The 144,179-nt window shown below is 40.8% G+C and overlaps 1 protein-coding gene across 15 annotated transcripts; it reads left to right on the top strand.

The window, feature by feature from the left end:
- The first annotated feature begins 52,059 nt into the window (after window positions 1-52,059).
- On the top strand, window positions 52,060-139,924 carry TRIM2 (tripartite motif containing 2). Of its 15 annotated transcripts, none has more exons than XM_010411800.4 (13): window positions 52,745-52,985; window positions 53,420-53,540; window positions 101,464-101,645; window positions 103,776-104,013; window positions 110,277-110,428; window positions 111,105-111,285; window positions 114,286-115,009; window positions 121,722-121,825; window positions 123,050-123,217; window positions 129,906-130,086; window positions 131,739-131,809; window positions 134,363-134,503; window positions 135,498-139,924. In XM_010411800.4, exons 3-13 carry the CDS (start codon window positions 101,512-101,514, stop codon window positions 135,648-135,650), a joined length of 2,247 nt encoding a protein of 748 aa, XP_010410102.2. In that variant the 5' UTR covers window positions 52,745-52,985; window positions 53,420-53,540; window positions 101,464-101,511; the 3' UTR covers window positions 135,651-139,924. The 15 variants fall into 15 exon arrangements, with proteins under 15 accessions (XP_010410109.2, XP_010410105.2, XP_010410102.2 ...); XM_019293390.3 differs by lacking the exons at window positions 52,745-52,985; window positions 53,420-53,540 and adding exons at window positions 69,784-69,939; window positions 78,632-78,712; XM_010411807.4 differs by lacking the exons at window positions 52,745-52,985; window positions 53,420-53,540 and adding an exon at window positions 52,060-52,215.
- Window positions 139,925-144,179: the final 4,255 nt, after the last annotated feature.

Genomic DNA, 144,179 nt, shown 5'->3' with positions numbered 1-144,179 from the left:
CTGTTGAAGCTGGGTCTACTTGTTCCACTCTTTGATGTGTAACTTCCCTCTTTCAGAAATGATTCAGTGAAGACAGCATGGATTGAATATGGTGAGGGAGGGCAGGATTACAGAGCGGGAACTTTGGCTTTGAAATAGGGTGTTTTGGGGAGGTAGGTAGCTTGGAAGTTCAGACAAAGCAGTTTGTGGTGAAAAGAAAGAAGAAAAGAAAAAGATGCTAAGGATGTTGCTGGGTTAATAAACAATGTGATCATATAGCCACAGACAGGGACCAACACCTGGAAGGATGCTGGTGTGCTTGTGCTGCCTTTTACTTCTTTTCTCGTTACTGGTTAAAAGACAACAATGTAAAATAAATCTGGGGATGATTCAGTGTTCCCCTTCCACAGACCATACGTTTGCAGGGAAGTGTCTCTGTAAGCCTTGCTTCAGTCCTGGTTCTGCAAAGAGGTTGCAGGAACTCATTATTCATGATCTTATCTTGCTACCTGAAATACATAAATAGCCTAAAGGTTCCTCTTATGGACTTCTTCCAGTTCTTTGATGTGCCAAAGATAATTTCTATACATACTCCCTCAACCTGTCCCCACTCCCTACCTAAAGTTTAATGTTTCTACTTGTTATGTTTACCTGTCTGTACTAGACTGTAAGGTCTCCAAGGCAGGGACCTTGCTGTCTTTCATGTTGAAGTACCTTGAAGGAGTTGTAACTTCAACAGCTATAAAATGTGATATAAATTATTAAAGCAATGTCAACTAACAGAACTCTTTGGCCTTTTCTGCACTAGGCAAGTTTTCCACAGGGCTGCCAGCTGTTCCTGACACTGGCTTGGCATGATCTGTGCCAGCAGCACCGGCAGCCCATTCCCAACAGGCAGCCACTGTCATGAGAACACACAGTGCCTTGCAAGACAATCCTGTGTCTGTTACAACAAGCGGGCTGATGTAGCCTGTGCCCACTTGCAGTCAAGCTCCTTATGAGGTGTCAGCAGTGGCAAGGCTTTTTGGAAAGCCTCCACTTGAGAGAAATCACCCTGCCAGCAGCAGGACCCCATGCCCCCATTGGTTAAAAACTATCTCCCAAAACTTCTAGTAACTCGAGTCTCACAGTGCTCTGGATTTAAGCTCCCTTGTGTGAGAGTGACCAGTGAAAGCAAACAGATGCATCTCTGCCTACAGGAGATAATGCAAGAAATAGGAAGAGCCAAACAACATGTGCTCAGATTCCTCATGGCTCTGGTGCATCCCTGGGGCTGGAACCCCCATCTCACAGTGTTTCTGGGAGCCTGCCCCTGGCACTCGAAGTCCACAGTGCACTTGTAGCCGGGACTCTCTCACCTTCCTCCCTTTGGAGCCGGTTTCTTTGAGCAGCCTGGGATGTGTCAGGGAGAGACCTTGTTTTTATAACCTCCTGTTATGGCTGGAGGTGATGCCTCTGTGGTGACAGCTGGGGAGCAGGCTTTGATCTGGTGCATCAATGCCTCCTCTGGGAATTCAAGCCTCTGAGTCTTATTTGCCCTGGGCAATCATCAGGAGGATTTCCCCTAAATAAAGAGCCATCAAACCTTATCAGCTGTCTTACCATGCCTGTGTCACCGCTCTTTGAAGACAGCATCTGCTACAGAGAGGTCAGCCAGAGCAACCTCTGGGTAAAAGTCCAGTGTGCAGACCAAAGCAGTGCAAAACTGGAGGGACATGTCCTGGCATTGGTTCAGCCCATGGCATCCCAGCATTTCAGGGACCTAGCAGCCACTGGGCCAAGAGCTCAAGTCCCTGTTAACTCCCTGCCAAGAACATGGCCTTTCTGGCCTCCCTTTAGTTTGCAGTAGGTGTGGGCAGGGTGCCTTCAGCAGGGTCTCACCAGCAGCGGGTGCATCCCGCTCACCTACGAAAAGACTGCAGAGAGCCTGCTGAGCCTTGGCAAGGGGGCAAGTTGGGCTGAGGCTGCTGGCAAGCAGGTGTTTGGTCCTACAAGGGGTCCCTGGCACCCACCAATAACAGCCTGAGGCTGGGCTGTCCTGCTGCGGTGGTGGAGAAAAAGCAGGGCTTGCTTTTGGGTTTTGCAGCGCTCATCACTGCAGCATCCTAGAAATGAACAGGGGCTGGTGGAGGAGCAGAGTCAGGATTAAGGATGGGAAGCTGGGACATCCAAATTCTGCTTCTGGCTTTACTACATGCCCTTACTTTGCCTAACTGCAAAAATGCTGATAATGCCATCGTGTTTTTCACGCCAGTTTGCCTTGAAAAGATTGACCATGACATTTGGAGGTAAACTGCAGAGCTAAAGTGCTGTTGCACATACAGGTTGTTTTTCTTCTTTAGAGAAGCTTATTTCCAAAGACAAGGGAGTGGTGATGTTAAAGGCCCTGTAAACTGGTTCACGTGGGGAGCTGCAGACCCTACGCCCGGCCAGACTGCCTTGCTCGGAGCAGGCTCTACAGAAGACCTCAGAAGTGCCTGTAGTTTTGGTTACTTCTTTCACACATCTGCTCCTGCGTACTGCTCAAGGCTCTTCCATATTTCTTTCAATCAGAACTATTCTTTCACTGACCCAGGCCTGCTGTTCACTGATGAATTGGATGCTGTTCATTGCAGCTTGAAATACTGTTTTGCTACTCTTAATGCCTCCCATTCATTTTCTGTGGTGATTGGATTCATAACAGCAGAGATGCAGCTTTCATTGATACTTGATGCAGCAGCAATACCCTCAGCAAAGGCTTTTTTGTACATAGGCTCCAAACCTTTCAACCACGCTATCATAGAAAGCCATAATGTCCCTTTTCTGCAACAGCCCGAGCCACCTGCAGCCCCTGAAAGAGGACATTGTTTCCCCAATTAACCAAACAACATGGGCAGTGTCTGTGCTGGTTGCAAGGGAGGGCTCTGGGTAATCTTTTGCCCTGCCCCAATCCCTCACCCTCCACATCCCCCCATCCTGTTTGAGGCTGAATTTCAGCCCCACTGTTGTTTAAAATTAAATGCAAGAATGTTTGCAGGGTGGGTTATTTTAGCTGCTAAATGAGCCTCCTGATGTTATGCTCCCAGGTGAGGCTGGCTCTGCTGGGGTGGCAATCCTGCTAGGAGGGATTCTTGGTGCTGGGGCTTCACATGATCAGACACAGTTTTCTTCTTGCCTCAAAGTGACCACTGGGGAAGTGGGGGTGTTTTTCTTTTTCCTTTTATTTTTCTGTTTCTTTTTTTCTTTTCCGAAAAAAGCACTTGTGTGGGGAGAAGATGCTGCACTATTCTTTTGCTCACAGAAAAGGAGTCTGACAGCTTAGCATGGTTCAGAGACAGGAAAATTACTTTGTCTAGTGAATATTCTAAAGAGCTGAAGTTACAGGGTGCAATCAAAATCCCCTGTTTAAAAGAAGAGCTGTCTCACTCCTGCTAAGCCAACAATTTAATTGTTTCACTCATCTTTGCAGAATAACTTTAGAGAAGGAACAGTGGAAATGTCTGTAAATGCTTTCTGATAAAGAAAAGGAATATTCAGACTGTAATCCATGCTGACAACCAAAGAAAAAAATCTCTGCCTCAACAGTTAAGTGGTGGTTTATTATGGGCATATCCTTGCCTATTTCACTGAGTGGAAAAAGGAGCTGTCACCTGCAGCTCAGCGCTGTCAAGCACCACCCAGCAGCAACACGGTTGCCATTTGGCATGGTGTGGTACCAGCCCTTGCTTGTTTTGAATAAACAGAGTTATGTTTTGAAGGGAATAGCAATGCTGTTTAAGAAAAACAGAGTACTAAAAGAAAGATGGATTATATACTGAGCAGAAAAATGCCAAGAGATGGCAAAGATAATCTCTGTGCTGGCCCACTGCAGGCCCCTGGGAATTGTGGTGCCTGGAGAAGCAATTGGTGGGTTGTTATCCCAAGAGATGCAGAGAGGTGGGCATAGTGCTTTGAATCATAGCTTTTTCTCTGCCCCAAATTTTGTCTTTCTTCCTTGTGGTTGTCTTGGAGGGGATGGAACACTGGAATCACCTCTGCATCTCAGGAGCAAGAGAAGTCATCTTAAGTGTTGGGCTCTTGTAAACATTCCCCCTCTCCTTTCAGAACCTGTGCCTATATTTGTGTCCTGTTCAGTTTCCAAACAACTGCTGACACAAAGCAGGCACGAGCCTGCTCTGCCCGTGGTGTGCAGGGTTTGGGGTGAGGGGCTCTGGGGAAGTGGGGGTGCAGCAGGGCTGCCCTCAGGCAGGGCTCCTGCGGGCAGGCAGGGGTGAGGCCATCCTGGGACTCCCAGATGCAGTTCCTACTAAAGCCCTGCAAAACAATACCTGGTACAAGAATAACTTGCCAGGATTCCCCTTTCCTGCTATTTTCCTTGAGGCCTTAGCCATTTGTTTATCTTGTGGGAGAAGTCCACAGCTACAGTTAGCTTTGCATATTTGATCCTGTCTGAGGTAATTTCTTCATCCTATCTGCAATATTCCTATTGCAAGCATCTATAAATGTTTCATTGAGGTAACACAATTGCTCAGTGAACATATTACCTCTATTGTCCCTGTGATCTCAAATACAAATGTTGTGGCAGTCACCTCTTGTTTGTGGGCTTAGTGACAGAGGCCCCAGGAAGCAAGTGCCAGAGCTGGCCGTGGCTGGCACTTTGGAGCTGATGTCTGCAGAAGCCCTGGGAGCCAGGCATGGTGCTAAACGCAGGGTTAGTGCTGAATGCCTCCAGGACATCTGCTGAGAGGGCTGCAGTCAGTTTTGGAGCACAACCCACAGCAGCAAGTATGATTTTTTAAAGGAGGCAGGGCACAGTGCCTTTGGTTCCTACTGAGCAACCTTGGGATTGTGGGTGTGTGGCACTCTTGAAAATCAGGCTGTACTTGAATGGGAAAAGGCAGAGAGATGTATGACAGGAATGATCAGAGATGCACAATGCTTTCTGTATGAAAAGAGACTGAATCAGTCAAATTTAGCCTAGAAGAGGGAGGACTCGAGGCTGCAACAGGTCTGCAATGTGAAGAACAGAGAAGGAATGGCAGCAGTTGCTCGTAAGGCAAGAGCCGAGGGATGTTAAATGAAATCATCAGGCAGAATTTTTTTAAGCCATAGAGAAGGAAGTCTTTTTTTCACCCAACCATAATTAATTGGTGGAACTCATTGCCATGGGATGCTTCAGGTGCTGAAACTATACATTGGTTCAAAAAGCAATTAGGCAAATTAATGGGAAAGCAGACTATGGAGGCCTGTTAGAGCTGCTGCTGCAGATGCTGCCTATGGCCTGGGAAGTCCCTGGACTGCCTAGTGCTGGGATTTGCAGGGTTGCATCAGGCTCACTGCACCCTTCCCCAATAACCCCTATGGGCCAGAGCTGCAGAACAACTCTAGTGTATCTTCTTTTCCCAGGGCACATTGTGCCAGACTGGAAATACTCCCTCTGTAAGGATTTTTCTCAAAGGTAAAAATCAAAGGACTTCTGAATATCATAGTGAGGTACTGGGAGGGAGGAGAGCTTGGCAGCCCTCACTTGTCTGAAGTGCATTACTGTGGGAGCTGTGTCTTTGCCTTTGTTCCCCTCCCTGACTTTCATGCTGGCAGCAGTGTTTCCTGACCAAGGACAAGCCAGCAGTGTGGGTACCAACACAGTCGATGCAGTGAGGGTAGCAGGACACAGAGGGGAGACAGGGTCAACTTAGCTGCTGTAGCTGCACCTTTAGCTTTACTTCCATACACCTGGACACCTTGTCCTTCACTCCAGCACACTCTGGTAATTGTGGCATGTGAGATGCTACTAGATGCAGGCATAACATCAAGAAATTGCAAGGAAACAGCTCCCACATACATACAGATGGAGAGAGAGGTGTGGTCTGCAGACTGTGATTAAAGCTCAGTGCATTTACATTTTAAATGCTTTAGTACCCAGTCAGTTTAGATAGCTTAACCTGTGAGAATTAGATAGCTTAATTAGACAGAAATAGAAGCTGCACAAAGAAAGCTCTGTAAAACCTCAGGGCTCTAGGGACAGGAGCCCCAACCTTGACTTAATTTTTGTTTAATGCGGCAGTTGGCTAGGCACTTTTTAGACAAGCATAAGAAGAATTGGAAAGAAATTTAATGTGCAAAGATATGAAAAACAAGACTTGTGATTTGTTTATTACATGAAAGAATACAGAGCTTAGGATAAAAGGGTATGAAATAAATGCCATGGGAACCCAAACAGCTGCACTTTTTTCTTGGCACAGAGAGAGGTAAAACACAGATTGTGTCAGGTTGCTTCATCTGAACCTGCCTGCTTGGGTTAAGTGATGCTAACATTGGCCCTAGGTCTGCCCTACCCAAAGGTCTCTGCTGCTTTGCAAGGAGTCACAGTTTTGGGGTGGGCTCTTGTATGCAGCCATCCAGACTGTGCTGCATGAAGGGCATAGGAAACCTGATGAGGTGTTTGCTGTGGTTGCAGGAGAGCTCCCTCAGGGGCTACAGGCTTGGGGTCATAAGGATACCAATCACCCTGATAAGGGGACAGTCAATGGAGGTGATCTACAAAGAATAAATCCGGAGTGACTCCAAGGCTGTTTATCGCAAACCAAAAATTACCTTCGGAAACCGGTCTTGAAAAACAACAGAGGTGACAGCATTGCTTACTTGTGGCACAGCATTCCTGGCCTTCCATGGAAATTTGTGAGCTCTGCTGTATAATCTGGTCTCTTACTCCTGGTTATCCTATCTTAATCACTTGGAAAAACTGTATTCACCCAGGAAAAATGTACTCGCCTCAAGGCGTGCACGCGTGGGATTATTTACCTGTGCTCCGGAAGGGCAGATCTGCTCAGCACAGGGATGGGCAGCGCGCCCTGCAGGGAAACCCTGCTCAGGCTGTGAGCAGCCGTGCTCAGCCTTTCCCCCACTGGACAGCAGACAATTCTTCCATAGAACTGGGAGCAGTTGTTGGAAGAAAGGATCTGCAAGCTGCAAGGGCATCTCCTATGCCCTTCATGCATCTCTTGGATGTGCTATTATTTTTGGTTTAAACTCTCCAATCCAGTTAATATCATACTTCTTCCTTCATTGTTTCTTTCCTTTGTTTATTCTCTTCTCTCTCGCTTTCCTCTGCTGATGCTTGAGAAACACCAGAGAAAGGTTCATTTCAGACACTCTTCCCCCTTGTCCTTCCTTGCCCACCCCATGTGCACTCAGCTAGGCTTTCTCTCCTTTCTCTTTGCCTGTTTCCTACTTTGAGACTGGCCCCAGGGTTTGTCTCTGCAAACAAGCAACCCCCATCAGGGTGGTGGGAGTTCCTTGGGATGCAGCAGGACACCATTGCCCCCTGCCCTCTCCCCAAAGCTGAAGCTCTGCTTTAAGGCCTGAAGTGAAGGGGAAAACCTGTGCAGTGTCAATCCCCAGCTAGATAGTACAAGGTAGTGAGGAGGGAGAGGCTAATCTATTCAGGTCATTAAGACGTGGGCAGAACTTAGTGTGTCCTAATGATCTCCTTCGAAATCCTATATGTATATAATTCATCTTGTGCTCCAGTGGATCCTGCCTGAAACTGGTATTGCAATTCTGTTTCTATGCATCTGGTTTTGTATTCAGTACTTTGAGGTAGTTTACATAAATGGGTGGCTTTAATTTGCATTCCCATTGTAACCACCTTGCAGCTGTGCGGGGTTAGGCTCCCTCCACCCAATTTTTGGCAGGGGCAGAGTTATGAAGGTGTAAGGAGCCCTCTGTGAGGTACCAGCTGGAATGTGCTCTGCATGTAGCAGAGGATGGGGAAGCTCTGCAGTGTCACCTGCCCTGCTCTCACTCCTCCTGGCTGCTAGGAGGAGTCTGTGCCACCCTGACCACACAGAGTGGGGCTACAAAGGCTGTGACAGTCTGAGTCAGCCCATGAAGGGCGCGGAGAGCTGGCTGGGACAGCTTTAAAGCTAACTGGCTTTATCTGTACAAGGGTTTGTTTGGTTTCCTTTATGAGTGATTTTGAAGGATCAAATTGTTCCTAGGACATGCTTTCCAGGCTGACTGAGTTGCTATTAGCCATGACCACACCTGCAGCCAGTTGTTGGCACCCCTGTCCTGTTCCACACCAGCATGGCAATTGTGGCAGGGCATGGGACTGCTGCACCACTGTTTCGCTTTGCAGCATCTACCACAGCCCCACTGCGATCTTGATTTGGGGTCTTTGGATGTGACCACAACAGATACCTTGTGAAAGGCCAGGCAGACCACTTGTAGGCACGAGTATTTCTGCTGTTGAGAGGCACCATTTATTCTGGCAAAGCAAATAAGGCTTTCACCTGTGAGGGCAGGGCAGCAAGAGGCCTCCCTGACAGTTGTTGTCTTTTCATTGTTACCCAGTGAAAGGGTCCTAGGAAAAAGACACCATCCTGCTATCTGCAGGGCATCTCACACTGCTCTAACCAGCTTTAATTTTAGCAGCTTGGCATAACTGGGTGTGTATGTCTTTCATGTCTCCCTTTGCCGTCTGTCTCTGAAGGCTTCACTGGAGCTTGTGGCCTGGAGCCTACGTGTACAGCAGATGAACGCGAGGAAATGACAGAGAGATTTATGTTAATTCAACATTCTCCAACACTCAGAGCCATTGCATTGGTTGCAGGTCAAAGCTGAAACTTTCACTGTAAACAATAACTAACAGATGCTATACTTAAAGCCAATCTCTTGTCTGTCCTGGGAGGACACACAACTCCTTGGTAAATGCAGGAACCAGTTGTGGGGATTACAAAGTGGAGTAGAAGGGGCAGGGAGGAAAAACAACACCATGTTTAGTGCTAAACCTCTGGTGAACAGTGTCAATGGTAATATAAAGGCAGAGAAAAGACACCTCACCTCACATCTTTCCTGGCTGGATGTTTTCTGGCTGAAGAATTGATTTTGGAGTTTGGCAGACAAAGAAAAACTGAGACAACACCTGTTGTTTCTGGCAGACCTAAAAAGTCATTCTGTCTCCAGATTGTTCAACTCTCCTCAGTGTCACCTGTAAACTCAGCAGCAGAGTCAAAACAAAGCCTTGCCATTTCATCCTGGTGAATCTTCTCATGTGACAGCAGCTTTTAGCCAAATTTTCCTGTCTCTCAACCAGGGAGCAAGGCTTTTCCCAGCTGAACCCTGGTATCCAAGAGGACTGGCATGGCAGCACACCCCTGTGCCTGGCTGGGCTCACAGTTTTGGCCAGTGACTACCATGAGGCAGAGGCTGCTTTTACATCTCCCTGTCCCAGCTGCCTGTGTGTAGGCAGTAGTTACAGGGTCACACCTCTAATCAGTGTGTGGACTCAAGAGATGCCACCTGAGTGCCGGCATCAGTTTGGACCAGTATAAACCTATCAGAGGACAAGGGATTTATTAGTCTTTTTTCTCCCCACACCAGCTATTTGGCAAGCTCAGCCTGTTCATTAGCAAGGGAGAGCCATTTGCCCAATACCATAACTAACAGGAAAGTGCTGTGAACTATGGCCATATGACAGGGATTTGGTGGTGTTCACAGTCTTCTTCTAGCTGAAAGAGGCCCTCTCCCTCTTGCTCCCAGCACAAACCACTACCTTTCAGAGAAAAAAGTACCTTCCATTCAGCTTACTCTATCAGTAACCCCTGTACTCAGCTGTGCTGTGCTGTGAGGGGCTCTGGGTAGAAACAGAGACACCAGGTCTCCTTGAGCCTCCTCCTGCATGCTGTGACTCACCAGCTCTTCTCTTTCATTCTCCATCAGGAAGATGAGAATGAAAGACCCCCTGAACAGCAAAACCAATTCATGCCTTTTTTATGCAGTGTCTCAGGGTAAGGTTGCAGCTCATGGACAGGATTGCCTTTGAAATGAAAGGTGATCTGAAACTGTCAGAACCCCTGCAACTGGTCTCTGCCATGTCCCTAGCACAGGTGCCAACACCCCAGTTCCCTTTTTAGTTCTCTCTCCCCCTTCTTCCATTTCTTGCACTGAGCTCCTTGGCTGCACTACACTGTATGAACTTGTAGTAGGATTAATGTGACTTGAAGCCTGAGGCTGTATTCAGCTCAGATTTATGTCAATAGGCATGGGGTCCATCGTACTGGAAGGCAAGTAGGCCAGCAGCAGCTGAAAGTGCTCGTTGTCCCCTCTGCAGCCTGGATGTGCAGGAGAAAACATCAGGTTTGAGGGGCCAGGAGCTGGGGATCCTCTCACAGGACACTCACATGGCTCTGCCTCTGGGTCAGGGCCATGCTGCCACCATCCCCTTGTGCCTGTGAGGATGAAGGAAGATCTTCATCTGCACCATAAGCCATGGTTCAACTGGGCTTTTGGGCAGTGAGGTTCCATGTGCTGGCTGCTCCAAGGCCCCATAAAACTGGGGAGTGCAGAAGCCAGAGAGGACCCCTAAAAGTGCAAGGTGACCACATGTTTCTTACAGGGCAGAGGCAAATCTTGCAAATCCCCTCGGGCCATGTCTATGCTTGGGGCAGGCTTTGGCATGCTTAGCCCTGTGACTTGCCTGCTCTTGCAGAGTCACCAGGGGCTGCCCAGCCAGGGTGCATGGGGCTCAGGGCCATCTGTGTCCAGCTCCCCCAGCACCGCAGGTGTGATGGGCTTGCACGAAGGTACCTGAGTTTTCCCTCTCCAAAAGGTGCTGCAGCAGAACTGGAAGTCCTGACAGGAGGCTGTTGTGCGAGCGTGCTGGGTGGCTGACGAGCCTTGGCAGGTCTGGTGGCAAGCCTCCTTGGTGGCACAGGGAATGGTGCAACGTGGGACCTGGGAAACAGAGCACCTCTGTACAGCCAGGGAGGCTTTAATGTGACAGTGACACACCAGAGCTCCCATTTGCCTGTCAGGTAGCACAGCTGAAGTTAAAGGATGAATTACCCTTGGCTAAGGACGCCATCTAAGTTTGCCTAAAGCCCAATAAGGTAGGAAAAAAAGTTTTATTTTACATCTTCCCAACATTAAATTTCAACTACAGCAGATACTGATTTGCTTTCTGAAATTAACTATCAAATTAGCTTAGTAATTATTAAAAAGCTATTTCTGTTCATTACAGTGGGGTAATACATGGCTAGACTCTTCAAATTCATTAATCTCCTCACAGCTGCTCACCAGGCACAGAGGGCCTATTTTTTCTATCAGGCTATGATCCTACAGCTTTAGTCCTGTGTGCTCCTTGAGGCTTTCTGTAAAGCATCAGGTGCTTACATCACACTTCAGTGCCTGCATGTAGCAAGGCTCACTCATCCTTCCGTTTAGTAATAATGCAGCTACCAAATGTCACCTGTCACAGGCAACTAAGCAATGTGACATTGGTGACTCACCCCACATTCCTGGGAACACCTTGGCCACAGACACACTTTTGTGAGTGTACCACACCCTTTCCTGCAGGCTTTAACACACCTTGACTGCAAAGCACCTTAGCACTGTTGGCTTGAAAAAAGTGGTCTTCCGACTGGTTAGCCACTTGGCTACCATTACAGAAACCTACTACTGTACGACCCGCTCTGCATAATGTACTGTTAAAAATCTCAGTGGTGTCTGCTTGCAGGTGTTTGCCACTTAAAGAGCTGGGATGCAGAAAGCATTCATTTTAGACTAATCGTAAACTGAGGTTATCATAATATGCGGAATAAAGAAAATAAAAGATGACACACTCTTTGTAGATAGATCCACTTGATTAGGTAAATATAAAAAATAGGCCTGTTTTGGGTAATACATTTAGACTTGGACAGAAGCACTATATTTGCAGATTCATTCCATGGTTTATTAATACTTTTTTTCTCACATTACCATGTAATTTGTATAAGTGCATTGCAAAGTTCCAAGATTTGGTTTTGTTTTCACATTGGTTTCTCACTGTAATGCAGATTTAGCTTATCCCTATTCCCATTTTAACACATAACCTAAAGAATATTTAATGTTACAAGCTGTGGTTGTGTTTGCATTCTGCCCCTAGCTCACTACAGTCCATTTTATTTGTCAACAGATAAAATGAAAATCTAGGCTGGCAATCTGCATCCTAAAATTTTTTTAGATGTTGCAATGACCTGATTTGCTAATATATTTTATTTTTACGTTTCCCTCCTTTTGTTTCCACATTCACTTATCACCGCTGTTTATAACATCTAAAAAAAATTACAAAGCAGATTTCCCACCACCACACTTGTTTAGTTATGGAAGCATTTATAAGTAAAGAAGTTTACAAAATAAATGGGATGGTTTTAACATCTTTACAGTGGGATAACCCTTCCACTGTGGGGAGCAGGGCAGACTTAAGCCTGCCTGTCTCCAAAGAGATGGAGACAGAGCACAGCAAATGCCCTGTGTAAACAAGACATGGCAGTGTCACTTCTCTCAAGTGTTTCCACCGAGCCACTTTTCAGCCTCTCAGCACCACTCCCCATGCAGGATGGGCGTGACAGGTGCTTTGCAACCTGGTGTGCCTGCGTTTTGATTGTTTCCCTGAAATTTTTGCTCTGTTCAAACCATGAGGATGGGGTTTCATTTTACAATTGCTTTTCCTGCAGAACCCCTCTCCAAGGATGACAGACAGGCAGTTTTGTGTCCAGTTTTCTGCCACCAGATCATCTGAAAGGCTGGAAAAGCAACCACAGGGAAAGGAGAGATTCCTCCACTCTCCCAGGCTCTCGAGGGGCTGTTGATAAGCAGAAGGGTTTTCACTAAATGGGCAGGCCAAACTCCCTGTTCTCTAGATAACCTAAATAAGCTATTACAGAGACGGCTTTTCCACCCCATAAACTGTGGGCCATACAGAAGCCCCTCCTTTCATTTCCCAAACTCAATTTTGGCTGCCAAATCTACCCAGACTGACATCATCCTCTGCTAAGGGTGAATCAGCGTAGTTGGGGAGTATGGTTTTGCAATCCCTTAATGACAATTCGCCACAGCTTGTCCCTGTATCAACTGTCCAGGGAAACAACATTAGTGCCCAGTAAGCAAGAACCAAGTTGCAACTTGTGACTTAGGCAATGCAGCTGATGCTGCAGCCGTGCACACGGCCTGCGAGGAATTTTGTTGCTCAGCTCCATCTAGTGGCACCGGCTTCGGAAGAACGGCGGTAGCCGTGGGAGGGGACACGTCTCGTGGGGACGGTGGGTGTCCATCAGGCGTATTTAATTACAGCTCTTCTTCTTCGGGTAGATGCATGCATAAGCGTGCATATCACCCTGGATCTCTATAGTAATACATACATAAAAGGGGCAGAAGAGTTGAAATGATGCAGAACCACCAAAATTAGGCTCAAAGCTGCTCTGCATAGTCTCTTGTTTGCATGTCACTCTTCTGCTTTCTTTAGGGGATGTTTTGCTCAGTTACTGCATCTTGTCTCAGTCAGAATATGAGCTCTGGAACCACCACTGGGTGTGCCTGCATGTCACTTCATAAGACATGAGTCTCAGGTCCTCAATCCTGAGCTAAACTGCTCCCTGAAATGCAGTAAATAATACTCTAAAAGGAGTGGTGAGATATGACAGGAACTAAAGCAAGCATGATCCAAAGTAGCAGTGTGGGTCTCGAATCTGTTGGGGAATGCTTGGGCTGGGTCTATGGTGGTGCTCGGGACAGGGTCTCAGCTCCAGCCCCAGAAAGAGCTCGGCCAAACAAGCCTGCATATGGAGTTGCAAAATGCCATTTATTCCTGGCCAGGGATCAGCTAGGCTTCAGTGAACCTTGGGAAGTCAATTCAGCTCCAGGAGCCAGAATGAATAAGATTCATGTCCATCTGTTGGCAGGTTGTAACACTTTTTCTTTTTGTATTTCCCATGGCAACGTAATGTAGGAGAACCAGAAAGTGAGAGTGACTCAAAGCAGTGGAGAAGGGGTAATGCCAAAATCAGCAGGATTGTGAAAAGCCTATTTGCATTTTTCCCCAGGGATGCTTGTTTTTAATATAGAGAGGTGCTAAAACTAAAGATATTTGCTTATAATGACATGGGTTTTCTTAATGACATCCTCAAATAGGAATTTCTTGGACATACTGCTCCATTTGGAGATCACAGTGAATAGCAGGGGTTCGCACTCTGCACTTTGCTGAGTAGAGGCATGTTTGGAGCAGCTTTTTGAGTCCTCAAGATCAACAAATCCATATGAAAGCAATGCTCAGCTTTTACATACAGCAGAACCTCTCAACTTCAAAGTGCTTTGCACACATTAACTCATCTGAGATGCGTTCCGTCATGAAACTGTTATGCCCTTGGTTTTTTGTACCATGCTATTATTATATATATTAACCTGGTGCCTAGAGGCCCCACTGAGCTCAGGGCTCTGCCATTCACAGACAGAATAAGAAAACAGCTTCTCTGTGTATGAGCTCACAATCTAAAAGAGTAGCACTGGATGGGAAAGGAGAGAGAAATACTGGGAAATGAAGCACGCCTTGTGTCACTCAGCCAGCAGCTCGCAGGCCACGAGCTTTACGAGTTCGAGGCCAGCACGAAAGCCCTGGGCTTCCATGCTTCCTGTTAATGTCAAAGTTGGCAAGAAAGCCTGACAGCCATTTTACCTCCAGATTCGAACAGGCCAATACAGTCAAAATTGCGTGCAACACCCTCTCATCTAGTCTTTTGCTTGGGTCCTTTCCTTCTTGTCCCTGAACCCAAACTAAGCTTTATTCTTATTGAAATCACCCTTTACACACCATATATAACCGCCCCCCGCCCCAGTTATAGCGTCTGGTGTTTGTGACCTGAGGGGGACAACTCACACATCTAACTTATAGGGTTGTGTATGCATACACACATGCTGAAGTGGACACTGTGTCAAGTCTGACATTTCTCATCTATAGGTTACCATTGTACCTGCACTGCAACGTCTTGAGAGTTTGGCCACAGAACAAACTGATGGGTTTCTGAAATCTGAAATGCTGCTAGAAGAGCTTTTCTAGCAGCTGTGAGAGTTAATTTGTTCAATGCTTTGAAACTACAAAATAACAGAAAAATAGGGAATATCATTATTACTAACAGGACTTAACATAAAGAATTTGCCCACGCCAGTGAGGAGCAGACCCATGAATTCAAAGTAAATTCAGAAATGTGCATGTAAAGTGCTAGAAGGCTGTGCAACCTGGAGCATCTTTGGGGGGCAAGAAAAAACAAAAAAAAGGAAAAGAAAATCCAAGGAAGCTGCAAATACAAATAAATTGATTGCAAACCATATGTTGCAAACCTCAGGAGTCAATAGGTACAAGAGGGTATGTCCAGATGTCAAGTATTTAACTGCATGTAGGTTTGGAGACCTGATGCCAGGACCCTTGAAACAGGAGGACCATTAGCTTCCCAAGAATAATTCTGTGGGAAATCAGCCCTGAGCATCAGGGTCCTAAGAATTTACTACAGACTGGAGATCTTCTTGTGGGATTTGACTGTGGCTACTAGCTGTGTAGCAAATCTCTGGAGGATGGCTTTGGAGCAGTATGGAAAGGCTGGCCTTCTGAACTACCTAAGTAGACACTTTCCTCCTAGAATAATTTCCAGTGTGCTTTAGAGTATTATCTTAACATCCCTTTGACAGCTAGTTCGCTCAGCTTATATTTTATCCTCCTCCCTCCTGCCTTGTACAAGGAGATATACTTGTGTAAGTCTTTCTGGGGCAGAGGCTTGTTCTGCTTTTATGTGCCTAACATAATAAGGCCCCACCTTGAGGGGCCCTAGGCACTGCCCTAATAAATAAGCTGAATTAATTGCACGTTTGTCTCCTTTAACCATGTGGGAGGAATAATGCTAGTGGACCTTTATCTTTTGTCAGTTTTCCAAAGTTTGTTTTGGATGTTCATGACAATTCAGGCATGTGCCATAGAACTTGCCCATGCAATCTATCTTGGTGAAGAGCCTAATTCCTGCGGCTTTTCTGGGGCTTGACACCAACTTTTAAAGTAATCTTCTGCTCTGGTAACTCAAGTTCTTGGGACAGCTCTCTGTCCCTCTGATCAATTTCACACTGGCTTGATAATGGCAGTCAGGAACAGACAAACAGCAAATACACAGATTATCTAAATTGTGGAGAAGCAAATAAATACTTGTAAAGATTTTGCTTCATTTGCACTTTGCCTTTATGTAATTTATCACCTTTCAACATGTTGCCTGCACTTTTTAATTACTGCAACCCTTCCATCATATTTGTAATTTTAAAACGTAATCCTTGTAGTAAAATATACACGTGTAAGTCAGGATGATTGTTCTTTCTTGTTTGTTTTTGTACTATTCGCCTTTCAGATAGCTAGGTTATATAATTGTTCCCTTTGGCTTGCAATCAGGTTTTCAGATTAACGATGGCTCTCCTGTAGTGCACTGGGGAGTTGACATATGGCTAATCCACCTGGCAGGCTCTGGCTCCTCATTCCTTAAAAGCATGCGGATGGAGGATTTTAATGTTAGAATGGCACTGTCAGTGTATTAAGTGAAATCAAGCCCCCAATCTCCATCTCTAAACAGGTGCTAGGAAAAACAAGTTCAGTGCTGGAATGCAGTGCTGCTACTCTTGCACATGGGCTTGCAGATATGTAGGAGCCTCAGCTTCCTCTGCATAGGGGGGTATTATACACACTTAGCAATTCTGAGTGTCAGACATGTATAAAACTCAAACCCATCTTTGTTTTCCCTAAAGTAATCATAATTAAAAAACACCTTTTTGAACCCTCCTCTGATGGATGTAGGACATATGATATTTTGTCCTACCTCCAGAGACACCCTACCAGTGAGGTTTCCATGACTCAATTTATTACTTGCTCTTGCCTAATGTGTATTGAGTGAGTATCCAGCAGACCATCTAATCAGACTGCAACACTGAAGTGGCAAGCACTGAACAAACAAGAGATGACAAGGTGGTCAATACTTTTTAAGGGGTGTCAAACAAAAAATCAGCTGCAATGTACACCTCAAGTGTGTCTTAATACAACATTTAACTGTAAGGATGTGACTAGGTTGTGCCCTCAAGTATTTGCAGGAATGCAGGCTCAGGTCCACCCACACAGACCACCAAGCAAGGTTTCACGTGGGTATTAAGGTATGTGTGCCCATTAACAGCAATTTGCAAGGGAGAAACCTGATAAACAGCTCCTTTGCCAGTTGTTGTTGGGTCATTGACACAACAAGGCAATAGAAAAATAACTTTTCAAAAAATGCTTCTTAGATACAGCAGGCGGTGTCCCTTCAGATGGATGAGGGCAGGCTGTTCTGGAGCATGTAATTGCATTTCCCTCTTAAGAAGGAAGATACTTGTAGAGTTCAAAAGGGAAGTATTAAACAGATATGCTAAGAAAAATGCTATTTTCAGGATTTAGAAAGAGGATTCTAAAAAGCCAAAGGTTTTGAGAAGGCCTGAGGAAAACCACACAATTAGATTACCAGATCACTTTGCAAGTAACCAAAAAAACCCTGTAATAAAAATTACAGGATATACAAAGGAAAACAACTGTGAAACACTGAGATGCTGTCTTCCCTGAGAATAACGATCAGTTCATTGCTATCAAAACAAGACATAAACAAAACTGTGCCATAGTGATATTGTAGCATGAGATGGTGGAAGTATATAGTGGTAGGGAGAAATAAGGGGAGGAAGGAAGTGTTTGGCCTGCTGGTGCTGCAGGTGGGGAAGTAGCATGGGCACTTAGGATACTCCAAGAAGAGACTGAGCAAAGAGTGTGCTTTTTGGGTGGAAAAGACAGAGAACAGGAGCTAATTCAGACCAAATTTGAAGTCTGCAAGTTATTATTAGATTTTATAGCTTAGTTCCTTCAGATTTTGAGAGTCAAGAGGTTAACACATACATTAAACACTGAATTAGTTCACCTACTGTAAGTAGGAGCTCTGTAATATAAAAAACCCTACACATGCTTTCATTTAACTCATTATATCAGTTAAATGGTTGAAAGAGGCAATGCATCCAAGGACATCTGAAGACATTACTGTATCTTTTTGTTGTACTCACTTCAGTGTGGTCCTACCACTAAGCTTTGGCAGCAATTGTTAGAAAAAACATTGCATTTAAAAAAAATTTGCATCAAATTTGCAGGCCTAGCTCTCACAGCTGGGGGCAGAGGAGAGGCTGCCTTTGACTTTTTTTGTCAAAGTTGGGTTGCACGCTAGAACTAAAAAAACATTTTCCCCAAATGAATTTTCACTCAGAATGAGCAAATGGAATTTCCCCAAATGAATTTCTGACAGAAGGGGAAAAGCTGAGAAAACTCGGCTTGGCTGCTTTATGCTTAGCAACCTGTAAACCCTGCAGCTCGCACCTGGCACGGCTGCCCCGGCCGGCCCTGACGGGCGGCTGCAGCCTCGCCGCTGAGAAAGGTCACGAAAAGCCAGCAGAGGCGGCCACTCCGCAGCGCTTCCCGCTAGCAGATAGCACCGACGGAGCTCTTTAGAGAACACTTGGGAGATTTTCCTCCTCCTGCTCGTTAAGGCGAGAGGAGAGCCCGGCCAAGGGTTAATTAGCGAAGGGGGTGTGGCAGCGTGCTGCAGCCCAGCGCCATTCCAGCCGGCCCCGGGCGGCTTTGGGGCTTTGCTCCTGGGGTATAAACGCCCCCAGCTGGGACGCTGCCGGCTCTTTTGGGAGGTGCTGCAAAGAAAATGCTGGTTTTTGTGGGGGCCGGGCGGCCTGGAGCACCCCCCTCACGGCTGGGGCGGCCCACGCTGCCGCTGGGTGGCGCCAGAGGCCTCGCGGCGGGCGCGCGGCCGAGGGCCATTCCCCGCTGCCCGGCCGCCGTGCTGTGTAAATTCACGTAAATTTCCCACTTTTTCGTGAGGGGAAGGGAGTGTGAGGTACACATAGGGCATGGCATAGGCTGTGTAGCAGAGTAAGAGATGAGGCTGCGGTTGAGAGCTGTTTAAAGTCTGTGTTAGAGCTATTTATGGCGGGGGTGATGTGTGTTTCCCTGGGGGTTTCGGTATCTGCTTGAAAATGTTACTTTGTCTTTCGTGACATGCGTTAAAAAATGGTCACGACTGCTGACCAACATGCTTAAAGGTACGTGAAGTAAAGGAAAGTAAAGAAACCTGAGACTTGCTGGTGCGAGAAGATGAATCTTGGCGGCCTCTTGGTGACTGATACAAGAACTGGATCTCAGCGCTGTGAGCGGGACCGAGACCTGCAACTTCTGAAGTAAACTACCGCTGAGCACCACAGGCTGAGCGCTGGTGCTTTTGGCAGAGTTTCAGTTTTGTTTTCCCCTTAGTCTGAAGAGTCAGACTAAAGTTTCTGTTCTCCATGAAGAGATCCAGTCTTGATTTGGAAACACCCAGCAAAGATGAAATAACTTTCCCTAGGTACCTTGCTTATTTGGTTAATCACCTTGTAGATTACACCTTTGTCTGATTTCACAAATTAGTTTTCTTGGCTTGAACTACAGAGTTTTTCTGGTGTGTGTGTGTCTTTCTTTACTGTGTTAAAGATCTCTCTAATTTAATTTTCTCCTTTTGAAGGATTTATATACTGTAACTGAATAATCTCTTTTGTCTTCCTTTTGATAGCCCAAACAGCTGGAGCTCCATAGGCCTCTCCTGCAAAGTATTTTCTTGAGCTCTCACCTTTTCTTTGTGGTGCTTTATACCTCCTCCCAAGTTCTTAATCAAAGATCTGAGAAACAAGCTCTTCTTCTACTGCTCCCTTCCCCTGCAGCACAATGCAAAAATAGGGACTGTACATACTCATTTTGCTTCTTCAGATGTATCTGTAGTATCTTAATTTTGTCTTAAAAATTCTTCTCAAGTTCTTTGTTTTCTAGAATACGCTGTAGTCCTGTGAGGTTTGTGCTTGCTATTCTAACATTTATTGTGTTGCATTTGCTTGAGTGCTATCTGTTACTGAGCTGAATTTACTTACTATCTTTTACCCTTTGTCAGTCTCACTATGTTAAACACACGCGTATGTATCAGATGTACAAACGTGTGTGTTATATACAGTTTTATTTCATAGAAGAGGTAGGAAAAAGACTTTTATTTCTGGGCTGTGTACCCAGAATGAAACCCTGCAAAACCCCACTAGAAACTTGCTCAGCTGATAATGTTTCCTCACTATCTTTGTGAATTTGCCAGTTAGCCAATTTTGAGTGCATGTGTTGTGTTTTCATTGGTGCATGGTAAGAGCTACCTTTTAAAGTGCAGTACCCTGCAGCTCTGTGTCAAGTGCTCTATGAAAGTTGTTACACTTCCATGATAATCATTGGTAATCGATCCCGCAGTCTCAGAGCATGCAATCAGGTTTGTGAGCTGGTGTCTATTTTCTGTATAATTGGACAGGCCAGCCCTACTTACGTTCTCATCCTTTCATTCTTTATTGATTGCATTGCATGGGTTTTGCCATTATCTTGCCATGCACTGAGGGTTGTAATTACTGAGGTCAACCCAGTCTCCTCTTCAGTGAGTATCAGTACAGTGCTTCAGTCTCCTGGCTGGTTCCCAGTTGTTTGAAGGGGAATCTCTTCTCAGTGCAATCAGAAGAGGTATGAAATTAGATACTGCTGCAGCCCCTAAGTCTCATGAGCAGCTTGATGCCAAAGGCCTGGATAAATGAAAAGTAATCATGACACTGATACTGTACTGATTTGTTGATCCACAAGAACCTCTTGTGTCTTTAAACCTCCATTTGACCTTCATGTTCCTGTAAATTTTATACTCTTTAAAACATTAGTCTGGAAAGGCAAATACTGTACTTCTTCTATAGCAATATGTTTTGCATAATCCCTAGCATGTATTTAAACTCCATTTTCATTCTTAGCAATGTATTTTATTTTCTTCATATGTACAATGAAGAGTAACTGAAGGACTGCCTGTATCATTTTACCAGACTCTAATCTTTAACTGGGTTGTAACCAATTAATCTGACTAGGAACAGACACAGTTATCAGAGCAAACAGCCATCTGCTCATATCCTCCCTTTTAGCCACTGTACAAAGTAGTCTGAAAGACGCAGTGCAGGAAAGAGAATGGGCAGATAAACCCGTCTCCAGAATGATCCTCCAAAGTATCTTATCTTTCTTTCCAGGAGAAAGGGATAAGAATTGAATCCTCAAATTGCATTTGTAAAGAGGAGTTTCATAATTAATTTCCTTCTGCTTTGCCTGATTCTCTGCAGTTGGAGCTGTACGTTTTGCTAATTGGGAAACATCTGTTTCAGTAGTGAGCACTGTTTGGCATTTCCAAATCCTACAGATAGATGCAGGCAGCCATCTTAGATTTCACAGTGTGGTTTAGCCCTACCCATTAATATCTATAAAAATAATTTGAGAGTTTTGGAAGACCAAAGATTCACACATGCAAAATAGGGAGTTAATTAGAGAGGGGATGGGTTTTGTTTGTTTTGTTTTTAATTTGGATTTTTTTTTTTTTATCTGAATGATCAAAAATACTGTTTGGGGTTTTTTTTTTTTTCTAATTTGGAATTATATTGCTAAATTTAGGAGATTACATCTGTGCTTAGCCTCCCGAGGTGTGCACCGGGGTGGCTTTTAGTGGTGACTGTAGTTGTGGGTATGCCTAGAAGTTTGGAACAGGAGCTAAAACCTTACTGACTATAGACAGCAATTTCATTATTGATTGGAATGGAAGGTCACTTAACCATTGGTCTTCATAATGTGGTTGTTGAACAAGAGGAGAGGGGTCTGATTTCAGTCGTATTGGTAATTTTTTGCTTTTTCATTTAATACTGTGATACACTGTGTGACTTTTGTGCTCATGAAAAAGTGTTTTGTATGACAGGTACTTTGTGAACTTAAAAGAATGAGCTTGTTCTTCACTCTCCCCTGATTTTCCTGTTATTCCAGTCCTAGCTTTAAGTCCTTCCCTGAAGCACAGACTCAGCAGCATGTTGGATGTAGGGCTGTGTGGTGACGTCAGTCAATTGCATGTGCGTCAGAGCTCTGAAATGCTATATGAGCTATTAAATGAGGCTCCTGGGTAAATGTGTAGCTGCTCCCAATCTGTAGAACTGCAGCTGTTTCTGCTGGTGGTGATGTCCCTTTGGTCTTGCAGCCATACCCCAGGCCTGCTGCTGTCACTATTCTGCATGGGGTGCCTGAGTGATGGCTCTGCTCTGTCACAGGGTACAAAGCTGGTGTGCGCAGATGTGCGCGATGCAGCGATAATGGGCAATGTTGAAATGTTGCCACAAGGAAAGTTCCATTATGATGTGGAAAAAAAAGTCCTTCCCATGGGGGTGGCAGGCCGCTGGAAGCAGAGCCAGAGATGTGATCGCTCAATGCACATTGAACCTCAAGTGGACAAGGCCCAGGATCTCAGTATCTACCATGGAGTTACCCCTGTGTGAAAAATGTTTCGACTAGGTGACCTCCACATGTTGTTTTTAGTCAAGAATTTTTTTTTTTTTTGGATGATTCTTCTGCAGTCATTAGTTCCGATTCCTCATACCAAAGTTCATTCTGGCTCTCTGGACGATAGAAGTCATGTTTTCACCACAATATGATTAAGATATGTCCTTATGTTTCTCTCTGAAAATTACCTTTTTTTTCCAGGCTTCCTATCTTGGTGGCACCTGTCTTGGAAGTCACTAAGATTCCCAGAGTAGCTGGATTCTTGTCTACTTTCCCAGGTGTGGGTCAAGGCCTTAGGCTGGAATACAAGCTCTAGAGCATAAGGAATCAACAATGGTTATTAAAAAAGGTGATTTTGAACTAATGGGTGTGTTCTTCACTAATGTGAATCTCCTATTTACTTCAAATTACAGTAGTTAAGATCCAAACAGTAAATATTACTTTAAGGTACTGAAGCAATAGCTGCATTTCTGATTTCCTTGCTGGGAGTGAGTGGCTTAGGTAATTGGGTTCATTGCTATTTGGAGCATAATCAGCAAGCATTCATTCTCCATACAGCCAGCATATAAAATCTGCAAGAGCTGCATACCGTGCGTGCTCAATCAGTGTAAATCATTTAGCAGCCCGCATAATGGATGTCTGGCTTTTGGACTAAAAAATCCACTTGGTAATACAGGCAGATGAGTCATGAACAAGTCTTCCTGTTATATATAAAATTATTATATCCACAAGAGACTCTGAAAGCTGAAGAGATTTTAGCTTTCCAGACAGCAAAGGCAAAGATGAAATGCTGTTACAGTATTTTCATTTATTCTGAGTATTTTTATTCAGTACCAAGATGGCATTTTGTTCACTTAGTAATTATTACTGACATAGCCCAGCTCTAATCTCTTGAGGGACTGCAGAATATTCTTTTGTTCAGTGAGGGTTCATGGTAGTGATGAACAGATGTAAGCGGATCTGTCTTGAAAGTAAGTTTGCAGCAGTGTTGAATAGCTGCAGACTCTTTCCTGCCTGAATCGGAAGCTGGCGAATCTCCTCTGTGCTTGAGGAGCAGTGTGCAGTTGCTGTGGGAGTCAGAGCCTTGCTAATAATTCAGCAGAGATTTCCTGAGATTAAACTATCAGAGTATGGCTCTCATTTAGACCACTGACATCAGAGCAGGAGTGTGTTGGCTGAGTATCAGCAGCTGCAAGGGAGGCAGATGATGAGCTTCCTCCTTGCCAGTGGATGTCATATCCCTAAACATTTTCACTTGGTATCTCTGCCAGTCAGCAAATGCTATGAGCAGTGAACCATGCATTTGAGCTCACTTTCTGTCCTTCCTTGAATAGCTCCTGTGTAATAGGAGAGGAAACACTGCCTCCTTCCACTGCATACCCCACCTCTTGCTTTCAAAGTCCCAACATTAAGGAATCAGCAGGAAAATCGAATACCTTACTACTTCTTATTTGAAATGAAACCTTATTTAGCTCCTCTTCAGATAAAACCTCTCCTCACTAACAATTATTTTTCCTGAATTTTGTCTCGACTCTCAGAAAATTTTCTTCTCTTGGCATTTTGCCATTCTCTCTCCATTGCTTGTTTGTGCGCCCATATCACAGATGAACTAGGACATCTTTGTAAGTGTGACCTTTAGCTGGTTTCTTGCAGAGAATAAAATGCCATGGGTCAAACTCACTGATTCTTAGGGTTTGCCTGGGTTGCCTCATTAAGCAGGATTTGGCCTTGTAAGTCCTAAAGAAAAAGGGGTTAATTTTTGTATGACATTTTAGTTGCTGGTGTGAGGTGATTGTTTTTTGGTTGGTTGATTGGTTAAGGTTTTTTTCTTTGCTTTTGGGGACTTTAAAGCAGAAAGCACTGATCAGGGGTTTCGAGTTATCCTTGAAGAGCCTAGGAAACTCTATCAGTTACATTAGAATAAGAGAAGAGGGAAGAGGCTCTCTTGGGTTTTAAAATGTATGTACTAATACTCTGCACTTGTTTTCAGTCCAGAGCCTCCAAGTGCTCCATAATGATAGAGAGCTAGCAATACCTGCTGCATCAGGAAAGGAATCCTGCTCCCACAGAAAAATGCAGTTATGGAAATCTGTCTTTTTAATGCTGCCACAAAAGGATAAAGCACTTTGCGAAGATCTGGTCTCCCCAGACTCACAGTTCTAGCTCCAAGTAAGATAAGGGATAACAATTGCTCATAGATGTATAAAGAGGAGGAGGAATAAGAGAATGTAGATTATAGATCAAAGCTGTAACATTTTGTAAATGGTAATATGAGAACCTCCTCTGGGTCATGGATCTTTTTCATTTGATTTGTCTTTCCTTCCTGACTTAGCAGATAGGGTTCTCTGTGCATAATTCTGTTTCTCTCTTCTTCCCCCACCTCTTTTCTTATGCCTAGAAACCCCTGCCGTAGGTCAGGGTGATGTGAGCTAGCTGCTTACCTGCTGTACAGCATGAGGATAAAAAGGGCCCTGCTGGAAAGGGTGATGAGTGATTTGTGTGAATCTCACTAAACCCAGCCTCCAATTCAGTTTTCTTCAGTGCTAATGAAATACTTTCTCATTTATGTGGACAGTCTTGAGGTGACAATCAGACTCAAAGCTGCCCTTTGGAAAAAAAATAAGGTTTGTCCCTAGGACATGATGTATACCCAGCTGCTTCAAAAAGCCATCCTGGGATGGCTGGTTCAGTTGATGGAATCACGTACTGAGGTGTCACCAGTATCTCTGCCCTGTCTTGCACAGTGCTACAGCTTCAAAGCACTGAGCAACAATAATCATGAAAGACTTCAGGGAGCTAGTGAAATTCAGCAAAGTGCATTAAAAATGGAGGAAGAAAAGACTCTGGTAAGGCAATTAATTAGATTAACAACTAGCAATGTTTCTTTCATTCTCTTTCTAGATGGGGAACAAAGAGATGACATAGACTTTTATTCCAGAAAAAGTCACTCTTCAGTGAGAGAAACAAGGTCTCCCCAAACTTTGCTGGTGACAGAAGGCAAGGAAGGGTAATTGATGAACCACTGTAGGTACAAAAATGCTGTTAACGAGGATTTTCTTGCTATTTTTCTAAGTCCGTGAGAGACTTTTCTCTCTCACAGAAGAGGTAGCAGGGAATGTAAACAACCAAGCCACCTGCAACCTTGGGAAGTCTTGTTTATGGTATAGTAGAAAATATTTTGATAATGGATGTTTTAGGATTTTGGCCAATCACCCCCAAGAGGTGGCTGGTCCTTTGTCCAATTAGACTATGAAGAAGAAAGTCTATAAAAGGTTTGTAAAATAATTAAATAAATCAATCTTGCTACACAATTCCTGCCTGCTGGATCTTCTCCTCCTCCTCCTCCCTATGGCTGCGGGACACAGTGATATACTGTAGGAACCAAGCCGGCGGTAATAAACCATCATGCAGATGTTTACAGAGCTGTTAAGATTTATGTGTGAAGACTGTTCAACCCTGAAGATGCAGTGTTTTCTGTAAGGAAGAAACTGACAGGTCCGTGAGAGATAGCCTTTTCAATTTCTCTTCCTGTCAGTGTAATTCTTCAAACCTGAGAGTGAACTGCAAATTACCCACCTGCAGTTCTTGGGTGGTACAGTACTCAGTGCAATGGACTAGGCTATTTTTTTTCTATGTGATTTTTTGGGTTAGAGATAACATGTCCAAGTCTATGACTGGACTGATACAGAAAGATAAAATCACCATGTACATGACATACCATGTACATGTATGACGGAGTCCTGGGATAGAGCATTTAAATATTTTGGTGTTGAGACATTACAGTGTTTGTGGTGGTTAATGTTTTGTGTCTATGTGTTTGAGATTGGTAGCAATACCAGGGACTCTGGTACTGATCTAAAAGAATAGTCAGCATGAACTGTCAAATATCGGGCACTACAGCCAAGGAACGTTTATGACTTTCCTCCTCTGAAGGCATTAAGGGCCTTGAAGGAACAATTTGTGTGGAGACTTCAAGTAAAAGGTAATAGAGTAAAAGGCTATTTTACTTTCTATAAGCATGGGGGGGAAAAGGGAAGAAGAGTGTTGTATTTTTAGGGTAGTGGAGAGAGATACAGTTGATGCAGTCTCAGTGTTTTAAATTAGTCTGGTGCTGAATATGTACCAGCTAAGTAAGGAAAAAGATACTATCTGTACTGGAGAAGAAAAGTAAGCAACTCTTTATTTAAAATTTAATCAAATTTAGACTTTAGTCAATTTCTACAAAGTCGTTACATACCTACTAAATCACTTTAATTCTTGACAGATAATGTTGTACTAAAGAAAATATAGTGGGACTGTAATTGGGTTTGGAGGTAATATACTTTGTGGGAAACCAGATTATTAGGATAATTCTTCAACTTGACTTAACCTGTAACCCTGTGAGGTTCCTGTCATTAGAATGGCAGGCTGGACTCCCTCACTGACTTGAGATTCTGTAAGGTGCCCTGCTCTTGTACCTCCCTCTGCTAAGATATCCTATAGCTATTTATTTTCAGCCCTTTCCCTTCCTTAGACAACAGCAGGCTTGTGAAATTGACCAAAAGTGGAGGGAAAACTTCCCGACATTATGCCATTATCCCAGTTTTTGATGACACATGGCCATCTTGAGACAATTTGTTATTTCTGTACTGCTTTTTAAGGTCACTACTTAACCAAAGTAAGCAAATACATGAATTGAGTGGATGTTCTGACACTCAGATCAGCTTTCAGGATTCATAAATTATCAGAGGACAGGTCTAAATCTGTCTGAAAAAGTCATTGAGATTAATTGTGAAGATGAAGCACAATATGATATTACGCAATACAAGCCAAAGCAAGGTGAGGTGCAGAGTTAGGCAGGGCTCTTAGATCAGCAGTGAAACTGCCCACAGTGCAAGTGAGAGCACTTGCTGAGAAAGCAGTAGTATGTAAATATTTTTCTTCTTGCACACAATTTGCAGCTTCTTACTCAAGTCTTCCCTAGGACATTCATTTAAAAGAAAAAGTGTGACCCAGTTTTGCAGGATCTTAATCTTTAGCTTTTTTAGATTGCTTGTAGGTGATATTTATATGCAGATCTCATATAATGTCACACTGGCTGCACACCTTGTGCAGCTGATGGCCTGAGGCCAGCTACTCTACCTACGTTCAAGCCAACTTTGACTATTGACATTATCCAGGAAATGGACTGCTGAATGGAGGCAGTTTTGCTCTGTGAAGAGCAGTGGGTTGCATTTGGATGTTAATAACATGTTCAGTTAAATTTGAAGGCCGGAGTTGAAGAGCTAAAAATGTGGTAGAATGCTCAGCAATGGATTTTAGCTGCTGCAGAATTCATACAGGCAAAGAGCTCTGGCTGTATGGATCAGGGTAAGGAACTAGAGAAATTTTGGCCTTTCATATAGGCTATGTTCCACCCCTCAGTCTTTCTGTTTTAGTCTCTGTTATTTATTTTGTTTATTGACAGTTAACAAGTCTGACTTATTTTGTAATACTGAATGCAGATTGTTTGAAACAAGACCTGAATCCTGGCTAGTTTTATGAGGTATCTGATACGTAAAGTAATTAACAATTAAACTGGCAACTGAAATAGAGAAGTCCTCCTGGCATGAAGACATAATGCAAATATTAATAGCTTTTATTACAAAAGCAGTGCTGTCTTAAAGCTGTAACAGGGAATAAATGTAATTGAGGATACCTGAGTAGGGAAAAATTCTGAAAGTGGGACATGAATTCAACTTAAAAGGCTCAATGCTATTTGTGGTAAAGAACCTGGGTACGTGACAGCTGAGCATTGCACACTTGGCCCTTCAGGGTGAAAATTTCTGCCTCTAATGCTTGTACTTGGGCCACTGTATAAATCAGTGAGTCTTTTACTGCATGTATCATTGCTACATGCAAATAGGTGTCTATAAAGGGGAATTTACAGAATGGTATGAATGAATGATTTTTTCTGAGCTGCTAATGCAGCTCTTTCCGTGGGGTGACTGGTTGGGTTGTAAGCCTTTTGGAGCAGATAAATGCTTTCTTGTGTAAGAGGCTCCAGTGTTCTTCAAGGCCCTGTAGTCCTCTTAAGAGTAACCTCCAATGTGTAACCTACAGCATGCAGTTTGGCTGCTTTTGTGGCAATGTCACACATGGAATTAGGGTTTGGTTGTGGAAGAGAAGTAGGTGAAACAGTGAAGGCTGACTTTTTACATGTGACCTACTTTATCTACTGATGATGTGATAAACAAGAGAAAAAAGTGCGTGAAGAAATAGTTCTTCCTCTTTGTCTATAAATGTATATAACACACTAGATATATTTCTGCATACTTTTTAAAAATTCTCTGCAGCGCTCTCTCCTCTGTGGAGAGAGCATACAGGATTATGCATTAAGATGAAATTAATCCCTCATTGTGAAACACAGGCTCAGCATTTGCCTCAGCTTTGCTCTAAGAAAGGGATTCAGACATTGTGGTCTCCACCAAAGAATGGCAGATTGTTGGCAGAGTCTTTTTCCATTTGTTTCTGCAAGTGAAACAGTTAATAAATCAATCATGCATTATTACTGGATTAGCACTCACACTCCCGAATGCTAATAGCTGTTCTCACTCTTTCTCCTGAAGATTACCTTTAAATCCTATCAAGGGACAAGATTGCTTTTGCCTTGCCTGGCGTTAGCACCCTAATGACCTATAGCCAAAGTCAATAGTCAGTAAACTAGCTCTCTGTCGTGGTGAAAGAACAGCATGCCTTAACCAGACCCACTGTTTCTTAAGATTTTAGTTTCTCCTGACAGTGCCTTCACTTTTTATTTTTTTCCTTTGTTTAATTTTTTTCCACCTCAGTCAATCTGAAGCTGAAGAGAAGGAAGTTTGCCACAACGAATCACTCAAGAGTCTGTTGTGGGGTCACACAGAATGGGAGAGTTTTGCAAGGCTGAAGACTGTGGAGGAGCTGAAACCAAGAAAATGAGGAGAAGCTAGGTACTTAACAAATTCATTCTTTCTGGTTAATTAAGCTTATTTACCTCTTGTCTGCAGCTGAGTGTGGTCTGTAAACCTGCCTGTTCCTCTTGGTCTGAAAGCAGAGAAACAGCACTGGAGACAGGTCATAAACTGAGAGAATTCATGGTCTGTGAGCTCTCCTTGTCTGCAGTTTCATAGGAGAGTTACTTAAAATTGCATGTTGGACATATAAAATAGTGCAGCACTTTTTTTTTTGTTGTTTTGAAATGCTCACCAATGAAATGGCTTAACTCAGCAGTGACACCTTATTTTGCCTTATAAGCTACTTTGTGTTTGTTTTCGTGGCATTTGGTTTGTTGTCACTGGGATTCATGTACAAAAGCACTGGAATATTTTATATGCAGAAAACATTCAAAAGTAGGATTACACTTAAGTTACCATGTGCTTCATTTTTAAGGAGCAGTTATTTTTAAAATGCTTGGGTTTGAAACCTGAAATACATAGATACTAAAATATTTTGAATAGTAATTAGTATTTTTACATTTTCATTATGTTTTACTGCATGAAGGATTCGTGCTGTAAAATATTTTTGTTATAGCCTTGTAGGTTTTTTTGCTAACCTGTTACTAGACATGAAGGATGGTCTGGAGATTTAAAATCTTCTTAGTATGCAGACAAAGATAACAGGATATAAACAGAAAGGTATAAGCAGGGCTTAAACTCTGCCTTGAACCCAATGATGCATGATGGCGCAAGTAACTTCTTCAAGTGCCTCCCAGTAAATATGCAGCCATAGTATGTTTGCAGCACTGTGCTTTCTGGTATGATCAGCATTGTTATCTTCTGGGGCAAATGGTTAGATAAAGGAATAGGCTAGCATTCAGATCAGGGCTCACTGTATCTAACTCTAAGGTGTTAGACTATTTAATTCAGAACTCTTATTTCCTTGATTCACCAAAATTTCAGTTTATAGTGTTTCTTTTCTAGAAACCGCAAACAAAAATGGTGGGCAAAGATGTGTGGGTGGGGGCTAATGTGAGAAACCAAAGACCAATGCAACTGGACAAGAAAGAGCAGTTAAATGTTTGAGCATTGAATGGAAAAGTAAGAGAAAGAAAAAATTACTTGAGCTGACTGGAAAAGCTATGTGTAGGAAGAGCAATAATGTGAAAAACAAAATCTGTGAGGCACCCAGACTGAAACCAAACTTCAGTTTGTACCAAGTACTTCCTTAAATGAAGACGTAAATGGGCCAACTTGCTACCGTTTAGTCCTTCACCCTCACGTAATACTTATTCCTCTGTGGACAGTCTCAGCTCACAAGACTGCATTAAAAATTCAGGTTATGGACTCATCATTGTGCATGGAGTATTTTGCTGGCTTTCAAACCACCTCTTCCCTTTCTGCTTTTCAAACTATGTTTTTCTGGCTGCTTACAGCTGTGCTTCATGACGTGTTCACTGACAGATGTGCTGCCTGTCTATGACTGTTGGAGTCCCAGCCCAGCAGACCATGCACATGGTCATGCCAACAGGAGCCAGAGGGTTCACATGGTATTTCTCTGATGCTGGATTGCTTTCTTGCAGACTCAGATCACTTACTGTGTGAAATTTCATTTGTTCTCTTTGGGTTTCAGCTTCTCCTCAAATGGGGTAATAAAATTTTGCTTGCTGTATAAAAAATGTGGAGGAAGTGCAGTGCAAGTGCAAATGCAACTATACAGCAGCTACTTGTGAAATGATGTGACTATTTTAGATGAAAGATGATTAAGAAAATAGAGAGGTCTTAAGATAATTTTCAGTCCTTCTCTAAAGCTGTGGAACCCTGTAGTGTTCAGGGCCTTTTGGTAGCATACTGCTACCTTACACTTTTCTTTTTAAAAGGAAAGAAATTAGATGTGCTGTATAAACATTTGCATCTTAACTTTTAATATGGTGTCCAAACCTAGTGTGGTGTAAGGAAAGGTCATTCAGAGAATAGTAGACTAAGCTCTGTGGCCACCAGGAAAATCTAAATTCAGTTCCTGCTTTGCCACAATATGTTTGGTTTTTGTTCAATAATCTTGGGCAAGGTGCTTTGTCAATAAGGTCTCTCAAGACCTAAGCTGCCTCTTTACAGAGGAGGCATTGTAATGCTGAGTACCTGAGGGACAGTGAGCTGCCTCAGTGCTGCTCTGGTGGGAACCATGTGAGTACCTACAGTAGTCACCTGCCCTCCCTGCAGCAGATGCTACCTTGAGGAAGGTGGCTTCATATTGGGATAGATGATATGTAATATTTCAGCATTGTGGGTTGGTTCCCAGGCTAGTATTCAGTGGGCAACAGGAAATCATGTGTCCACAAAGAGCCAAATTTGAAATACTGAGCCATATTGCCAAGCTGGAGAAAGATGCTGTGCTTCCATCTTGTGGTGTGTACTCCATTATTTTTCTTCAGGACACTGGAATCTTGAGCCATGACTAGGTTTTAGAGGTGCTGTTGTAATACAAACAGTACTGCTACCACTAAGCAGCTTGCTTTTTAATAGCAGTCTTCACAGCAAAACCCCAAACCCAAGTTAATTACACAAGGCAGGGGAATGTGTAATTATTTCAGTTAGACCAGGACAGCAGCTTTAAGCACAACTCTGCTGGAGCAAGTTCAGTCCAGCTCATTAACCAAGTGTTAAGACCACAGCCAGATCCTAAATTCTCTTATAACAACTGCCTCTTCTACTGGTTACTGTTGTCTGAAGAGCTGCTCTGCCTTTGCATGATAGCATCTCTTTTTCCTCTCCTGCCCAGCCAAGCTGAGACCACTAGCTCTCACCTAATGGTGACTCTGCTTTCTGCACCTGTCCTGGTATGGGAAGTCAGAGTTTGTAAAGCTTCTTTCATGCTCTTGAGATAATTTCCCATCCTAATGTGTGCTTTTGTGCTGGTTGGTTAGATAAACATAGGTAGAGGAAAACGTATGTATGTCTGTCATTAGGGTTAGTAGTTACAATTTATTTATGGCACCTTATAATTTTTGAAATTCTGTGGGACCAATGGATATCTTATGTTCCAATAATATTTAAGCAAGCTCTATGTGAAGAAGCTGATTTTGCAGTTTTTCTCCTTATGAGTACTGACCTCTCGATTTTCTTCTGCCAGGTGAGTCCCACTGGATCTTACACCTGCTGCTCCCTCACCTGTTTAGAAATTAGTCTGGATATGACTACTGTCACACTACCATAGCCAATGACTCCTCACAGGGCTGAGGTTAGGCTTTTGAAACAAATGAAATTTGCAGTCAATCAGAATGGAAAATTTTAACTGCAGTTGTTCGAAAGATCAGTCCAGGATTAATATTGATGAAATGTTGTAATCCCCAACTTCTTAAGTCTCCTAAGAGCAGGTTGTATCCACAGTGGCATCTTCTTGGTCTCAAACAGCTATGAGACAGCAATTCTTGGGCTTTAATTTGAGTTACAAATACCCATTTCCTGAATGGATGCTGACTTTGAAGAAATGAGTACTGCTCAACTGTCCAAAGCCTGTGGACGCAAGAAACAATTTATCAGTTTGATAGTACTAGGAGTAGAGGAAGGTAATGCACAGCTGAGGGGGAAAAAGACTGAAAGAAAAACAGAGATGGAACAAGTTGAGGACTGCATGGAGATGAGGAGAGAAGTAAGCAATATGGGTGTATTCCTTATGAAATGGGACAGGTGAGATTAAGGAAACCCTAGGAAAGTAATAGTGAGGAGATACAAAATATGCTTATATCTAGTAAATATGAGTACAGAAGCAAGAGAGCTTGGGAGGAAAAAGAAAGCAAAAAAAGAGAATATATAATGAAAAAGGTCTTGCTGAGCTGACAGAAGAATGTCCCTGGAGGAGACGAATGCAAAACTATAAAGAATTTGGTATTATGACTAGCTTGAGGCAAAGCACAAGTTCTGGCAACAAGGGAAATGAAATTCTTTGGAAGAAGGAAAAAGTAGATTTTCAAATAGAATACAAACTATATAGATTTAGAGTTAATTTTAAGTGTTACTCTACTGAAAGTTGGTTGATCAGATATTATACTAAAATACTTACAGTGGATTTTCCTGGGAAGCAAAATCACTGAGAAGTTTGCTGTAATTTTTTAATAGCTTTTTCTACAAAAAGTCTCATGCTTTCATTACGACTACTGGATGGTATGGTGAATGATCCAGAGAGCCTGATACACAAGGATTTGAATTTTCCTCGATATGGGTTGCCTGTGATACAGAGGAAAGATGCCCCAGACAGCTTGAGGTGGGCTGAATGTAGTTATTGTTGTATGGTGGTGGAAGTGGCACAAGACTCTGTTCTGCATGTGCCTGCGTAATGTCAGAGCTGAAACCTCTGCTGTTGTCATTGCTCTTCTTTCATGTGTACCTTGTGGCAGTCAGGTGCAGGACTGTAGTGCAGATGTATTAGGATTGGACTTCATAGATGTGAGAACAATGTCAGCATTTATAGAAATGCGTTAATTAATAATTAAGAATATTTAATGTTCTATGTACTGGCTTCTGCTTTTCTACCTGCTGACACAGCTTTGTGTTTCACTAGTTCTAGTTACTGCTAGAAAACTATATGCCAAAAGAAAACATGCCATTTCAGCAGGACTGGCTACTGAGGGAAACCTGAGCTCCTGAAAGCCTTCATTCACTTTAAATGGAACTCATAATCTAGGCAGTCTAATTTTTGTTGGCAGGAACAAGAATACAGTCAGATGATAATCTTATTCTCCAGCACAATGAAGGCCATGAAAAGAATGGTTTTGGAAATGGCTTCCTCTGTTTCTAGCTGAAGAATGACATTTCTTTAGAAGAGGACTTGCTTTTTCAGCTAAGCTTTTGTTGAGACTGAAAGATTTATTTTAGGTACCTCAAACTCCTTAGCATAAATGGTTATAAAAAGATCTTTTCAGAACAAGACTTGGACTATAACTTAATGTTGTTTCAAGTAAAAGGGGTAAAATTCCAGTTCAGTCCTTCATGAATATGGTAAGTGGTGTTTTAAATTTTTAAAGTAACTTTCTTAGAGAATCTTATCCTAGTGCAGGAAAATAAACCCCGTCAATTCAAACTGGTACATTTCCTGGGCCTAAAATATTACTGAAAATTTACAAAGAGAGGAGTACAACAAAAGCAACTCTATTTTTCTTTAGGTCTTTGAAAAAGTTTATTACTATCTCTAAGGGTCATTGTTGCAAGTTCAACCAAGTTAGAGAAAGTGTTATTTGTTCCAGTTTCTGACAAATCAGATTTGATGATAAGACTGTGGACTACTGTCCTCATAACAATCCCCTTATATATTGCTCCTGTTGTATTTCTACACAGTAGCTCTTTAGTGCTTTGTCTTTGCCAACTTACTCCCTTCTATTGAGAAGTTTTCCACATACAAGTTACTCTTGCTCCCCTTGTTGAACAAACACGCAGGTGGTATAGCTTGTTTCATTTACTCATATTTGTGCTTGTTCTGAAGGAGAAACATCTCTGAGAGATGGGGAGTTTGACCCTACCACTGCCTTTGTGAGATTTGTCTTTGAGACACATGATGTATTCAAAAGTGTTCTTCAGATCAGAGTACGTAGCTAGAATCTTCAGGCTCTGGTAACATTTTCGGAAAAATCCTAAATGCTTGCTGGGATGACAGGATTGTTCAAGGGAACACCACTACCTCTAATACTCAGTCTTTTCACTAGCTTAATTCTGGAACAAAAACATTAGAGCAGTCAAAGAAGCCATTCGGACAAAAAAAAAAAAGAAGAATAAAGAGTCTTATTTCTGTAGCACCTCAATTGCCTTCAGTAGTGAAGTGCAGCCAGTTCTTACCAGCCACCTTGTATACCCCTTTAAAATGAGAGAATGCAAATGTCTGAACAGGTACTTTGTCTTGAGCCTGATAGTAGCAAATGTTCATACTGTGAGACTCCTACTAAAAGCAGCTTTAACACACAGCCTTTTGAAGGCAAGTAGCAGGAACCTGGACATTTGTAGTAGGCCAAACTGGAGATACATAAAGGCATAAATTGTGATTCCCCCATCTAAAAGGAGGATGGGTACAGCCTCCAGATTGCGTATGTGCTGATGGTGGAAGAAAAGTCTGTTTCTCAAGACTTTCTGCAGGCTATTAGGATGGATCTGCTGAGATCTTTTAGCCACTGTTGCTATAAAACATAGTGGTTAAGGCTGGCAAGATAGCAGAAAAGGGAACCCTCGTAAATGTAATAACAAATAATTTTAATTCAATGGTCATGAAGTCTGTGGTGGCTCTGTTATTTGCTAGTCCTTAATGATTCTACAGTAGTGTAATAGTCATGGGGATGTCTGCAGATTCCCCAAAAATAGTAATGGAAATCCATTCTCTGTTGTTTGCTGTTGATTATTTTCCGTGAATGTTTCAGAAAAAAGGCAATAGTTGAAAAGCAAACACATAACTCTGGCAACAGCTGGTGTGTTCATGAGCAACCAGCATCTGCAAAATGGGCTTTGGCAAAAGCACACAGGGACAACATGTATTCCTTGACAGTGATAAATATTTGTGAATGACTGTGAATTAGAAAAGATCAAAATTGGTGTCAGCTGGCAAGTAATATTCAGCCAGTTCCAAAGCTGGCACTTGAAATTTCCAAAATGTTAAATTCCTGGAAGTGTAGAAAAGATTCTGCCTGTAGGGCACATATCTGACATAAAAACAGTGCCTCTTTTTAGTCAACCTTAGATGGACATGCTGAGAACATTCAGTCCAAACAACATTAGAAATTAAACTCTCAATTTTCTGCTGCTGTTTAATTTGTTTGCTTGCAGACAGATGTCCAGCACTGTAAAGAGTGGAACATCAAAAGTTGACCTCATTATTCCATAAAGAAATCTGTGGAGGAAAACATTAACAGCTACTTTAGTAGAGTTACAACAAGGTGCTTCATGCCAGTCTCCTGTTGAATCAGGGTAATCTTTCAGCAGTGGGGTGTGACAGAGTCACAGAATCATCAGGTTTGGAAGAGACCTTCAAGATCACCTTGTCTAACTGTCAACCCAGCACCATTTTAATCACCCCCAAATCACATTCCCAAGTGCCACATCCAGATGCCTCTTAAACACAGTGACTCCACCACCTTCCTGGGCAATTTATTCCAATGCCTGACAACTCTTTCAGTGAAATATATTTTTCTGTTATCTAATCTGAACCTCCTTTGGCTCAATTTGAGGCGATTTGCTCTTGCTTTTTCACTTGAGGCATGGCAGAGGAGATTGACCCCCACCTCATTACAACCTCCTTTCAGGCAGTTACAGAGAGCAATAAGGTCACCCTTGAGCCTCCTTTTCTCCACACTAAACAGCCCCAGCTCCCTCAGCCACTCCTCATAGGACTTATTCTCTAGACCCTTCCCCAGTTCCATTGCCCTTCTCTGGACATCAAAAGTGATAAAAGCAAGATGCTTTCTGTTTGTTTGCTTTACTCCTGACAATGCAATTGCTGGCAAATTAAATGCCAAGTTAGAGTATTGGAAAAAGACATGTTCAGGGAGAAGGTGTAAGATGAAATGTCTAGTAGCCTATGCTGGAGCTCTCCAGACATGTGAAGTCATGGGGCTGAGATAATGTGTAAGAAATTACGCAGACTCTCTATAGTGGGATGGTTCTCTTCCTAATTATAAACGCACACATAGGCATCCCTTTGGGTATTGAAGCCCCAGTGCCTATATTCATTACCAAATAGAACTTTCTATTATGTTACGGTTTTTGTAATTCACTCAGGTTTTTTTAATAGAGACTGTGGAGGTGACATGTTAATAGCATATAATAAATACACAGATATTGGAAGCTATGGTGCTCTTACCATACTGGATGTTCAGCACTGTGTAAGCGTGGAATAAAAACCTGCATATCCCAGATAGGGCTGTTCTGTTTCTTCTTTGAATGTTTCATTGCTTGGCTAAGTTAATTGTACACAAGCACAGCATGATGTTCCTTAGATGCTTCCTTTTGAGCTGAGGGAAGAGGCTTGATAAAGGACAAAAAGACTGGTTTGCAGCAGATCAGTCAAAGTAAATCCCATTTTAATTGGAAAATGTGGAGGCATTTATTCTTATTTAGTCATGTTGCCTGCCAAATATGTGCCTTCTATCTCCAGCCATTTCAGCACAAGTCTCTTTAATGTTCTTTGTGTGTGTATGTTTAGAAATGGGAAAGTTTGTGTTTATTTTTCATACTGCAGAATTACTGAACTGCTTTTGCTTAGATTTGATACTTATCTTTTTAAAGACTAGCTGGAAATTACCAGCTTGAAATGTGAGTTTCAAAGCTCCTCACAACTGATCCTGTAGAATTATCAGGAGATAAGAAGAGATGAAAGGAACTTTAAATAGAATGTTTATTCATTTTGCTTCTTACCTTTGATTACTAGTTACCTACAAGGAGGACTCTTTCCATAAGGACACTATGCTAGCATTTTGGACATCCAGACTGTTGTTTCCAGATAGTATTCAGTTTCCAGGGTCTTACTTGTCTTTTTTTACTGGAAACTGTCTTACCCTCACTTGTACTAGTGTGGCTGACTTCAAACCTTCTGTAAAACATTCAATTTAAAAATGAAATAAAATATGTTTGTACTTCACTAGGGCCAACCCTTTCTGCAAGTCTGTTTTGGAGTACAGTCCCATGAGCTGTTGGATTGTGCAGGGTATAACCTGCCATGGGACTGTGGCTGTGAGGAGCAGAGCTAGGACCCTGTGCCAGTGGATATTCTGTTGAAGGAACAATGACAAGGAACAACAGCCTGAAAATACAGATTCTCTTTAGAATTAAAAGGACAGTATTCTTGCCATTTCTGCAGAGAGTCCTCTGAATATTTTCTCCTATTACAATCAAGGAGATAGTCCCTTTTTTAGGTAATTCCAAGTTCCAGTTTTACTAGAAGTGTGTTTCATGTGCCCTGTGTGTCATGAAGGAGTTGAACAGGTTGTACCTAAATTTGGAAGAGGATGATGCATAAATAGATGGGGTTTATTCTTTTAGCATCTGATTCAAAGACCTTTTAAATGTAGTAGAAAGTCACGACGATTTCAGTGAACACTGAGCCGGTAACTCCTGTTCAACGATACAGTCACTGAAAGACTGTAAGCAAGTGGATAGAAGCACTTTTGTAAGGGATACCAATCATCATATGGCTCAGCCTGATTTCTTATCCCAGGTCCCTCATCAGCATGAGTGCTTTCATCTTTTTGCATAGCTTTGCAATAGCCTGAAGCATCATAAAATCCCTCAACCCTATGCCCTTTGTTGCATATAAGTGTATTCTTTAACAAACTGCCTGGAACAGACATACTTCAGCTAGCATTGAAGTCTATCTAAATAGGAATGTTTTGAGGTTCTTTTGTCGCTGTTGTTTTTATTTTGTGTAGGAGGATGGTATGTTTTGTTGATTTAAGATGTTTCGGGAATTTTAGAGACTTTTTAGTGGTGCATTTGGTGTTTAAAAGCAGCTGGATTCTTTTATCTCTAAACTTGCCAAATGGAATTTATTCCACAAACCCTTTGGCATTTTCCAGAATATGCTGCCAACACTGACTTTTTCAAATAACTGTAGCTTTTTTTCCTTATGCTGTCTGTCATCTTGTTTTCCAGGTATTTTTTGGTACAGAATAAAAGCTTGAAACCATATGCATAAGGTGGGCGGGCACATTTCAAAAAGAAGTTTGAGTTTTTAAAGAAAAATGGGATGAGATACAAAGACATATCAGAAAATAGACCTGCCGGGCATTTAGCATCAAACGTAGATCATTTGTTTCATGCTGTGGCATGTAGAGAAATCTCAGAATTCACTTGTAGCCAGAAATTGAACATATGAAAATTGTTTCTGTGAAAACGAAAAATCATTAAATATTGCTGTCCATGCAGTGAACAATGCTATTTTGTGGATCAGTTTTCTATGCAAATGGTTTTTATTTTGCTTGGATTGGTCCTTTCAAAAGGGTGTAATTCAGAGTCCCTAGTGAAATAGGAAGGAATCCACATTCTGAGCACTTTGAATGTCACTACAAATATTTCTGCTGAGTACTGTAAATGGAAAGTCCAAATTTGTTAGAAAAAGCCTTTCTAATCAAACATGATACAGAGTATATAGCTGCAGCTCATGAACCCTATAACACATAACCTTACAAAACTTTGTTTTTCCATTTATCTGGATGCTTGTATTGTATTGAAAATCTTAAGAAAGAACAGTGATGATAAGCAAGCTAATAATGCCCTTACAGAGGTGATACATGGGAAATTGTTGCCTGCTTTGCAGTCTTGTCATACATTGGACTTAGGATTGATAACTACTCTTTCAGAGAGAGTGGTATCTCTTGTCATTGCTGAGCAAGGAAAAGGAACATTCCGTCTTGGGGATGTGCAAAACATTTCTGATGCAGTTTAGAAATATACTTGTACCCATCAGGTTCTTGCTCAGCACTGCCTGGCCCAGATGGAGTCATATGTCATGAATCATCGAAGAGGTTTGATTCATGGTCCTGGCATTCTCCCTACAGGTCTCTTGCATGCTGGGATATCTCCAGCCAGTGCTAATCAGTGGGGATGACATTTTCTCCACACTAACGCTGGATTGCCAGCTTCCCAACAGGCAGAACAGCTTACAAAAAGGAAGTCCTCCTCATTTTTTCTTTATTCTGTATGATTAATAGTGGTGGGGACCTTGGGCACCTTGAAAATGGGTCCAATACCCATGTCTTACTGATCATCCACACCCATCAGAGCAGAATGTTGCATTTATTGCCAGTTAACCTAAAATTTCTTATAAGATAAATCAAATGATAATATATTTATATAAGCCAAATATAGACAGCAAAGTTAATAGGTGTAGAGGCAAGCCAAAAGAAATAAAAGCAAATCTTGATATCTACCTTTACTTTAGCTCATCTTCAGCTAGCAAGCAGTCAGAGTACTTTGGTGCTTTGTGGCTGGGAACCAGTTCTTGGACAAAGCCCACTGGTTTGGATTTAAATGTCACTGAAAAAACTCCTGTATTTACAGGCTTACATGCATGTGGCAAGTGGCCAAACTTTTCTTGGAATTCTGTTCAGATTCAAGCTGTCCCTCTCTTTTCCTTCATGTTTTCCTGTAATTTGTCACTTTCTTAGGGGTCAGTTTAAATATTCTCATACAGGACACATAACAGTTCACCTTACTGTAAAAATGCTTATGTATTTCAGATGTTAGCTGGCCAGTATTCTCCTTTCCAGATGACTTACAGGATGGTTGCGTTACTGGACTATAAACAAATCATTATTCCATTGTGAGACAAGCATTCTTTCATCTGACTGATGATGCACAAACCTCAGTACATAGCTTTTCAAAAGCCATATCCTTGTACCACCAGTAATACCAGCTACAGGCATGTAAGAGAGATCAAAAGTTAGGTACATTTCCAATTCTTGAGGCTCATCTTGTCAATGACCAGCATCTTTGGTGAGACAGTGGATTTGAGATCAAGGGTCCCAGGCCTTGAGAGATCCAGTAACAAGTTATATTCTGAACCAGCAGGTGGAAATGATTTACTATAGTGATCAACTTTTTAGGTGCTGGGTACAACTAAAGAAACATTGTTACTAGTGATAGAAAAACTGTTTTTCATGCTCTATTTATAAATACCCAGGATAAAAGTAGATTCTACATAATTTAAGGGAGTCATGGGGGAGGGAAAAAGTGCTTTCATTGCTGCTGAGGAGTAGGGAATATACAAGGTGTTTTTGGATAAAAGGTGATTTTGTTGAATTATTTAGCAGTGATGCATTTTCTCCATCCAGCAGGAATAAACACTGAGTCTGTGCTAGGTACTAGGTACTGTAGTACTGTGGTATATGATGGTCTGTTACAGAGAGGGTGTAGGTCAAAGATCAGAATGAAATGTGACTGTGAAGACCCCTCACCACTATTTTGTAGCACTCAATAATGTTACATGCAAGAACAAAAAGAGGTCTTTGAATTAGTAGCTCTACTTTGTTCTTTATTACCCTATGTAATTCCAGCTACACCCAAGGGACTGAATATTAGTGGCACTATGCTAATGAGAGAAGAAAATGAAAAACAACACCTATCTTGGCTTGTACTGTTTTCCAATTTCTTTGCGTCTGTACGTAGATAAATTGAGAGTTGCTTAGAAACTGTGTACAGCACAGGGGAGAAAAAAATATTACCAAAAGCTTGGATTTTACCCTTTAGTGTTTATTGTGACCTTTTTGTTTGCAATGGAAAACAAACTTCTTTACTTTCTCCTTTGCTCTTCTTCAGACCATAGCCCCTCTTCTTAAATATTATGCATGAAAGCCCAACTCCACTGAGGCATTTAGCAAATATCCCATTGACTTCACTGAAACCAAGATTTTTTCCTGAATTTGTAAAATGGTTAAGCAGTACTAAACCACACATGCCATAATGCACACCCAAAATGCCAGTGGTTTCTTTTCAAGGACTGGCAAAAATGCTGTTGCTAGATCAGAGTATTAAAACAGTGTTTCTGTTGTCAGATATCCAGCAGAACCATTGTTGCTATGCAGAGGAATGTTATAAACACTCCACTCCCCAAACTGTTCTTAATGTCAGAAGGAGAGTGTACCTTTTAACATGCTGCTTTGGATTTTAAATATGTTTGCCTGTTTGCAGTGCTTTGGAATTTACCTTTTATAAATACATGAGATGCATCTGCAATTGCCCAAAAATGTCAGTATTGTCTTTTAACTTGGTTTCAAAATATCCCAATTTTGTGTATGAGCACTATGTAGGATAACCAGCCTCTGAAGATCTGTTATGAGCATCTCCAAAGTGTTTCTGATTTGTTTCAGAAGAACTTTGTCTAGGCATAGAAATGTAAGAATCCTTGGTGCTGAGACTTTCAATAAGGATAGTTAACTGATTCTGTATGAAACCTCCCTAGGAACTGTAATAATTTTGTATAGATCACTGTACATTTCCATAAGTGGTATTGTCCATCACTTCTGAATTGATGTAGATATAAACTGCTTAATGATAATCAAAGAGTCTGTATTTAATGCCAACTTCAATCTGTACTGATCTGCCCAAGAACTGAGCACCATTGTAGTCACAGGCTGGAAGTGCCAAAGGAAACATGGAACTGTCATAGTGGGGCTGCTTCCAAACAGCTTGCTAGGACATGTGAAATAGACATAGATGCACCAGAGCTGACACATCTAGGACTGTTAATGGGTTTTTTCTTGGGTATACATGGATTGCCCAAAATTACAGGCCTTCTTAAGGATATGTTCAAAACAGATTGCTTTTTGCAAAGGATTTTGTTCACACATTACACTGTTCATCTTGTGTCTCCACATTTAAAGGGAGTATGTTTCATTCATTGAATTAAATCTTACTTCCTGCAGGGACTTAACATAGAAGGGAGGCTTCCTAAAAGTGTAGTTCTCCTTACAGTCAAAAGATGGTAGTACAATTTCTATTCCAAGCGGCCCAGCAACACAGAGTAATAGCTATGCATCCATTGTTTGCACTTATAGGATGGGATATGACAAGAAAAGAAAGGTGAGGCTCCTTAGATGAGATCACAGCAGCCAGCTGTTTGTCAAGCACTGGTTATGACCATGATCCTCTCTGTAGTCAGTAATCCTGAATGTGGCCAAGATGGCCAGGTTTAATTGACTCCAGGACAGCCATCAAGCCACCTGGTGCCAGAATGGACATCTGTACTGAGGGGATTATTGAAAGGCTTAGGGGGTTGAGAGAGCATGAAATGAAAGTGTCCTTCTTATCATCTCTGATGTTTACATAGTGTCTCTAAAAGCAACAACTTATGTAATTAAAATAGCAAGTTTAATTAGACCTAACTATTGATTAGTTCAATGTTAATCTCAAAGTATTTTATACAGAGGTGCAGATAGTTCATAGCAAGAAAACAGTGCTTCTGTGGAAAATAGTACTAGAGTCTCCTTAATTTAAAAAGGAGAGAGGTTGCCACTAACTGCTCAAACCAGAGACTTAAGACAGGCTGTTCCCTGATAAATATGTGCTCTTCCCAGCACATTTTATTTTCTAAGAATACAAAGCAAATAAGATGATCATGCTGAATAAAATGAACTTGGTTTTTTTTCACTAATCAACAATGGGATTTCAATCCCATTTTGTCTGTAATGAATCCCGTTAGAGAAGTTGTTTGCTTGGGCATACTGCTGATTCTAGCAGAATCTGGGAAACTAATTTTACACAGAGGATACATGATGTTCTTCAGCAAAGTAGAATCAGTAAGGATCTAATATTCCTAGCACACAGATATTTAGATGCATATGGTGCTACATCTGAGCTGAGAAAGTAGGAACATGTCTGCATGCAGCATGTGCAGAGATTGTAATGGAACATTAGTATCCTTGAATAATAGAGTATTTCTGTACACACTGAAATGCTACTGTGAATCTGCTTAGAAGTAAGACTAATAATTTGAGACAAGTGCTCAAATATAAATACAAGTGCTCTGCTTTTAGGTGTGTAATATCTGTTTCAGGAATTCCAGTTCTGCCAGTGCCTGTAAAAATTGTGCTTGGTCCTAACAGGTTAAGCTCAGGCACCAGTATTAGGCACTGTGTGGGGTCAGTGAAGAGCCTTCAGGCTCAACATAGAAGTAGCCAAAAGAAAACAGTGAGTACAGGAGTTTGTCAAAATTTTCTTGCTTTCAGGAACGAAGGTGTGGTTGAAAGCCACACATCATCACATTTTTCCAAGGACTCCCTTATGGGTGTCATCTACTGCAGCAGGACTGTATTTGGAGAAGGCAAAACAAGTAGTGGTATTTTTCAATTCTCTGGCTTCAGATTGAAGGATACAATGAGAGATATTGCCAAAAAAAGGCTTGGCAGATCAAGGCAGAATGCCATGGAGTGGGTATGAGAGCATTATGCTGCAAAACCAAGGGTTTGTTTTCTGTTCCCCAATTTCAGGCTCAGCTTGGAAGCAGGAGGAAGTTTGGGACTTCTAGGAGTTGAAATTTTAGTTTCAGGCACCGGGATTGTCTGAGACATGTCTAAATAATTCTCTGAATTCTCTGTGTTATCTATAGAAAATTACTGTAGAAGCACACTGACATCTTTGGTTCCTTCCCACCCAGCTAGAGCCCATTTACCTCTAGAAATCAAGGAACTCTCTGTGCATGGAGAACAACTTCTGCAAAACCTGAAAGAGATAAAAGATGCTGCTAACATACATCCTTGCAGCTCTTTCCTCCCTCTTCCAATGATCTTTGTCTTAATTCATAGTGGTTTCTGAAGAATTCTAGTTATCTCTAGGAATTTATTTTTTTAGGCATAGCATAGTGTGTGGTTCCTAAATTATAAGTAATCCACTGAAATAGTTGATTTGGACTGGAGTGCTGGAAAAGATTGATGATGAGTGTTTTGAATGAGTGCTTTCATCATTTCCATTCCCCTTGGAACCCCTACATGTCCAGAAAGTTGCTCAATTCATTCTAAATTGGAGGTAAAGCCGTGAAAAGGTCTAACTAGCTGAATGTGTCAGTCTCATTGGAATATCATTCTCTTGGTAAATAGTTTTGGTTTGTATGTTTTAACTAGTTTCCTTGTATTTAACAAGTATAAAGACATTCCAAGTAAGCAGTGCTATAGGAAGTTCCCTCTGGATGTCCCTGGAGTCTGGTGGCATCCATTTCAGTTCAGAACTTCTAGGGCACAAATGGTGTCAGAGCAAATGACAAACTGTCTCCATGCTGAGTTGATGAAGCAGGAGACCTAAAGGTAATTATTTCTTGGGCTCCCTGGTCTGAAAGGGCTAAACAGAGAAGTTGTGAATGCTGATTATGGTGATGGTGTCAAAGTACTAAAATGCCGGAAGAGTAGGGACAGTGGACAAGGCAAGGACTAAAATGTGCCACCAGCTGTTCATTTGTTTTCTAAACAAACTGTGTTTGACTTCCCTTTTACAGGTCCGCCTTCCCCTGTGTATACCAGCACCCCAGTTTCACCTGCTGTCCCTTACTATGTCCTTCAGTAACTGTAAGCAAACCTAACAATTTTATTTAATAATAAAGGCAGGGTAGACCACTTCAAAAAGGACACTACATGTACTGTGTTCTAGAGGCTTTTTCTAGATACAATGACATTAAAACTTGTCCAGATGTGGTTGAAATCACTAATGGCTGTTAAAGGCAGAACCTGCAGCACTGAAAAACAGGTCTTCCATGTGAATAAATCTGTGAGACATCTAAGAAGCTGTGCTATGCCTCTTGGATGCAGTGCTCTCTGGCCATAAGACACATTCAGCAGCACTTCTTCTTTCTTCCAAAATTATGTCAACAGATACAATCCAGATTTTAGCAGAGAAACATGGAAATTCATATAATTTTCTGCCTGAATTAGAAACCCCCTGTCCTATGGAAGCTTGCAGAATTGTTTCAACTTTTTTTATTATAATGCTAGTGATTATGTAGCTGAATTTCCTACCTTTCGGGATAAAGCAGTGAGGCACAGATGAGGTTATTGCCTTTCATTACAATGGGCCGAGGCCAATTGTCTGAGTTTCAATAAGGCAAACTGCTGAGTCTTCACTTCGGTCTCAGCAACCCGAGGCAGTGCTACAGATTATGTGCAGAGTAGCTGGAAAGCTGCTCGATGGCAAAGGACCTGGAGGTGCTGGTCCACAGTTGGATGGGTTCCCAGGTGGTAAGAAGGTCAGTGACATCCTGGCCTGTATCAGCAATAGTGTGGCCAGCAGGACCAGGGCAGTGTACTCAGCACTGGTGAGGCCTCACCTCCAATCCTGTGTTCAGTTCTGGGCCCCTCACTACAAGAAGGACATTGAGGTGCTGGAGGGTGTCCAGAGAAGGGCCGTGAGGTTGGTGAAGGGTCTGGAGCACAAGTCCTGTGAGGAGCAGATGAGGGAGCTGGGGGTGTTTAGCCTGGAGAAAAGGAGATGTAGGGGGGAATCTTATCACTCTCCACAACTGCTTGAAAGAAGGGTGTAGCAAGGTGAGGGTTGGTGTCTTCTCTCAGGCAACCAATGACAGGAAAAGAGGAAACAGCCTCAAGTTTTGCCATGGGAGGTTAGGTTGGGTATTAGAAAAAATTTCTTCACTGAAAGCATTTAACCATTGGAACAGGGTCCCCAGGGAAGTGGTGGAGTCACTATCTCTAGAAGTATTTGAAAACCAGGTAGACTTAGTGCTATGGTTTACTGGGCATGGTGGTGTTTAGTCAAAAGTTGGACTTGAGACCTTGGAGATCTTTTCCAGCCTTTATAATTCTGTGATTTCTATACTGCTAAAACTGTTTAATTTCAGATGCTCAGTGACAAATTTGATTCTTCTGGGTATTGTTATCTTAATGCAGCCTCCTGTGGTGTAGCTGTATAGAACCAGTGAAGTTTCTTTCTACTCTGGGCCTACAAAGAAAGATTGATGGATAACATTCTCATTTTGATGTTAAATGGTAACTTTTCAAGTAGGACCAATTTATTTGGTCTGGTGATGTAAAAGAAAATCTGAAAGTGTTTGGAGTATTATGGATTGAAAAGGGAAGTGCAATAATGCAATCTTTGTCATTAGAAACTTACAAACGCACCACCCTGATAGAGCAAGAAAAATCATTAGGTTGCTAGAAGACAGTAGAACTAGGAGACCATTTTAGATTCAAGACAACCTTGCCATAAGCACAGACGACTCAGAGACTTCTTGACATTCTGATATAATAATGTTTGATCCAGTAAATGAGGGACTATTCTCAAATATTTCTTGAGGAAAAAAAAAAAACAACTTAAATTATGAGAGCTATGGACTTTGCATAGGGAAAAAAGGCAAGATATCCTGACTGGGATGGACTGTTAAATTCCTGTGTTGGCCTTTTGCAGGTCTGTTGACTCTTTTTGTACATCGCTCAGCCCTCTTTGCAATAGACAGACTTTTATTTAGCTAGTCACAAGGTTTACTTGAGGTGAAGCACCTTGTTCAGAGATGGTGCTTTGCAGCTTACATTGTTGTAACATGTAATTTCACAGAGTAGTCTATGTTCCACTCTCCAGGCAGTTGAACATCATCTCTGCTTCTCACCCTAGGGAGTGACTAGTTCATTGGCCATATCATGCAATCATATCACAAAAAACCTTGGGGACTGTCAATGTTTAATCTGCCCTTAATGAAGCCTGCCAGATCAGCTTACACTATTTGTCACTATTTTCTAGCCTGGCTGCCAGAGCCTTGGCAATGATTTGTGCTTCTAAAACAAGGAAAGAAATAGGCAGGCCTGCAGTTGTAAGCATTAAATAAAATTGAAATCCATGTGAAACCCAGGCAGAAATCCACCTTTGATCTGTTTCCTGTGTGTTCTAGGCTAGATGAAATCAGTTTAGTTTTAATCCCCATAATGACTATTCCTTGGCTGAACTCAGGCAAGATCCATGCAGGGACTGAGGCCAGATGTAGGGCCTGCCTACTCTCTGGGGTAGACTAGAGTTCAGGAACTGTCAATCTGGAAAAGTCACAATGGAGTGCAGGCTTGTGCACAGCACAAAGGCTCGTTAGTGGCCATGCACAGAGCCAGATTGTGTGTTTGTGTGCTGAACTCCCTGGCATTTCTGTTTTATGAGTCAGTATGCAGATCCCTGCCAGCTCAGGTGGCCCTGCACCCACATTTGTAGACATGGCCTTAGATACCTAATGGCCACCTTAAATACTTCAGGCAGGAATGTCAGCCTTCAAAACCTGCTGCGTAACCCAGGTGTCTGGAGATGCTAAGCAGCAGCAAGGGCTGAGCAGCTGGGCATCTCTGTCATACCTCGGCACAGAAGACACTGTGCCTGTCCTGTCTGAAGCAGTTAGTCTGGCAGAGCTCAGAAAGCACCTGTTGAACCCCAGCAAAACAGTTCCTGCCATCGGGGGCACAGAAACCTGACTCTATGCCTAATGAACAGCCAATTACGGAGGCAGAGATTGGACTTTCAAGGTTAGTGCTTTAAACAACAGCCTGACTACAGGCTACGCAGTGGTTTTTGTTCCCTCCTGCATTCCCTTTGCTATTTGCTAATATCAAGACAGCAGCTTCAGGAGGATTCCAAAGTTACAATAACCTAAAAAGATACAATTAAATAAGGGAATGTTGGTTAAGCTTTTATCTGTCTGCTTGGAGATTTGAGCCCAAATCTGTCATCTCTTGAGTACTGCAATTGGCTCTCATCTCTTCCCCAGTCAGCTTTTTTAAGAAATGGAACTTAAGAGAATGAGTATGTATGAATCCCAGCTGGAGACAGGCATTTTCCTGCAGCCCAGATGAGGATACCAAGTTCATGGAGAGAATTTAAGATCATAGCATTCACAGTAGCTAAGTTAGACAGCTCTGTGCTAATGTGCTGGCTTTTGTGGGTGTCATTCTTGTGGATTGCTTAAGCACAGAAATCTTGGCAGGAGGATCTGCAGACTGCAAGGCACCTTGTGGTTAGGAGCTGACACCCCTGCCTGTGCTTCTTCGTGAATCTGTCTCTTCCTTTATTTACTGCTAAGATTTCTTTTCATCACCCAAAGCATGTCAATTCAAGTAGATGGGAAGTAGGACTTTTTCACTATAATAGGACCATGAGAGAAAAGGGACTGCAGTATCACATCAATACAAATCTGATGAGCGGTCAGTGCCCTAGAAATGTAAGTCTTTGTAAAAGCCTGGTATGGAGTTAACTGAGGTGGTGTGGCAACAAGAGATTTCTTTTGGAATAAGTGACGTAATATTGTACAAAGGGTTTCTATTGACACTTCTATCTCTGACTAAAGTCATATGTAATATTGTGTTGCTAATATATTTTTTCATAGACCTGATGTAATGGCGTGGGAAAAGATGCGGAAAACATAATAAATACTGATGGAATGGGTGAAAGGCATTTTAAATAAGCACTGAAAGTCTGCCTTTCTCAGCTGTATGATAGACTGTAGGGCTGCTATCATGTTCCATGCGGTGTGCCAAACAATGTGCAGGTCATAACAGCTCAATTACATTTTTTTCTGAATCTATTCACTGAGAGGCCATTATTGCAGATCTTGGGCTGTCAAGAGAAGCTTGGACTCCTAGAGTAAGCTAACTCCCTGCTGGAAAGGTACTAACAGCAAGTTCACAGGTTACAGCTGCATCTTTGTGTGCCTGAGTCCTGCTATGAATGCAGATCTTTCTTTTGTTAGTCTAACTGCCTTCTCAGCAGTATCTCAGGCAGGTGCCTTACAGCATGATCAGAGTTTGAGGTAAGAAGTGCTGTATGTTAACTTACTGGAAGTACACTGGCACTAGTGAAATGTCCACTCCTGAGCTGTGTGCCCAAACACCCTGTCCTTTGCCTGAGGAAGCCATAAGTGTCCATGAGTTGGATACACCCAGACCATCTATGTAGTTAAAGGAGAGGGATCCAAGTTCATGCTGCTTCTGTACTGAGCTGGCTAGATGTTACTTAGCTCAGTCCACAAGTCATGTAACCATGTTGGCTTTTGCTGTGCTATGCTTTTCTCTGTTGAGAGACTTGGCACAGCTATGAAAAGTAGTTGAGGCCTTCTCATTCTATGTCAGATGTTTGCTGCTTTTAAAAAAATAAGCTATTAGGTTCATTCCTTTACCTTGTTATAATATTAATTTCTCAATTTGTCCCTGTTGCTGTCTTTGTTCAATGTACTCTTTGAAGTTCAAGGTTTTACATAGCAAAATGTCAGAACTACATGAGTTTGTGTGACAGCTTAGCTCTTTATAATCTGCTTAAGGAATCTTTTTGTTTTATTGCTTTTGCTTTTGAATATATTGTCTTTCCTAGGGCTATTAAATATATGTTTCACTGGTCATTGTCTAATTATTCTTTAATTTTTTGTATAAGACTAATTCAGAAATGGATGTAGATTTTTTTTTTTCCAATTTGTTTTTTAATTTTAAAAAGGAGAAGATTGATTATAATGCTTTGTGGTTGTATGTCCTGGGGATAGAATATGAGAGCCCTGGGGTTTAAAAGTCAAATGCCAGAGAGGACTGACTCCTGTGTAATGTTTGTCTAGGAATGTGATACTTGATAAATCATAAATTTTTCAGTCATGTAAATTTTAGACTGTATCCTGCTGATGCTGAACTTCCTTAAACCCAATTGAAGTTAACACCATGCATCAAATCTCCTTCGTTTTTCTGTGTAAAAGAAAGAGAATGTTTAATGCTCTCACATCTTCATACAACTCTTGAGTTTCATGGACAAAAAGGTGTGTTTTTGTGCACAGCCTCTGATAAAATACTGCTCTGTGTGATTTTCAGAGTAAAGCTCCTGTATAGGTCAGTTTGGGTATTCAGTGCAATTTATGGAGCAGTTTTCTTCTTTAATTTAAAAGTCCAGGGACTTTTGCCCACTACAGTGAAACCTCTTTGAGGGATTTTGTATTAGAGTATGTCTGATTACCTGTGGCACCAGCAAGTTTTTTGTGTAGCCCTGGTCTTGAATATCTACTTGGAGAAGCCACATCCCAAACAACCCTTCACCTTCAGGCAGCATGAGTCTCTTTTGTAAAAATGTCTTCACTACACAAGAAAGAAAGATAAATGCTGTGGGCTTTGAAGCAATGCTTCATGCCTGCTTTGTCTCACCTGGAGAGCCCCTTTGCACTGCAGAATGTAGGAGGACCTTGCTTAAGTTTTGGGGATATGTTCTGTAGGCTGGGTGCTCTCTCTTTTTCATCTTCTGAATAGGAGAAGAAAAATCAGTCTCCCGTCTATATTAATGTAGTTCACTCTAATAACAGTTACTAGGTTGTCAGGTCAGGAGAGATACCAGTCCACTGAATCACAATACAGATATTTCAGAGGTTGGATTTTAGCAAAGTTTCCCCAACAGTATTGTTCAAACTGAAATCACCAATTTTGTGTGGAGTTGAACAGGTAGCTTTGCCTTCTTAACCATTTGACTTTTGATTTGTATTACCAGTATAAGGGTTATCTACAAGGGTGGCTGCAGATAGGGCAGGGAACAGAGACCTGTTTCACCGGGGTCACAAAACATCTGTGATGTGACTACTACTTCTTGTCATTCCCAACCAAGCAGGTCTTCAGCTGCTGACTTAGAAGGCTCTCCCTGCCCAGCCCCGTTGCTGGGGCCCTAACATCCCCCTGTCCCTGATGCAATCTGACAGACCTGCCCTACCCTCCCCACCAGGGCTGTGTGCAGGTTTGTCTCTGAGCTGAGAGGAAAGTCATATAAACAGCAGTGTGCCTTCTCTGCTTCTGCTCTACTGCCTCACTGACTCACACAGCACCTTTCAGGCACTTCCTCGAGTTTTGATGTAGCATGATATCATAGTGTAGGGTAAGTGACTTTGAAGCTGATATTTCAGTTTTGAATGGGGTAGATGTAGGCAGTATTTGGGCTTACATCATTAAATGAAGTCCTGGTTGCTGGAAGAATAAACATACAGAGAAAATTTCGACTCTGCAAGATGCAGTATTGATTGCTGCAGTGAGCCATGATGTCAAGTCTGTGCTTCCCTTCCTCCTTGCTTCCCACAAGTGCTAAATAATAGACCTTGTTTACTGGCATTTAGAAATTATTTTGTCTTTGTGACTGATGCAATGACATGCCCCCTACAGTCTCATTTAATTTGTAACACCATTTTGGATTTTTTTTAACCTACATTTCTAATGCAATTTTTAAATAACTATATTTCCTGCCCCCCAGACAAATCAGCTCTAATTTTATAATGAGAATTTCAGGGTTAGATATTTTTAAAAAGAATCTAGGCCATATACATTATGTAAGGTTACCATAGTAACAGTTTCTCCAAGGGGAAAACCAACTGTCCGTAGTTTCCACAGAAACCACTCCCCGCTGAGACAGGTGCCTCCAAGGGAAGTGAAGGGAATATAAATGAGAGAGAGAAAAAGACGCGCACAGATGTCATATGACCTCTGCGGCATCCCTGCACTGTTGCAGATTCAGCTGAACGTTTCTGGGTTTATTTTCAGTTTGTTATTTTGACTGCACAAGTGGCACCTTCTCTTGTCATGTAAAGTCTGGCCACCCTTCCCTTGCGTGGAACTGGTTTTATAGCTGGAGGTACGGCGATGCTCCACCTTGGCAATGAACTGAACACAGCAGATACTAAAGTCCAGTGCTCTAGGAACCACTGTGCGTGGGAGAATTTAAACGGTAAAAGAGAATTTCCCCCCTTTTTATTAACTTTTTTTTGCCTGAAAGAAGTCAGCAAAGACAAACAGGTATGGAAATACTTTTTTCCAGAGAGGAACTGGAGAGGAGGGAAGCTCAACTAATTTGTCAGTTAATGGTTTTTTTCTTTTGGGGTACAAGCATACACTGCTAGGAAAAATGTTATTCTGAAAGGAAAAAAAATTAAGTCCTAGGATTTCTTAACTGAGAGAAAAACAAAGGCAAAATGTCTTTAATATACTTTCATGTCACTGAGGCAGGTATGGATTAACATTTCTGAAATCCTTTTGCACTTTTCATTTTCACAAATAGTGTTGATTTGTTTTATTTTTTTTTCAAGGGCATTAAACTCTGACATTCATTCAAGGCTTAGTGCAGCCATAACTAGAGATTAACGCAGTGGCTACTTCATCTTCATCCTGTCATCTCTCTGCTGCTTTCTGGGAAAAGCAGGCTGACATGGTTATTAAATCTGGCAGCTGTGTTGTACGCACATGGGAAGCAAGTAGAGCACAGCATATAGAAAATGAGTAGCTTTCAGATAGCAGCCTTCATTTCACTGCTGCAAGACTTGAAAGGGAGCCTAAAAAGCTCTTGCTCTTCTTTGTAATCACCAGTCGCTGGATCAGTGTGCAAATATCACAAATACAGTTGCAAATGTAAGTATTCCTTGCCTGTGTGGTGCTTTCAGATTGCTAATTAAGGTTTCTACCTTGGTCTTCTGCTTGAAAAAGCAGAGAGATGAAAGCTGAAAACATCCTGACAGGGAAAGCTTCTCTGCAGTATTGTTCTGGCTTTCAGTGGAAGAGCTGCTGAGGAAAAGGGATGCATGAAAGCTTTCCAGAACAAATAGTTTGCAGTTGTGTTTGTTGATTTTGGGGATGTCTGTTTGCCATATTGTTTGTGAGGGGAGAAGTCCAGCAAATGCAAGAGGTACTTATAGAGAGATGTTTTTCTGCTTAGATTAGATAGTCTTAGATATACAGCAAGAAAGATACTTCAGCAGTAATATATAGTTTGTGAGCACATAGAAGAAAAAATTTCCATGGTATTTTTCACCTGGAATCTTTTCTTTAAAAATCCATAAATGCAGACCCGGACTTCTCATTAAGAAACTCGACAATACCTTATTATCAGAAGCGCAAACAAATAGTCATCATAAGGGGCACCAGTAAGTCTGCATCTGACCTGATAAGAACAATGAACATAGCACGGTGAGCAATGCATGTTTTTCACCCATCTCACTCTGTCTGTACATGAAATGATCTTTATCTGCTACAGTGGCATCAAGACAGGATAGTAAGGTGGTTGGGAAGCAGTGGAGCTGAAGGTTTCTCAGTGTTGTGGTGATACTGTAAGGAAGAAAATTTACACTTGTCAGTGTATTTTCGGTCTCATAGCACTGAAGAAGCAGTACATTGTTTTTTATTCTCCTTTCTAATTCAAAGCTTCTGTATTGCCATTGTCCTAGTGAGTTTATTGCTAGTGAATTCTTACTGTGCTGTGAATGAAATCTGCTTCCTGAAAACAGCCTGTGATCAGTACCAAGTATAAATGTCAGATAATTGCACAAGAAATGCAGACTGTAGCTAGTTTGTTTCTGTTGCTGTATCATGTTTCTTGCTTTATTCACAGGTTTTGTTATTTCTTGGGGACCATTGGTACTGTCAGCTTTTCATGAGTCACATTAAAATGTTATTTTCACTGTTAACAGGTGACTGCCATTAAGTGACTAGGGAGAGAATATGTGTGTTGTTTGCTGCAATAGAGGACTAAACATATCCATGGTATAACTGCCTTGATAATGCTGCTATAACACAGGTAGTTGTTGACTCTGTTGTGTTTATAAGCTGCTTTTGAAATACTTCAGCCTCATCTTACAGATGTATACGTATAAATGCCAGTCTTCACTGTAGCAAGTAAAAGCTGATTTTCAAGCTTCCCTTTCCTTCCTCTTGTCTTCTTTTTCCCCTCATAGACATAAATTCATAGCTTCCCTGAAATTTAGCTGTGAAAATGGTCCTTTTTGATGACAGCTGTGGAGCTAAGCTTCCCAAGCCTGAGTGGCAGCCAGCCAGCTGCTGAGACAAGTGGTGACCTTTCAGGACAATGTCTCTCACAAAAATGTCAAAATATTAAAATGGCAGACATCAAATGTCATGTGCGTGGGAAGAGTAGTTGTCTGGCAGGCTTTCAGCTGAAGACAGTTAATCCACTGCTTGTTTGGATTATATATTGAAAGCCCCTGCCTAAGTCTCTAAAATAGAGAGAAATTATTCTGTGTCCTGAATAATTTTGGAAGTTTTTCTGGGAAGATTTGGGACATGGATGGAAAATTTCAGAGATGTTTTATTTAAAATCTGCTCAGGCATCTTCCTGACAGATATCCAGAAAAGCAGATTTTGACCTTTAATTTTGCTCTTTACATCATATACCAGTTTTCTTCCCAAATCTCTTATCCAGAATGTAAATGGATCCTGATGAAGCTTAAGTGAAGTTCATTGATGTGCACAGGATGCTGAAATTCTGATAGCATGTGCACTGACTTTTTAGGCATATGCTCACTGAATACTAAACAATGCCCTGCAGTTCTTGGTGCTGCAGCCCTGAGCTGAGATCTCATTTGCTATCACATGCATCGATGCTTTGTAACTTTCTCTGAAAGCACTGAGGTGTGAGCATTCCCGTGCTTGCTGGTGTGTCAGATTCTCAGATACCTTTACCCCTGGTAACAGATCAGTGACACTGATAGGCTGCCTCATTGGTTTCAGCCCTGCTGCATAAATATTTCTGGGAGGTGTGAAACTGCCTGATGCTTTACCTTGGCCTGTAGGAAGGCCAGGCAGCGTGCATGGCTGATCAGGGAACAAACCTGTTCACCTTGTGGTTGACCTCTCTTGGAGAGTAGGAAGGGGTACAGCACCAGTGACTGCACCAGACCAATCTTGTCCAGCTGGTTTGCAACTGGCCACAATTCAAGAGAATTCTCAATATTGTCTCTGCAAAGCACAGAGTGAACTGCCAACATGGATAACCCCTGCAAAGCTTTAAATATTTAGATTTAATAATGCCAAATCCATTGTTACTTACCAAGATGCCTTACCAAGATGCTGAAAAGGAAAACAGTCTTTTCTAGTATTTCTTACCTTTTTTCTTTTCCTTTCAAGATAGGAGTTTTGTGTCACTCCCAAGTTTTTTCTCTTACTACAAGCAAGCAGCTTTTTGTAATTTTATTTTAGTGTTCTTCACTTCTACTCATAGTGGAAGTGTTTCCCACCCTCTCAGCCCTTTAAAACAGGGAACACTGCATCCCATGATCCCCTTCTCTCTGCTGTAGTCATAGGAAAGGCTAAGTATCCACGTTGGTCTTTTCTTTCCAGTTAGTATTCTATGATCACTCCTCCTTTCTCCTAATTCCCTACGAGAAGAATTCTGAGGCAAATGAACTAGGTAAGAACAAATTCCCATAAAGATCTTACAGTAATTAATCCTTCCTTCTTCCCTTCCTTTCTCCTTTCCCTTGTCTTCAAATTTTTATCTGCTTTTCCACAAAAATTTCTGTTATTTGAGAATTACTAAGATGTAAAAATCTGTTTGGAAGAACAACATTAAGCTCATCCAGTTGAGGAATAAAAAGGTAACTGAGGCATCAATTAATGTAACTTAGCTCAGATACCTAGGCTGAGTTTTGGATTTTGATTTTCAAATGGCAAACCACATGTAGGCCCAATCTATTTAATCATCTGATAATGTTAAAGAAAAAAATAAATAGGGATGCTTCTGTTTTCTGTGGGCTTTGCTTGAAGAAAAAAATCTGAGAAAAATAACTGTAGCAGTGATAATTTCTTTTAAATCAGATTATACAGGAGTTAGTTGCTTCCTAAGAACCATGCAGTGTCAGATTGATTCAGTGCAGTTCATTAAACATCCATCAGTATACCTCATATAAAATTCTGACTTGCCCCAATGGCATTATCATTTTATTCTGCATTTATATTATTATTACTCTTCACTATTTCTGTAGCACCTAGGAATACCTTTTTTTGGTCACTGTGCTAGATATTGTATAGAAACAGAAGGTAATCCTTGTCCTCAGACTGCTTACAAGCTCTATTACAAATAAATGAAAACCTTCTTTGCACACACTTACTACCTTTCTTGTTTGGCTCTTTACCTGAATTCAGAACACAGATGTCAGTACTGTGTTATCTGAATTGGTCTTCAGGATACCAGACTTTGCTTAGACATGGGCTTATAATTGCACATAATTAAAATTCGGGAATGACATACACTTACTGTGACCTTATTTTAAAGCTGTCTTACTGATTCACTTGAAGTATCTCCCTTAGGCTGTTAGTGTTTACGAATAAAGTTAGTGAAGTATATTAATTGAAATTAACTCAACTGACCAAAACATGACTACAATTACAAAATAGTTCTGGACCACCAACGAAGATTTCCCTTAAAATTGTTAAGACACTATTGCCAATTACTAAGTTAATAACGTTCATGATAAACTTCATTAAGGTAGTAATATTCATTATTTAGTTTAATGAAGTATGTTTACTTTTGGTTATTTACAGAATCTAAACTTCAGTGTTGATTATTTACATGAAAGAGCAGCAGCATACCACATGACCATCACACTAATTGACTCATGGACAATGTACTATGATTTGAGGTGGACAGTGGGGATCACAATATGGGTGAGATGAGAGTCTCACAGATGAGAGTCTTTTATCTGCATTTGCTATAAGACAAAATTTTCCCATCACTCTGCTCCTTATCCATCTTACAAGTAGATTTCAGGAGCAGTCACATCTGTTAACATCACCTTTTCTGCTATCTTTTGCTTGAATGATATGGTGTAAGGTACACAGTAGGTTTTATACTCATAAACTAGGACTAAACTGCCATCTGAAATCAGTCAGGACAACTCTCTAGTTCACAAAGCCTCATTATAACACACTATTCCATGCTGAAGGTATTTCATGTGTTCAGTTTGTACACTTGTCAGCTCATCTTCCACAAGGCAAGGCTGTAGTGTATGAATACAAGCTATAACTTAACTGGGCAAGGTAACCAACACATCTGAGCCAAATGGCATAGTTATTCTTTCTGGAAATGTATATTGCACAAACTGCTATGATTTCTAAGTGCCATTTTTATTTTGAGGTGATAAACCTAGTTGTATATGCAGGAATAAAAAATCTGAAGGATCCCAGAGGGCCAGATCACAGTTGAAAAGATATTGTACCTTGAATTTCCCAGGATTTTTAGATTTCACTTTGAAACTCTACTTTGTGATATCTCTTTTTGCATTGACACTGCAACTTGTATCACTTCAGTGACATATTAAAAACTAAATTTAAATTTATTCTGACAGTGTCACTGTTGTCCCTTCCATAAAGCAGTTGAAAGGATTTATGCAAATGCAAGCTAACAAACATGAAGGGCTGTTGTACTCCTCAACTGACACTTTTTTTCATACAGGGAATGATGAATAAAAGTCTGAAAGATTATTTGCAAGCATGCAATTAATCATAAATCCAGCTTGATCCGGAAGGATAAAAGAGTAGTTTATCAATCTGGTTAGCTAGTACTTTGAAAGGATTTTGCAGAACTCATTAGGTCAGGAATATTAAGATGGGTGCCTCTTTTCTTATGAGACAATAATGTGATTCCCAAGGGGATAAGCTAGAAGGTCAAAGACAAAACAGTTTATCCTCAGGAATGGTATGGATTACTGTTAAGAGCATTCTGAAATCCTGTCCTATCATTCATTTATTTCAAAGCATTCCTAAAAGTAATGGCCTAATTTTAAAGAAAGTAAATCAGAAATAACCAAATCACTAAAGATTGTTTGTTTTTTAGAAACATGGATTGTCTTAATTTAAAGGCTTCAGTACTTTTGAGTCTCCTTTACCGATTTAGGGGAGCAATCAAAAAAACGTTAAAGACCTTTTCTATTCTGTTCCTCCTCCACTCTTCAATTCAGTGGAAATTCACTCACGCAAGGGCCCTTTCTAAGAAATTACAGAGTTTGCAGACTGATATGGAGCTTCCTCTGTTGAATTCCTTGTAATGAACCAGCTTCCGTTCTTCTTCGGAAATAGGTTCACTGAAATAAGTGGTTTTGGCAGAATGCAGAGAAGTAGATCCTGCTGGATGCCATAGCTAGGTTTTTGAAAGAGGAGGTTGACAACAACTCCCTTGACATTCTGAGCATTGCCCTACTGACACACCTGAAATCCATAGGTTGCCATAGCTTTGTTACAGTATGTGTGGCCCTCAGATTTTAAATTAGTCAGTAGTAATTGCGGTGTAAAAGTAATGCAATGAGGCTGAAAATTGATTCAAGAATTAGGTAACTAACGCCCAACTTGTTGTAGTATGTTTGGAGTTCCCAGGACAATATGCTTACTAACCTTGGGCCAAGACATAGCCATCCTAAAAGTGAATGCAACTCATACTGCATATTCCCATAGCAAAATTTTACCCCCAAATGGGCTTCCAACCATCAGTGTCCCTCCTAGGTGGAATGGCCAAAGTACTCTTTTTCTCTATAAAATTAAGATTGTATGCTATAAAAGGAGAAATGGAGAATTTGTTCAGCTTTTGTTTTTAAGAACATATTGAGAGTTAACATAGGGAAGCTTGTAACATAGATGCCATTGTATAATGGTTATAATGAATAACATGCTATGACATCAAAGGTCTTGTAGGAATCAATAACTACTGATGACAAAATAAGTCATTATTTTCACTGTAATTATCAGGAGACAAGTGATGGTTTGCTTTGGTTCTGACCTTGATTGTTCATGCCCTGAAATAATAATTGCAGTTAATTCCTTCTTTTCCATAAATATTTATTGCTTGTTCAGCATCAGAGAGTACAGGTAGGGGAGGATCATGTAAAAGACTTCTGTTTCTTGGGAAGTATGAGTTTGTCCTTTTGGGGCAACAAAAGGCCTCACCATTGGTTTACACTAATGCTTTTTAAAAATGGTTCTGTCTTTAAAATGTTTTCTGAAAGGTTTTTCTTTGCTTTATTCTTGGAAGATGTGAGGGCAGATAGACACATCTGATTTGCAAGTGCTATGGAGAGCAGAAGGAAGAAAGTTCTTTTTGATGCTCCTTGATCCTTAGCCAGCTAACCCTAGGAGAAATCAGAGCTGATGTTATGATTTATGGAGCTGGGGAAAAAAAGTTTAGATCCTTCAGCAGCAGAGACCCCACACTACTCTGGCCCTATCATCTGGAAAGCATTTTCCTGTAAGTATTCTCCCCCTCTCTTTGTCACTGAGGAAAGTTGAGTGTTGTCAGAGCAACAAGTGGTACAACGTCACAATGTCATCTGTGCTTCTGGTGAACTGTCTAAATAAAGGTGTTAATAGAGTGCCTTTATAAAGAGATCCCTTCAGCTGATTGCTTTAATCAGGTATGGGGATTAAAAGTAGATATAGGGCTGCCTATCACACTGGCAGTGCAATTCTCTAGGTCAGTGGGCCGCTGTCTCTGCACAGGACTATTTGTCAGTGGCTCTGTGTACATACCATAGTCCATAGTAGTTTGTTTATCTACCGATTCAGAACAGATGCTCAAATCGCACAACTTCCATGAAGGAGGAATTGACAAAGAGTGCAGCTGGGGTGAGGATGGTACAAGAAACTCCATCTATCATTCTCCAAAAGGCACAATGAATGGCTTAATTGTTGCTGCTAACAATTGTTGGCCATTTTATTTGCTATAGCCAAAGTATGATCGCACTAAGAGCCAACTTGGAGAAATACAGTGACAGGGCAGTCTCTTTGTTCTGTTCACTTGGCATTATTCACTGAACAGATTTCACTGGCTCTATCTGGACCAAGACCTTCCACTATTCCTCACCTGCGAAGCATGCTTCTTGACCACAGGGAGGTCTTGAGCTGGCTAACATAGTTGTAATTAGGAAGGAACAACCCTGACAGTGAGGAAATAGTACAGTATGCAATAAAACCAGCATTATTTCATAGTGGGGAGATTTGTAAGACAGTATGTCTTCTGAGAGAGCTGCCCATGAGAATACTTATCCTCATACCAGAGTTCCCTTCAGTGCCTTGTGAACTTAATCTGTTATCTTTCATTGAACTGGATTGGGTGTGTCTGGTTTAATATCTTCCTCTGCTGCAAGGCTTGTATTTAAGGGGTGCTACACAAATGCTAGGAAAGGACAGAAAGCAAGCTGCCTGTATCACAAAAAAATTCATCTCCCAAGTGAGTATGCATTGGGTCATAGTGAAGTTAATGTACATATTCATGTGATGTTAAAAAAGTCATTGTCTGGATTAAAGCCTTTCCCTATTGTTTAGTATTCAGGCTCCTTCTGAAAAGCTGAGGATTTTCACAGTTCTCAAATAAAGACACCTGATTTTTTGTCATGCAAAGCAATCTGATTTTTCTTAATCTTGTTCTCAGAAATTACTCAATTATTTTGGCAGATTTTTTTTAATGAGGCAAACATCTAGTATGAAAAATTTCATACTAACCACTAAAGGCTGTTAATCTATTAACAGCTGAAATAGGGTCACTTAATGGAGGAATATAAAATTACCATGCTTATAGATTATAGTATTAAAATGCACTAAAAATGCACAATTGACAACAAAATTCTGCTTTGGGCAAGTATCATGGCATTCAGTACCTCTGTGTAGCAAGGAGGTTCCTAAGTATGGCTGTAACAAGATTTCTTAGAAAAAAACCCTGAATGGTAATTTTTTTCTGTTGAGGATGGTATAAAATACCTCTGTGGGTTCTTCCTCTTCCAAAAAGTGATATTGGAACTTGCTGTAGAGTCTGAAATTACCGTGGGTGAGGAAGGAAGTGAAAGGAAAAAAGACTGGACTATCTTCAGTTTCATTTCTTGAAATGCTACTGAGAAAGTTTAACTTTTTCCCTCATTCACAAGTTAAACAGATTTTTGAACCTGCAGAATATTTCGTTTTCAGAATGCATATGACCTGTTATTCTGTGTTGTGGACACTAATGTTCTTGAGTCCTCAAGAATATCAAGGGGTTCACATGTGTTTGGTTTTAGGCATCATCATATCTATGGATGCCAGTGGGATGGATTCAAGATAGATTCCTTTCTGGCTGACTTGTGATTTTTGCTGTCTTTCACCTGTCCTTAAAATGACCAAGAAATACAGCTTTAAAATAACTGCATTAATATGAGCAATTGCTGAATTTTGCAATTTTCCATTGCAATAATCATTACCTCCTTCTGTGAGGTCTCTCTCAGCTTGAGCTTGAGTCAGAAAGCAGCCAAGAGCAAACAACAATCCTTTCAGTGCAAGAAGCTTCCTTTAAACGTGCCACACTGCTGACCTTGACAAGCACGCAGAAGAGCACAAGTTGAATGCACACAAACTTTCAAGGCCTGCTGTTCATCCAGACCCTGGGTACTACACAGTATTACCTCACACAGATTTTGTTCCTTGCATGCAAATAGAGTCTCAGTGTGTGAGCTATAATTTAATCCATGCTGTAGTCTGGGTCAACACAAAGGCCCTGGTGGAGCATTGTGTTGCAGTCAGGCAGCTCTGGCTGTTTTAACAGAATCAGGGGATCCTTGCTCAAGGAATGAGGCAGAATAGTCAGTACTTTTAGAGCGATAAGACGAATGAATGCTGGAAGAAGTGGCACTTTTTTCATAAAACAATCTGTTAAATAGGAAAAAAAACCCCAGACATGGAACTGATTTCCCATTACTATAAAAATACCATAGTGATGCTGGATGCAGGTTATAGTGATTGTAATTTTGTTTCATGCTACATATCTTCAGGAAACCCTTACTAATTTAGATAGCATTGGCATTGCTTTTGCATATACATTTTTAGAATATACAGTATCTCCAAGTTTCTTTGCTGGCTAGGTAATATTTCAAAGGACTTTAAGTTCCTTCTCCCCAGTTAACATTTGCAAGAAACATATCTAGAAATATTTTGTTAAAAAAAATTTCATTGATTTAATACTCACACTGAAAAAATATTTAAATGTTATATCCTTTATACTTTCATACTAATTACAAGTATGTTCTTATATAGATTTCTCCTTGTAATTTATAGTTGCTATATAAACATACAGTCTCATACAAATACTTTCTTATGGAGAATTTGTTTTAAATATGTGTAGAACTCCTAAGAAAAGATATATTTCTGAAGAATTTCAGCATTCCATGAATTCCCTTTCTTTTCAAATCAGTGAGCACATATTGAACAGAATTCCATCCTTTCAGTATGCATTAGTTTTGTAGGTTTGTTTGAATTTTGGAGACCATATAGAAATTTGTGGTAGGTACTATCACTCTGAAGTGAGCCATTTGTCTGTAGATTTCTTTGTTGTTGTTCTTATCTTTAATTAGAACCTTTGTACACTCAGTCTGCTGATGTTGTCTGTTATTCATTCTTACCCAGGTTCTTAATATGTGTGATTGACTGAAGAATTATTCTAAGATTATTTTGACCCCCAGTCCAGTTTTCTTAGGCTGCTGTAAAATGGCATGGTGTAATTAAATCCAGACATGGGGGTGGTTTGGTTCTCTTTACATGACAGGTTTAGCCATGTGCTACTTGATTCAAGGGGACTTTTATATTTTAATCAAGTTCTCCTGCATGGCTGAGGTTTGTAGTATCTTTAATGTTAAGGTCTTCTTTCCCTCTTCTGCTGCTCAGAATACCTTTATAATAGGGCTTTGCTTGAGAGCTAGTATGTCCCTGTTTTTACATGGGATAGGTAATCACGAGGACCTTGACTTGAGAGCACCTGGAATTCATTAAAATTCCTCTTACTAGCCTGTTACATGAGGATACCGAAAACTTGGACTGTTGTGTTTGCTTGCAGACTTACACAGTACACACCACCATCTCTTTGGATTTCTTTATCAAAATGAATGATTCTGACCTTTGTTGTGCCTCTGCAGTTTCAAGCATTTAAATTATTTAATTTAAATAATTAAAATTTATTTCTGCATGGTTCGTAATGGGCACACTTTGTCTAGGCTTGCTGGGTAGAAAGGGGATGTAAAAGTAAGTTGGGTATAGCATTTTTTTTTGGTATCCCACTCACTCCTATTCAGCAAGTAGGCATAAAATGCATCAGTAGTCTCATTCAAGGAGAGGTAAACTCCTGATCCACACTGGGAGAGGGGAGGGACAAGTCACATCTGCACCATTGGGCACAGACCATTCTGGCCATTATTCAGGGGGTGTGTATGTGTGAAGGGAGTTAATTCCTTTTAGTTCCTGGATAAATCCATGGCTGACCTCATTGATGTGACAGTGAAATCAGCGGGAGTTCTCATATGCTTGACAGAAAGGCATGTATTAAAGTGCTTTCTTTGAAAAAAGGTCACTGCATTGCTAATCTGAGCATTTTTCCTGTGATGGGCAAATCCCTCTTGGTCTCTGAGCATCCTTTGCTCTTGTTGATGCAGAAATTTGGTTCTGTGCCAAGGAAACAAGTGGAATATTTACTGCTGAGTTCATGATGAATAGGTTTCTTATGGGAGCAGGAACTACAGCTATCTTGAAGGCAGTCTTCTAATTAATGCTGTCTGTTTGTTGTATAACAGCAAGGTCTTCACAAAAGAGTTCTTTTGGCAACTTCCCTTGAGATCATCTGTGTGAGCAAGAACATCTCAACCCACAGAGAAGTGCAAGAAACTGGAGAGGCAATTTCTTTTTCCTTGTGAGCAAGCCCACATTGTAAAGGACATACCTAATAAGGAACTTGTCAGTTCCAAAGATACTGCTGGAAATGTTTATACTGTTTTATAGGAAAGCATTCCTTGGAGACAAGTCTTCTTGTAATTTGAAATTAGGGTGGATGTGTGTGCTGCTGGGTCTGTAGCTCTTTTTTGGCTCTCTTTGTCTGCATACCTGACACTCTGAATGTAGGTGTGCTCCAAAGCCAAAGTATTTGTCCTTCTGAAATATTTTTTTGGACTCTAAACCTAATCAGAGAAAAGGAGTGTTTCAGCACTGTTTGCAAAACCCCTCTAGAAGTGCATAAATCACCCCATAATAACAGTGAAATTCAAATGTTGTGTCTAGATTAATTCACAGAATTTAACTGAGAAATGCCTGTAGTGTAGTAAGCAAGGCTTAAAGTAGCTTATAGCCAGCTTGGATATAGAAGCCAGTTATGGCAGTATGGTGCCCAAGACAGGCTAATTGGCTTTGCTTCTTGACTGAGTTCTCTCCTACTTTAACAGCACATACATTGGATAGCTATTTTAGAGGTAGCTTTGATACTTTCGCTACCTTGCTGTCACAGTTCCATCTAGAAAAACCTTAAGGCTCAAAAATTTTGACTGCCAGACTTCCAGGTGAGATGGGAACTGCAGCCTTTAGTCTGCAAATAAGGTAGAGCACAACTGAGTGGGGAATGAAGGGCATGTGCAAAGAGTAGTTTGTACTTGAAAGGCTTCGTCTGAACTCCGTGGCAATTGAGGCCTGTAAACCATCTCTCACCAGAGCATGGGACACAAAGAAGCTAGGGAGAAAACTCGCATAGATGGACTTCAAACTTGTATGTTTACTCTGCTTTACAGTGCCAAAGTTAACCTTTACCCACAGTGCATGTATTTTTGGAGGTGCATCTCCTTTTATTAGTGTATTTGTGTTGTGCTTGGAATGAGTGACCTTCGAGATGGTAGGAAATTTTTTAAAAACCCCCTTATCTTGCCAAAGTAGTTATCCTGTTTATTTGCTTTCAAAGGATATATTTCTTAAGTCAATAGTGAAAATAATAACAGTTTGTATGTCTGAAATGTCTTCAGTGAGAGCTTCAAAGAACTGTAAATGTATCCACACAGAACTTCTGTGAAATAGGTAGGACATAATATTGCCACTTTACAAAGGGATATAAAAAATGAAATCACTGGTGCACATCTAACTAGAACACCAGTGATAGTCATGACAGCTGTTGATGTACATCAGCTGTATAACCCGTTTCTTTCTACACAGCTCCTAATGCTGTAATTGTATTTTTAGTTACAGTTACAATTTGATAATACTCTGCTGCTTTTACACTCCTGTGAAGCAGAGAAGCAGGTCTCTGTGTTCAGTGTGGTGTTATTTACACTATTAAGTTGCAGTGGGTATCTGTTTGATCTGATCCTTGGTGTGGCATTACTGATGAGGCTGAAGGAATCATTCTCTCTTGAAGACAGGCAGATTCTGGATGGAAAGCTGGTATATTAGGGGGAGATCCCAGCAGTTGTTCAGCAGTGCAGGAAGGAGTAGCTGTAAGCCTGATCTTTCTGTGTAGAGACCCACGAAAAGAGATGCTGACAGCACTTGTTTCACTTAAGCCATTTGGAGCACAGGGATAGGTCCTATAGTCTGTGTGGCCTCCCGGGGTTAGACACATCCCCAGAGTCTCTTCTGGCATTTGCTACACCTCAGGAGGCACCACCAAAGGGTTAAATAGTTCCACAGAGTGTCACTTGCTCTCTAATTAGGAAGTGGTCCAAGAGCTCAAAGTTCAAAATGCACAGGCTCTGAGCTGGGACTAAGTCCAAGTTCCCACTCACTGCAGTCTCATATGGTAGTGTGGTGCATCTGCACACAATCTCTTCCCCTTCCCATTTCTGCCATTTGTTTTCTTTTTTAACAGAAAAATGAGACATTTCAGCTACACAGTTTCACTTCTTTTGTCGCTATCTGAAGTCTTCCATTGCTTGAGCTAGTGTGTTTTCTGGGAATAACTTGTAACCTCCTTTATAACTGAAAGCAGGCCAGTAAAACATGACAAAAATCTTCTCACTCCACTCCATTCTGCAGCATCTGTGGCTTCTTCTGGAGAACCAGGGCAGGTCTCCTCCCAGCAGCAACATAGATATGAACTGGTCAGGCTGAGCCTCAGGGAGCCTGAGGTTCCTTCTTGGCCCCAAAGGGAGATACAAAGAACAGGCAAAATAGCATCCAGCTTAGCTTGTTTTGAGAAGAAAGGGCAGAGTGAGGGTGGGCTGAGGCCACAAAATGGTAAAAAAACAGTTTTCGAAACAAACAATAAATAGTAGAAGCCAGATGCATGGGTGGTAATATAAAAGGGGCAGAGTCAAAATGTCACCCATGGAGCCCGCAAATGAGGGAGTGGGCAAAGTTCTGCTGAATCACAGAATCTAGAATATGCTGAGCTGGAAGGGACTCATCAGCTTTTGGGATCTTGTGTTTAAGAGTGGCATGGGTTTGGGGGTTATGGTTTTAAGTTTCACCCCAGAATAGATGGTAGCTTCTGGGGATGATGGCCATATTTTGCATACGAAAAAGAAGGTAGTGATTTTGGTCTCCACCTTTTTCCCTCTCCAACTTCAGCCACATATGTTTATTGTTTCCCTCCACTGGCTCTTGGGGTGCTTAACATGGCACAGATATGAGTCAGATCATTAACCTGTCTGAAAAACATATCCAGCAAGACACATTTGGTCTGTGAGCTTTCACACTGTTCCTGGAACACATGTGAGAGGAGCAGGCCTGTGCAGCTGGGAATGGTGATAAAGAGAAGGGGATGATGACCTTTTTAGTGAAAGTAGGTTATTAAATCAGCTTGGCCATCACACTTAACTGGTGCCTGGGTTGGTATTGTTGGCAATGCTGGTAACAATTTTCCTGCGTCATACAAGGCTTAAGGACAAAGAGGCAGCTTCATCCTTGGCATAAGGGTATGACTGGAGTCACAGGAGTTGTACCCAGGGTGACTTTGTCTAAAGTGTGCCTTTTCAACAAAGTCCACTAAATCAGCTCATTCTTGCTCTCTCTTTTGTTTCTTTATTTGTGGCTACACTGAATTAGCATCTTAAATAAATTTCCATGGGAATCAGAGATGCAATAGCTAGCTTGCTTTCTCTTGTGCATCTACAAACAGTCTTTTCATAGCAGTCTTTTCACAATCTTATGTACAGTGTTTGGGCACTTGATCCATATCCATCAAAGGCTTTTCATGCCTATCCTGTTCCATAAAAAATCTAACAGCGTAAGGTGCATAACTTGCAGTACATAGTTGATGGTAGAAGATTTGTAGCACATATATTTTATATAGACGGATGAAACATCCCTCTTTCTGGAGTGACTTTTTGCCTATTCACATTGTTTCTCCTACTCTCATTCTGATACATTGTTTCTATATTTTGTGACATGTAGATTGTAGAAAAGAAAGAAAAATAGATAATTTGATTTGATGAAGAAGGGCATTCTCCGCATAGAAGACAAGGTAAGAAAAGAGAGCTTTGTAGGAAGAGAGAAAGCTGAAAAGTCAGGCCTTGTGATGAAGAGAGCTGGGGGAGTCGATCAGTAAGAAAGGAGAAACTCTGAAAAGGCCTTGGAGCTCAGGACATAAAAGCATGGCATTCATGGAGGTGTAGGCAATGTGGCTGTGGTATGGAACAAAAGATTACCTCAGTTGCTGAATTTTTTGTGGAAAACAATGCAGGTGCATTGGGAATAAGATCCAGACTCAATAATCAAGATAATTAAAGTAATCAAATACTGTGATCACACTGTCGACCTAGACAGAGATTTACATGTTAAAAATACTAGAAGAGAGCTCTGGTAAAATAATGGTGTTGGTGTGGATAGCACAGACTAAGTAAGAAATCTGGGCAAAAGTAGAGGCAGTGTATGTTATGTACTGTGTGGCAGCTAATGGAGCTGTGCAATTGCATCAGAATCTGCGATGTCATTGAAGAACGTGCCTAGTATGTCTCACTGTGAAGAAAAACTTGCAAACGTGACCCCAGCACGTTGTGATGCAGTGCTTTGTGCCAGAACTCTCGTGCAGCCTGTCAGCAGAAGCCGGGGAGCTGCGATATGCCCGCCCATCTGAACAAGGTGCTAACTCCAGCATCTGCCTCTGCAGGGAGGTCAGCTCCTTTATCAAAGGAGAGGGGGAGAGAAACGACTTGTGCTAAGACTACACAGAATGTAGTGTGATTGAACTGCTTTAATTTGACCCCAGAAAAGGATCTTAAAATTAGGAGCTGTCAGGGCATTTAATACGACATGCCTAAAGCACAGGGTGAAATATGTGACTGGAGAAAAGCAGAAAGCTGAAAAATACAAATGGATGCTCGTAAATCACTGACATAAAGTGGTACAGGAGCCTGCACAAGCAAATAGTAAAAGCTGGATAGAATATAACAAGAAATAGGGTGCCTTTGGGAGTGCAAGAGAGGGAGGAGTAGATGCTGAGGGAAAAATTAATCAGAAAGATCAGAGTAAAAACAGTGAAAGCCAAAAAGATGACATGGTTTTTAAGGAGGATTTTAGTTATTTCCAAAGCAAAAAAGCTCAAAGAGCCTGAGGCTTGAAGCACAACGCATGATATTTATGCAGGGAGTTATTATAAAATACTTGATGTGGCAGATTTTGGTGTCAGACAGGCCTCACAGCCAAACTAGAGGCACAAGAAAGTAGGACAGAGCTGGGATGAAATGGGATCAGCAGCTGTAAGCAGGGTATTCAATTAACTAGGAACAATTCAGTTCAAACAACAAAGGAGAGGAACTTGGGCAGACAGGTGGGATCATAAATGGCTGAGGCAAGCTCAGAAGAAGCTTATATTTCAGGGAATATTCACTCCATGCAATACCTCTTTTGTCTCTGTTTTAAGATCAGTAAACTGACAGAGAAGCATTTACTTCTGTGCTACATTACCTTTGCTTGAATGATGGGGGGACAGACAAGGAGGGCACAGTGTGGTGCTGAAGGAAAGGGAGACTTAACACCTCTACTTTTGACAGTAATAACTTGCTAGATCAAATTGGTTGTCTCACAGAACCTTACCCTAAGGTGCCTCTGTTGTGACACTGCTCTTTTGGGGAGATCAGGACCAAAAGAATAAGCAGTTAAGATGGAGGCAAAGAGAAGCAGTCATAGGAGGATCAGTGAAGGTTGAGAGGTCAGGTCAAGAAGGTCAGGGTAAGACATTTGTGACAGAGAAATGAGAAATGCCACTGTCAGCAAATAAAGCAGATAGAGCATGTTAGGAAGGATGAAAATAAGAAAAAGGATGGAGAGAATTAAAATTAGAGACTTTGCAAGTGAAACTTCTAGACAGTGAGTATGAACTAAATTTAATTTGGAGGTCTTTTGTTTGTTTGTATGTTTGATTGACCTAAAAGAATCAGTGCATTGGAGATACCTGCAGGCTCCCTAAAAGTGTTTGTATGAATACACAGCAAGTATGTGCTTTTCCTGAAGTGATCTATTGATTTTTGTTTTCCCTTCCACCTTAAGCATTTTAATGCCTAGCAGTAAACCGTCAAGCCCTAGCCCTTCCCAGTCAGTCCTTCTTGTTCCCCTGCTTAAGAATGAAACGCAGTATCTTGAACACCCAGAATGCGAAGAAGGAGCTAATCATTGGCTCGCATTGTGGCTGGCAGGGCAGGCCCGCCTCTTTGGCTTGTGCTGACAAGCTGTTTATGTTTGTGCACGGCCACCCTTTAACTCAGCCGCCCGATGGGCCGTAATGGGACCAACTGTCTGAATGCTGCAGGGAACTAAATCTTCTCATCAGAGGCACAGTGAATTTCCGCCTCTGATACTCCCGCCTGGACTCTATGGAACACTAGTAAGTAGCCTTCTGTCTTGTTGTGGCTTTTCTCATAAGACTAAGGGCATGTTTTAGCAAGGCAGGTAGGTGCTGTCATTCAGAGAGGCAGCTATGAAAGCATTTTCCTCTGTCTGAAGTAAAAGAGCAGCTACTTTGTATGCAGTGTCATGACTGCAAGAACCACACAATTTCAATCTCAAATGAGACCTTCCTGAGAGGCAAAAGGGAAAAGAAGTTAATAAGGACAAAACCCATTTAAACTTAGTAAGTTGTTGGGGTTTATATATGGGTTTTATTTGTTGGGGTTTTATATATATATATATACACATACACTTCATTTAGTCTGCATCTAGTTCTTATTTTCAGCTGCATTTCCAGTATTTGATCATCCAGGCTCATTTCAAACAGCAGCAATTTTTGCAAGGTCATGAATAGTGTGGTTTGGAAAAGTGTGAAATGGCTGGAAATGAGATAGTATAAAATAAGTGCTCCCCAAAAGGCTGATAGGTGCTGTCATATTTGAAGATACATGCCTAGCAGTAGAAAAAGAAAGTTGTGGTCAGAGATTTCAGTCCTCTTTGTTGACTGCTGTTGGGAACTGTTCAAAGCTCCACAGAGCAAAAGACTGCAGAGATGGAATGGTGTGACTTCTTGCATCTTTAGTATGCCCTTTCTGATTTTCAGAATTCGAAATCAAATATTGCCTGTTTGGGCAGTATTCTTCAACTTACCCCTGCACTGCATGTATTGATGGAATTTTTAGACTTCCTCTTTTACCATTTATACCAGCAAAGAAACTCTTAATGTCCCTGTCAGAGCTGGCCACCATGCAGAATGTCAGAACTAGTCTGCTCCTGAAGTTTGGGCAAGTCCGTGTGTAGATCTCATGTGGTAACTGAGGCTCAGCCTGTGAGTTCAAGACACCTGAGGGGGAGAAAGGGTGGCTGTCACTGTAAATAAGCATGTTCATTATTCCTCGATTTAAAATCACAGGAAAGTAAGTTTCAATCAGATATTTATTAGCCTTGATTCATGCCAAAAAGAAATTGAAAGCAAATTCAAAGCAAGGCCTGATGCCATGTTCCTTTCAGCTTGTTTAGCTTGCTCCCTGTGGATGTACCCAACAGGGGGATACCCTGGGGGTTGTGCCTTTGTCTCTGCTGTGCTGCTTGTGTTTTGGGGCTGTGCACAGCTTCTGCAGAAAGCCCTGAGGCAGTCTGGAAACTTTTGGCTCAACAGTCCTACTCACCTATAGGATCTTAATGACTGCATCATTCAGTGAGTAGTGGATTGTAGAGGGCCAGTCAAGCAATATTATGTTTAGAAAGCAGTGGCAAAGAGACAGCTAGACAGAAACTTTCTAATAAAACTGATCAAATTATAGGCAGCTGTTGTAGTTAATACATTTTAGGTGGGTCTTGATGCTGATGATTGTTAGCTCTGAATCTGAGCTTTCTCTACAGCAGTACAGTGCATGTGTGGTAGTGTATGAATTAAAGCTAATTACAGCAATAAGCTGCTTCTGTGCCAGGCTGTGAATACAAGCCAGAGTGTTTCAGTCAGTTGTGCTAAGCAGCAGATAGATACTAAGCCTTGATTAGTAAAGATGGAAATTAAATTGGTTTTTGTCTATAGATTAAGAAAGCAGTATCTCAGTACTTAAATGAAAGCCATGAGATACACCACGCACCTAGGAGCTGTTGCTGTGCCCTTGCAGTATATATTAGGAGTAATCAATATGCTTACCACATTGTCTGTCTCTTGACTAAAGAAAGAAATCCCTTGTGAATCACGAGCTCAGCACAACGTGGCTGGCTCTGAAGGGGCAGATTGTGTCTGTTTGATTTGCATCAGGGTAAACAGGCAGAAAATTAAAATTGATTTTTTTTTTCTCCTGGAGAGATAATTTTAAAGATGTATTTACAGGGCTTGCTAAAACAAGATGCTGAATCAACATCCTTCATAAAAGAACTGCTCTGAACTGAATAAGCTATAATTGCACTTTTTGATTCTGAGATGGTAGGCAGTTTGTGAAAACAAAGTTATTTACTAATACTCATTAACAAAGCTTTCAGATGGTCTGGAAAGCAGAGAAGCATATCATGCTCAATCTACAAAAGAGGGAGATAAAATCTGCAAGGAAGCTGGAAATAGAACTGCTTACTGCAATTCATTTTCTTCCTCTGGTTCTGTAGGTTCACTTGCCAGCACTTTCCTGTGGCTATTTAGTCTGCAGGCACATTTGTAATATAGCTATTATTCAGTTGTTCAGAACTTAATGAAAGGTATTAATTTGGGGTTGACTGAAACCCTGATCTCTTACCAATATTTCCCAAATATACTCATGGTTACCAGATTATTAGATCCACTATATTCCCCCTACATTGCCCTTGAGGATGTCAGACCAGCTCCCAGAATTAATCAATATCTTGGGAAAGAGGAACTCTCTGGATTACTGAGAATTTTGAGCTATTTGAGCTGCAATTCATGACACTGGGCATTTGAATTTTTACTGAAAGCAGAAGGCTTTAGGGGTACTTTTTGCCTCAGGGTTTATTATTAGCAGGTGCTCTGCTGATGTGTCATATATGCTTGACACACATCAGTTAAGGTTATGATAAGGGAGAGCCTGTGAGTGAAATACTGCATGTGCTTCCCTCCCATCAGCTGTTTGAGTCTGACCAGGAAACTGAACCATCAGGTAGCAGGAAAAAGTCTGAGGGTCTGAAAGAAGCAGCGACAGCCTTCTGTAAGGTTTGGATAGATTTCCTTGTAAAATCACTCACTATCAGAACTCAGGTCTCCATAGGGATAAAGGCTGAGATTGCCTCCTCAGCCTCTTTGGGTAAGTTGTCCTCTCTCTTAAATCTGAACCCTTGGACTGATATCCTCAGTTTTCACCCATGGCTGTGAAAGCTTTTAAAATCTTTCACTGTGGCTTGTTTTTTTTGTTTTTTCCAGGTCCCTTTTCCTAGGTATTAGATGCTAGGTAAGGGATGTTGTTGCCACTAAAGTGGAACATACTGGTTGGTTCTAAAAAAATGGAAAATGCTAAGCATGCAGCTTTTTCTGTTAAAAAGAGCAGCAGGGCTGTAGTACCCAGATCTCACTCATACATTAAAAGCAGAGGGTCTTCTTCTAATGTGTGCATTTTATTTTGGTGGTGCTACCTGGAGAAGGTACTGCTCTTAGGAAAGAAAAGGACTGCTAGGCAGGTTATGTGCAAAATTCACCCCAGGAGAATAATGAAAGTCTCTCAACCAGGTATTTGTCACAGGTCTCGTTCTGTAGGGTGGCCTGCCTGAAATATAATGGAAAACTTGGGTCAAGACAGAGAGAAAATGGATCACTTCCTACCTTCCTTGCCTGTGGCAGAGAGTGAATGGCAGTGACTAAGTTGTCTTCAGGTCTGTGCTGCCTTTAAATCATCAGTATCTACCAGTTTCCACAGGTTCCTTTGACTCCTCTCCCTCCTGTCTGATATATCTGGCTTCTGTGCTAGCTAGCTATGCTGAAAGAAACAACTTTCAGTGGCATTCCAGCACTCGTGCTGGCTGTGCTCTGCTCTTCTGCTGGGAAGATGTTTCCTTGGACTCCATTGGCAAGCCCTAAACTTTCTACTTACGTACTGGAATTACTGGCTTACAGAACAGGCTCTCTGCATTGCTGCTATGCTTCGATGGTGTGTAAAAGGCACAGTTGTGCAAACTACCTTCTTTTAGGGTACATACAGGATTGGTATATTAATTGTAGCCTCCAGATGGCTCATTCCTCTCTCTAGCTCACCTCTCTTAGGCGAGAAAGCAAATTGTATCCTAGTATGTGCTCAAGTAGGCAGGAAATATTATAGATGCCACTGTTTCTTCATCCATGAAGAAGCTTTTAAATATTTCAGTTTCCTTCTTTTTGCCTGTGTAGTTGCCAAAGGTCTAAGAAAGCAGCAATTTTAGCTTGTAGCATAAAATGTCCCTAATTAAGAGGGTAGCTTGCTGTGTTCTTCTTCGTTGCTGCTGTCTAAAGAAATTATCACGGCTGTCATCAGCCATTTCCTCTTATCACTGCTGGTTCACAGCATGTGAAACTGAGAAGCATTGTATCCACTAAAATTCAAGGAGTGCGCTGCAGTCTCTCTCACGAAATGAAATCATACTGTGGCTTGTTTCTTCTTGACATCTTTCTTCTTATGCAGCATCTTCAGTTGACACTTCACCTAATGCTCCCTAATGTAATCCCCTAATGTACTGTCAAAAGTTAACTTTTTTATAGTAATATCCTGGCATGGAATTCTGCAGGTTTTACTCTGGCAAAACTCTTGCTGAAGGCAATAGGGAGGCTGGTTACTTGAGGACTGAAATGGGACTGTGAGAATTACAATCTTTTGTCATATGTGTGGTTTAATTTCTGCATCTGACTGGGATGCTTAACTTCAGTGTGATACTTTTGGTCTTCTTTTCAATTAGTTTTCAAATGAGTAAGAGCAAGTTGATAGGTATTTGATGAGGTTAATATCAACTCCAGCAGTGCAGTGGCTGAACTTTCAGCATATTGCAGTTTTCAGACATTGCCTTCATGAGACCATCTGTCTAAAGAAATGCCTCCTTCTTTCTGTTTTCCCTGTAATTTTCTCCCGATACCCACTCTTCTCTATCACTTTGAAATCTATGCTTAACACTCAAATACACTTTGGGATTCAGAGCTAGATCAAAACATTTCCTTGGAAATGGAAACTGGCTATGGAAAATATAACACTGTCACATCCCAACACACAGATGGGACAGTGTGAGCCAGGGCTAATGTGGCTCTGGCTGCAAAAGAGAGTATGAAAAAGTGGGAAGAGATGTTCATGTGGGTGGAGCAGGGACAGCATCTTTTATATGCATGCAGGTATGTAGATAAGGATATTTTCAGTAGAGAAACCCTTGTTCCCTACCTGCCCCAAAGCTCTGTACAGCTTCACGACTGTCAGCCTTTCACTCTGGCCTGTAGTGCCTCCTAGCCTCAGGCCCCTCATCCTAGTCCAAGTCTCCAGCTCATGCCTGTGTAGGGAGGGCATGTAGCTTCTCCCTGTCATCCGTGCCCCCTGCCTCACTCGCAAAGTTCACAGCCTCTTCATTGTTCTGCCACAACTCTTTTCCTATCCTAGAGCCACCTTTTTTCCCAGGCATCCCATGTCCCATCCTCCTGAACCTCTGTGTTCCATGCCATTTAAGATGCTTGTTCTCCCTGTCTCTCAGTCCTTAAGAGCTTCCCCATAGCTCTTCGATCCTTGCTGTAGTCTCCTCCCACTGTCTTCCTCACTACAGCCCAGTGTTTGCAGTCTGAGAGACAGGGGGCTCTTTGTTCTCTCCTGGAGTCTCAGGTTCTTCAGTGCAAAGGTCTCAACATACTTTCTTTTTCCTCCTTATTGTATTTGAAGGCAGGAAAGTAGGGCAGGTCCAGGGTAAACCAGGCACATACTAGTTTTATTTGTGTGCTGTAAAGGGGGATAGCTCCAGGCAAGGTCAGAGAAAGACTAAGCCAAGAAATATATAAGCATGGTACTTTTGTGGTTTTTTGGTTGGGTTTTTTTTTTTTTTTTTTTAGAAAACATAGCCTGTTCTATTTTTCTTGGCAAACAAAGTGTCCAGTATTCAACAAATATCTTGTGAACCAGCTTCAGGCCCAGAGCTGCTTTTGAACTGTTTGCTGTGATTCTTCATGTGCTCATTTCTTTGTGTTACCAGTCACATGGTAACATTTCTGATTCTTGGATGAATGATGTTTTCAAACAAAAAGAGGGATTTGGACACATTACTTTTGGTTCAGAACTTTTCATGAATGCAGACATATGAAAATGTCTTACATCAGTGTTTCCTGGATACTTGCTTTTAAAAGGAAGCTTACATGAATGGAAGTTTGTGAAAAACAGTAATACCGAGACAGTACAATTTTACAGGAGCCAGGGCTGGTGGTTAATTTCTCAGAGTAGCAAACTATGATTCAGAGCAGCACAGAACAGAAGTGTGAGCCTAGCACAGACTGAGTGTATGCCCACATTTACGGGACATGGTTGCCACAAAAGTATGACTGAAGACCTTGAAGTAGGATTACAGTCAGGAGGAGTGTGGGGCTTACCTGCTGTTTCACAGTATATTTTCATAAGAAGCTTGAGCATTTGGCTGCAGTTGTCTTTCTTCCCCTGCTCCAGTCCATAATGTCTGCAGCACTCAGTGGACCCCTGTGAGCTAATTCACCTCTCTCAAGTTGCAGAAAATGGATGCATTTTTTCACAGGGCAGCTTTCTGTCAGGCAATGAACTGTACCTATTCCCTGGGAGTCCCACAAGTGCCTCAGTGCAAGGTAAGAAGTGTGGGTGTTCACTCAGAGGGGAACAGGGGCCTCTGAAAACAGTCTAATGTTTGTCTTTTGAAATTATGTTCTTCTAACATTTGACCTTCCCTGATGAAAACCACCGGGGCATATGCATTGCATAGTGTTTGTTGACTTGCTGCTTAATGAATATGAAGTATCCAGCCATTAACTCCTGTTCTGTGGACTTCATGGCGGGAAAAAGGAATTACCATTTCATCTCACTTAGAAGGGAAAAGGCTGCTTATGTCTCCATCACCAATGTGCTCAGAATGAGTTTATGTGCCCCAGGCAAGCCCAGATCGCTGGAGTCACAGATGTGAGACTTGATGGGAAAAGTGACTTAGTTATGCTTATTCTCCTTTTATTTCCTGGGGACAGCCAGGGGCTACTGCAGTAGTGAAAACAGAAGCAGCCATGGGGCTTCTCCAACAATGACATCGAGGTTATAATGCATTGCGTTTTTGTCTGAGCTACGTTTTTTCTTTCTGTGGAAGAGAAGTGATACATTATAAAGCAAAATACATACATTATGAAAAGAAAAATACCAAAAGCACCGAAAACAGCCCTCTTCTCACCTGAGAGTTGGAGCAGGCAGCAAAAGGTTATCACATGGTATCTCTTTGGAAGATCAGCTGACAATTATGTCCCTTTCTGGAGGGGGACAGGCTTTTGCCAAACTCAAGCCACTGGGCACCAAGCTGAAGTGCTATGATAAAATACATAGTAAGTGAAGCCAGACCTACTGAGTACAAGCTTAGCATTTGAACCCAGACCCAAGGCAGCTGTTCCATGTGCTAGCTTTGAAATGCTGGAGATAAAATGATTCATAATATCACAGCTAATCTGTCTTTAAAAAATGAGTCATTGTCAGTGCCAAAATCGACATTTTATTTGATTGAGTGAACTGAAAGCTTCACCTTGAACTCCTCCAGGGGTAGTTTTGTCTCAGTTTATCAGACTTGTGGTTTTCAGTCTGTACAAAACCTGCCACCTTGTTTGCATCAGAAGATTCATCTAGAACTTGAGTTGTGACCAACTAGAAATCTGCATAAACATATTTAAAATCCTACACCAAGTGGTATAGTGTTAACCAAAGGTCGACATATACCTGTGATGAAACCCAGGCTTTTTAGTCTACCATCCTGAGCTTCTATCATTTACGTAATTTCACAGATTCAAATTAAATGGAAGGTGCATTCTCCACCCCAGACATCTCACTTGTCACTTTCTCAGTATTTAAGCTGCAAAAAACTGGTTGAAAAACAGATTGCTTTCAACTATACCTTTGCAATGCAGTGCTCCCAATACAACCACACTAGACTGGATGGGAGCAGAGTTCAGACCAAGAGAGATACACATTCTACCACCCACTGTGCATCACAACCTGTCTGTCACTGACTGAGGAGGGACACTTTTCCCTTGCTTTAATGAATATGCAATGGCGTTTGAAAAAACCTTTCAAGTGTCTATATACAAAGATCCATAACCAGCATAATCAGTATCTAAGTTGCATCCTACTCCACTCTTGTCCTACTCATATTGCTAACATAGTTGATGTTGGTGAGAAATCAATATGGAAAATAACAGGGTGGTTTTGTAGCTGGCATTTGAAAAATATCCTAAATGGAAGCTGCCATTTTTCTGAGAAGACAAATTGCTCCTAGCAGGTTGTTCTTCCTATCTGATCTATTCTTTGTTGTAGTCTTTCCTATATGAAGCTTTCTACAGTAAATTTTCTCACCATCGAAGTGATGAATATCTTCCACCGCTATTTCTCCAGAAAGCTAGGATCCCTGTGCTCAGGAATATGGTGCTTGACTGCCCCAAAATTCATGGAGACAGAGTGTGAGAGTGTGAGCATCAAATGATGCCTTAGAACCAGGCAACAGTGAGGGGACACACAGCTGTCTGGAGGCAGGAGCTGTGTATGGACAGTAGGTTGCTGGTACCTCATAGGGATGAGATAAAAGAGGAAATGAAAAATACAAGAAAAGAAAAAAAGGAGAAAAAGTTAGTGAATAAGAATGAATGATCCCCAGAGCCTGGAAAATGAAGGGTCATTTAAAATTGATCTTCTGTTTTTTAATTTTCTTGGGGTTTTCTTGCGGAATTGTTATTTGTGAAAGCCACCTTTGATGTAAATGGACTGTTTTTTTGAGAGAACAGATGTATTGAAGAGCACGTGAGAGATCAGTGTGAATTAATGCATTTTCTCCTTTGGGGGAAAAAACTTCAGTCAGCACAAGCATCACAAACTGAAAGTGGTTATTTCCACTTACTCTCCTCTTTATTACCATGTCTCACCAAAAGGAGCGTTCTTATTCCAAAGGTAACAGTCATTCAATTTGTCCTTTTACAGTGGGGAGAGGCCTACATACCCAGCAAACCAAGCAAGGACTACTCTGCTGTGGCCCATGAAATAATTTCTGTCCCCAAACCTGTAAGTTTGCTCTACCAGGATCAGGTTCTTTGGTATCATGGAAAGTATCACTAAAAAACATGAGGTAGTCAGTTCACCCCCCTTGTTTACTAAGTGGGAGAGTAACTCAGCTGTTACCTAACCCTGCTTATTGCTGTTTCAAAAAATAATATTATTTGCCTCAACTGACATCTGTGTATTTTGTGTGTTTTGCTGCTTACTACCTCGACAGGAGAACAGAAGAGAAGAGAGTAAAAATGCTAGAATGTAGGCAGAGTTGGCCAACTTTGGTAGCAGCTGAGCTGTAGGGCACATGAAATCTCTTCTCATAGGCCTCTTGTTTGTGTGGGGTGCTCTGGTGTCTAATAAAACAGCTGAGTTCATGTGTAGCCTTTTACACTGGATCACTGGATTGTATGTCACTCATCTGGACAGCTGCCTTTTTTTCACAAAAGCTGTAGGAATATAATACCTCTGGGATCTCTACCTGATGTGACTGAAATTACTCAATGGGTTATTCAACTACTGGAAGGAATTGTGTCAGCACGGGCAAAAATAAACACAAAAAGTTAATTCATCATTTCCTCCATTGCTTCAACTGACTAGAAAGCCTTGTTTTTTGGGTTTGGTGTTGTTTGCTTGTTTGTTTGTTGGGATTTTTCTAATCATTCAACTGCTTTTGGCTTTAACAGTCCAGTTGTGTCAGTCCTGATCCAGGTACAGGATGAGTTGACAATCAGTGCAATCCTGATTGTGCCAAGATGAAAAACTGAGCAAGTGACAAGGCTCAGGACTTTTAGGCAGAGTGGTTACAATGGTGTTTTTATTTTGTTAATGACTCACTGTAGTGATTCACCGATGCTTTAGTGAAAGATGCCTTGTTTAGAGACAAGTTCTGAGACTCTGTTCAAGCAGAGTCAGATTATTCCCAATAGAAAAGCTTGAAAAAGTCCTCTGCTAAAACTTAACAACTAAATAAAACTTGTTCTTTTAAAGAACATACATATAACAACAGCTTTAATTTTAAGCAACGGCAAAACTTTTTTATCCACCATAAACTTGTTTTCTTGATTTTTTTATTGGGAAAAAGAATGTTCTTCAGTTCTGACACAAAAGCCATGAAACATCCCAAAATATAGGTGACTCCTTAAGCCTTTGGTACTTGAGTTTAATCGGGGCACTAGACCTTTAAATAGATGAAAATAGGGGCTGAAAGTGTCTTCCAGGCTTTGAGCCATGGACTTTCATGGGGTGTGTATCAAAACTTTGTTTCTGATACTTTTGGTAAAATGTTCATTCTTGTAATGAGTTGCTTGAACCATCCCAGAAGTTCCCTATTAAGCAACTGTCCACTGGCTCTGAGTGGACAAAAACCCACCAAAACAAAACCTACGAACACATTAGATTTGCTTCCCACCTGGAAGCATTTAGAGGATGTAAGGGGATCAGCATTCACTTCCCTGTTTATAAAAACCAGGTTGTTCTAAATGACTTGCTAAACTGTTGAACGATTTCATACAATGCACTGGATTTTCCTGCCCCTTTTCAGAGAGGCTGTTTGTGCTGGGAGCGAGGGAGGGCTGCAAGGTCGGTTTGTTTCCACAGCGGGGAGTGTGGGGACCCGGCTGCCACTTTCTTGAGTGGTGGGTGGTGCTCTGGGCTGCTGGACGCTGCCTGGGGGAGCAGTCGGGCATCTGCAGACGGGAGACAATCCCGGCATGGGGCCAGCTGTTTATTTTCAAAGCCTTTGTACCTCAGGTTACTTGTAAGGCTGATGCTTGGGGAGTTCTGCTAAAACTGGACTGTGTATGTTCCCTGCTTTGCCTGTAATTTGCAGTTTATGAAAACCAGATGGATGACTCAGTGCTGTGCGAGTTAGGATAGGAATGGGATCTTCTGACATAAGAGCAGCTTTTACAGAAAACTCTGAGTTAAGAAGATTCAGGCTCAAGCTAGATTGCTTCTTCCCTCCCCCCCCCTTTTGTCTATTTTTACTGCATCATTGGTATGTGTCCAAGGAAAGTCGGCCATATCATTTGGAAATACAACGGAATAAACTTTTGACTGTCCGAGCTCTTCAGGCTGAGAGACTCCAGAGTAAATGAACTGGGAGAGAGAGAATTAAAAGGAGGGATTTCTTTAGGTGAACTTTTTTGGTTGTCTGCTCTGCCAACAGCCGTGTAAAATAACGAAGAAACTGCAGCAGTCCTTTCCCACTGTCTTTCTAAATAATGTAAGTTACCCTTTCACACTCATCTCTAACTGTTCGTGTCCTTTTTCTGCTTTCGGATGTTTTGTGAGAGCAGTGGCTTTACAGCAAGTGAGCTCTTGCCAGGAGCTCTGCTGTGCGAATGAGTGAATTGCTTTGTCTTTCTTTTTTAAGTCAGGGTGGTAGCGGGGAAGCCGAGCAGTTTGACACCACCTTTCTTTGACAGTCGTGTTAGCTCGGCTTTAGATGGCTGTCGAAACCTTTAAATATTTTCAGTGTTTGTGCAGAAATTTGTTTGTAGTTGGCAAAAGACAATAAGAAATGTTTTGATTGAACTGTGCATGTCAGGCTTGCCGTAAAGCAGGCGTTTCAAAGGGGACTCTCTGATGCTATGTAAAGAGGACAGGATGTGACAAGGGAAAACAAATGTTTCCTGCTCTTTAATATTTAAAAGAAATAATTGTAACAGAGCCAAGGAGTTTGCCTAGGAAATAAATAGTGATGTTTATTGAAAGCAAAATAATGACTCTGTAAATCTGAGAGGACAATGCCAAGGTCTAATTAGAAGAGACAGTTTACTTTTCAGAGTTGTTCATTTTTGGAAGCTGGAAGTTGGCATTAATGTTGCCATATTCTGTTGTGCTTTTGTGAAGAGTAACTTGAGCCGTTACCTGGTGCATAGCTCTCCATAGGTTATTGAGATGGCTTGATTACTCTCCTTTTGGTTCATTTTACTGTTTTCAAAATGCAGTCTAGGCAGACTGTCAGGCAGATTGATAGGTTTAAGTAAAACCAAGGGATTATAATGATAGATAATATACCACGTAATGTACTAATAATAAAACAAGAAATAGACCAAGAAAACGACCCTTAATTCAAACATTCCACATTGTTGCTTGTGTGAAAACTGAAATTAAATTGACTAGCGATAGTAATGAGGGCTTCTAGAAAATGTGAATATTTTTAATAAACTTGGGAATATAAACTGTATGTCTTGAAAAGCATATTAAAAGGTTTGTTTTGTTCAAATCTGTATAAACTTACTTATTTTCAAGCTAGTCCCATAATTTTCTGGATAGTATCTAAAGCCTGGAGTGGTTATAGAGAGAAGGTACCAGAAAGCTACTGCACCTGGTCTTGGGACTGCATCATTCTGCTCGCAAACAAAGCCAGCAGGAAGAGGAGGTTATTCCCTGTTTCCAGAGAGTTTGGGGGAGGAATCAGTCTGTTAGCTGCTGACAAAATGAAATAAGGCTTCTGTACTTTGACCCTCATCCAAAACTGCTTACCATAAACCAGAGGTTTCCTCAAACTTCTCAGCAAAGCATTTGACAAACTTGAGTGGTGAATAAACTCCCATGTCTGATCTGGACCTGCAGTGCCCACAGTTTGGTTATAAAGAACAGGTTTGGGTTTTCTTCATCCAGGGTTCATTTCAGTCCCTGAGATTGATCCTTTTTCATGAGAAATGGCTTTCATAGGCCTTTAATAATTACATCTTTGCTCAGGGAGGCTACACAAAACTTTTCTTCAAGGAGCATTACTAACACATGCTGCTCAAGGGCCAGAAGGAAGCATTAAGTGGGTTTTATGACAGAACCAATTCTAGATTTGATTATAGGGTTTCTGGGAAGAGGGAAGGATTAAAATCATGGAAACAATCATTTCAATCAACTGGGGAAAATCTTTTGATTTCTGTATGTAATGTCAAGGGAGACAGCGAATGTATCCTTCCAGGCATTTAAGGCTTTTGGGGGGTGGTGGGAGTGTGTGTATCTTAAAAGTTCATCTTTTTCATGGCATTGATTTTTCATGAAATCTTAGGTTTGAGGATATACATTTGAGACAAGCAGTGTCCATGGTCCATGCAAGTGCTGTCTTAATTCTGCTATGTCCAGCAGCATGCACAGCGTTTGGAACATTAGACCTTACCTGGACAAAGATGATAATTCTGCTGGGGGATTTCCCCAGCCCATGATACTATTCTTCCTAGTTTTAGCTTGAAGGTCAGGTTGTTTACTGGAAAATCCCAGATAATTGGTGCTTGAAGCCATCATGAAAACATGCTGGGCCTGTCTTTGCCTGATAATGGAATTTCATTAATTCATAACAAAACTAGAATTTGGACAGCTTATGTAAACACAGCAATGCTCCTGATTCCTTTGAGGAAAACTAAGGAATTAAATTAACTGAAAAGGTACTGGGTGTTCTAATCCAGAGAACAAAGTGTTGTGCATTGCTATACTGAAGCTGAAATTTAATCATCTGCATAAAGTATTAAAGATACACGGTTTTGCAGAAACATGTAATACTGTGTCTAGACACATGAACTATTTTTATGAAAACAAAGGCACAATGTACAGTAGGTTAGGATAAATCCTTGAGCCACATGTAAAAGCCTTTGATTTGATCTGCTGGCAAGCATATTGTCTTATCAGAATTAAATGTGTCTGAGGGTACAAGTGTAGCTAGTTTGAACTATTTTTTTATACACAGCAGCAAGCATATATTACTCCAAATAATAAGTTCAGTTTATAAATAATGTTCCTTAATACAATTGCATTATATAAGGGAATAATACTTTAATTAGTTGTTTTCAGGATAATGCAGTATTCTGTATTAAAAAATACCACTAATTCCAAAACCCTAAAAATTTTGTCCTGGAATTTTGCTCATCCATATTTTGCCTTTTTCAGTTATTGAAGAAATCCAGTGACTCTCAGATTGCAATCCACTGTTGCAAATGCTATACTCGGCTGACACCTTCATCAAAATTATAATTATCAATACTTATGTGCTATTTCCAGAGACTGCAGGTTGTGGTTATGTTTTCTGTAATGTTTCCTGGTAAAAAATAAAAGGTGGGGAGAGCTAACCATGGGAAATGCATGGCATTAGCTGTTAAAAAAAACTAGACTTAAAAAAAAAAAATCAATATTTGTTGGAAGAAATCAATATTGGAAAGGAAATAATGACTATTTAGAGGTTTTTAAAATAGTGAACGGAAAAGAACAGGGCTTAGCAGTCACATAAATGGACTTCACCTATCTATATATCTATTTTTGACAAATTACTTTTCAAGACATGCTCCTTCTGTTAGAATTGGACTTGCTCTTCTATTTGTTATGAGACATGAATGGATTGGAGGCAGTCCCTTGGTGTGCTGTGAGGTTTGTATTAACATGTCTGTAAAGGGAAGAGCTGCTTGGTTGCAAACATTTAACAAATGAAATTTGGAGGAATTCCTGTTTTGTGCACAAGATGTCTTTTTCTCCCTCTTCGTTTTTGATCAACTGAAAGAAAGATCACCTTCCACTGAACAAAACTCAGGCTGACCTTTGGAGAAATGAAAACGGAATTTTATGTCAAACTTTCTGAATGGTTTTATTTCTATAAAGACCATGTTTTATTTCTGTGGTTTAAATAGATAAATATTTATTGTATAAATTGTAACATTAAAGGCATTTGCCTTTGTTTTCTACCACAGGCTGTCTAAACATTTTCCGTCCACAGTCTGTAGACATACCTTGGCATTGCATGTCGCTCCTTCTAATAATTGGGATGGCTGGTTATGTTTGGATTGGGCATTACTTATTTTGAAAGGTGATTTTAGCTGGAAGTCAGTAGTTTAGTTTGATCAGAATTAACAGTTTGTAACTGGAATACTATACAGAGAAATAAGTGACATAACATGTCACTAATGTCCCATGTGGGGACAGCCAAGGATCTAGGCAGCTGAGAAGTCTGCTGGCAACCAGGCAGCCTTCCTACTTGCTAGCTGGACTTTAGGGCAAAAGCTCAAAGGTAAATCCCATTCAAAAGGAAGAATCGAAATTGGAAATGCAAATAGAATATATTTCTTCAGGTGCTGAACAGGTAGATGTAGCAGGTAGATGTTAGCTGGCTCTCTACATCTGGCCGCTATCTAGTTGCAGTAGGGTTAAAAGAGGCACAGCTAAATTAAGAAGAGACTAATCATAGACATGTGAAAAATGTTAGCAGCATGTATTCTGGCACTTCTTACATTACATGGTGACCCTGCTAACACAAGAATCAAAAGAAACTCATGCTGAAATGGCTGTGATGATTTATTGTTAAATATTAAATCTAGGCGGTAATAAGAACGTGCCGTGCCACTGGAAGAAGAGAAGTCACTTAAAAATTCACTGTTATCATGTGTTCCCCTGGAAGAACTCCAAACAGCTTTGCTTTTTATGGTCAGCACTTTTGCTCATGTGTAAAAGTATTATTCGGTCTCACTTTAAAACCATCTGAATATTATCAGGTTTGGATGCATTGTAGGAGTGGTTAATTAAGTGGATGGTGATCTTCAGTCATTATGCCAAGGTGGATGCTCTTTTTGAAAGAGACATAAAGATCGGAGTAGATGCAGTTACTTTTGATCAGATTTTAAATGCTTGAGATGAATATTCAGCAATTTGCTTGCTCCTAATCCAGTATGGATTTGTCTTGGTGTTATTAGTCTGCCTAAACATGTGTATGATCAGTTTATTTATGGGTGACTTTCTGTTCTTTTGTCATGGAAAGCTATTTGTTTTGTGCTTGCCATGAGCTTCTGTTCTTGATTTTTTTTCTTGTAGTTCTGGAAGCACAGAGTGACAATCCCCCTCCACCCTGCCCCTTTTTCTTTGTTTTAATGGGTTTTGAATGCTAGTTTTGAGGCTACTCTTTCAGTGAACTTGTAATGTGGAAATTTGTCATGCCTGGACTGATGGCTTTAAAAAAGCTTTCTGCAAGGATCTATACTGTGCCTGCCTCCTTCTACATCAAAGTTCAGCAGAGCCTGGTTATTTGTGAGCTTGAAGGTGCACTGTATCTACCAGTGTGTTTTGTGAAGTGCTCATGAGTTGATTTAGCAAGGAAAGAACAGTGTCCAGATTATTTTGAACTACATAACTCTGACTAGTATGAAAACATGAATGTGCAAAATGCTCCTGCACCTTTTGCAGAACAGAAGCCCTCCAAAGTAGTGATGGAATCTTGAGCAAATGTGCTTGAAACAATTGCTTACAGAAAAACAACAACAAATTGCACTCAAAGGATTGTGCTGAACTTGGAAATGCTCTTGAAAAGATCCCAACAATTATGGGGGTTTTGTGCCTCTTAATGCATTAATCTCTGTAGTGGTCCTTGGAGAGACAGTATGTGTCCCATATTTAGCCCCAGCCATATTTGGCCCATTATCTGTATTATTAGACAACTTGCATATACTGTGAGAAATGGGACTTCCAAAAGAGCAGGTGCCAGCAAGTTCAACGATGTCTTCCAGGGCCCCTTGGTTATTCTGAGAACAGCTGTAAATTGCAAATACTGTAAATCCCACTACTTACAAATTCCTCAGGAATGAAAATGACCCCCAGGAATAAAAATGCAGGACTGAGGAACAAGCCATTCACAGTGTAGATAAACTCTTGAAGAGGAAAAGATGCCATGGTTTCTCTGCATTCACACAGTTGTCTGGTTTGCTTTTGCTTCTGCTTTTTTTTTTTCCCCCAGTGAGGAAACAGTATTCATGAAATTCCCTTCTACAGCTTTCTCTCCTGTAATCCCTCTGTTGGTGGAAGTGTTAATGTAAACCTTAAGGGATTAACTCCCACAAGATAAGCTTCTGCAGGTGTTGGTTTGTTTTGTTTCTGTTTTATCTTGAAAGCAAATTTCATTTGATATCTAGAACTCAAGTAATTGCACTGTGCTGAAGTTAGGAAACCTAGGGCCAAAAAGTCAGGTAGAGCCACAGATTGCTTTCATATCATGAGTGGTTTTTTTTTGTCCTGAGTGTTACTCTGACACAGTACTACGATTTGGGTTAATATGTGGTCTTTCCAAAGTGCTTTTAAGTTTTAGTGGACTCTCTGCAAGGAACTGGTTCTTCTCTTATTACCTAATTCTTAGTCTGCTGTGTGTAGTTTTGGGAGCAACTGCTCTTTGTGCATCTCAGCTCAAAAAACATAAGAAAGAGATAAAATTAAGTGTTGCACCATGAAGATTTCATTCTATTTATCAAATATACTTTTTGTCTTGTGTCTAAAACAGCTGAAAATAAATTTTGGTTGAAAAACACAAACATGTTCTGAGATACTTAGTTCCTGACAAATAATTTTTCATTAATTTAAAAAGTAATCCTTTACATAAAATCTCTCCGTGGAGATAAGTGCAACTCTTTATTACACAGAAAAAAGAAGACATTAAGTGTTGGAGAACTGTTCTATAAGAATTGCACTACATGTTCTGTGTAGGCAGAGAACCCCCTCATCCCTTAGGTTCCTCATTCTAATTAGTTTTTTATTACTCCATCCTATAAAAATGAGTAAAAAGACAGACTAGATTAGAGCACGCAAAAATGTTTGTGTATATAAGGTGGATTTGGAAAAAAAATAAATGAGTTTCCTCTCATTTCCTCTGTTCGCACAGTTTAAAATTTTTGTTAGTCTTATCAGAAGCTGACATATTACACAGTCTTGAATACAATTAATTGTAAAAGCAGGAAAGTTTCTTCCCATATTTAACTTTTGGGATGTGTTTTTATCTGTGCTCCTGAATGGTGACCTTTATCCTCTGAACAGCCATCATTGTTTCACCTCTGGGATATGCTTGTGCAGAAGGCCTGCTCTGAAGATGTGCACCCTCAGGAGGGACCTCTGATGATGGAGGTGGGCAACTTTTAAATGAGAAGAACCAGGATAGTGATCAAGGCATGATTTCCCCAAGCTCTATGACATTACTTAAAGCAGATATTAATAATCCAGAGTACCTATGCAGAGAAACCAGAAAAAGGAAACACCACTGGAAGTCTCTTTTTTTTCTTAAGGATAAAATAAATGTGAAAAGGTAAGAGAAGGGAGAAGAGAAATGCTAGGTTAGTAATGTATTCACTATGAAAGGGTTCTCTTCTTGGAGTGATGATTAGTCATTCACGGTTGTTGGGAATCTTGTTTGTATGACCTGAAAGGGGTGTACCTGCTAAAAGTACTCTGTGGCCCTGAGTGACATTCCTCACAAGGCAGATGTCTGAGGGATTCTTTTCACCTGACATCCCTAAATGGCCCAGCTTTGCAAAGTGATAGAAGCAGCCATGTAGAGCCCTTAATACCCATTAACTATGCCAAAAGGGAGTGACAGCTCCTGTGATGTCTGCTTTGAGTAACTTGAAGGTTTGTCTGGGTCAAATCAAAAGTAAATCTAGCCTAGCCTTATAATTTAGATGGTTGCTGACAGTAGATGCCTGCAGAAGAGCATAAGAATGGATCAGACATATCATGGTACTCTTCAGAATGATCTTTTATATTCAATGATTTATGCTTCCAGTTCTGCTCCTGGTAGAGGTGGTGTCTTTAATCAATTTATTCACCATGAATTTGTCCCACTCTCCTGGCATGTCTGTAAAATACTAACAACTGTAGCAACCCAGACAATGGGTTTCACAGCTCACAGGGTGAAGAATCATCCAGCACATTACTGTTATTTGCAAAAGAGGCTTCTCCTCTGTGGCCAATAAAAAGGAATAGTAAAATGCAATAGATACAAATAGTGAAGAAACAATAAATTGTGAATAAAATCTAACTCAAGAGGACAGTGGGCTCCACCTTCCAAAAACCTAATGACTACTGTTTCATCAAGCTTGCAAAAGCATTTAAGTTATTTGAAATACATCCTAAGAGCCGCTTACTGTGGAATCTGAGTTAGAGAAGTTCAGTACCTGAGGTAGGGCTGTCTCTGTGTCCTATTTGTAACTGGTTTTCCACTAGGATTTCTCAATTTCTCAAAAGCAGTGCTTACAGCTGGTTACTTCACATACACCTCTCATGGGTTTTATCACTTATGATGTATAATCTGTTTCAGTAACAACATGGTGCATCTTGTCACAGTCATCACAAGGACTACTTCTAAAATCTCAGGCAGTTATTATGTGCACTCATGGAGTTTGCAAAGGAAGGAGGATCTTAAGATCTGCTCCTATTCCTGACTGCAAGAGATTCATGCTATATAAGCCACTGTCTTGCACCTCTTTTTTAACAAAGATAGTCCATATCTAAATTGGTGGCTGGCTATGAAAACTTATTCTGTAGTGTACAAAGTACTTAGTGTCACAGATACAGTTAAACAGCAACAGTCTTAACTGTTTTGCCTTAAGATGCGGGATACCTATGTTTGCACAGGAACTTGTGTGCTGTGAAGCAGGTGCCTATCACAGCAGGATTCTGGTACTTGAAAGAGATTTCCAGGTGCTATCACAATCCAAATGATAATGTGGTTGATTTAAGACAATACTGGTCTTACCTGTCCTGATGCCAGGTTTTTTTCCAACTTCTTTTTTTTGTTTAAACAGACAGTTGCATTCACATGGTTATTATAGTTTCCTATACTGTCCCCTAATTTGCTTTTCATGTACACAAAAATGTACTGGTTTTCCTGTAAAGTAAAATGGATGTCTTTTCATGTAGAAATGAATGTCCTGTATATCCCAGTTCAGCTTGGGAGAGTCTTAAAATTGTGGCATATGACTGGTTCTGCTTTATTCCTCTTTCATTAGCTGTTGCTTCCTAAGTTGTGATGCCAGTTGAAAAGACTGATATTTATGCAGGAGTGTATGTACAAGCTCTCCTGAGAATGTAATTTTTGTGGAAATCTGATCTACATCGGAGCTGAGCATTTGCTTATGAGCAGTCTGGCAATGCCCCATGATGGCCTTGGGCATCTGGCCTGAACCTGCAGTCTCAGAGAAAGCTTAGGAGAGTTGTTTTTGGAGATGAAGGATAAAGGCAGATAACTTCGTGTCATGTATAAAACCTTGTACCTCAGGGAGAAGGCTTGAGTAAAACCTGGGCTGAGCCAGAGTAGCTGCTTGGTAGGACTGTCTGGGGGTGCTGCCCACTCAGGGGTTTGCAGGCAGGTAACACATGTTACTGTGGCTGTGGTAAAACTCTGCTGTGGAAGCACATGCTGGGAATTGATGTATTGCTGCAGGCAAGGCACAAGGTGCAGGGAGCACTTAATCCGTGCTGTAGAATGTTTCAGCTATTTCCAATAACAACACTTCTTTAAATAGGAGTGTTGGCATGCAATCAGCAAATGAGTGTCCTTGCTGAGGACTGGAAGGACGTGTTTACTGGGTGAAGTTCAGCCATTGGGTGTTTCCAAGTTCTGAATTGCTGGAGCTGACTGCTGGGAAGTGAAATAGTGTTCCTGTGAGTGCAGAGGTGGAGGACACAGCGTCACAGCTAGCATGCTCGGGCTCAGAGCACTTTGAGCTCCCACTGAGAGCTGTAGATGGCTTTTTGCTATGGTTGGTTGGTCTGTTCAGCTCCTGTGCCCACAACCATTGTTCAAACCCACAGAGCTCCTTTTGCCAAGGTTGCCCTGACATTGTTTCTCACCACTGCTGGTGCTGCCAGACTACCTGCTGCACACAGCCATGTGTTTGCCTACTTGCTGTGGAAGTTCAATGTTGCACTTTTGCCAACATAAAGAGCCTGCCTGGGTAAACTTTTGCCTGCCACTTAACGCTTGAGCAAAGTTTTCTCTGAACCCAAGGACAATATAAATGTGTAGACACATCGCTGCGTTTTTCAAAGATATTTTGGTTCAGAAGAAGACTTGGCAGATACAGACATTGCTGGGCTATGGACAAGAAAATGAGGTGGGTACTGTTCAACAGCTAAGGTACATATGGAGGTGCAGCAAGGAATATTTTGTTTTTTAAACAATATAAGTGTTGCAGAGGATGTGTGCCCGATTTCAGCCTGCTGACATGCTGGAGAGGGGCTCTTTTTTCCCCTCCTTAGTTCTTCTCCTAGTATGTGGTTTTGTGCTTAGAAGATGACAATTCCTTCCCTTTCTGCCTCCATTTTTGCTTTTTCAATACTTATATTCTATCTGCTGTTTCTTGCTGTGAGACACCTAAAGTGTTTTGGGTTTTTTTTCCCCTCCTTTCCCTCCTGGTTTGTGTTTCATATGTTGTATTTAATGGGAAGTGGGATTTTTGAAGGCTGTGAGAAAAACATTCTAAAGGGTTGGCACTCCCTAAGTTAATTTTGTGAAGAAGTTACGTGACTTGTAGTGATTGCTGAGTGTTGCCTTCTCCCTCGCTGACTTGAACTTCATGCTAGTTCACCAAAATCCTACTGAAGTAAATGGAAACAATAGAGGGACTTTATGGTGGTCATCAGAGAATGTGTGACTAAACTCCAGCACCTGATGTGTATTACCTCCCCTAAAGGGAGAGGTGCAGTGGACATGCAACGTGGGGCAGATCCAGTCTCAGGAGGGAGTGGAGGGGATGATCTCTACAGTCTTCACCACACAGTTCAGTACCAAAAGCACTGAGCATTTTCTGCTTGCTTTTACTTGTCTTCCCCGTTGCTCAGCAACCGTGAAGAAAATGGCTAGAGCATTTTTCAACATACCTTATATCTAACAGTATGTAGAAAAGATCAGGGACCTCTTTCCAAATAGATTCCTGATTTGCTCTACTGCCTGTTTTCCTGCTCCTGGACGTGTTAACAGTAATTAGTATGGAGTCTTCATGGAGCACTTTTATTTCAAGTAGCATTTCACAGCAGATGTTTATGGAAGCAGCAGTGTTTTGCTGTGCAGTTTTAATTATTTGTCAGTTCAGCTTGGTTTTATTTGAGCCTGTGTATACCTCTAAAGGCTGAACAGAGATCTGTCAGTGTTCACAAAATAGGTAGACCTAGAGAGTCAAAAATGTGCAATTGTAAGGGTGATAGTACCAGTAGGGTAGGGTTTTTTCAGTAGAGCTACTCTGACTCACTGCTTTGGATGGCAAGTGTACAATTTAAAATTCTTTTACTTATGACTGTACAACATCTAGCCCCTGAAATAATTACTTCAACATACCTCACTGCAGATTTTTTTTTTAGGAGCTCACCTGAGAATATGATATTTTATTAAACATGGAAAGGGCCCTAAATTAGAGTTCTGATGCTGTAATTTAACCTGATACTTTTATCCTATTATTTCCCTTGGTGTGTCCTTTTCCATTCATTTCCTACCCCTTCTTTCTGAAATCTCGTTTTTGAGAATTTGGGGTATTTGGTTGAGGATTCATGGTTGCCCACTGAGGCATTGTCCTTGCATGTGCAGTAAATTCAGTGTGTTACAGCTGTTTTGTGATTTGTTGTGCAAGTCCCTGACCCAGAATGAGGCCCTGAAAACCTCAGACAGACAAATAGCCTCTCAGTCGGTGATGATTGTGTGATCACACAAGCTCTAACCTGCCAGACTTGTCCCTTGGTGTGTGCAGGGCAGCCACCAGCAGGTCCCCTCTCCTTCCAAGGACAGGACAGCTGGGGGATGAGGAGAGAGAAGAAAAGTAAGTATTAGATGCCAGCCATAACCTTCCCTCTACAAACTGGAGTATAAAGCATTAGTATGGTGATGTCTTAAAAGGTCCACCCATGTTTCAGGTGCTCACCCTTTTGTAAGCTTTGATTACAGGCTGGGGAAAGGAGGAAGAAAAGAAGGAACAAATCATTAAACATGTAATGCTATTAAGCAAGGCTTGAATTTGTAGTAGTGGCTTCTATTCCTGTTATTCCTGTGCCTTTAGCAGTTGAAAACCTTTAAAAGAAACCTAATTCATGATATCTGCATCTGACAGTGGTACAGGACGTGACCCCATTGCCATGCAAAAGGAATGATGGAATACAGAGCTTGTTTCTGGTGACTGCAGAGCCACCTCAATGGCAAATACCCAAATGGGGGAAGAGACAGAATAACATGAAGGGGAGAAAAGCAGTTTGTGTCTGGTGCTGCCTGACTTGCAACTTCAGTGGCAGAGAGATGCAGGAAGTGCAGTCCTGCCAGAAAGGCTCATGCTGGCTGAGCAGGGAGGCCAGGCTGTCCCAGCCGTGCTGCAGTTGTGCTGCAAAAGCCGCAACCTTGGCAAGCTAAACCAGGCATAAGCAGAAGGTAGAAGGAAATAGAAGAAGGTGGCAAAGTCACAGGAGGATGGATGCTGGGCTGCTGGGAAAATTTCCAGCAACCCAGCATTACATCCCAGGCAAGTTGTTTGCCTCCCAGGCTATGACAAATCCCTTGTGTTGGGTCACAAGGCCTGGGAAAAAGCATCTGCTCTGCTGGATCATGAGATGAGGGAGTGACCATGGCTCACGGCTGTGGCTGGTGGGGAGGAACCAAGACCTAGCAGAGCTCCTTCTGGGGCAGACATGCCCTCTGGCTTTTGGCTACAGACATGCCCTGTGCCCTCCACAGCGGGAGGAAGCTGTTGCTCTTCTCAGCTAGTGTGAGCTACAGCCTGGGCTTCTGGAGGATGTGGAGTGAGGGCTGGAAGTTGCACTTGCTCTCTGGAAGCTGCTGGATCTGCGTGGGTGCACAGCCACAGTGGGGAAAGGTAAAGGCCAGTGGCTCATGAGGAAGACTAAGGCCCTTTGATTCCTGGTGTAGGCATGGGTCCACAATGACAAAACTTGGCTGTTTCACCCCACTTGCTCTCCTGGCAACAGGGTCAAATTAGGGCTGTGTGGAGCTGGGTGATGGCTGTTAACAGCCCATCCTCTCCTGTATTTGTGTTCCTAAACTAATCCTCATTTCCAGCATGTTGGCTTTGGGTAATTGATTTCTGGTCTCTCACACCTCTTCAGTCAGCCTTAATTGCCAGGACTGTATTTGCTGGTGATTTAGTTTGAACGAACCCAATAATTTTTTTTCTGCTGACCTTAAAATCTCTTTTGTACAGCAGCGTGACTTAAGACTACTCCGTTCAGTCAGTTTATAGTACAGGCTTCAGTGCAGACCATTAATCTTAACTTGGAGTGTTTGGATGATTTATTTAATATTAGAGAAGATACCAATATCTACCTATGGCCTGTAAGTTAACTGTGAGTTTTTTTGGTACCTTACTATTTATGGCCTCCCTAAGAATATGAATTCAGGTTGTGTTTGGAACAGGGAAAAGAATAAGTTATTCAAAGCCCAGGACGTTTACAGGGAATGACAACAGAAGCTACATCACTCTTCCATGGCCCTATGAAGATGGCATGTACTATGTATTTTCTTCTCCAGAACTTTCTTCACTGGTCAGCAGTAACACAGATACGTCAACAGCAACAATGAAATGCAGCAATTTTCTGAGGAAAAGTAGCCTATTGTTTTTACTTAAAAACAGAAAAACAACAAACAAAGTGCAGCATATAATGACCATCCCCACTTCCAGCTCCGAGCACAAAAGACATACACATACAATAAACCTGTTCAGAGTCTGGTTGTAACTGCTATGGGGGTAAAGTGCAAGATCGTTCCTGGAGCTAAGAATCCATTTCCTCTTCGCTAAGGAGAAGAAACCCACGTATCAACATGTAACAAGTAAAATCTCAGGGGGAATGCTATGGCTTCTGTCTCATTTTCCTTGCCACAGTAGCACGCTTTTGTTTTGTTGAAGAAGCAGGATAATTTGTGGAGTATCAGCTCATTGTCAGCAGGCAACTTCTCAGAGTTAATGATAAGGGAACAGCACTTTGAAGCAATGTCTCATTTGGAGGTGTATATCCCTGTGAGAGTGGCTGCAGCTGTGGCTCCAGCAGTCTCCTCTGGCCATGAGGTATGTTATGGGATCAGTTCTGTTTTGAGGGGTATGCAGTCCTTACTACTGACCATAAATGGAAATAGTAATTTGAGTGATACTGGTCATTCTGTTTTAGTGTATGTAAATGTGGCCTTTGAAATGAGCAAGGGAAAGCAAGCAACTATATGATGTCTGCATGCTTCTGTCCGACAGTCTTCCACTTCAGTTCTAGGGGTGCCACTCCTGAATTTTCTCACTCAATTTTTAAGTGTCTTTGTTCCAGTGGCAGAAACAAAAGGCCTTGGATCTTCTTGTTGTGGGAGTGAAATCTGTTGCTTGTTCTTTGCAATAGGGATTTCCCACACAGTGTAAAAAGAAAACTAAAAAAATCCCCGAACCAAACATAAAAAACTCACCTCTCCAAAAACATGCCTGAAATCTCTGGCCTTTTTAAAAACTTTGAATCCTGCTGTACAAATGCCTTCTGCTTCTGAATGTTAGAGCTAAAATGAAACACCTTGTGCTCTCTCTTTGATTGAGTTCAGCACATGTTAAGGGAATCAGAGGGACAGTATTTTGGCACAGGCACCCCAAACCCTAATACATGCACACACGCTGCCTGATGTTTCATTTCAGGTTATAAACTGGATTACAACATGCCTTCACCCTGTGGGCACTGTCCAGGGAAACCAGGCTGGATCTGCCTGATGCATAAAATGATCTGGCTAAATGATCACCGAGTGGAAAGTAAAGGATGTATGCAGAATTTGTATTTTTAACAGGAATTTAGATTACATTTCAATCACACTAGATGATTAATAATACTATTTAGCTCATCAATTCAAGAATGGAATAAATATTATATTCTGGAAACTGTGCTTAAAGAGCTTAGGACAACATTTTAAACTTCTAAAATAACTTTATCTGTCCTCATTAAGTCAGGGTAGCAAAGAGAGTATTTAAGCCCCACGCGTTTTCTTCTTGATGCAAATGGAGCTTTGTGTTCTTTTATTTGTGGGAAGCTTTGTTAGCCTCAGTTAGCTGAAATACTTGCATACGATTTCATTTATTCAAAAGAAAAGATACACTGTATTTAGAGATGCAAATACTACCTTGGTCCGCAAAACCCACCAGCTGTTATACTGGAAGACAAAGCTAATTCTATGTTGCTTTACTTCAGTGGTGTCTGTGTATTCACAAGCATCTTTTTAACAACCTTCTCTGCATAGCTGAAAAATAGCAGGCACCAAATTTCTTTTTGATTTCTTTGGTAACAGCCTAGTAAAATCAGAGTTGATCTATGAATTTTAAAATTTTTAAGCAAGTAAATAGATTAGCTATGATAATACACCTTTGCATTAATGTTTATAGAAAAGCTGAACAGTCTGCTAGCCTTGATTCTCAAATTCCTTGAATATGAGTTTACTAATTGCTGCCTTGAATATTTGACTTGAGATGGAGTTGGGTCAAATATACAGCTCTGTGGTACAAGAAGCTGCTGCTGGTTTGTGTGTCACTAGCACAGTTTCCTGGAGAGGCTCTTTGCTTCTGCTTTAAACATCTGGAGAGAGACAAAGAGTGTTTGTGGGGTCTTTTGTTGCTTCTGAAAGTTGGAGTAGGGAAGAATTACGTTCCAAGAAATACCCTGAATCCTGGAAAAATCGGAGTGGAATCATTAAGTGTTAAACTTTATCTTCTTTATAAACGAAAGTGCTTTCATTTTATCTCTGACAACTGTCCTGGTAATGGATGTTACGTAATATTTACTCTCTCCTTCGGAGTTAAATCCTTTTTCCGTTTTGTGAGTAATATTTGCATATGTATTTCTTAGCTGCATTGACATGCCAGATGCACAGTGGTAGCTGTCTCCGCCTGCTAATCCTGTAATAACATTCTGGTGACCAAATTCAATGGCTCTGCGCGGAGCCTCGGAACAGCTGATTGCTGAGTAGGGAGGAAAAAAAAATAACCCAGCGAATCTGGTTGCAGCTCTCTGCTGCATCCCCATCCCACAATCCCTTGCACCATTTGCTGCAGTCTTTCTACACAGGCTGAGTGAGAAAAAGATGTGCTAAATAAAGATTGATTGGTTTGAATCCTGAAAGGGTCTCCCACTTGTAAATGACCCAGGGAGGAAAAAAAATTCATGACGACTTCACTGGGCCTCCTCTTATTCTTCCATTTTTCTTTCCACCTGTCCTCTTCATGGAATGGAGCGTCATTCCTTAGAGCACAAAATCTCTTGTGCATCTAATAATGACTGTACTGTGATAGGGATTCCTTAACAGTTTTATGCGTGAGGATTGAAATATTAACAGACGATGGTTTGTTCGTTTGGATTACTGCGGAACTGCAGCTCCGTCCCTGCAAGGATTTTATCCTCAGCACTGCACTGATTAAGCTATTTTTCTACAAAGATGGGTAGGTCTGAAATGCTCAAGTTTGCTCAGTGTTATTCCTGGTGGCTGCTGCTGGGTTGCTCCTGTTTTGGCCCTCGATCGTTCATTACATTTCTGCATGCTGTAAGAATGAAGAGGGTTGCTGTGTTTTAAGCAAGGCACTAAGCTGATTGCAAGAGTGGGAGAGAAAGGAATGCAAATTTAGCTTATCAAGCCTTTTACACAAGTGGACTGTGTGGCGGTTCTGATAATTAATTTGCTCAGTGTGTTCTTATCGGCTGATCTGGGGGCTGCTGCTAGAAATGGCTTGAATCTGTTCTTTATTCCTACAGACTGTGGACAGGTGATCTATCTGTTTTAAGGACTTTTAAGCCTCAACTCCCCCAGTCCTTGAAGCAACATTATTGAGGGTTCCCCACCCTTTCTTATGGCTCTGGAGGCCTAACTGTTCCTTTGGAAACGTTGCTATTGGAAACCTATTCATTCATAGTGCATGAATAGACCCTCTAGGTTGTGAATACCATTGATAAGAAGAGGATGAACAAGCAGCAAGCAATTTGTTCTCCTCAGGCTGTACTTTCAGGCTAGTTGCAGCTCTAGGTGGGTTGATTTCAGAGACAGCAGTGTATCAGTAACACAGAATTCTGCTCTTTTAGGAATAAAATCCTGTGAACAGTTACTTGATTCCCCAGTGTATTTTCTCGGCCGGGAAACTAAGAGAGAATTTTCAAGAATTCCAAAGCTCATTTGAGGATACCTGTAGAAAAGGTCCATTTTTCTATTACATGTCTCTGTTTACCTGAAACAACTCTTCTGGAACTGTCATTTGCTATACCTAATGTGATTTTTTCTTTACCCCCTTTTCCAGTGCTATAGGAAGTTCCTTTCATATGGGTGGGGCCGCACCCTGTCTTCGTTCCTGAAGGCATGCATGCATGGAGGGGCAAAGCTTTCCACTAGCTTAGAGAGCCATTGTTTTCTCCTTTCTTTGCTGTCTAGTATATTTTAAATAAAAATCGATGGTCGTATCTCCAAGCAGAAGGAAAAGGAGTTATGCTTTTTCTGGGGTGGCTGGGAAGATAGCGATCTTTGAGCCTCAGAAAAGTGACAAAGGGTGTACATTTCAGAACCGTTTACTGCACTTGGTTTAGCAAACCCGAACTTGGTTTTGAGTGTGTGTGTTATAGATAAATGGGTGGGGTGCAATGTAATAATTGTTTGGTGCAATGTTTCCTAGTCCTTTGGCTTTGCATTAAATTACGAAGTGTAACTATATGGAGAAGTGATAGCCTTGTTTTCGAAGCTCATGCTTCAGCTGCTCTTTTTTGATTGAGAGACATAATGAACCTCTGAAAAGCGCTCTGGCAGTTTTTGAGCTCAGAAGATGCTACTAAAAAAGAGAACATTTTTCTTGTAAAAGTAGTGTTACTTTGCGAAATTTCCCACTGCTAATACATTTAAAACTTACGTTGCTGCAAGCATAGCAGTAAATCAGAAAAAATACTGTCTGGTGAAATTCAAAAACATTGTCTAAAATCCCCAGATTTTCTTCAAATAGTCTTTGATTGTACAGTTGCTTTCATTAAGTAAATGGGCAAAATCATCCTTCTCATAGCTACATCATATTCATCAAAATTACATCAAAGGTGGAGTTGCCTTAGAGAGGCTGCAGAATCCTGCAAATCCCATACTCAAAAGATTCTTTAAAAGGGACCATTTGTGTAAGAAGTTGTTGTACCAGGTAGTGGCCAAAGCTTGAAATGTACAGGTGAAATTCTGTTTCCAGGTGCATGTTTTAAATCTGATTTATGTGAGCACAGAGCATAAATGACAGTCATGGGCTGCTGCATTTCAGACAAAATATAGAATATTAAAAGCACTTATTTCTGAATCATTGATGGTTTCTTTCATTGACAAAGCTTAAAGCGTGAGCATTTGAAAAACAAAGCGATTGGCATGAGATTTGTGTATGAAATGCTAAGAATTACTTCATTTTGCAATGACATCAGGGGAATGTGAAAAACTAAGATGAAAACCAGATTAAATCAATATTATTTTTTTCAGGCAGCAGCAGATTTTCTTGTGTAAGCACTATTTGCTGGTGTAGCTCTACTTGATAAGGGAAAGATGAAATACAAAAAATACCTGGTTGCTAGAGAACTTTCTTCTGTTAAATGACAGGCAGCATTCACTAGTGACCTATTCTTTCATATCTTAAGTACAGCTTTTTCCAGTAGTTTGTGTTCAGTCTGTAACAAAAAAATTGTACTGTTTGTGTGTCCAATTTGGAAACTCTGCTTTTGATAAGAAATCCTCCTGCTTCTGACTATCTTCCCTGTTTTGTTTGGGTCCCTGCCCCTAACGTCTGGGGAGGGAGAGTGGGAGGCAAACACAGCTGTGTAAGTGGTGAAATTAATTTTCCTTTTGAAACATGTCACCGATGTTCTGCGTGTTATGCTGTCAAATGTATGAATACATTAATAGGTATTTGATTATCTGGTGTTTCTACTCTGTTTTGTAAAAGCCAGATGTTTTGGTTCCAGTTCTTGTAAAGCCACCTTTAACTCAAGCTTTTTAAAAGTAACATGGTTTGCTAATTGATCTCCTAGGGTTTATTTTGTGTGATTTATGGCATTTAAATAGGAAAAAAAATTTTGCTTACATAATACTCACATTTTATCTTACTGTGGGGAAAGAAATTTAAAAAAAAATTTAAAAGATGAGAAAGACATGCAAATATTATCAATCCTGAAATCATGCATTTTTGGGTCATGAACAAACATGATATTTTATGAGTATTAGAGCAATTTTTATCATTGCAGTTTCCCCTTCCTTGGGAAAAAAGGAAATAAAAGGGCCTGCCATAAGTGTTTTCCATCAAATTAAATGTCAGTTACTGCTGTTGGATGAATTTGAACTGTGAATAACTTTATGCTGCTGTATTTGCTAACACAGAGGCGATGCCCCAGGAACCTGTTATCAGGGATGTCAGCACAGCTGACTTATGATCCATAATCACTGTCATTATCCTAGAAATAGCCCCTTGCTCGGTGCAGTAAGTAAAAAATACCGGTATGGCTAAATACACAGCTCAGGAAGAACAGCATGGGTTCAACTCTGACAGATTAGTGTGCCATTCATCCAAGCACAGGAAGAAGACCTAATGTAACACTAACAGTAAAATGCTATACAGGTCACACAAATCATTGTAGAATTGAGTGACTTTTGAATGAGCATGATCAGCAGAGGGCTTGTTGTTTCTGTCTTGGAAAGCCTGAACTGCCCTCAAGCTAGATCTCAAATTGTCTGAAATGGGTGACTGAAAAGGGGTAGAAATTGTTTAGGAATAAGTTAGACCCCTCAGGAGTGTACCTGCAGAGAAGAAGCCCAGCTAGGCTTGCAGCTCACAGAGAAGAGGAGCCCCTGTTCCGCTGTGGATGCGGGAGGTCTGGCAGAACTCGGTGCTGCAACAGAGTCGTGCCTGCGCCTCCCGGCACTTCAGCCTACTAGAAATCCTGATGGAGAGGAGCTCTTGCTGGGCCACCCTGCCAGGGACTCTGCTTGCCAGGTTTTCCTGAACTATTTTAGCAGGCAGTTTACTTTTTTCTGTGGTTGCTTTCTTCCTTTTCCTCCTGTCTTCTCTTTTCATGTATTAATTCTGTTGGTTATGATCTGTATCTCCAGCTCAAAAGAACCTACGTTTTTTTCTCCCTGTGCCTTGTTGCAGGACAGGAGGTGTTCCAAGCCTGCTGCCATCCCTTTAACCTGCAATTTTAATTCTAACAGTTAGTAGACTTTTTTCTTAGCCTTTTATTTCATGCTTTATATGCCAGGTTGTGAAGAATTCTCAGTCCTAGAAACATGATTCTTACTACTAGTTCTGCCTAGAATGACATTTTTCTTGCATTTATTATTTGGATGCGCTTCATGTATCCTTCACCCTACTGTTGCTCATTCTCAGTGGCTACCAGTTGCCTCTTCTTTGCTCTGTTTCTTTTATCAGGAGGATTTTCATTTTGCCTACCTCATCCCCATTGGTGATGCAGAATTTGAGCATTCCCTTTCCAGGGGCTGGCTGGTTCTGGAGCTTCCTTCTTGGGGGCTTCCTGGAGTCAAAATCTACCATATTTTTGGCAATACCAGCACTGACAAGGGAAAAAAAATTGTTAGGTGAACCATTTTCAAACTCTGTCTGTGATGCAGCCATTTGACTGGCTGGTGCAGTTCCAGTTAGAGCATTTTGCCGGCGGTACTGTGGATGTAAGAAATCCGATGTTTGTTAGCACTGGCTGAACCTACTGGCGCAGGAACGTTTTTATCATGGGATTTCTTTAAAACCAGACAGCCCCTTAACTCTTTCAGTCCAGAGGCAGCATGCCTTTCCCAAATGCTCAGACAGAGGTGTTGTAGATGTTGCTGACTGTTTCCCTGGCTCTCATCAGTGATAAACCATGTTTGAAGTTCAATTCTTTCTTGTTTTGGTTTGGAAATATGAGTTCCTGCATAAGGATAAAACATGAGTGGATTAGTCAGTGATTTTGTTATTTCATGGAGTTTATAAGCTGTTTTTCTTCTTTTCTTCTTTTCCACTCCATTCCAGCAGTGTGCAGGGTAGAAGGGAACAGGACCCATATGTCAGTGGTCTAGGATGGCCAGTGAAGGCTCCAACATCCCAAGTCCTGTGGTCCGTCAGATTGACAAGCAGTTTCTGATCTGCAGCATATGCCTGGACCGTTACAAGAACCCCAAAGTACTTCCCTGCCTGCACACTTTCTGTGAGAGGTAAGTGCTTTCCTCCTGCTGGTAGCTCAGTGTTTGTGTCGTGCAGCAAGAACAGGACAAGGCATCCTTTAGTGGACAGGGACTTTTCCCTTTACTTGTGAATGTCATGTTAAGGCATGATAAACTCTGGGAAGGCTGGAGAGGCAGGGATGTAGAAAAACACATTTGTGGCAGGCAGGAAGAAGAGACAGCAGTGGCGTATTTGGAATACCTTCCCTTTATGCAAGAGTAAACAAAAAGCAAATCCAATTAAGCTAATGAATACAGTTAATACAGTGCGAAAGGTGATGATAGCCAGAATTTGGACCTCAAATTAATGGTCTCAAATTTATTCTGATTATCATATAATTAGAAACAATAAAAAAAATTTCTTTGTTGATTTACTAAGCCAATAAGTAATTATCCCAGCCTTTAATGTCCAAGGGTTAGACATGATATATACATTATTAATAACCTGTGATTAAGTGTCTTCATTATTCTGCAGTTTGGTTGACTGAAGTGGGAAAACTCTCTGGAAAGAGATGTGATAAACTAGCAACCTGCCTTTTACTGTATTCAGCTGAGTGAACTGAATATGCTTAATAATACTTCAATGTTGCATTATCCATCAAATTGTGGAGAAAATACAGCATCTGCAGAAAAGTTGAAAGATGAAGAATTAGTGGTTAGAGTTCTTCATCTGTTGATGGGATGCAACTCTGGATTGTATGTTGAATGGCAGGAGAATTTTTATAAATGGTATGTGGTGTAAACACTAATTTAGGAGATTTCTACCTCTTAGCAAGAATTGTGGTCTCTAACTTTGCACAGGGTGAAAGAAAAATTGTGGATCTTTGACTGTGTCAGGTGAACTGGTCTTTTCTAGAATAGGAAATCCCAGCATTAAAAAAGGCAGCACTGAAACTCTTACTGAAGTCAGTGAGACAAGATTTTCACCATCATGTGTTAAGTTTCCTGACTTGTGTTCATGTGTAAAACCTAAGGTCAGCTTCTGGTTTACACTGTAATCTTCTTAGGCTGATCTGGTTATGGAGAGAGGCTGGAAGAACTCTTCCAGTGTAGTGCTGATGTGCAAAGCCTAAGCTCTCCTTTCACGGAGCCCTTACTGGGGGGTTAGGAGGAGGGCTGCCTGGGGAAGATGAAGAGTGGTGCAACCAAAGCCCTTGGAAAAGGATAAGAGCTGTGGAGCTGTGTGAGGTCACACTTTCTCAGTTGGCATCTCATGAGGAATCTGGAGTAGCACTGCTTCCCTTAAGAGCTGCATTCTGCAAAGCTTCTGCTTACAGGACCATCCTGAATATAGTATATTGCATGCAACTATATGTTGCATGCCCAGCAGGTGTTAACTTCATTTTCAAGGCCAAAAGTGGCATTAAGTCTCACCTAAGCCAGCCTGCTGGATATTGTGCATATTGTTGGTTGCTGAACTTTTGTGTCAGATTTATAATCTGTGAAATGTATTTTTTCTGAAAAACCCCAACACTGTCCTCCCAGTCAAACACAAACAAAAATTTCCTCCAAAACTCCTTTTAACACAAACAGTGATAAGCTAGCAGGTAGTTCCCTATGTCGTAAAGAAAGCTCTGTTGATTTTGGGTAGCTGCCAAATAACTTTCCTAATTGAAATAAATGAAAAAAATTTCCTTTGGTTTCATTGGGACCATGTTTTACCTCTCAAACACTAAACCCACAAATACAAGTTATTAAAGGAGATTCTGTTGGAAAGACAAGGGTCAACCACTGGTTAGTCAGTTAAAGGCACAGGCTCAAATGTTGATGCAGCTTCATGTCTGTCAGACTTTGTCTGATAGTTTATAATTTTTACTGTCCTGTGAGCAGGATGCAGTAGGTGTCTGGAAGTATGATCAACTGCACGAATATCTCAGAAAAGGGCATATAACTCTTTTAATGATGTCTGCTTTTTTTCATGTGGCAGAGTAAAAGAAGCTTTAAAAGAAAAAGAATAGTCCCCATAACTTCTTTTGCATCAGAAGCCTGTTTGATGTACTTTTCCTTTAATAAGTAGGAGTAGCACTATTTCAAACTATCTCTTTAACTGATGAAAGGGGTTTTTTTCCTTCTTTGATGGTACTTTTCCTTTCTTTCTCCTTCTACCTTCCTTCCCCATAGGTGTTTACAGAATTACATTCCAGCCCATAGCTTAACCCTTTCTTGCCCCGTGTGCCGTCAGACCTCCATTCTGCCAGAGAAAGGGGTTTCTGCACTCCAGAACAACTTCTTTATTACCAACCTCATGGATGTCCTGCAGCGAACGCCGGACAACAGCATTGAGGAGTCCTCCATCCTGGAGACTGTCACTGCTGTTGCTGCAGGCAAACCGCTCTCCTGCCCCAATCATGATGGAAATGTAAGTGAGACAGCCTCCTGTGCTATGTACAGGTATTGACATGTGCTGACTTGTCTGGGTTTCATGGATACTTTTTACTAAAGAGATAGCAGGGGAAGTGGAATCACACTATTTCTTTGATTTTATAGTATATCAGCAAAAGACAAGTAATTCTTCAAATTGACTCAAATGTTCTTAGTGGAGCATCATGAAGTAGTCAGCATATTATTTCATCTTACCAGTAATCTGGGATGATACTGTCTTTTGGCACATTTGGTCAAAATTATTATCCTGCAAGTACTGAACCTTGTGCCCTTACTGCTTTGGGTTGGGTTTCCCTAGCCCTCGTGCTTGTAGCATCAACTGGTGCTGTGGGTACTTGGGTGTTTGTTTAGGCAATATGTGACAAGGACCTTATGAGTTTAACTAACCTGCACACTGGGGCAGTACCAAAAGTGAACATATTAACATAATTAACATAAAATGTGAACATATTAACATAGAGCCAGATAAAAGTGAGTCCTATCTGAGGATGCTTTGGGTCAGCACAGGCTAGAAATGGAGAGCTTCTGTTTATCTGCAGTGTTTTGTGGGTCTCTCATCTCAGTCTTTGGAGGCTGCTTTGTTTTTTCCCTCCACCTACTCTTTTTACCTCGTGTGTCCCCACATACATCCTCAAATCATATCAGTGTATTCATTGGCGAGTACCCCCAACTGAGAAAATATTCACAGATTACTGCAAGAACACCTCTAACTCTGCTTACTTCACAATTTTCTGTGTTAACCTGTGTAACTTCATGGTAGGCATATGAGCTCCTGACTCATAGCCAAGCTTACGCAAACATGTAAGTGGATCACGTTGCAAAACTCAGTGATGTTACGTTGTAAACTGAATGTTGTGCTTCTGTGCAAGCCAAGAAGTATGTGTCAGTAGTTTAAGACAACTTTCTGGGAACTGTTTTATTTGATACTCAGTGTAGGTACATTGGTTGTAGAGGAGTAATTCAGCTGATAGGTAATGATTACTGTAACAGAGGAATATCTCTGTTGGAATTAGGTGGACTTGCAGAACCGATGCTGTACACTCTGATTAATGGATAACTGGTGTAACTTTTTTTAATGGGTACTGTACCTATGTGTGTGTACTGGTTACTGATTAATGCATTCCTGGGTTTTGTTTGCATTTTATTTGCTTTTTTTAAAATGAACCGTTGTTTTTTTCTGACATAGCCATTCTGTTAGGAGCCATTTGATTGTGAAATGCAGAAAAAAGTCAAAACTAAGGTGTTACTTGTTTTGTATTTTAAATTATCAGGTGATTATTCTTTGGGTATGTTTAAAAAAACCTGGCTTGTCTACAATCAAAAATATGCTACCTTACACCTCTCTGAGAACTCCTTTATAGGGAAAGGTGCAGTTGTAAGTCCTCTAGCTTACTTGGCTTGCCTTGAAACATAGCGTGTCTTTTAGGATGCTGAATAGTGCGTGATGGGAACATCCTCTCGCTTCAATAAGTATCTGGGAGGGTTGGGGATAGCCTGAGGATGACTCCAATTTAAAGCTTTGTGAAGCTAAGAAATTAAAAGCTAAGTGCACGTATTAGTCCTTGTGATGGGAGGAGCTGAGGTAAGATTTGGGAAGAGCTTCTTGAGGCTGGCCAGGTGGGTCTGGCTGGAAGGGTGCACAGGGCAAGGTGCTGGCCACCTTAGGCCTCACTGAGGAAATGGGCTTATGCTGGCTTCATAGGTTCAGAACAGAAGAGCACTGTGGGGCAAGTAGGTTAGATAGTAGGAAATATCTAAGAAATCTTCACCCAGAACGTCTTCCCTGGAACGTGGGGAAGCGGTCACAGCACCAAGCCTGCCAGAGTTCAAGAAGCATTTCGGCAAATGCTTTCAAGCACATGGTGTGACTCTTGGGGTGGTCCTGGGCAGGGCCAGGAGTTGGACTTTGATGATCTTTGTAGGTCCCTTCCAGCTCAGGGTATTCTATGATTTCAAGTGCCTGGCTACTAGTAGCTTTACTGGGGGCTTCAGGAAGTGAAAAAGGATTGAGCTGGCAGCTGGAGGAGAATGCCTTTGCAAAACCAGCAGTCATTCTGCACTAAATCCACCCTCCATTAATTTTTACATGTTGCTTGGGGTAGGGTCAGACCCATTGTACTTTTAGTATTTGCATCAAATATTTATTTTAAATATTACCAGTTTTTCTTCGTATTAGCTTGGAAATAAGTTTCTGTTTAAACAAGTTTTTTCAATCATTTCAGCCATCCTGGATTTAAACCTCTCTGATTAAAATGAGATAGAAACTGATGCAGAGATATTTTCTCATTTGTTTGCCTGTCAGCTTGAAACTTAGCCTTCCTCAGGCCATGTAGATTAGATACTTTCCCTTCCCAGTTGGTCCACTATTCCCATCACTCATATTTTCCATTTGTGTATATGTTTACTTTATTCCTTCTGTGCACATCCTCCCATCCTCTGTTATGGCATCTTTGTTCTGTCTGTTCTTACGAAAAGTGAAACTCAGCTTGTAGTATCTTAATACAGAATATGGTTACCTGTGCCTGAACTATAAAAAAATGCTTTCTTATTTTGACACAACACGGAGCACAAATGTATGTTCTTGTTAAATCAGGGTAATAGGGCACATATGGAACTTTTGAACATACTAGAAGATTCTTATCTTCTACCTACACATTAAAATAAGATTGGCTTTATTCTCAGCTGCTAAACACGTGCAGCTCTTGCTGTATATAAAAGCATTCTGGATTGGAAACATTGATCTACAATAATTTAGGGGCAGATACAGCAGCCAGAGCAGGGAAGGCTATGAAATTCTAACTCCATTGTATGTAATGAGTGGTGTAGCCTCTTTGCAGTCACCCATTCTGAAATGTCTATACTTGGGTTTTGTTTGAATTTGAACTGAAAACCAGCTCAGAGTCGACCGTGTTTTTACAATGTAGAAGGTGGGGCAATGTATTTTCTGCCTCTAGATGTAACAAGAGAGGATACACAGTATTAAATTAAACACTTTTAACAAGAGAGAATGCCTTCTCTCTGACTAGCTTTTTCTCAAAAGATCGTAGCATAGCTTGGCAACTTGACAGGCATAAGATCTTGCTTACAAAAACATTTCCTGAACTTGTGGAGGTGTTGCTTACTGCCTGAATGCTTCTCTTGGAAAAATAAAAAATCATCTATCCTTGATATTCTGATGAAGTGACTTCATATCTTACTTACCTTTTAAACACTTCTTTTTTTCTCCTCACCTCTGTACTTCTCACCATGTCACTTACTCGTGTATCCCATTAAAGTGTAATCTATGGGTAAGGCAAAAGCTGTGACTCAGGAGGAAAAAACTCCACGTTCTAAATTTTATCAGGTATTTCAGAGGTACCCTCAGGTAATTCAAACTTGCATTCTTCTGAAAGCCAAATCATACAAAGCTAAGGTACACACTAGCCCTGGGACAGAAGAATTAAGCATGCGTGACATGAGGAAGGTGGGTGGCAAAGAGCTGACTTACCCTTTTTCTGTAGACTGCTCTTTCAATTCAAACAAATAGAAAGCAGAGGATGAGCAATGTGATTTTAGAGAAGTGGGGCTTGGGATTGATGAGAACTTTTTCCTCAAGACCTGAACTTTGAAGGGCTGGAATTAGTGTGTCTTGGCACTGTGAAATCTAGTTCAGAAGTACTTGCATCCTTGATTATGCAATTTTAAAGGTTTCTGTAAATTCAGTTGAATTACAGTAGCGAAGATGCGCATGGGTCTGTAATTACATCGTAGTGCTGAAATATGCTGGTCTGGTTTAAGGTGGGAATTAGTGGATGGGATTTCAGAACCAGTGGGTTCTGAAATTCAAACTTCATTACAGCTGATGGGAATGTTCTCGTTCAATTTGGTGGAAATACAGCTGAAGCCAGAGCTGGATGCTATAGTATGTCCTGGCCAAGAGCTCTCTTGAATTTGGAAAGGAGAGGTTCAGGCAAATGTCATTTTCTGAGATGTTTTGTAAGGCAAACCTGTCATAGTGAAAAGTTTTCTGGGAGTGTACAAAATGTGATGCCCATGTTTGGCATGGAGGGGAGAGACGAAAAGCCAGTAATACATGTCTGTCTGTAGTTAGAAATTAGTCTTGCCTGATTAAGAGATGCTAGAAAAAAAATCTTAGGAAATCAGCCTATCTAGAGAGTTGAAGCCTGAATTGTATTAATATTAGGTTTTCCCTCTACTTCATCTATGCACAGTACAATAATTGTAGTGGGAAATGAAAGCTGCTTCTCTCCAAACATTTTGAATTTGAGGCAAAGACAACTATTTGTACGCAGAGATAGATACACATTAGGTCTTTGTGATCTGTTTGCTATTATCATTTGAGCTTACGTGTTTCTCTGATGTTTGAATAAAGAGGAAGAAAGTTGTTTAGGCTGAACTTCATTATGCCAATGAGATGCTTCCTTTCTTATATATGTGGCTGCAAATATAAAGATATGTGTTATGGGGTGTTCAATAGAAAACAGAAATACTAAATTATTCTAATCACTGTATCCAAAGATAAAAATACTGAATAAATAAAGGGCTTGTTGAAATATCTTGAACCTGAGCATTAAATTATTAAGAGCAGAAAGATTAATTTTGGACACTCATTCAAAAGAAATGAATTTTTTTTTTTTTTTGGGCCATATAAGAAGATTTCAAAGTTTCCTAATAGAATAGTCTTCCTTTTGGCTGTTTCTGATTGCAGACTTTTGAAGCCTTTGAAAAGAACTTCAATCCTACACTTGGTTTAACTTATTTCCTCCATGCACTGTAAGAATGCATCACATCACAGTGCCTACCAAAGTAACTATCAGGCCTCGGAGGATCTACTACAGTGAGACTGCTAAATTCACAGTGACTGGAGTAGTGTTCATGAGGGTTGACATTGTTTAGAAGGTCTACTTTTTTTTCCCCTTGCTGATCTACTTGATGTTACACAGGTTATTTGGAGCAACTTTTAAATTTTCTCCGAAGTGGCTTACATGAATGGCCAACAAATGACTAAACCCTCATGGCATGTGAATCCCATATCTTGTGAACTGAGATAAGAGGGAAGAATGGGAATAAGATGGAAAGGAGCTTATCAGAGGAAAATCCCTGTTAATGCTAATAGCCACGTGCAAATCATGGTTCTTTCTTTCCCCTCCTTAATTCTCAAGATGCCTTGGAGCAGCCAGCTCTTTTGCCCCGTGCTGTTACAAATCCCTCTGCTCACCTGAAAACAGCTGGTTCTACACAACCATCTCATCAACCAACAACTCTAGCACAGCCATCTTTGTGCAAGATATCTGAGTGCCAGAAGCATCAGCTGAATTATTCAAGATTCTGATGCTATGCTCTGAATGCAAAAGAGCTGCCAATGTCTTGCTTTGAAGCATATACTATGAATTCCCTTATATCCTTTTTTAATAAGCCTAAAATGCTTTGTGCCCAAGGACTTCCAAGCTGTAAAAAAAGGTCTCATGCCAAATTTGCACGTGTGCATTATTTTGACTAACATACGATTTACAGCACTTCTCTGTTTCTTTCCCTTCATGAATATATTCAGAATCTATTACATGTAAAGATCTATTTTTATCTCTAAAGAGCATCTTGCTGGGTACTTAACAGGTTGAAACAATCTCCTCCTCTTTCAAGTATAGATCAGCCCTCCTATTACAATCTCAGATACGAGGTTTTAATGGTTTTAAGGGATTAGTAATGGGATATAGAGATTTTTCCCTGCAGCACGTTGGTTCATTTAGGGTGCTTTCCTCTAACAAATAAACATGCTGGTTGGTGATTTCCATTGAGTTTGTGTTCCAAGGGTGGCCTTGTTCTGAAAAGCAGCCTAAGTTTACACTTTCTTTAGCAGACACTATGGGACAACTAAGGATCAAGTTAGTGAGGGTAGTTGAATGCCTGGTTTTTTGAGTTGTTTCATGGAGTGCATGAGAGACACCAAAACTTACTATTACACAGTGTAAAGACAATGTTAGGACCAGCAGTGAAGTCCAGCATTGTCTACAGGCTGCTGTTCTGACACTTTATGATAGAATAAGATGCTTTTAAAGGAGCATTTTGATGTAAAATGTGTAAGAATAACAGCCATCTTTTAGGCAGTAAATTATTGGTGCATAAGAAAACAGAAGCTTTGTCTCAGAGCTTGGCTAATAAATGAGTTCAAGACTCAGTAAGATATGCTTTGAGTTATGTTACTGCTGCCATGTTTGAGTGTAGAGTTGTGCACTTTTCCAGGTGATGGAGTTTTACTGCCAGTCCTGTGAGACAGCCATGTGCCGGGAGTGCACAGAGGGAGAACACGCAGAGCATCCCACCGTACCACTCAAGGATGTGGTGGAGCAACACAAGGCTTCCCTCCAAGTCCAATTGGATGCTGTCAACAAAAGGTATGGAGACTCTACTGACTATTTTCCATTTTCAGTTTTATCACTGGCTTCCTGTGCTAACTGGGGTAGATATTTTAATGTGCTGGTGCCATGGGTATTTACCTTGGAAACAGGGATAGTGCAGCTAGAATAAGGACAAAAAATCCATTGAGTGGGATGTACTGAGGGATTAGTGAAAAGAGATTCCTATATGTCTTTCACAAAACAGAGGATATTCGAAATGCAGGTGTCCTCCAAAGAAGGGGCATAAAATGCTAAGGAAGAAGCTACTATCCAGTTGTTAATTAAATGATAGCTAAATAAATAATACTGGGTGTTAAAAAGACTGGTACAAACACTATGGTGGCAACAAGGCTTAAAAAAAAAGGAAAAGTGGGGTAGATCTAGTTATATCTTCTTGAGTAGATATACAGTATAAAGTACAGAGGATCCAAGGTCTCACTGTTGGTAATGCCTAAAGTCTAATGGATTTGCACAGGGGAAGACTGTGGCTTAGCCTTATTTTATCAGACCAGACCCACTGTGTGGTTATAAAAGGAATGAACTTACTTCTGGGAAATGACCAAATGTAAAGACAGCCTGCTGATGAGAGGGTTTAACCAAAAGATACCAGGGCAAGGGCCAATGTTTAATGACTTTTGAAACAGCAATCTTTGTAATTTAATTCCTCCCTCAGGCTTCCAGAGATTGACTCAGCACTTCATTTTATATCTGAAATCATACACCAGTTAACCAACCAAAAGGCTAGCATCGTAGATGATATTCATTCCACTTTTGATGAACTCCAGAAGACTTTAAATGTGCGAAAGAGCGTGCTGCTCATGGAGCTGGAAGTGAATTACGGCCTTAAACACAAAGTAAGATGCATGTTTTGTTTCAATGAAAAGCTGCTAATTTAATCAGCCAGTTTTTACAAATGGTGTGGGACGCCAGTTTGACAAATTGTGTCTGAGATCCAGAGAACTTTGTTTTCCTGAAATGAAGTGCTGCAGAGCCTCACTTGTGGGTGCCCAGCCTTATAAGATGAGCATGAAGATACAGGCCAAACAATTTTTCCTGAAGAACTGAGTAAGGCTGCCTGTTTTGCTTCAAGGCACTGTTTTCCTTTCCAGTGCTTTGATGTCATGATCTAACATATTTCATGTTAGATGTCACGTGTTGGAATACAAAAAGATTGGAGGGACATCTCACTTTCTTAGGGGAATGCAGAGAGTAATAGATTGCAAAGCTGTATTCACTCTTTTACTTCCTATGATGATTGAATCTGAGGGTCTTCCCCTTATACTGTAGATTAAGCTTCAGAGGAAGAAAACAGAAACATGTACTTTTACAAAGCAAAGCCTGTAGCCTGGTGGGTAGAAATTTTGTTGAGGATTATTAGGTCTGAATCAGGAAAATTAAAGAATTTAGACCTTATTTTCCTGGGCATCAGTTCTCTGCTTTATAAAGAAAGATTTCTTCCATGAAAGTAGCCTTTAAAAGGAAATAACATCAACAACTGGAGTTTCAAGAGTGCCATTACCAAGCAGCTTGAACATCTCCAGATGTCTGAAGTGGAGGAATGCTGCATTCCTGGATCTAGAATAGGCTTGAAAACATCATTAGAAAGGTATTGAACTGCTGAGCCTGTGGAAATGGAGGAATTCTAACATGTGCACAAGATACGTACTTTTAGGAACATAGGGAGCCCGAAACCATTGGGGCACGGAATTTAGTCATCTCCAGAGCTAAGGAGCAGCTTAGAGAAGTTTTAGCATCAATAATGTGGACTTAGATCCCAGGTTTATCTAAATGTATTCCTGATGTCACAATCTAATCAAGATGTCACACTTCCATAGCAAGCAAATACACTCTGTGTGTGTACAAAGTCTACACAAAATAGAATATGATGTTATTGTTGTTTAAAGAGATTTAAAATAATTTAATAACTACTTTGAGCATTAGAGAATAAAATTTTTATGAAGTTGCACATAAGCAGTAAAAGAGGCATCTACCCTGTTTGTATAAAAAAACCCCAGTTGAAACTGGATTTTAATTTGAATGCACAGTAGTCCTGCAAAATAAGTCAAACCCAAATCATCAATTTTTCTGATCATATGCTTTTAAAAAATGTAACAATAAAAAGGGTACACTTTACTAAAAAAAAGTTGGCAATTCAGTTTGTTGCCCAGTGGACTGAAAGAGTGTAAGATGTAAAATACTCTCTGTACATTTTAAATATTATGTATGTTAGGATTTAATATTTTCCATTTTTGTAATGAAAGAAAGATGTCTTAAGAAAGTATTGATTTTAAAACATAGCTGCAAATTGTCTTTCTTTTAGTTTGTGACCTGTTATCTGAAGCATATGGGGTTTTTTCATCCTGGGACCTTATTAGCTATGCTCTCTCTTTAACTACTTATGTCCTTGAGTAAAGACCAAGCAGATTAGAAATGCCTTGTATTGCATCCTGAAAAATTTCTGTATGCCTAGAAAAGCAGAAGACTTGAAATTTCAGTGTAGTCTTGAAACTTGTTCATTCTGTTTTGATTGCAAAAGATTTTGTGTTGTTACCACTTTCCCATGTCAGTAACATGGGAGCCTGGATTTTCTCCAGTGGATGAAAAGCTTAAAGCTTTGAAAAATTCAGAAGAAAATGCCTTTAGAATCCAATGTCTTTACATAGTGTGTCTCAGCAAGGGAAGAGTATTTCATAGCAATAAATACATCCAGTCTCTAAGTTTACTTTACATCAACAGAAACATTTCAAAAATATTTACTTTACAGTGATGGTCAACAAAAAAGCTTCTCTAATCCACAGTCATGTCTGTGCCCTGGTTCTTCTCTGTAGGAAAAACATACCAAGTGTATGACTGGGTACCTTCGTTTGGGGATTTTATCAGTGGAGAGTGTGGGGGGCAGCTGCAATGTTTCCTTGACTATCATGAATGTCTCTGCTAGGTTGTTAAAATTCAGGGATCCTTTTTCCAATTCACTGCAAAATTGGTTTAAAAAAAAAAAGTTAGCCCAGTTGCCAGCCCACACTTAACAATTTTGAGGTCAAGGATTTTAAGGACTTTAGACTGAGGGCCAGAACTGACCCTATAATAGAAGCTCTTTCATAGTCTTAAATATGGAGTGGCTACTTGCTGCCCACCAAAATTTCAGGCTACTCAATCCAACTCTTCCCACTATCCACAGCCCATTCTGTATGTTTTGCTTTCCTGCCTGCTGAAAGTGAGGAATCAATTTACCTTCTTCTAGGGAGATTTTTCCTTTCTTCACTTATTTGGTTCAGGAATCCCCCTTTTCCTCAGAATGGATGTGCATCCAGGTCTTGAGGCCTTGTTGTCCATTTCCATAGAGGAGTAACCCACAGATTCCCCTGGCTCTGAAGAAATAGTGTCAAGAAGTTTCTTGCAGCCTCTCTTATTAATGGGCTTCATGACTCCAAAATATCTCTGCATCTGTGAACACAACTAACTTCCAGTAACTGTCTCATTAACCATGACTGCTGAGAGTTAAATGGAGCAGGGTTCAAGCTCCTACATTTGTTGCTGGGTTTTTGCTCAAAAAAAACCAAACCAAAACAAACAAAAACCCCCCCGCAACAAGATAGGTGGGGTAGTAATTCAATCTACTGTGCCAGTGGATCTGTAAAGTCTTGAATACCCAAACCAGGTTGTTTTTTTGTGTTGCAGCATTATATTCCAAATACAGGTTAGTGATCAGTGTGGTACTTCTAAAATGAAGGTTTAAATTAAACTCTAAAATAAGACATCATAAATTTGGTTCCTACAAAGACCTTTAGATGCTACATCTTCATAGGATAGGTCTTGTAACACAATGCTAATCTGGTGTTTGGTAATGCACACAGGTCCTCCAGACACAGCTGGATACCTTGCTAGAAGGACAGGAAAGCATTAAAAGCTGCAGCAACTTTACAGCCCAAGCCCTCAACCATGGCACTGAAACCGAAGTGCTGCTGGTGAAGAAGCAAATGAGTGACAAGCTGAACGAACTGGCCGAGCGGGACTTTCCGCTGCAGCCCCGTGAAAACGATCAGTTGGACTTTATCGTGGAAACAGAAGGCCTGAAGAAGTCCATTCACAACCTGGGGACTATTTTAACCACCAATGCTGTTGCCTCTGAAACAGTTGCCACCGGTGAGGGACTGAGGCAGACAGTGATCGGACAGCCCATGTCTGTTACCATCACAACCAAGGACAAAGATGGGGAGCTCTGTAAATCTGGGAATGCTTACCTCACTGCTGAACTGAGCACGCCTGATGGGAGTGTAGCAGATGGAGAAATACTTGACAACAAAAATGGCACTTACGAATTTTTGTATACTGTTCAGAAAGAAGGGGACTTCACTTTGTCACTGAGACTTTATGATCAACATATCAAGGGCAGCCCATTCAAACTTAAAGTGGTCAGGTCAGCAGATGTGTCCCCTACCACTGAAGGGGTTAAGAGGCGTGTTAAATCTCCTGGCAGTGGTCATGTGAAGCAGAAAGCTGTGAAGAGACCTGCAAGCATGTACAGCACTGGCAAAAGAAAAGAGAATCCCATTGAAGATGATTTGATCTTCAGAATAGGTAGGTGACTTGGCTGCCTGTTGACATACTTAAAAACAGTTCAGGGAAACTGAATGAAAAAGTTTAGTTATTGTAAAGCTAAAGATGTAAGTAGAGCAACCTGGTAATACCATTCAGCCTCTTGACTTTTGTTTATATGTAAATTTTGGAAGTATACACTTCAAAAATAGTTTGCAGCAAATATTTAATTGGGATTTTGGTTGAGAAATGGATACATTTGATTTGGGGTATTTAAAAAATTGTTAATATTCTTATTACAAAGCTTTTGGTATGGATTTAAAGTAATTCAGCTTGTAATTTCACTTCTGTATCCCTTGCTTCTAGTGAGCAGTTTCTGGCTTGACTACCAAACAGTGGTATGGTTCTGGTTTGGCCTTTGTTGGTAGTGGTGCTGTTTGTTAGATTTTTTTTTTCCTTTTTTTTTAAACTACTCTTTCCAACACACCATAAATTCTAGAAGTCTTAAATGTTTTCCCAGAAGTGCAGAGCCTTTTAGTTGTGTCATGATGCAACCATGACCATGGGCTTTATTTTTGAGTTCTACCTTCTCCCCTTCACCACTCAAAATAGGAAGATGCATTTCATTAGAGCAAGAGCTATGCATGTCTCAGAACTTTTGCTCCATGAAACCTCTTGGAGTGTCCATATTTGGGATATAATGATCACTATTTTATAGAAAAAACAGAGCTGAAAGTAATATTTCATGTTCAGTTTTCAGCCACTCATTTCACAGAATGACCCTCTATAGAGATGTTCCTCTGGGCTTCTGTGGGCTTACGTATGCATTGTCTGAAAGGTCACAATGCTCTAGGGTTTTACAATCTTCCAAATTATGCAGGTAAAACTTCTGACATTTTCACAAGGATTGCCTTCATGGAGTTCATTTACTTCCAGTTTCAGCTCACTTTGAAAAGTTAAGGTTTGATTCATTTGTTGATGAGGTAATGTAAAGTTTATCATTGTTCTCCAACACAACTGTGTATCTGTTTTGAACCCATTGTTGAATTCCTCCAATGGCCCTGACCAAATCTGGGTCTGTATTGTAAGCTGGGCAAGATAAATCTTCTATTTGGGCTGCCAGAAGCTCACACAGCTGTGTTGGAGAATCACACTGTAATATTCCTCTGGGCATCCAAGTACATGGAGTGTGCTATTGTATGTATGCTGATGTGTGGGCTTTTATGCACACAAGTAAATTGATCAGCTGCTAGCAGGGGATTGTTCTCCTGCTAGTATTAACAAGAGATAGCACAAATGCAACATTAGTGCATTTGTTCATGGGGATGTGTGTATTGTATCTTCTGCCAATTCTGTGTTATTTGTGGCTTTTAAAATGGCATGTGGTTCTCTTCAGACATTCCAAGGTCAAATTATTGACTATACGCTCACAGATTTCATTATTTACAAGAGCAGAGTATTTCTTGCATCCTTTTTCTCTCTCAATAATTTATATCCTCAACCTATTATTTTTTTTAAACAGGTGTAATCTCTAAGAGTGTGTCCATGCAATATCTGTGTAGCATGTCCTTAGTCTATACAAATGAAAACAAGAATGTTCTTATGAGATCTAGAAAATAATTGTTGCCCAATGATTTTTCTACCTCTACAACTGGTAGAAAGCACTAAAGTGAGAGGGAAGTCTTTCATTACCCTGCTTTTGTGCCCTAGACCCATGCTGAGCAGAGGTGAGGGGTGTTTACAGTATTAGCCACTTCCACCTTCCCTGGTAAATCTCTTCCATGTCCTTCAAAGAAGGGTTAAGAGACATGGTTGTTATCAGCTGCTCTGTCTAGGACCCCATCTTATGTTCTAGCTCTGCCATGCTGCACTGTGTGCCTTGGTATTTTTTCTCTTCTGGCACTTTTTGTGACTGGGTTCTTTGACACCATTTAGCAGTAGTGGTTCTATTTCCCACTTTAACTGCTTTTTTCTCTTCGTTTATTTATATTTGGAATTGGCATCAGATACAGCCAGATGGAGAGTTGGCCCTCTGCTAGAAAGTTCAATTTTCCTTTTCCTCAGACCATTAAGTTGTCTGTTAAGTCACGTAACTGAGCATCTAAGTTTAGCTGGTACATTAATATGTAAAATAAAACATTGCCTTTAACAGAACTTCTGTCAGCCTCCTTACTAGGTGTGAATGTCGTCTTCTGTTCTGTTATCAATGCTGAAAGCAAATAGGAGACTTACTGTGAATTTACTCCACATAAACCCTTACAAACAAGGCCTATGTAATAATAGCTTTAGTGCAGTTTAAAAAGCAGGCTTAGAGGGAGCAAAAGGATTCTTGATTGGGTGTTTCACAGAATCACAAAAGAAATAAGGTTGGAAGGGACCACAGTGGGTCATCTGGTCCAGCCTCCCTGCTGTAGAAATAGGAATGCCTAGTAATGGGAAAAAATAATTTCTGTTTCCAGTTTATTGGCTCAAATCCCTCTGATGTTCATCGTGAACTCTATGGGTTTGTGATGGCCAGTGTGGAATTTTGCCAGGCCTGCACTGCATTGCATTGCATTGCATTGCATTGCATTGCATTGCATTGCAGTCGTACCTGTATTGGACTGGGGGGAAGGAAGAACTCTTGATACCACATTGCTGGCAAAGTCCCCAGCACATTTCTGATGTGCTGATGACAGAGACCTGGCCTGGATTTGACTCTTTTTATTTGAGGTTTGGCTGCTGTGAGAGCAAAGAACTTTGGAGGTGCACCTACCCCTAGGTTTGTCCATGCCTGTCTGTGGTGACAGGGTCTCTGCTGCACAAGCTTGGGGGTGGTCTTGGCCAAGCTTTTAGGGACAGATGCTGTGTAAAGCAAATTAACACAAACCAGTCCATCTTCACTACCAACAGTGTGTGGGCATATCTGCCAGAGTTCCTCCTGAATTATTCATTCCTCTTTAAAGGTTACAAACAGTGTGCCTTCAACCAGCAGACTGACTAATTTTAAAACATAGAGTTACGTGGGAAGGATTAGAAAGACTGACATTTCTTTTACAGCAAGCACATAGGGTTAACAATCCAGTGCAGTTTTACTCCAGAGATTTCTGTGTTTCGGCTGCATCCATTATGAGAGGGGGCATCACAGCCTCATAATGTGTAAGATTTGACTAAATATCTTTTAGCACTCTGAGGAAAAAAGAAAGGAAGCTGGGAAACAAGAAAATTCCTTGATGCCTGTCTATGCAGTATGTATGTAGACCTTTCCACGCAGTTTAGTTTTACCTTCTGTTCCAGTACCACATAGGAAAGAGTCCAAGAAGAATTACTTGTAGTGCTGTAGGCAGGAAAGAAATGGTTCCTACACAACAGGTTATGGCCACTCACAACCTCTAAAGTCTTCCAATAATCTATAATATTTCTGCAGTTTGATTTTATCTCTCTGAATCTATTCCCTTCCTGCTGGAGGAACTGACACATTTTTTTCTTTGTATTTTAGGAATCTGGGGAATCTAAGTTAGCAAGCAGGGGGGGTTATTATTCATATTAGTAAAACTTAGAAAGCAAAACCCACTCCTTCTCTTACTATGAACATGAAAAATATACACTATACAAGTTTGTTCAGATTCCCAGGACTTGAAGAGCAAATTGTTACTACAGTTACATGGAGTAATTTTTAACATCTCCTGTGATTGTTAATGGGCTTTTAGATTATTTTTTCCCTTCTTTTTGGTGAGATTCAGTATGGCCTCTGTTGTGCAAGAGTAAAAGATTGAAATTACGAAGCATTTTATGTGTGCTAGAATTGTCTTGAGAAGAAAATGGATACCTTCTTTGTTGAAAGCTAAATTAATTGGTTTGTGCAGGCTATGCTCAGTAATACCAGACAGAATTAGACAGAGCTAAAACAAATCTGATTATTATCTTTATACAAAAATGGTATAAAAGGAGATACTCCACAGGCCACAGATCTGCTTCCTAATAACTCTGTTCAGCCTTCCCCTTTTGAAATCTCTCCTGTTTTCTCCCAGTCCCCAGCAGCTTGCAGTAAAATATCTCTCTTTTCCTGCTTTGTGCCCTGCACTAGCTCAGAAGAGGAGGGAGATAAAGCTGGGCAACGAAGGGCACAAAAGATGCAGGCTTTCATCTCTTGACCAGGCTGCTTGGGAAACACTGGAATGAGGCTCCTACTGGTTCCAGCCCTGTGCAATTGAAATGTTGGTGCCTTCCTAGGCTAAGGAGAGATGGGTGACTGCCTGTGATGGAGAGAAGACAAAACATGAAATGCCTTGATACAGAGGGGTGGGTAGTATCTTGCAGTAAAAGACTTGCTGAAGACTCTCTCTTAGGCAGGTATGTTCATAAGGAAGGACTTTCTGCTTACGAAGAGAGCTATCATCCTTTGGTATTGCAGAGTCAGTTGCAAAAGCCTGCTTTTCCAGAGGCTGACAGGCTTTCCTCTCATCATCTGAAGTGCCTGCGCTTGGCTTCAGATCTTTGCTGGAGTAGTGAATTATTCAAAATGGAAAGTTCAAAGTTATCTGATTTCCTCTTGAACATACATTAGAAAATAAGCTTTGTTCTACAGAGGAATTCTGCAAAGGAATTTCTGCCATTGCAGAGCAGGCTGTATAAAGGCCTGTATGCAAATTAGGACCTAGGTGATAGGTTTAATAGCTGCAAAGCGCTAGGTACAAGGACATTGCATGGAGCTGAATTTCATCTGCACACTGTGCTAATAAATTGCTATTTCTTAAACTTACTGTGAAACATGACTGTGGCATTCCTGTGTAATTTCTTCAGTTTTTCCTTTGATGTATATTTACAAGGTTCCACTGAAGTAACTTTTTATATAGGTCTCTCTTATCTTTAAAAACAAAATTCCTTGACTTTCAAGAACATTTTTCTAAGGCTAAAGAGCATACATTCCATAAAGTTTGTGCTAGTTGGTTCCAGATGCTCTAGCTTATGCCTTCTCTTTTCTAACAAATGTTTTCCCTTTACTCTCAGTAGTAAAAGGAATGTTTCTCCCTTTTCATCCATTCTCTTTGGCTAAGAAGCAAAAAGGAAACTTATCATTAGCATATGGTGGAAAAAAATTGCTTCATGCATCCCTCAGGCACTGCTTATTAAAAGAATAAACAGAAAGTATGGCTCAAGTATGGCTAATGTAATTGGTATGTAACTCACTATTCCCTGAATATGTACTTTTCCCTTGCAGTACAAAAACTGAGAAGCATTTGCCTTATTTAGAGGATGAAGCAGATGGAATTGAAGAAAATAAGTCTTGAAACAAAGGGACATTCTTGCAGCACTGAGTGCAGAGAAATTAAATGTTACTTGTTTGCCAGTGACAGGAAATATGCATCCCACAGCCATCACCACAGAAGAAAGAAGGGTTGTTACGAGCATGCACATCCCTGATGAAAGCTAAATACAAATTAGAGCTGATATGTATGTCTTACATTCGGCATCACAGTCAGAACAGTTTTAATCACTGAGCTCCAGGATATTTTGGACTAACTAAAATGAAATACAAGTTTTTCAGTTAAAACAATATATTGGAACCAGTTAATGTCTGATACACAGCCAGTGAATGCTTGTAAAAATATTTCACCGAGAAAAACAGCGCTGCATCCAAATCTTAGAAAGAACAGCTTATAGAGTTGGTGGTTGGTTGGTGGGGTTTTTTTGTTTTGTTTCAGAATTCCTTCATTTATTATGAATAATAATTGGAGTCCAAGATCATAACTGCAGTCTTTTTTAAAGACCCCTGAGCCTCCTTTACAAACAAATCAGGAATTTGGATCCTGTTCCTGTGTTCCAGGTGTAATTTGGACCAGCCACTTCAGAGCTGATCTTTTAAAGACATCAGTTTGCTCTGTGCTGCTCCTTGGAACGTCTCAGAACAAACATCTAAGTAATAAGCCACCTAAACTTAATGAACTGTTGTGAAAAATTGACATTTTACAACTCCTTATTACCTTAAGCCACTGGGTAAAAGACTTACAGGTCTATGTAAATCACGAGTGCATTTATCCTGGGTTAAAATGAGACTACTGTGTGTGGACACTGCTTCTTTAGAACAACCCAAGGTGTCTGCAGAAGCATTCAGTCTCCAGGTGTTGGTCTTCATTGGACCACAAGTCCCAATGTTCAAAGCTAGTTCTTCATCTGAATTTCCCTGCTAAGGGAATTTTTGAAGCCTATGACTGAAAACTGTATATGAGGGAATAGGAAACTTCCCTGTCTTGAAATGGCCCCATCCAGAGTGATATGTTTTATCCCAGCTTTGTGATTTCACTGAGGAGTCTTAGCTAATGGTACTAAACCCGTGTCATCCGTCCAAGTTCTTACCTAAGCCTCTGTCTGTATGTTCCCAGGTACTGCCCCTTTAACTGCCTTTTCAGTGGAATAAAAAGCTGCAGTTTAAAAAAAGTCCATCACTTATGTAAAAACCTTTTACTACTTCCCTCATACAAGAGGCAATTTGTGAACACTGATTTATGAAGGCCAAAGAGACAATTAATGTTGATGGAGGCTAGGGTGACACACATGCTGAAGAGTGAGAACAGTCCCTTGAACAATCCCTGCTTGTAGGTAGATTTGTGTATCTGTTACTGAGAGGGTTCTTTGAAGTTGTAGCAGTGAGAACAACTCTTCAAAATAAAAATCCTTTGATCAGAAATGTAATAATTGCATGTGTTGGCATTTGGGTCCTAACTGATTAGTCCTGTCTAACCTGATTTCTTATGTGCTTTGTGTTCAATTTTAGGCACCAAAGGAAGAAATAAAGGGGAATTTACAAATCTTCAAGGTGTAGCTGCATCTACAAATGGAAAAATATTAATAGCAGACAGTAACAACCAGTGTGTGCAGGTATGAGGGGATGAAGATATGCCACTTCCAGTGTTTTTCTCCTTGCCCCCACACCTCTGCCTGTTTTGTAGTCCCAGAAAGACACACTTTGTACAATTCAGGCAGAACAGAAAATACAAGGGAAGCTCAACTTATCACCCATTAACATTCCATCTTCTTGACCTGAAGCTGTGTTTTTCAGATCTGTACTATATCTAGTATATAATCAGAGTTTATTTCCATTCCTTATGATGTTTGGCAATGAATGAAAAAATAAGTTGTGCAATAATCTGGAAAAATGCCTTTTTGTAAATATAATTTTACATTGTAAATTTTATCACTCTCATGTTTTGAAATATAAATCTAGGGCAAGGTGCCACAAATATAATTTCTTAAGGAAGTACAAATAGAAAAATAAACATGTAGATGTCATTTTCAAGTGGCTTTTAGTTTATTTAATTGATTTCTCTTTCTGATATCATGATCCAATCTTTTCTGTGGTAGTACCCCTGACACCCATAATTTCTTGGCTTCTGTAACCTGTGTGAAAATGAAGCTGTATTTTTTCTTTGCTTGCCATGTATCTTTTTTACCATTAACAATTTGTCATCACTCTCCAGGCTGCCCATGTGGTAGCAATGAACACGGCAGCAGCATGTGGCTTGTTCTTGTATGTGAGAACCAGCAAGCCACATGTCATGAGAACTCGTTTCCAGGCCTTTTCAAAGAGACAGAGTCAAGTATTCATCAGCACCCTCATGCTTCACAACTTGCAGCCACTTCAGAGGAACTTCAGTGTCTAGTTACCTGGCTTGGGGACACAATCAGTGGACATGTTTCTATGTTTTCTACAGACTTAGTGTTTGACTGTGGCTGAGTCACTCAGTGCCTCAGTTTCCTCATTTCTAGTAAGGGAATAATACCATCCCCTCCCACCTGAGAGAGACATTGTGAAGCTTAATTCACTAATGTTTGTGAAGTACTTTGAGATCACTGAAGAAACAGTGCAATGTAAGTGTGGAAATTTTTTTTTTTTTTTTTTTTTTTTGAAATTCGGGTCCAGATGGAAGCTTCTTCTTAAATTAGACAAATCACTTTCAAATATGGACTGTGTAAACGTGGTTCATGTTTCCAGCTCTCTTCCTGTCTATAGTGTTCATTAGTGACTTGCTAAAATCTAAGCTTCAAGAAATAGGTGATGGTCATATGTGGACATAATTTTAAAAGTCATGTTTTCTCTTACAGATATTTTCCAATGATGGTCAGTTCAAAAGCCGTTTTGGCATACGAGGAAGGTCTCCTGGCCAGTTGCAGCGGCCAACAGGAGTGGCTGTGCATCCCAGTGGTGACATCATTATTGCAGACTATGATAACAAATGGGTTAGCATATTCTCATCAGATGGAAAATTTAAGGTATGAGTTACGATGTTAACTCTCCTAAGCTTTCTCTGTCCTACAAAGGAATGCAAAGTAACATTGTTTTTCGAGAAACTGCATAGTTTGGCTGTAACTTAGTCTAAATTCCATTGTTGTGCTCTGGCAACCCCTGACACAGCCACATCGTATAATTAATAGGAGGAGATCACAGCAGTAATGCTAATGTTATACCAAGCAGAGACAACATGTTCCATACTGGGTGCTTAGATGCCTTTCTGTAACTTATGGTCGAGCATAGCAAGTGCCAGCAAGGCTAGTTGGACCAGCTCAGCAACCTTCGCATCATTAGTACTCTGATTGTACAGAAGGGCGTGTGCAGGTATATGTATGCACACAGACAAACACAAAATCTTCCAAGGAGTACATGAAGCTCTTCAGTGACATATGGAGGAGAAAAAGAAGGTAGCAGACTGATGATGACTTTGTCTTTTGTTCCATACTTCTCAGCAAATGTAGTGTATAATTCATGTATGATCCTGTTGCTAATAAAAGCAAGGAAAGGTAACCCAGGGTGTTGTTCCAGTGCTACAGCATGGACAGGACTGTTTTAGGTGGTGTGTTGTGCACTGAAAAAACTGAAAGACAGTAATGATATTGTAGGTTTCAGAAATCAGAAATTCTAAGGAAAGCACACCTCATATTTTCATAGCAACTCTGATCCCTGTAATGAGAGTAAAATAAGACAGCTACTACACTACATTGATGATTTCCAACCTGCAGTATTTATTTTGCTTGGGTTCAGGTGCAGTTCCAGAGAGAATTGAAGGTTTCCACCATTTGGTGCTGTTCTCTGAATGCATGTTACCAAGTCTGGTGATGCACATTAGAGAGAGCCACCTCTGGCAGAGGTTAGCAGTACTCACTCATTGGGATAATGGACCTGCAGGGAAATTTCTGCCCTAGGTACTTAGTTCTGGAGTACTTAGTTCTAGATACTTAGTTCTGCATTGGAGAGAAATGACCTGTTTGGCTAATTTTCTGGTAGCATAATGACCAAAAAGCTCAGGTTCTGAGCTGCTTATGTGTGCAGCAAGAAATCGCCTTCCTCTGAATAGTCTTTGCAAAGTGACAAATACAAATATGCAATTGTGCTTCCGTAGTCCTCAGTGAGCTCCCTCTAAGAAACTGGTGTGTATGCTTTTAGAAGTATCCAGATCATGTATAGACTTCAAGCTAAAATAAAACGATGCAAAAATGTAATGCAAGTGTTAAAAAAATACAAATTACTTGCATTTGCGGAGAGAATGTGATTTTACTTGTCAAGTAATTTTGAAAATGTACAGTTACACAGGAAAACCTTGGTTTTGGCTGAAGTCCCTAAATGAAATGAAAACACCAAAACAAACCCAAAGAAATACGTGATTTAGTTAAGAATCCAAATACTCTGAGTATCCTAAGCATATTTTAAATAATTATTAACATCTTTGTGAACTGGCTTGATCAGGACACAGAGCATGGAGGGCTTGTTTTCCTTCCTCCTTAAGATAAGCTCTAAATCCAGCATTTTGGATGGAGCCAACTCTGGAGGAAAAAAACCCTGGAGAAGGCAGGACCCTATGTACAATATACTACCAGCAGAGAGACAGGTATTGAAAGAAATGAATTATTAATGTAGTTCCTCTGATGTGAAGCCTAGCTTTGTTTTCAGTCAATGTTTTTGTTGGATTGCAAAAGCTATGTAATGTTGGCAATGTTTGTATGGTTAATACAAATTAACGCATCAGACTTCATAGTTCTTGGGACTAGATGGATTAAATGAGAGATGAAACATCAGTGATATAAAATAATATTTTTAGATTCAATGCAATCAATGCATTATGAGAGGGAAAAGAAATGTTTGTAGAAGAATTTTTTTATACAGAGGGTAGACATATATGTGCAGGGCAGGTGGCAGAGCATGTGTGTGGGGAGAGCAGGAGTGAGGCAGGGGGAGCACTGGGATGGAAACAGGGATGGGCATTGAGCACAGGGCCACACTGAGGAACTGTGATGGGAGTAGGGGGTCCTGTATTGGTGCAGCACTGGTTCAGGGGATCCTGTACTGCACAGTGCAGCTGGACAGCTGTGCTGGGGAGGAGGGGTGCAGGTGGGGTGAGCACAGGGCCTGGGGGAACTGTGGGGGGACACACACAGGGTTGGGAGGTCATGTCCACCGAGGGTGAGGCTGTGATATGGGGGCAGTCAGTACCATGAAGGGATGGGGCTTGTATTGGGCATGAATGGTGCAGGACTAGGAGTTAGACTCGATGAGCCTTGTGAGTCCCTTCCAACTCAGGATTTTATTCTATGATGGGGTTAAATAAAATATATTGGAAGCACAAAACATAGATATAACAGATCTAGCCTGTGGGAATCTGGGCAAAACCTTGTAATTTCTTGTGTGTTGGAAGTGGTAATTCTTACAGGAGTCTTGTCAGATTAAATTGGGTAGTGTTTGCTAAGGTAACAGAGAGAGAGAGAAATGGATTATGGCATTTGCCTTCAAAGGACTGTGCCTGCAAGTCCTTGTGTAAGACCTCTGATGCAGGTGGCCTGCTAGTTGTTAACTCAGCAATATCAGGGGACTATTTTGAGCTTAAACTAACTATTTTTGATGTTGTCCCTTTCCTTCTGTATTTATTTACACTTACTCTCCCTTAGCAGAGTTTTAATAGTCATGTGAGCCTTAAGGCAAATTTCCCTGGAGCCAGACCCAGGCATCTCCCTGATTACAGCACTGGACTGATTCCCCTTGGCAACCTCCACTGCCAGGCAGAAAAGTGTCACCTTCCTCAGTTGCTGGCAGCAAGAAAGACAGAGCTCTGTTTTCTCAAGGCTGTACAACTTACATAATGCAGCGGCGGATAAACTCTAATCTAAGGTTGCACCAAAACACAAGCTTCTTCACATGAAAGGCTGTATTATCCTGGAAATGATAAAGACTCCGATTGGGTTTTAGGATTCAGGGATTCTGTTTCTGGCTGTGCTACAGATCTCACGGGTACCTAGTTATCTTCATTTCACTTCCCAGTGTTTTTTTTTTTTTTTCATCTGTAAAGGGCATAGAATAGTGCTGGCTTCCTCTGTCAAGTACTCTGAAATTGCTTAAGAAAACTGTTGCAGCAGACACTGCACTAGGCTAAGGAGAGAGGGTGTGGTGAAGCAGCTGTACCAGCTCCTCACCAGTGTGGTGTTCAAACCTAGTGAAGGAACTGGACAATAGAGCCAAGAGAATGATTCCTGTTCCTCTGAGAATTGTTTTCTTTCTAGTCTTGAAGAGTTATATATAAGATGATAACCTTGTTATCAACCAAACAAGGCTCTGCAAGTTAAGATCAAATTTAGGTAAGTGGGAAAAGATGAAAGGATACATTTCATATGTCAAACTTCTTTTTCTTTGTCTCACTAGAGGAATTAAGGAAAGAGCTGTGCAAAGCTGGTTGCATGTTCAGATGGGAGTAGGTAGTGTAGTTAAATGGTCACAATTGAATTTTGACAGTCACATGAATGATAAATCCACTTATTGTGTGATATTGCAGTGTGTGACAAAGCTGTATCTCCTTATTAGAGAAGTTCTCAAACAGAAAAAGATGGTATGTTGAAAGTTTGTAATTAATTGCTGACAATCTTGAATCTTTCAGACAGCAACAAGATTGGTAAAGTTAAACTTAAGCCCTAACACGCTTAGTTCTACAGAGGAAAAGTCTTCATAAATTTTTATATAGGCTAGCTGAATTTTTTTTTTTTTACCTCTAGGAATATCCCACAGTAGAATATTTTCCAGCCTGGTAGGGTGACTTTATAAACACATGTTTGAAAACCAGTCTAAATTCCTAAGAGCCTATAAAATAAGGGACATTATGTCCTTGACTGAATTCAATTAAACACATTATTTGTATTAAGGGTTTACATGATCCATTATACTGTATTCATTTCTAATGGAAAAAAAGCCTGAAAATACTTCCATTCATACACTTAACTGGAGTGACTGGGTTTCATAATGTTCTGTTCTAAATAATCAAACCTATAATTCTAAGAAACTTTCTGAAATAAAAATATACAAAGATTATGTTCAGCCAGATCCAGTAATGTGTCATCAGCATATTTTGATCTAAACTGGAAACAGATTTTTAGTAAAAAACATTGCAGACTTTAGCTGGGCATACTTTATTGCTGCTTGCAAATTATATTTTAAACCTGGCCCAAGAATAGTGATTTTTATTACTCTTCTCAGCACTGAGTGCCCATTAATGTAGTATGTGATTTATTCATTATATTTTTCCATATGTGTTTATATGGGCAGGAAGACACTGTACTCATGAGTCTGAGTCATTTTCCATAGGAATCCTGGAAAGATGGTAAGGAGGTGGTGCAGTGCTCAAGCAGACAACCACGCGGGCATCCCAAAGGAAAGAGGGGAATATGATTTAATCACCCCAAAGGAAATACATCCACAGATTTGCATCTAATTTATGGTTTGGCTGCTTTGTTGTTATGCAAACTGAATACATTTTGTAGCTCTGCTCATATCTTCCCCGTGGTGAATACAAAATAATTTTTAATAGTTTTTCCTGGGGATATTTTAGTATGATTCAATTAGGTAGATTTTGCCTAAATATTTTGCAATTTATAACAGTATATGCACATGAACATAAAACTGACACATGATCATTGTATGTGGCTAAGCATAATCTTGGACCTGCAAGATTTACTCCCTGGAATTTTCTTTACTGGAGACTGAAAAAGGTTGTGTAGTGGCTTGGTAGCAGCCATCCTCAGGGAACCCAGGTGGCTTTATTTTAGGATCGTTCCTATTTTTACCTGCAACCCCACCTATGAGAATGTACCATGGAATAGGAACATGGGACTTAATAAGGGTAGGAGAGCTCCTTCTGTTTGCTTTGAAAACATCAGGGACATGAGAGAAATGGGTTAGGCAATAAATTTTCTCCATGCCTTGTAATCTGTCCCACTGCTGCTCACCAATTGCAGGAGGGAGGGGAGAGGGGCAGAGAAGTCACCAGTAAATGTGGTAGTTGGGGACATGGTAAACATGACAGTGTTAGGTTAATGCTTGGACTCAATCTTAGAGGTCTTTTCCAACCTCAATGATTCTATGATTCACAGCATTGCTTTTTCTAGGCAGTGATCTGTCTCACTCTGCAAAGGCAATGAGGTGAAAGATGGCCTTGTTTCGTAAATAAGATGAATATCTTAGTATATATTTCATTTAAATTCCAGTGGAAACAGAAAAGTGTGTTCTTCACCAAGATATGGACCTCAGTTTGTAGGATGTGTCTCTCACAAATTACTCCGGGATCTGAAAGTTCTGGAATCCATAATTGCAACACAGCCTGTTTAGTGGATTGTCTGTCCAGTGCAGACTTTTGAAACCTGAATAAGTGCTTTCAAATCTGTCCATCAGTTTTATAAAATGGCTAAAAGCAGGATGCAAGTTGCTCCATTCCAATGCAAACAATTAGGTATTTACAACCTTTTTTAACTGAAAGGTAAAAACTCAACTGATTTTATGTAGATTAAAACAGTTTCTAGAATCTCTGCCTTAAAAAGAATTGAATGGGGAAAAATGTGTAATGGATTGGGAGGTGATCATAGAGTCTTCTTGGGTATATGCCCAGGTAGCTCATGGATTCTTTGAAGGCTTGATCTCAATTTCTGCTTGCTCTGCTGCTTAGATCCTCTTTTTAAAACCCCCTCTTTTTAAACCTACTAAAGAATGTTTCTGACAGTTTTGGATTTGACAGCTCTCTAGCCTTTCCAAATAATTTACTGTTGTGAGATCCATCTCCTCTCCACTGAACGTTTTTCCATTGAAATATTGTATACAATTGCCCTCCTGTTGCTGATTATGCTGGCAGATGGTTTTGGTAGTCACAAGGCCTATTTAAAATGATGGAAATAATTTCATTTACCTAAGACAGGAACAAGCTTTGATTTGTTTAGTGTTTCAAAGATTGTTCATTTGCTGTTTGGCAACATGATCCTCTCTCCTTTGCATTTTTCAGCTGAGACTTCTTGTGTCTAAGCAGCAAGTGAAGCAATGTCATGTGGAATCTGGTGGAAGATAGGTTAGCCTGAGCTTTAGCTCTGCTCAAAATCTGTCTGAGAGCACTCAGAAGGTGCTGGTGTCTTACTAACCCAAGAAAGGCAACAGAGTACATCATAGCCTACATCACACCCAGCCCTGGTGCTCCAAGAGCTCTGACTTTTTTGGTGCAGTGATAAAGATGTTTCCCTGTCCATCAAGGTGGTGGTTGGACTCAGGAAGGGCATGCAGTCGGAGACAAAAGTCCTTTCTGCTTGTCTGCCTATCCTGCTGGTACCCTAATGCTGGACATACAGACATTTCTGACAGGTGCTGCAGTTTATCAAGTCACACAAATCTGATGATTATATTTCTTGTGAGTTGTATATTCGTACTCAGTTGCTGAGGCGACAGACAGATTTTTCAGTCTAGAAAAGACATACAGAAAGCAGACTTTATTTTCAGCTGAAGAAAAAATTATAAAGTACACAGTAACAGCTGATAAAAACAATCACTTCCAACTTTTGGTGAAAAAAATGCCTCTCCATTCTGCTGTGTGCCTGTAATACAATCTTCAAACTGTACTAACTCATTTCTATCATGCCAACATATTTTCCTGTTTTGTGTTTTCCCTTTTAGGCCAAAATTGGGTCTGGAAAGCTCATGGGCCCTAAAGGTGTTTCCGTGGATCGCAATGGACACATCATTGTAGTGGACAATAAAGCATGCTGTGTCTTCATCTTCCAGCCAAATGGGAAAATAGTCACCAGGTTCGGGAGTCGAGGAAATGGTGACAAGCAGTTTGCAGGTACACTTGATGGTAATATGTAAATCCCCTTTTCTTGCCTCTTCTGCTCACATTTGCATGATGTTTGAGCATGTTGAAGATGCTGTATCCAACTCCTTTATCCTCCCGGAGAGAGGTTCTGCTAGACATACAATACAGCTCCTATTCACTTCACCATTTGCTTGAGTGGTCAGGCAGACTGCAACATCTGTTCTGCAAGTGTAACTGTAACCAGATTGTTTCATCTACCTCCCTATGCCTGGAAGCATTTCAGATCAGTGACCCAAGAATGACTGATCTTAACTAGCATTTTATAAGTGCTTTGTAATTGCCACACTAAGCTGTTCATCATAATCAACTCAAAGGCTGTGCTTTGTGTTTCTAGTCATCAGATCCACGAAGCCCAATGCCCTAAGTGGTGTCTCTTAGAAAATGAGTGTAATGGGGTAGTGATAAGATTGAGATCAGGAAGACAGAGTTATGGAACGGCCAATGTAAGTTTGGGGAAATTGCAGTTTATACTCAAACTGACTGCTTGCACATGGTGTCTTTCAAGCAGAACACGCAATTTAAGTTAAAAAAACAGAACAACCTCACTGATATATTTTAAGTGAATAGCTGTTCTTTAAAAATTTGAAACGAAGATGCCAATTAAGGTATGCAGGTCATTTTACAGGTGTTGGGTCACACTTAGTATGTAGTTTCATTGGTCTGATGTTTTGACTGGTTCACAGTGAAAGAGAGGAATAGCATCAATGTGTTCTTATCCTGAGACCTCTTGCAATGTCTTATGGCATAATATATATAATTTATGAGAGCTTGGGTTCTAACACAACTAAATTTTCTGGGTATCTCAATTTCTTTTCATTTGAAAATTTGCAAGAACACCTCCTGAAAAAAGTAGGCAAATACTTCCTAACAGTGCTTTTGAGAAATGTATCACCTCTTCTTGCTGATAGGCTACAGAAAACAGGTAAATTATCAATACTTGAATGTTTTGAATGTAAAATTTTTCACCTTTTTTATAGTCTACTCTGATTTACTGTGAAAATTGAAACTGAGTTCTGTTCTGTTTAATAACTCAAAATAGCACCAAGTGTTTTAATTTGGATACTTGCCTGTTTTCAAGCTATCCTTTGTTTTTTACTCAAATTTGCACACATATTTCAATACACAATGTAAAGCAAAAAATGCCCTTTTTTCCTTGACAGTGGTCTTCTAGTAACTTTCTTATTTATCCTAAAATTTGTTAGCTCAAATGCTTGTAAGACATGAGCACATAGAGCATAAAATATTTCAATTAAGAATTTACAGGGACATTTTTGATAACAATTTTCAGTATATACACAACTTTATGCTTAAGCACTACATGTTTTGTCTTGTTAATAAGCCCATAAATCTCTGCATAGTCAAATGTATACAAAAGAAGGAGAAATGAACAATGCTTATTGGTAACAATAGCTGACAACTGCTTGAAAAAGAAATTATTTGTGTTTACAAAAAGCATGCTGAGCTTTTTAAAAAAACCATGAAGTAAAATTACTCTTAATTTGAAATTCGTATTCCCACTTTGACTACTATTGCTCAGAAGCCAAACATAATATTCTGTCAGGCTGATTTTTTTTAATTTAACCATACTTTTTATTTTAATGATATTACTATTTTTTTCTTCTTCTGCATTGCAGGTCCTCATTTTGCAGCTGTAAACAGCAACAATGAAATTATCATTACAGATTTTCATAACCATTCTGTCAAGGTACTGTCAATTAATGGCAACTTGGAAAGTTGCCATTTTAATTTTATTATGATACTTTCTTGGGGAAAACAAAATATTGTTAAAACCAAAGAGATCACACCCCATATGTATGAGCTCTGCTATAAGGACAGCACTTTCAGAGAACTTTGTGCATGGAGTGCATTGCTTAGTGAAGATACAGTCCATTGCCTTTGGTGTCACTATAATGGTCTCTAATTCAATTACTTAAACCTAAGTTGTACTTGAGATAAATAATTTCAACTTACTTACTTGTATTAGCCCTCTGCCAAACCTGTTACTGACCCTGTGTTCTGTCTTCTTTTAAAAGTTTGGCTTTTGAATTTCCCAGTAAAAGCTTTCCACATTTCTAGTTGAATAAAATTAACAAAGTAAAGATACATGACAGTCTTTAAATTCCACACCTATAAGCTTTAAGATTGCTGGGTCCATTTTACAACCTGATTCTCTAAAACTTGTGTAACAACTTGTTTTCATTCCATACCTCCTGCACTGGGCTGGCCACTAGTCCTTACACCCGTGGGAAGTCCTGACTCACAGCCTGTTAATGTCATGGTATGATAGGAAGTTTATTTGTTTGTCCCTGTAATAAACCAAACCAAGGAAACATGCTGAGATGTGTTGGCAAATGTCTGTGAAGGAGATACAGGCCCAGAAATGCCTCACCTCTGCGTGTTTGTTCTCGGGCATTCCCTTTCATACACTTCCTTCGTGCTCTTGTGCCCTCCCTCTACAGGAAGCAGCAGCAGGAGGACACAGGCAGGATGCTGTTCTACCTGGGTTCTGAGGACACATCTGTCAGTCCCACACACCAACAAAGTCCCTGGCATTTCACCTACTGGCCTATTTTGACTGAACACAAAGATGAACCTCTCAGTCTAGTTCTTCAGTGTTCTTGATTGAAAAAATAAATTTTATATATTCACCTGAAATAGGAAGTTGCTGCCTAAGCATAGACACCTTTGTGTCCTGAGCAGTGCTGAATCACCTAGGTTTGGAATAGCAACCTTGCTTGCGTATCCTCTTGGAATTTGTAAGGAAGTAGCAGCTCGTGGTTTGGATTACAACACAGAAACCAAGAGTGCTGCAGGAGGCCTATGACTCCATAAATTACCTCTCCACAAGCAAGGTTTGCCTGGTAACGAGAGTGCCTGGAGAGGCTTAACAGCAAGGGGCAAACTGAAATGAAAAAAAAAAAAAGTGAAGAGATGTAAGAAGTGTGGCATCCTAGAGGATTTATAATTATTACATTTCTAATGAGAACAGGGTGTCCCATCTGTCTCTGGTGTGACTCAATGGGATACAAATGTTACTTGTTACAATTTGGTACTAACTGGAAAAGAGTCTTATTTTTGTAGTGTTCTCTAAATTAGTACATATAACTGTTGACGCTCTGGAGAGTTTATAATCTGAGAGCAGAGAGTACATCTTCTTTTAAATAATAAATTAGTTTATAAATAACTAAATAAATTAATTTCACTCTTGTGAGTCCCAAAGCCACTTCCTGCCACCAGTGTCTTGGATTAAACAAGCTCACTCAGCAACATTTTTCTCCCGCCCCCTTAACTTTAAAGGATGTTCCTTCCCTCAGGCATCTTCTATGGAAAATCCTGCACAATGTAGTCTTCTCTCTCATTTGGTCACTTTAGCCCAGGGAGAGAGCAATATATCTTTGCCTGTTTTTTTCATTAGTTGGCTTTTTTTTTTCTTTTAATTTTCTTTAATCATCTGAGGCACTAACCTGGTGCTTCATTAAATTCCTTTCCCAAATGTTTTTTCTCTGTTCACTGGGGTGTTCAAGAACAGAATGGTTTCCTGACACCTTCTACCTTATCAGCACTTCAGTGTGTACTTGGCACTTGCCAGGTCTTTGCATTTTCTTGTGCAAGCCACAGTCAGTCTCTAAGAACACTGTTGGACCTTGCGCTGTAGCTGGGCCTGGGCCCAAGGTAGACCAAAATATTTTAGGGATAGCTGTGGTACTGTGTAAATGGCACATTTTGTTTCTCTTTTGGTCCCATTGGTGCATCCAGGTCACTGACAGTATAGTCATTGATCAGCTCCATCTTTGTGCTGTCTAACCCTGTTACCATCACAGAGAATTCAGTTGCTGAACTGTCTATACAGAGAGCAGCATGCCACAATTCGCAGTGTGTGTTAGATTATGGCAGCAGAGAAGAGAGCATCTGCTCCATTGTGTTTTAGTTCCACAGAAACAAAGAACCCAGTGCTGTATCTGCATTCAGCTCTTTTTAGCTCAAGATGCACAAGCTGCAGAAGGGTTCTGGTGCCCTTTGCCTCTGTATCTGAGATGAATCAGATCTTAAGTGAGAAGGGAAATAGTGTATGGTGTGATGGAGTGGAGGGAGAGATGGGCACCTTTTCTCCCATCTTCTCCGTGTGTGTGTGTGTGTGTGTGTGTGTGTGTGTTGGGAACTCTTCAATTCCTCCCTTAATTAGCAGGTGAACTGGTAGTACTAGATTACTGATATTTGATACCATGCCATATTCAGGTTTTTGTTTTAACCCATGCAGGTATTTAACCAGGAGGGAGAATTCATGCTGAAGTTTGGATCAAATGGAGAAGGAAATGGGCAATTTAATGCACCAACTGGAGTAGCTGTAGATTCTAATGGAAACATTATCGTAGCAGATTGGGGAAACAGCCGAATACAGGTAGAAATTTCTGTATTTCAAAGGGTGCTTGATTAACAAATGGGTTGGTAACTTTGGTAACTGTGGCCGTCAGACTGCCCAAGAAACACCATCAGCATTAGAAGTGATGAGGTTTCTCACACCATCCTTTAAATGCCTCATTGTTGGCCTGTCCACTTTCAGAACTGGTGGTGTCAGATCGTGGGATTTTCAGTGTGGCTGCTGGCAGCTCTGATGGTCACTGTGACCAAGGATTTTGGTGCCAAGTAGTTCCTCAAAAGTTATTTGATGACTTATGAGACTTGCAAACATTGATGAGATGATAGTCATTTATAATCACTGTAAGAGAAGATAAGAGACATAGTGGAAAATGTGAAAAACCAAATGGCCTGAGGTGAATGCAGCAGATTTTTATCATCTTTTTTAAGTGTTGAGAAATTATTCTGCTTTATGTTATGAGAGTTGCCCTCTTTTTATCTTTTAAGTGTTCATCACAAGGTCTTGTTTGCCTAATACCTAATAAATAAGTATATGTATTATTTCCACTGAATATAAAATTGAGGGAGCTGCTTATGAGTTGTTCTCAGGAAGCACTGTCAACAGGGTAAACAAATTCCTGAGTTTTCTCTGTGTGGCAACCTAAGAATCAGGCTAGCCACAATAGTAATATTTGTTAGGAAAACAAGGTGTTGGTTGAGTGCCCGATTAAGTTTGATTTATTGTAGTTGACTATTTTTAGAACAAGGAACAGCTGAGATTCTTATTTTTTATTATTGTTATTTCATTGTGTGCTAATTCTTGCCAAAGATCCTGGCACCTTTAATTAGTTCTTTTTAATAAGAAAATACATTTGTATATAAACTTGCATATGAGATAACAGAACGGATTTTGCCCTTGTTTATTCTAGTGTATGTCAACTGTTTCAGAAATTAGAAGTATAACTGAGAGCAGGCTTGTGTCCTCTACTTTCCTTTTTTATTCATAACATTTATTCTGTGCTTTCTCACCCTAAAAGGTTTTCGATGGAAGCGGATCATTTTTATCCTACATTAACACCTCTGCTGACCCACTGTATGGTCCCCAAGGGCTGGCTCTTACTTCAGATGGCCACGTTGTAGTCGCAGACTCTGGAAATCACTGCTTCAAGGTCTATCGATATTTACAGTAGCAATGAGCTCTGGAGCTGGATAATCACCCACCCTTAAGAAAAGACTCGTCCTAGAGATCCAGTGCAGGATATCTCCTACTTTGCGTTCATTTTTAATAACAAAGGAGTCTCTTACAGACTTCTTGTGATAATTTCCAAACTTACCTTGTTTACATAGGACTTGCACCTCTTATGTTTCTCACTGAACTTTTTGTTGTAAGTGTTAATAAAAAAAATTCTCTGTAACTGAGTTCATAAAGACAATGTGAAATTAAACACAAACTTCAGCCTATGGAACTGGAATTAACTAATTAGGCAAAAACCAGAAAAGTTTGGGAAAAGTTCCCAAAGCTTTTTGATGACTGCAAAGGATAGCTCCTGCTCAGAGCTTCCAAATTTAAAGAAGTATCATTCTTACGTGTTATTTAACCCAGAGGTGATCCTGGGAATCTTCTAGATCTCATTATCATGGTAGGTATTACACTTTTAACACTCTTCAGTCTTACTATGTATAACAAGTAGGTCCTTTTAGTATAAGGTTGTCTCACAAAATCCGTCTAGCTCTAACCGTCAGACCTAACACAGCTCAATGTTTAGCACTTTGAGAATCAATGCAAATTCCCTACTCATGTGGAATTAATGAAGGATTGTTTTGTGTGACCGTTTTTCACTCTTCCTCTTGCTCAATGTGCAGGAAGGACTTTGCAGAGACCTGACAATTTCTAAAGCTCTGGAAAAACTTAATTGTAGCGATACGTTAGTGGGAGCGGAATTTCTGTATAACCACAGACCTTTTGACACCAAACTAGTTCATTAGGATCAGGGTTATTACAATGTCATCTCAATTAACCTCATGTGTGCCACTCTTTCGTATGTGTTCATTGCCATGTTTCCTCACGGCAATTCATTGTATTAACCTATAAAACAAAATGCAGCTTCAAACAGGACAGAAAGCCAGAGAAGTACCCCTGTGGAGGACCTACATTATACAACCAAAGGAACTGTGGTAAACTGAGGTTGTATAGGAAAGCCAAGGGTTACCAAAGCTATTTGTTTATATGTGAGAAAAAATACAATACAAATAAAAATGAATTTGAACCTATTCCTGAAGTCCTTCATCAAAGGGAATTTTGTTAGAGGACAAAACAAGGACTGTGAGATTTGTTCCAATTTGTTTGTATGTATGTATGTATGATTGATTGACATAAAAACAGGAAAAAAAAGTAAATGTGGGTTATTTCAGCAAACTGGAACGTATGTATGATATTTGACAATGGCAGTACTCCGAAAAATGACCCTTCTTCCTCTGTCAGATCTCTCTACTGTGTTCTTTGTTAAAGTATTAATTTAACTGGAAATGCTTACAGGCATGGTTCTTATTTTAATGTTTGGTTTGTTGGGGGTTTTTAAGTATGAACTTGTCCTTTCTAAAGTAGCATTGGCTTTATTCTTATTTCTATATCCAATGGTCAAAGGTTGCATTGCTACTTTAGCCTGATATAGATAGAGTGGTGCTCCCTTTTAAGTGTTGTTTGAGGAGCTGGTGAGCTTGCTGCCAATGCCTACAATAGCCTGGGAAGTGCTGTTGTTCTTTTCTCATTTTTAGGGCCTTGAAACAAGAGGGCATTGGGTCAGAAACAAGGGAGTATTTTAAGCATGTTTGCGAAATGGAAAGAAATCTTTGATAAAATTTCTTGTTATAAGTATTTGTCTTATTTCTAAAAGGTTAAGGTGGTTGTTTCAATGAATTTGAGAAAAACTAATGGTTTTTTTGTAAAGTTGCATTTGACTGGTAAAAATGCAGACCCCAAGGTTCTTAAATGGGGGGTTTGTCTGGTTTTTAATTACTGTTTCCTAAAGATATTTCCTCTTCTTTCCTTTGTTTATTTTTTGCACATAGAGCCAATTTACAATTTCTTGTGCAAATACAAGTTTTCTTATTTCATTGGAATAAATATTTTGTGCATGAAGCTTAAGGTTGGACTGTAATGAAGCTAAGAAACTGGTGGTAACATTTATGAAATACTAAAACTCAAGTTTGTTATTACTAAGGGAACAAAATATCCTCTGCTTGAACTGAGTTTGTCCTAAAATTCTGAAGATGGTATCTCAGTCATTACCAATAAACTGTCCTATCAAAATTTAACAAAGTTGCAGATCAAATTTTCATTCTAAGTGTCCTTACAACACTTTTTGATATTGGGAGGCCCTTAAATGGCACATTTATCAATGAAGAAAAGGTGTGTAGCATTTGAACTGTATTTGTTAATAAAGAGAAGGGGTTGCACAGATTGAGGTAAAAACTTTTTAAAAATGTGCTATGGCTGTCAGTTATCATATTTAGTTCCAAATATGGATTTTTATAATAACAATTTTACTAAGCTTGCATGTTTACCCCTCAGAAAACATTGCCAAATCCACTGTTGTCAGGAACTTCGAGAAGTATGAAAATCAGATCCTAACTTACACATCAAAACAGATACTTAAGACTGTGCTATTTCATGCATACACTTTTCTTCAAAAGCTTTTCTCTCCCTTTAGTCCAGCATTGTTTACCAGGATTTTAGATAATCCATGTGAACCAAGTGCATCCTGATGAAATAGTGAATTCTGTACATAACCCCCTCACAACCCAGCTCAAAGCTATTAGGGGTTTCGTGGATTTTTTCTTCAAAAAAACTGAGCAGACTTTTGGATTTTCAGACACTATCAGCAGAGCAGCACCTAAAAAATGTCAGTAATTTGAAGTTCCTTCTGATAGCAAATGCTGTCAACTGCAATTTCAAATTTAGTGGCATAGGGTATTCCCTTCCAAGGTCTGACCTTATCTGCCTGGCACTGGGAAACTGAGAAACACATTGCTTTTACGGTGTGCTTCTGAAGCCAGCTTCACTAAAATGCTTGGCTTACAAACCTTACAAAGAGCAACCAAAGCAGAAATTCTGCACTTAAAAACTGGCAGGCTTTTTTCTCATCCAATTAAGGGAAGGTCAGAATTGCACTATGTGATTTGCTGACTTGTTAGCATTTATTAAAGGCTTTAGAGGCACGCTGTTGCCAGATTTCAGGTATAACCAAATGTCCCCTTGACTTCTCTGGAATGCTAATTGACTAGCAGCACAGCATGAATGGTGAAAGTATGTGCTTCATTTAACTATGCTTCAACTCAAAAGTAATCTCAAAAGGTTATTACTTCTCGTGTCATATGGAGCATTTTAGGACAAACTAGCCAACTGTATTTTCATGGTTTTGTGAATAGAATAAAAAGATCTGTTCAGATAAATCCAATATAAACAACAGGAGAGTTTTACATAGGCTAAACCAGCACCAATGTATTGAAAAGGAAAATGGTTTAGGCAAGCATTTGCCTCATGAAGATGGAGAGTTATTTACTAGTAAATGCTCATCTGTTCTGTAAAAGCTAGAGGGCTTTTGATTTTATGTCAATATTTTTTATAACTAAGGATCTAGTGTTGCCATCATGAGAACTATAAGTGCCCAATATGTTATGTTTGTTTTAAAGAAATGACTTTCAGTTATGGGAGACAGCTCGTTATGAAATCATGATGTATAATCGAAATTTCCTCCAAGAATTGTGAGCAGTGATTATTTGACCTGTTTGTGGAAAGTGCACAGAAGGTATTTGTGTGACAGAATGGGAAGGTTCCTAACAGGTCATTTTATTTCTGACGAATGTACAGCACTTCAGTTGATGTTTGTGAGCAACACAGCCTTAACCCTGACACTTTTCCTTTGGTTTATAACATGGGAATGTTCCCTACGTTGCATAGTGTATGGCAGCAGCCCCTGATAGAAATCTCTATCAGTTGATACGATATGCTGCAGCTTTCCAGTTCTAGGAGTGTTTCCAGTTCTTTTTTTCATGTTTTTTTTAAAGTTTTTGTACATTCCATCTTTGTAAGTCAATATATGTTTTGTGTACATGTAAGCCTTGCACTCTCTTGGCACTCATAATGAAATATTTTTCTCACTTGTTTTTTTGTTGATGATGATGATGTTTTTGTTTGGTTTTTTTAAATCCCTATGAGGCTAAATACAAACCTTTTCTCCTTAAGGTCAAGGATGAAAGATGCACAACAAAGTGTTTGTGTGTGTGTGTGTGCGGGTGTGTGCGTGTGTAGTTTTAGCTTCCTGTGTGCCATGGTATTCATAATGCTTTAGCTGACAAAAATAATTACTCTGTCTTGGAAATGTAGGAAAACCAGAGTCAAATGTGTACCTTTACCACGCACAAAAATTTCAAATAATAAAAATAAAGCTTGTTTCCTCTGTTATTTTCATGGCTGAGGATTTCTTTTTCATATGTCTCATACTCACTGTCCATAAAAGTAACCCCATAATGCAAGAAGACAGGTAATTTTTTCCAAATTTCTTCCCTGACACCGCAGGTCACAAGCCAAGGAAACTGTGATTTTTTCACGGGTGTTAAGCTTTTATATAGACACAGAGAAAAGAGGGGCTGGAGTAGTTCTTGGGACGAAGGTGCAGAGTTGGAGCTTCCTTGTTCCTCCCTTCCTTCTTCAGTCCAGGATTCAAAATTAAGATTTTCATTGGTGGCAGTAAGATTAAGAGCTGTAAGCTTTTCTGCTTGCATCACAGAAGTACACTGTACCTTTTAGCTCAGGTGTGCTATAATCTTTCAAGGGTTTGTTGCAGAAAACCAAACTAAATTATTGTGGAGTACAGAAAATTTGCCATAGGAGTTCAGTCTGACTCTGTCCCTGTAAGAATAAATTTCCAGCTTGTATTAATTTTAGTTTTACATATTACCTATGTCTTGTGAACTCTCCAAACCTGAATCATTTGAGAACTCCATGTGACTGGGAACTTGCTCACAAAGTAAGAATCTTCAGATGGATCATTCGTCTTGGACATGGCCTCAATGGAGTGGACCAGAGGGGTCAGTGAAACCCTCAGTGATGAGTGTTTGCTCAGTGGCAGGACAGTCAGAAGTGGGACAGCTGAAATACTGAGCTGCTGTCCTTTTATGTGGAACTATCCCCCAAACCCTGTAGAGGAATCTGTGTTTTACTCTTTCTTGCAAGTCATAGGGAGTGTCAGCAGCCATGTTTCCATGCCTCATTTTTCTCCTAATGACAAACTTAGTACAACATAATGGATCAGTTTTGTTTTTCTGTCAGTCTCCAGATGAATACACGTTCACCAAATAGACTCTTGGTGCTGAATGTACTTGTCTATCTGCCCTGAAAAGGCTTTATTTGGCAGCCAGCTAAAAGAATATCACATCTTAAAGCCGAGCAGTGTTGGTTTGACATTCAGAGTTGCAGAGCACTTGTTCCTTCCCAGGAAAAAAAGATCACAAAGAAGAACAGAAGCAACAGCACAGGATATCCTGGATCCACCGGGCTTAGTAGGTAAGACTCTCGTTACATTCCCAATATTTTCTTATTGATAGGCTAGAAACGTTTTCTGTTCCCTGGATTATTAGAGCAGAGGCTCTTCACCACTGAGCAAAATCAGACAGACAGGCAGAACACTAATACTGGGGAGCACTGTCATTTACCAGAAAAAATCTGCAGTAAATGGCCAACTTCCTCTTTGACACTCTTGTGGTACTTAGTTAAATACCTAAATGAGGCAGCAGAATCTTTTAAAAGTTCTATGAATAAGACTACAGAACCCAGTCTCACCAATGAGAAACAATGTCAGGGAGAATAATGCCAAAGTAGCTAAAGGAGCAGGTACTTTGGGCAGCCACCACTAGCCAGGCTCTCTCTCTTTATAGTGGTACCCCCTTAACATGCCCTTGCATGTTCAAAAATGTTTCATTGTTCCTTAGGCTGAAGTTCTCTCATATCCAGCTGTGCTGCCCTGCAGTTAACTATCCCCACAGTTTTGCTGACAGTTCATGTGAAGCCTCCCTAATTTGGACCAGACTGAACTATCTCAGTGCAGTGGAACAGTCAATGTCATTTCTGTGGACAGATGTTCTCCCTACACAGGCCCCAGCTGTGCAGGAAATACCCAGCACTTGCTGCTCATTGCTATTTGCAGTTGGAGGCTGCTGCCCTCAGATCTGTTCTGAGCTAGGTATATGAATGCCTTGTTCCTTCAGTGAAATGCCTTGTGACCAAAATCCTAGGGCTTAAGCTACTCACCTCAAGGATAACTGTAATGCCCACTTCAGCAGCTCTGCCTAGCAAAGCTGCCGAAGCAGTAAATTTTGGGGGAGGGCCAGCTAGCATTTCTCACCAAGGGTTTCTCTCTCAAGGGTTAAATGTTTGTAGGGAGAACATCTGCTTACAGTCCAAAAGCTCATTTGAGGATGAAATGAGGCAGCAAATGCTGCAGAGACTGGCCTGTATGGGATACTCATGGATCATACTGCTTCCTGGTATGTGGCCACAGCCCATGACAGACTGCTTGGATCCCAGAGAAGTTGGTATCACCCCCCATGGGTAAGCATCTCCTCAAACCCTCCTCATCCTCCATGCTTAAGCTCTACTGCTGTCAGTCATACAGGTGTTGTGGGAGGCAGCCACAGGACTGGAAAGGCTTGCTCTCTTCCAGAAATAAACTGATCTGCTATTCAACTTGAGTTCTTCCCTCCTGAAAAAACAGCTCATGTAATTAAGACTGTGCTATGGCACATATGTATGAAAGGAACAAAATTAAAGCAGGACAATTTTCATTCTCCTACTGCCTAAGCTTCCTGCCATTGTTGCTTTATTGTCCTTTCAAAACAGAATTTCTAATTGTAATTCAACTACAGTCAATTGTAAGAGCAAAATGAAAGAGAGTACAAATTTCATTTCATCCAAGTATAATGTAACACTGACAAAGCACTGTATTTTCTCTAACTCAGGAACAGTGAAAAATTATTTCGACCCGTACTTAAAAATCTCAAACTCCTAGAATAGAAAATGTAGCCCAAGTTGTTAAAGCTTAAGAAAATCACAGGAAAATGAGAACAATATTCTAACAGAAAGACACAGTAATGAGTGTCTTCCACAGTATTCCCATCCATTGTCTTATTTTTATATTCATAGCGTATGACTAGCAGTTTTGTGAAATATCTGTTTCAGAATGTTTAGACATTCTGAAGCCCATTTAAAATGTCAGGCCTTTATGTATTTTAGGAGTCATTCATTCCACTTTATGCAGTAAGGAAAAACCACCCCTCAAATGACAAAGCAAAAGATAAACCGTGTGTTCCCCTTTTTTCTGGGACCTCTTTCACCCCATGGTCTTTCAACTAATTAGTTTTCATCTGGTGCTGCAAAATGTGGGAGGTGTTAGGGAACCTCCTATTACAGAGTAAATTGGAGCCAGTGATGTTGCCGATGAGAGGAAAGCTCATGTCTTTACAAACAGTTTGATGGGTGAAGGTATGGGTGTTAACATCTTTGAAATGGGTCTTCACGTCTCCACTAACTTTGGGCACCAGGTTTGTTGCAGAGCCCAGACAGTTTGGCTCCTGAAACAGACAAGTGGGTCTGCATAAGCCCGAGTTTCTGAACTTTGGGGTAAAATAGTAGGTTCAAGGGGGGATATGTGGGAGGCAGTTCAGGAAGGCTGTACCTTCCTGCTACCTCAGCCAATGGGGGAAGGAAGAGGGCAACGTGCGGCCGGGAGTTTGGGATAAAAGGAGGCTGCGCCCTCCAAAACCTCAATAGGGGAAACCTTGTGGGCGTGTGCCGCAGTGGAGTTTCTTCCTTCATTCGAATAAAGTTGCAGGACTGCTCTGTCTCCTCTTTGGACGTAAACCTCTGGCGTTTGTGGATTTTGCTGACACCGTGGAAGGGCTTCAGGGCTGCCATGGCACTCGGGGCAGCTGAGCCCGGCTGTCCCCAGGGACCATGGGCAGAGAGAACCTGCTGAGCCGCCTGCCCCACCACTGCCCGAGAGCATGGCCTAATGTTTCAGAGGTGGATGGGCTGTCTGGCTTGCTGCCATCACATTCAACTGCTGAAACAAGGAATGCCTTCCAGCCGTGGTTCCAGGTGTGTGCTCTAGCCATGTGCTGGCTCTGTCTGGGGGTGACACCAGTCTTACCTGGGGTTTGCTGCCAGTCTACTTTCATGTGTAAGGGGGGTAGATGGGAGCACTGCTGCCTCACGTGTACTGAACATAAGACACGAGGTACGTGCCCCAAGCCCACTTCAGAGTCAGTGTCCCTCTGAAAACCCATCCTCCCTCTCTTCTTCCTGTACTGCAGGCAGCATGTTGAGCTCTGACACCCCCCCGTACCACTCAGACGTGTCGCTTGGAGAAACCCTAGGGTGCAACGGGGACTTTGCAAATGTTGCAGCAACCATTTGCTTGGCAGCAGCAAAAATCCAGCAGAGCTCGGTTTTGCTTCAGGCTGTGAAGGAGCAGGAAGGGGCTCTCACCCTTGGACTGCAGAGGTGAGTGTGACAGGAGGAAAAGAACTGTCACAGGGAGCGTGGGGACATAGTCACTTTGAGGGCTGGCCAAAGGAGATGGAAGGCAGGGAGACAGAATATGAGCTCTCACAGCAGATGAGGGGGTGTACCAACAGATTTCATCCTGCGTTAGCAAGTTGCA

Source organism: Corvus cornix, chromosome 4, assembly GCF_000738735.6.
Source record: "Corvus cornix cornix isolate S_Up_H32 chromosome 4, ASM73873v5, whole genome shotgun sequence".
Classification (NCBI taxonomy): domain Eukaryota; kingdom Metazoa; phylum Chordata; class Aves; order Passeriformes; family Corvidae; genus Corvus; species Corvus cornix.
The sequence above is the reverse complement of the archived record's forward strand: the minus strand, read 5'-3'. Positions and strand labels throughout refer to the sequence as shown.

What these genes read in the sequence shown, in the direction of transcription:
- TRIM2 (XM_010411807.4), top strand. Translation starts at nt 101,512, where the DNA reads ATGGCCAGTGAAGGCTCCAACATCCCAAGTCCTGTGGTCCGTCAGATT. An exon ending in GCCCCAATCATGATGGAAAT is followed by an intron (nt 104,014 to 110,276) that starts GTAAGTGAGACA and finishes GCACTTTTCCAG; the next exon opens with GTGATGGAGTTTTACTGCCA. An exon ending in CATCAGATGGAAAATTTAAG is followed by an intron (nt 123,218 to 129,905) that starts GTATGAGTTACG and finishes TTTCCCTTTTAG; the next exon opens with GCCAAAATTGGGTCTGGAAA.